Genomic DNA, 144,179 nt, shown 5'->3' on the forward strand with positions numbered 1-144,179 from the left:
TGTGTTGAGGTGACATACACAAATTGCACATCAGGTGGTGGTCAGGCCAGGGGTATTTTGCATTACAGCAGGGGGAGTGTTGAAACAGGGTCCATCACCAGCTGTGCCTTCTCGAAGGAGGGGGTGTTGTGTCAGGCTTTGGCCCTCGAGGCCCCTAACTGGGCCCACGAGCCAGTGATGGAGTCTGTTGATCCTCTTTGTCTTGGAGGTCTCTGTAGCGAGTCAGCAGTAGTAGCATTAGCAGCTGCTACCGGACCAGACTGGTGGGGTGGAGGAAGCGACAAAAAAAAGAAGAAAACAAAATTGCTTGTAACGGCTAGCCGCTGCCTCCCCTCTGCCATCTTCCTTCTTCCTGCAGTCCCAGCTGGCAGCACCCTGGCTCCCAAGTTCTCCTGAGCCAATCACAACATTGCAATGTAGAGCTGAGATTGGTCTGAGGGTTGTGTTTTGGCACTCAATGGGATGCTTTGCATGCTTCTCACCAGGCTGTGTAATGCAGCCTGATGGGGAAGATGCAACGTGCGCAGGACTGTTTGGCCAGCCAAGCAGTCATGCGCATTTAGGGAGTGTAAATCACTCCTCCCCCTGCTCTGGTCAGCTCCGCCCCACCCTGACAGCCACTGACTGAAATAGGAAAATTAAAATGATAATAACAATAGTTATTAGCATTTTATTTTTCCTTATGTTCAGTGGGGTGACGCTCCTCCGCCTTAGCAGAGGAGCTGCTTCGTAGTAGTAGGTCGTTTTCTCAGTTCATGTTCTAAACCGATGGCAGGGAAAAAAATTGAGCTGCTACCCATTTGAAATACAGATATAAGAAAGTCACTTAAACCCCTTCGCTGCGGCGGCAATTCTGCCGCAGCGCTGGGGGGAGGGGGTGCCGAGCAGCGCTCTCATGCTGGTAACGGAACTGCTCCGTCACCAGCCTCGGTTGCGCTGTGCTTATGACGGAGTGGTTCCGTCATGGCCCCGCCCGTTCTGTATAACGCGCCGCGCAGGCGCGAAATCAGCGCCGCTCAAGAGCGTCGAGCGGGCCATGATGGAACCGCTCCGTCATCAGACAGCGCTACCGAGGCTGATGACGAAGGGGTTCCGTCATCAGCATTGAACCGGATATACAAGAGTATTCTTGAAAGAAAAACAAGTTGCAAACATCTGAGCCCAACACTAGATGGCAGGAGTATGCAGAGCATGAAGATCTACAGCATGATTTGCTACGAATATGATGTGCAATTCAATAATTTCATTGGTTTCTCCATGTGTCTGATGTGGGCTTGAACACTAGATCGCCCCAGGATGCTATCACTTGTGACCATTACTCCTTTCTGGAGTAAGGCAACAATCTCTTCCAGTAGCACTACTGGAACATGCTGATGGTTTGTCTTCTGATGCTTTGATGGATGTGGTCTGAAACTCTATGCAATATATTTAAGATGCTTGTGGAAAGGCTTGGCTCTGCCGATGTAAAACATGCGAAAGTGTTTAATATGCAGGACGTGGAGGGCTCCCTCTGCTACAAAGTCTGGTTGCTGAAAGAAGACTGGGAGTTCTATTGTTTGGTTATGGTGTAAAGAGGAAACCACCTGGGGAGGAGTTTAGGGTTCGTTCCGAGTACTAATCTGTTCTTACGAACCTGAATGAAAGGTTCCTGTAGTGTAAGGGCTTGCAACTCACTAATGCATCTAAAATAAGTTATTGCAACAAGGAAGACCATCTTCTAGGAAAGCCACTGGAGATGGCAAGAGGTGAAACGCAGGACCCAAAAGTCTGGTGAGGACAATGTTAAGTTTCAAAACTCAGGCAGGGAAAACCCTGTGAGGAAGGACCCCTATGAGACCTTCCATGAAGGCTTTAACTGCGGGGTTGCAAAAAAGGGAGGAATACTCCCTGTTTTACATGTAGGCTGCTATGACCACTAGGTGGAGCCATATCGAAGTGTTAGCTTGCTTAGCAGATGCATGCATCGCTTACAACCAGCACATAATATATACTGGTGTTAGAAAAGGAACGTTTTACTTACCATGTAAGCATGTGTTTATAGTGTGTAGTACTGTAGATTCACATGCTCTGCATACTACTACCTTCTAGTGTTGGGCTCAAACATTTTCAAGTTTCCACACTGGGCAGGGGAACCCTGGGAGGAATGACCCTTTTGAGACCTTTCATGAAGGTTTTAACTGAAGGTGTTCCCACTCGTGGACTTGTTGATGCATCGGCCTATCACCCAGTGCCAAAAGGTTTGTGCTAACAGGGAGAGCGTGTACCGTCCTGTTTTTGTAGGCAGTACATGGTGGTCATTTTGTCCATCCTGACTAGGACTACTTTGCCTTGACAAAGTGGAAGGAAGGTTTTGAGAGAGAGACGAATTGCTTAGAGTTTGAGGTAGTTGGTGTAGTAGCACTGCTGATGCCAGTTCAAGAGGTGTCTGTGGTCATGGTGACTTGTGGAATGGGGTCTAGTAATGTCCTGCTTTGCATCAAGTTGTTGCTGTTCAACCACCGCAGAGTGTGTTGTATGGGGACCTTTGTCAACACTAGATCGTCCAACTGACCCTCCGCCTGTGACCATTGTACCGCTAGGCATTGCTGCAACAGGTGAATGTGTAGCCAGATTTGAGAGGCAATGGTGATACACAAGTCCATCGTGCCCAAGAAGAGCATCACAGTTGGGACTACAAGGTGACCATGTGACTGAAAAAAAGGTATGAGCTGCTGAAATGCAGAGGCCCTTTGCAGGCTAGTGTAGGCTTTGCCTGTAACCAAAGTAAGTACTGACCCCAAGAAGGGTTGGAGTTGAAGGGGCTCTAGCTGGGATTTGGTGGCATTTATGGTGAACCTGAGGCTGTGAAGAAACGAGATGGGCGCCTGGGTATGCGCTAAGCATTACTGTCTGCTTACATTTTTGACCAACCAGTCATCTAGATAGAGGAAGATGTGAATGCCTAACCTCCTTAAGTTGGCAGTGACCACTGCCAGCTACTTGGTGAATACCCTTGAGACAATAGTAACGCTAAAGGGAAGTATTTTGAACCAGTGTGTATTCTCACTCATCATGAAGTGCAGGTATTGTTGGCTGGCTGGATGAATGGGTACTTGGAAACAGGAGTCTTCGTGTTTGAGGTGCCATGTAGGTGTCTTGTTGCAGAGAGATGACATCCTGCAGTTTCACCATATGGAAGTGTTCGGAGAGGCTTTATAGGTTGAGGGGCCAGAGGTCCAGGATGGGCCCGAGGGAGCTGTCTCTCTGGGGAATGAGGAAGTAGAGAGTACACCCACTTGCTCCAAAGGCGAGAGGCACTGGTTCTATGGCACCTTTACCCCTTCTTCAACAAGGCTGAAATGTTCGCTACTGAGAATGGGGTCCGAAGGATGCAATATGTAGGGAGAGAAATGGGGTTTGGGAAGTTGTAGGCAGTAGTAGTTGCTAATATGATTTCCTGGCGAGGGAGGAAATCTTGCAGTGTGCCCACCACAAGTGTTATGTGATCAGGAGGAAGGCAAAGGGATTCCCTATTGTGATGAGGAGGCCCCTTTCTAGAACCTCACTGACCCTGTTGTTGCATCTATCAGCACCCCTGGTGTACCCGCGTAGTGATCGGGTTGCTGCTGCCTCTGATAGGAGGGAGTAGGGTCTGGTTAGGTGGGCTAGGAGCTTGCTCTATGCTGGTGCCTCCAAAGGAGCCCCTATGTGTTGAGGTCTGAAAGGCACCCATGGCTTTGGGGGTGTTCAAGCCGTTCAAAAAAAAATCTTTTTCAGCATCTGGTCAACCTGCAGGCCGAAGAGGTGTTCACCACTGAAAAGAAGATTGAGCAGATCCTTTTGGACCTCAGGTCTAAAACCAGAGATGTGTGTAGGAGAGTAAGGTCTGCTTCCAATGTTTACTCCCACTTTTTGCTGTGCTTCACTGGTTTTTCGACGTTAGTATGTATATGGCCCTGCTAATCAGGCCCACAGGCTAGCTGCTCTCTCTCTACATTGATACCATGTACTTTAGGTACATACCAGATTGGTTACTGGGTCGCCCCTGTATTTGGTACCTTAGGTACCCAGGGCAAAGGTGCACCCTAGGCCTACCAGGGGCTGCAGCATGTATTAGGCCACCCCTGGTTAGCCTTCTAAACTGACACCACAGGTCTGCACTTGCAGCCTGGGTAAGGTGGTGTAATCACCCCTTACTTAGATATAGTATATATATATATATATATATATATATATATAGAGAGAGAGAGAGAGAGAGAGAGAGAGACACACATATTAACCTATAAGTCACTCCTATGGCAGACTGTGACAATCCTGGAGGCAGAGTGCTTGGTTTTGTGTGAGAGTGTGCCCTAGCATGAGCTGAGCCCCTTTGCAGCTTTCGGAACCATCTCCTCATAGCTGTTCTATGATATAGCCATACCATATACTCTTTAGTGCATTATAATCCTCGCGGTTAATGCTAACCTTAGTTTGGCTTTATCAAAACATGTCGTGTAAGGTGTCAAACACTTTGGAATACTACCCCCCACCTCCCCCCACGCCAGTTCTGGCGGCGGGGGTAGCATTCCACCCTTCTAGAAGGAGAAGACATGTAGTTACTGGTAAAGCCGGTTACAGTTAAACAGAGCCCCAGCATCACAAAATGGATGCTACTGCCACAGACACAAGTCTGCCCTCCTGCTTCTAGACGAAACTCCGGCAGGGGAGGCCTGGACAATACTTTTCCTGTCCAGGGAGGTGCTAGCACCTCCCCAAACAGGCTTTAGTGTATTGGGGCAGGGTGGGTTGCATTCAGTGAATGCTTTTCAGACACTGCCTGGGGCACACTAGGTGCTCCATGCATTTCCCAGTTCAAACCGGTTGCTGTGGCCCTTAGCCCCAGCTCTGGTGCGAAACTGGACAAAGGGGAAGGGGTGTAACCACCCCCTCTCCAGGTCCTCCCATAGGTGGGACTTTAGAGTTAGCCCAATCCCTAATCTTGCTATAAGAATAGGATTCCAGTCCCTAGGACTTTAGATTACCCTGGACGAAACTCTGCAACATATATCTTGGACCTTCGACATTCCATATCGACTGGAAGACTGAAGAAATCTCCCTTGTGGTCAAGGAGTGACCATCCTGTTCAAACAGGCACCAACTGCATCTTTGCCGGTCTGCATTTTCGAGGCTCCCACCGGATCCCGAAGAATCTGTGACACAGGACATGGACTTCCAGACATCTCGGACGCTGACCTGCTCTCCCAGCAAAGCGGAGACCTGTAGCAAATACTAGAGACGTGGGACCGGAACTCCTGGACATCCTGCACTTTTGCAACTGCACCTACTTACCGAGGTATCCTAAAGTTGTACATTGAGGTATTTAAAGCCCCTGCCCAGAGCACCTTTTGCACCGAAGCTCAGAGGCCGACACTCCCCGAGTGTCCCGTGGGCCCGCTTTGTGCATTTCAGCCCGATGCGCCTTTACTGTTCCTAGTCCGTTGGCTAGTGAGCCCACTCGAAGGCCAATCTTTGATTTACTTAGCTTTCCTGGTTGCTCCAACTCCCCTCCAAAGGAGGAGTTCCTCAGACCTTGCTGGTCTGCGCCGAAGCCAATCTCGACATCCTGCGTGGATTGCGTTTGCCAAGGCTTGTTGGGTCCAATCCGGATTCAGACACCGCAGTCAACTAGATCCTTCGTGGGACAGGTCGAATCCAGCTCCTGGTCATCGTCGACGCCTCCTGGACCAAGTGGCTGAAGAGACACGCTTCCCCTCTTTCACCTGAAATCACCCGACATTGGTTGGCATCTTCCCATCACCTTCCTGGTCACAGGCGAGTGACCCAGACTCTGTCCCTTCTGCTTTCAGGTTCTTCAGATCTTCGATCCACCCTTGGATACACCCAGACACTTTTCCTCTGGTCGCCTGCAGCACTTCTTCGCAGTTCTTCATTGGAATCGACGACGAAACCCGACACCAAAAGACACCTATGCACCTGGCTTCCCTTGGTCAGGTGACTCTCAAAGTGTTCTAATCTAAAAGGGTTCCATCGTAGTTAACCTAGAAGTGTCCTTAATCTTTAAAATTGTAACTTGTTCATTCTCCATAGAAAGTCCATGGTAACCCGCGCCTGTGTTTAGACACTGCACGCGTCGCCCATGGGCCTCCTCCATCCTAACCTTTGGTTGTTCTTGGTAGCCCCAGTTATTCCACAGGCCCTAGGCCTGCTTTCTAACCCACACGTGGTTCTTATACCAATATTTTAGTATATGGTTTGTGAAGCCCCTAGGGCATAACGTATACTGTGCAACTTATCGTATGCTAATTAAGTTCCTTGTATTGTACTTTTACCTCTGACCTCATAAAGAGACCAGAGGGGTTGTGTTAAGGATAAATACATATATATTTGATATATACCTTGGGTGGTGTGCTTTCATTTGATCATTCAAGAGATTATAATTGGTAAAACAACTTGCTTAACTCGCCTTTAAGTCTTAGTCTGAAGGCTGCTCTCCACAGCTACCACCAGGATAGCTTTCTATAAGGTTGGCTTTACAACCTACCATCAATAAGGGTCGTTTGGACTGGTGCAAGGTGCCCACTAGAATAGTGGACATCATATACCAGGCCAACTTCTCACAATGCGTAGCCATGTATACCATCTAATCAGGACACTAGTATTAATCCCTCTGAACGTGACGTCGCAAATAGGGCAGAGCAGATGGAAGCATTGGAGATGGTCTTTCTCCGTCACCAACTTCTCCCTCCTTTTCTTATTCTTTTCTGGGAGGTGCTGGACGAGCTCCTGCATTTCATCTCAATGTGCTCTCTTGTATCGGAAGACCAGGCTGAGAGAATTGGCGTTCCTATAATGTGTAGCCACCCCTACCTCCACCCTCTTCCCAGCAGGGTCTAGCTTCTTAACCTCCTTGCTGGGTAGACCTGCACTGTCTGTGAGCCGAGAATTGACACACTTGCACACAGTATGCTCCACAAGGGAATTAGGAGTGACCTGACCCCTGATGGAAGGTGGGTTACTGAGATAGGGTTTATAATTTTTCTCTACCCAGGGAGTTACCACCCTTGCCTTAACCGGTTCCTTCAAGGAGTCTGTGGAGGACTTCAGCATACCCTTCCATGGGGAAGAGTTAAATTGGACTTGAAAAATGTCTTCTTCAAGAAGTCACTTTCTTTGTGGACGACCTGCATGGTCCCCGTGTGGAATCTAGTTGCCTTCTGTATCACCCCATGATATGCTGTGGTATCATCTGGGGTGAAGGCCTAACCGGGTAAAGAGCGTAGTCAGGATCTCCCTGGGACAAGGAGGGGACTGACATTGTAGTAGTCTCATGAGTCTTCATTGGGCACTGTATCACACAGTGCGTCACATGGGTCAGTAGGCTAAAAGGGTTAATTTTCCCGTGAGGAGAATCCTCCGGAGTGTAAAGAGATGGTGATGTACGGTGCAGTGATGGAGGAGTGGGTGGATAATGTGGAAATGGATGTGCATATGGAAGCTGACTGGTGTTTTGGTTTTTGCGTCTATTTGGCTTAGGAGCAGGAGAAGGTTCCAAAGCGAGCTCTTCGTCAGAATTCAATTTTCTCTGGAGGCAAAGTCTCTGTGAGCCAAGGGGCCAGTTTTGCGGAAATATTCCTTGTTTAAGGATGTATAAACAGACGCTTTTGTCTTGCATCCAACTTCTCTGGGAAACGTTGGAGGATGGGCAGCTCCAAGCTCTCAGAGTACAGTGTGGAAAGAGTCTTTAGCACAAAAGAAGCCTTCAAACCATGTGGAACCAACAGTGTTTTTGGAGCCAACTTTAGCTTTCTGTCCATCAGTTGTTCTTTTTGCATTTGGCTTCAGGGCCAGGGCTGTTTTTGGAATCAAAGGGGCCTTCTGCTTCGAGAAGTCATAGTCTTTGGGAGACCTTATGAGTGTTTTGGTGCCAACCATATTCAGTCTTGTTTGAGGTCTTTGCCCGAGGGCCAGAATGTATGGAGGCGATAGTTCCTTTTCCTTGAGGTTGGAAGAGAACACTGCCTCAGGCCTGGGTGACAGCTGGTGGTGCAAAATGCCAGAGGGGCCAGCTTCTTCACTTTCCTGGATGTCAAGAGAGGGATTTCCCCCAAAGATATTGAGTGTGTCTTTGGCGACTTGCTTATGCATCCTCTGATGTGCCAACCATCTCTCCTGTTGGTGCTGAAGACTGTTCAAAAAGGAGGTATGGATGGCCTTCTATGCTGTGTTGTCGTGGTCAGGAGAAAAGTAGGTTACACACTCATATGTGGGTCGTTCCACTGGAATTTTCCATGACATCGAGGACAACACCGGAGGGCATCCTTTCCATCACCGTGCACACATTCTCCACAGAAAAGTTCTTAAGAACAGAGGCAAACAACCCCGAATAGGGTTTGAGGCCATGCCGGTTAGGCATTTATGATAGGTTGGTGTCCGAGAAGCCACATTCAGAAACAGGCAAGTAGAGTCTTTGTACGGACATCGAAGTCGAATCAACTGGTTAGGCCCAAACGGAAAGCAAGATAACTTGATTGGTACTCGTCCGAACCTGACGGCAGGGAAAAAAATTATCTAATACGCAGTAGGGGCCCATGTGCTTTGCCAACTAAGGGACGAGTCACGGTATACCTCATGACTCGAAAGAGGTCTTTGAATAAAAAAAACTTGTAAACATCCAACCCCAAAACTAGATGCTAGGAGTATGCAGAGCATGCTTATCCACAGAAACACATGCTATGATCATGCCTTTCCGTCCTATCTTCTGGCCCCATCTACAATGCTTCTGAAGGAGGTGCTGAAGAAATCCTTCTATTCTTACCACTGAACCCTATCAAATTTACTGAGCAGAGCTTGTAAACTGACAATGCATCAGGGTTGCTGCCCCCACTGGACACACTTGCATGCATCGATCAATTGGTTTCCTTGTTGAGGCAAGGCTCTCACTAGTACCCTGCATAAAATCTATTTCCAAGCTGTTAGTATGACCAGTCTCTATGGACGTCCTTAAATGAATATTGGGTCCAGTGGAGCAGGTTTAAAACGGTCTCTCGCCTCCATAAAGGCCCTCTCTTGTTTGAACTGTAGCTTTGAAGGTGTTAAGAGAACCCTTAGGGGTGGTCTTTAATATGGGCAACAACTGCCAGAGCGTCTTCACCTTCTTGCATTACAACCGTGTACTGGAAAGCTGCTCTTTTACTGACCACAGATAATAGGACATTGTATTCTACCGGATGCCCTAGTTATACCTACTTCCAGCGGCCCCCTTCCCCAATAAATACAGTCACATCATCTTCCTCTTCTGCCAAGTGTTCCTGGTAGGTGTTGCTTCATCTTGTCGCTGGGGTTCTAATGTGAGCTCCTAAGTGAAGACTGCGCTGTTGTCCTGTGTGATCAGTTGTAGTCTGCTATATTTAGAATTGGAAGGGTCCCAATTATGGAAGACAACCTCCTCAAATGTAAAACTCTTACTCTTAGATTGTAATGGTAATTTGACTATTATATGTCCTCTCTTAGGTCAAATCGAACCCTTCTTTGCCTGATGATTTTTTTCCAGCAACTAAAGTAGCAGTTTGAGCCTTGGCCCCTTTTGACACCAAAACTCTTCCACACTTGTGTTTATCTTATCACTGAGATTCCTTGGTGCCCTGTGTAAGTTTTTATTGCAGTCTTAAATGACATCACCTCTTTAAGCCAAACCACTTTTCAAGGACAGTCTCTTACAGGGATCTGATCTTCGCGAGACCATACCTGTTCCTGGAAAACGTTCCTTCGGGGTCACTCTATGGAAGTCATCCTCTGGTTTTGTTGCCTACGCTAGATTTTTGGTCTACAGGTTTTAGTATGGGTGTGTGGGGATTCTACAGTATATTCCTATCCTGAGTTGGAGTAACAAGGTCCATATAGGTATTGTTGAAAATAAATTCTGTAATTTAGCAGAATAACCATTAATCTGCTTTCATTTACAATTAATGTACAAAAAGGGGAATAGGACCCAACCAATTCATCTAGAGATACCTTATATTAGTCAGAGTTATTCGCTAAACAAAAACAATTAAAACAAATACAATAATAGCTCAGTGTGATAAGTGAACACATACTGCTTGAGAAAGTGTGAAGACGGCGCAAAGGTGATGGCAAAAAGAGCAAGAAACTATTTCTTATTTCAATACAGAGATGTGCTGCAGAGGATGTAGCCTTGTATTGCGACTTAGGGAGCCTAACGGTTAGGGCGGTGGACTTCAAATCTGGGGAACAGGGTTCGAGTCTCGGCAACGACGCTCAACATCCTGGGATTCTAGGCAAATCATTTAATCTCCCCATGCCTAACAAAAATGAATGTGTCCTCATCGAACACAACTGGTGCTCATAAAAAACACGCTGATGCCCAAGAAATGATCGTTTCCTTCCTGTATACAGTTTTGGTCAAATCTTCTGATAATAGTGAGTAAATTGAATGGTAACATATATGTATGTATTTAATAAGCATCTATGAAAAGGACATCATTCCTACAATTATCATGATTATTAACCTACTAAAGCCATCAGTACTATATTTGTTAGTATCAAACCTGAATATTTTGATGCTGTAGTCAATAATCCATACTGTGTTTTTTCATCACCCTTGATTCGATCTATGAATCTGTGTTGAAATGTGATTATCAACTCTGTTTTTCAACCATGAATTCATCTCCCCTCTCCTTAGTTTTGAGTACGGCACAATCTGCACTTTTATGATTCTATCAATTTTGTTGTGGCAACAAGATATTAGACTTAATAATTTGACAGTGAATACTTAGGTTTTTATTATTGTTTCCTTCTATACTTGTTTAGGAATACACGTTGTAATGCCTTTTTTATGAAGTGTATAAATAATGCAAAACGAAGCATAACAGATTGTCCTCCTCTTTTTATATGTGTATTTCAGATATCACTACCATTTTGTGGCTCGTGAAGAAGGCGTTTTTACGCCGAAACGCGCGTCGAGTTTCACTCGCCACAGCGTGATCTCTTATAAAAACTAGTGATATTAATTTATATAGGTGTACTTTGTATAATAATGTATGAAATATGTTTTTTAATTCTTATGTTTATATCGTACGGTGATGGTTATGCCATTTACATGTATGATTTTTATCTGTTTCTATTAAAATTATGATCAATTTTAATTTACTTCTTTATGTATGAAGTTTTTGCTGTCATTTCATATTACTTGTTTGCCATTTTGTTGACTGCCTAGGGTTTTTGTTCACACATTATTGTCCCTGCCCTAGGAGTTCACTAACATCAGTGTCCAGGGGGTCCTTGTTTTCCTCAATCCGACTTGGCCAGTGCACACACTTGCCAGTCTCTAACCTTCCCTTTTCTTACATGTCAGCCACCCCTAAGGTAGGCCAAAGGTACCCCTGTGGGCAGGGCGCAATGTATGTGAAAGGTAGGACATTCCTGGTGTGTGTGTGTGTGGCATGTCCTGATAGTGAATCACTGCCAATTTAGTTTTTCACTTTTGCTAGGCTACCTGTTCCCCATAGGACAGAATGGGGAGTTTGTTTTTAACATCTTATAAACATAACTGGCCCGGGGAATTAGGTAGGAAAACAACGTTTAGTATGCCTGAACTCAGAATCCAAAGCTGCATCTTTTAGTGAAGGTGATTTTTACATTCTGTGTTTGAAAATAAAACTTTTAGAAAGTATGTATTTTCTGGCTCAGTCATCCAGTGTGCCTCTGCTGGAATGTGGATTGCCTGTCTGGGTTTTGGATGACAGAAGGCTGGGGAGCAGGAGTGGCTCCAGATTGTCTAGGTTGGTCAGGAAAGGGCTGAATAGACCTGGGCTGCAATTGGGAAAGGGGGAGGAGATTTCCTTTGCACCTCAAAGGGCCTGGTTTGCCTATGACTATGCCATCTCCACCTCCTGCCAGGAAGTCACACCAGTGAAGGCAGAACTGGTTCTGGCTGGGCACAGACACTCTCTGCGTAAGAGAGCAAAGGATTTTGGGATACAAATACTGGGGCCCAGACCCCTGAAGTTCAGAACTCTTTTGGACCAAGAAGATTGCCAAGAAGAAGGACTGTGAGGAGGTACTACCACATTGCTGTGTGCTTTGGTGTGTTTGCCTGCAGTGGCTGCTTCAGTCTTGGGCAGGGACAGGACTGGATTGAACTTTCTGCAACCTACATTTATGAGTTTCTCCAAGGGCTTGAGGTAGAGCTCGCCCCCCTGTTCAAGACGTCTCAGGAAGAGCAAAGACTTCAAGCTCTTCTGCCCACAGCACTGGGGGACTGTGTGTTTTGTGCTGCAACAGAAGAAAAAGCAACCCAACGCCGTCTACAACGCTGCTGCCGATACCGTGTCCTGAAGGTACCGTAGAGGGCACCACCACAACGCTGCACCGTGACCCTGGTCTCGCATATGACGCCGCCACCGAGCCACTGCGTGCACCACAACCTGTGAGCCCCGCACCCGGCGCCGCCTCGCTTCACAACAACGCCGTGGTATCCCAGAGGACGCTGTTCCAAGCCAAAATAGACGCCGCTGCTTGCACCGTGGTTTGAGAGCACCGCTTGTAAAGTTACACAATGCAACGCTCTCATCCCACACCATAGCCTTGGCCTACCGACTCCAGTTCGTCAGCCGACTACAGTGCTTCAGCATTGACGATGCCCAGCTTGCACTGCAACGAGCACCACATTCACTTCGCACCGGGAAGGAGACTGCTGCATTCCGGTCCTGGTCTTGTTAGGACCGAGTGCGGGAGCACAGGAGTGGTTACCGGCAGCTGCAGCAGAGGTAAAGCCGCAGGGGGGCCAAGTACCGGTCTCCGAGAGCTGAGGATTGAACCGGGAAGCGGCAGAAAAGCCACAGAGATTGCAGGAAATCCCCGGCGATCCGCAAGCTGCTGTGCGGTGCGGGGGAGGGGGCCAGGGAACCGCTAGCAAGCATCAGGAGTGGCGGTGAGCTTGGTGTGAGCTCGGACGAGGCACTGGTCTGAGGCACAGGTCCTGCTCAGAGCAGATAGACCCGTCATTAATCCACCCAGCATCCTGCCTGCTGAACTCCCCTGGGGAAAACCAAAAATGTGCCTATGCCTCCAAAAAAATGCAATAATGCCAACACTGAATGATTAGAGATAAACCATAAATTTATTAGTTTATCTCGACAAAACTTTTGTCATTGAATCAATACGTAAGTTACAAAATTCACTTATTTTAGGAGCAGACAAAGAGAGAACCATCAACTTCCTTTCTAGCCGTGTGGAAATCAATCGAACAATGTGTATGTATTTACAGTGAACAATTATAAAGCAAAAACATTGCACTAAATCGTACATACATGGACATTAATGAATCAAAAAGAAACTTTTTAAGGAACAGGTGAACGATCACAGTTTGAAAAACATAAGTACAGCAACAAATGAGAGCAGGGGTGAATCTTTCAAATACAACAACCCCTGGCTCATGAAGTGAATTCGTTAGTGTAAATAATCACAGTAAGCCCATTTTAAGAAAATGTGACTATCAAAAGCCATTAGTGTGAAGACAAATGTATGAGTTCAAATGTCAAAAATGCCGACGCGTTTCCAATCCTGCCAATGGTTTACAGGATTTTCATCAGGGCGGGGAACGAGTCCATGGGAACTGTTTTCCAAAAAAGAAAAAAGTTTGTTTTAGTGAACTATAAACAAACGCCATTGTGTTCAAATGCTAAGTGAACCGCATTGTGGTGCGGCATACCTTGGAGGTAGTGGCCTATGTGGCTTCTATTTTGGAAATAGCGCTTTGGCTCTTTGAGTCAGGCGGGTCTGGGCTGTAACAAGAAAAAAGACTACTGTCACTGATCTGGACGTGACTCAATGCACGCTGAAGAAAATAACATTGAAGAAAAATGTTTACCTTGAGTCTTTACAACATTAAGTTAAGGAAACCGGTAGCAGGATTATTTTTCAATTATTTGCTGTGGGGACAGAAATGAAAAATGACGATATTTTAAAAAGCGGTGCCAAAGCGGTAAAAGAACAGGCACTTGAGCGTCACCGCTCCGATGGGAACACTTACTTTTGAAAGTTGAACACGGGCGGAGGGGTCGGACCGGTGTTACAATGGAACGCTGTCCGTTCTAAAAAATAAGCAGGAAAAGGAGGCTAGCAACTGGGCGCTCAGTCACGCAGTGAAAAGATAAAAGCTAGCATTCAATGGCAGGTGAAGAAGGGATCACTCGCTTACCAAACAACGCCACAAGGGGCTCTACTAGACTGCATCCTTGCTTCTACCGGCACCTACAGGCTTTAGTTGTCCAGGGCGCTGCCGGTACTGGGTGGTGATAAAAGCATGTGTATGCTGACAGCCAATGGGATGAGTTAAGGGTGCTACTGCATTGTGGGAAATGGAGTCCAAGTGAGGAGTCAAGCTCGATTAATTTCACTAAGCGTGTTTAAGCCCTTGTTCACACTATCGAATCGCAGTATGAGGTATGCCTCCTTACGCAAAAGCATAGTTTCTACATTGGGGTAGCGTTTAGAGTCCAGCCAGACAAGTGGTGTCCATTTGAAATCGTTTTCAGTGTGCTGGTTATTTACGAAGTGTTCCACCATGGGTGCGGTCATTACTCGTTTTTTTATCCGAGATCGGATAACAAGGGCTTAAACACGCTTAGTGAAATTAATCGAGCTTGACTCCTCACTTGGACTCCATTTCCCACAATGCAGTAGCACCCTTAACTCATCCCATTGGCTGTCAGCATACACATGCTTTTATCACCACCCAGTACCGGCAGCGCCCTGGACAACTAAAGCCTGTAGGTGCCGGTAGAAGCAAGGATGCAGTCTAGTAGAGCCCCTTGTGGCGTTGTTTGGTAAGCGAGTGATCCCTTCTTCACCTGCCATTGAATGCTAGCTTTTATCTTTTCACTGCGTGACTGAGCGCCCAGTTGCTAGCCTCCTTTTCCTGCTTATTTTTTAGAACGGACAGCGTTCCATTGTAACACCGGTCCGACCCCTCCGCCCGTGTTCAACTTTCAAAAGTAAGTGTTCCCATCGGAGCGGTGACGCTCAAGTGCCTGTTCTTTTACCGCTTTGGCACCGCTTTTTAAAATATCGTCATTTTTCATTTCTGTCCCCACAGCAAATAATTGAAAAATAATCCTGCTACCGGTTTCCTTAACTTAATGTTGTAAAGACTCAAGGTAAACATTTTTCTTCAATGTTATTTTCTTCAGCGTGCATTGAGTCACGTCCAGATCAGTGACAGTAGTCTTTTTTCTTGTTACAGCCCAGACCCGCCTGACTCAAAGAGCCAAAGCGCTATTTCCAAAATAGAAGCCACATAGGCCACTACCTCCAAGGTATGCCGCACCACAATGCGGTTCACTTAGCATTTGAACACAATGGCGTTTGTTTATAGTTCACTAAAACAAACTTTTTTCTTTTTTGGAAAACAGTTCCCATGGACTCGTTCCCCGCCCTGATGAAAATCCTGTAAACCATTGGCAGGATTGGAAACGCGTCGGCATTTTTGACATTTGAACTCATACATTTGTCTTCACACTAATGGCTTTTGATAGTCACATTTTCTTAAAATGGGCTTACTGTGATTATTTACACTAACGAATTCACTTCATGAGCCAGGGGTTGTTGTATTTGAAAGATTCACCCCTGCTCTCATTTGTTGCTGTACTTATGTTTTTCAAACTGTGATCGTTCACCTGTTCCTTAAAAAGTTTCTTTTTGATTCATTAATGTCCATGTATGTACGATTTAGTGCAATGTTTTTGCTTTATAATTGTTCACTGTAAATACATACACATTGTTCGATTGATTTCCACACGGCTAGAAAGGAAGTTGATGGTTCTCTCTTTGTCTGCTCCTAAAATAAGTGAATTTTGTAACTTACGTATTGATTCAATGACAAAAGTTTTGTCGAGATAAACTAATAAATTTATGGTTTATCTCTAATCATTCAGTGTTGGCATTATTGCATTTTTTTGGAGGCATAGGCACATTTTTGGTTTTCTCTAGTTCAGGCCCTGCCTACCCTCCCTCCCATTGGGCCAAGCCACCATTTTGGGTTAAAGAACTCCCCTGGGGAGCACCGTACCTTACGCAGAGTCCCAGCACCACTTGGGCTGCCATCAGTCACGCTGCACCGCACAAGGGGTGCCGCGGACCCAGAGGGAGGCTGTGTTGGGGTCTTCCTTTATCATCCGCATATTCAGAATGTATTCACTTTTCATGGGCCTCTTCTTGTTTCTTGCTTCTCCGCCTAGATACCTTCTGCACTATCATAAGTGGATTGTTTTGGGGTTATTCCGTGAATCAGAAATATGGCGTTGTGGGCACGCCGGACGCATTCCTTACGGGAGCCGAGCCGGTCTTAACCTACGAAATTCAATTAACAGAAAAACCTCTCTCACTAAACCCTTCTTGTACTATGTAGAAACTATTGGGGCTGTTCTTTCACCCGCAAGGCCTTTAACACATCCTGAACCAAACCCGGACCGAGTTATAATGCCTGTTCTATTTCCTCCTACCAGTACGACACAGCTCTGCGATAGAGTGACGCGGGCTAAAGCTGCGTTCGTGCCAACTCCCAGCTCTAGTGGACGCACTGGGCTTCCAGCTAAGAGAAGGGGGGCTGGATCCGCTAAGAACAACACGACTAGAGGAGTACGAGCCGGGAAACGCGCTAGGACAGACGAACTGGAAGTGGAAGTGGTCCATGTAGAACCAATGTCCTGTAAGGACTCAGAGACTGGTACTTCACCATCTTGCCTGGGTGATGAGATTTTTCTGAGAAGGGTAGAGACTATGTTTTCAGTTTTGCTTGACCCTGTCCTTTATAAACTATCCAGAATTGAGGAGAGGTTAACACTGCTAGAGGCTGGCTGCAAAGTACCTCATTCCTGTGCAAAAAAACTCAGCTGAGTGGTGTAGAGGGAGAGTCTCAGGTGACACCTGCGGGAATAGAGAGCGAAACAGCTAGACTTGACCCCCCGTCAAGTTCACAGGCTTGAGGTTTACCGGGGGGTAGCACTGCCCACGAACAACGGGGAGGGCAATGTAATGTATCAGCACCAGCATCAGCCCTTGGGTGGTCCCCATAAGAAACCTACCTTTAACACTGATAGCATTAATTTCCAGCATGCTGACTGTCAGGAAATTAGTAGGGCCCAACTTCCTTCTGGTTCTTCCACCTCTAATAATGTTCAAACAACTCAAGGGGGGCATGAAGGCAAGACGGTTATTCAAAGTCAATCTCAAAACAAAGTGCATTCCTCCCTTATCTTCCCCCGGCAGCAATACCGTTGGTACTGGTTTAACATTTTTTCCCATTTTAAGGGAAGGCCAATTGGAAACTACTGTCCAGCTGATGGATAAGGCACTTCATTGGCTGAATCGACATGTAATGGGCTCTGGTTGGGGTGGGCCACATTTAGCAAATCAAATAATTATGGCTAGAAGGGTAGGATGGGTGGGCGCGTCCTTGAAAGGGAGACTGTGTTGTGATCAATTTTAATAATTCATATGCTGCCAAAACCATTCTTGACTACCTGCATAGATTTCCCCCTGTAGGCACGCAGATCACAGCGCTATCCCTGAATTGTTTCCTTAGGCCTCTCCTACTACTGAGTTCAGAAAGGCCATCTTACCCAGGTAAAACCCTGGACAATCAGGCATCTAGCCTGGAAATCCCTTTGGTGAATCGGTTTGCACCTCTTTCGAGGTTAGAGACCTGTGATTGACTATACAGGAATGAGCAATTGGGAAGAATTGTAGCTGCCCCTTTTCCCCAAAGCTTGGCCAATATCCCAATAACCCCTCCTGAAGTGGATATCGCTGTTGCCTCTGGAATAAGCCCTAGGGTTGTACAGTGAACTACTAAAGCCAGTATTTGTTGCTTCTTGTTTTGGAATATTGCTGGCCTAAAGCCAAAGATTGGAAACCTCAGTGGGCGGTTTCATGTACCCGCAGTTGCATCATCGCACAGGAGAGCAAGGTTGGGGGGCGGGGGGGCAGTGCATCTCTATAGCACACTACTTAAACCTAGGGAATATTGTAACACTGACAGCTGATCATTGCTTTCAAATAATAGGGGCGGATTTAGACAGAACAATAGGTATAGTTGTAGTGAATTTTTATAATAATGCCCCACGTGAAGAGCAGGCAGGAGTGCTGGGGGCCATATCCCATCATATTACAAAGATTCAGGCGGCCTCCGCTAAAGATTTGTTAATATTTTGGGGCGGAGACTTTAACATCAGTTTATGCCACCATTGGGACACTGGTGTCTGTGGTCTGGGCTATTATAAAGAAACAAGCGGCCCTCACTTTAATCATTCTGGACCTGGAGATATTATAAATGATATTATGTTTACTGGAGATATGGGCTGTGCAAATAACTTATGCAGTACCCTGGGGCCCTTCAGCCCAACGTTTAATGGACAAGGGCTTTCTTCTACTATAGATTTTATCCTAATTTCGTCCAGACATGCCTCTAGAGTCAGGACATCTCCCTTAGCGATCATTTCCCATAGAGTATTGGAGTTAAGGTTGTTTGTAGACTAGTTAAAGGAAAGGTTTCGTCCACTCACCTTGCTAAAGATGTTACACTGGTTAAACAAAATGGCTATATTGGGAAAAAATGGATCCGGAGTCATTTATGAGAAAGGGGACCACTAACTGTAGTGAAGCCATTAAAAAATGTTTAGGAGATGACCATCCCGCTTCAGAAATAGTGGAGGTTTTTTTCTGAAATAGTAGACTTAATTGGCAAAACCCTTCACGTAAACTCAAAGAAGAAAACTCTTCAAAATAAAGGATGGTTTGATTCTAGTTGCTCGAAAGCCCACTCCAAACTCAAACTTGCACTGCATAGACAGGGTAAAAATTATGAAGAAATAAAAGAAGCCACAAGGCCAAAATAGATGTACCTTAAAAGCAAGGATTTTTTTTTTAAAGGAGGAGGCATGGAATGCCCGGAGAGCTGCGTCAGAATTGAAAGATTCTTCAGCGTTCTGGAAAGCAGTCAATGCTCCCTTTTTTAGCTGATCCAGGGAGGGCAACTATAGAGATAGAGGTTTCTAAGGGCAAATGGGTTGATCACTTTTCTAAATTATACTCTGCACCCGGTCCTGAACCCAATAGTAATGATTTAGCAGGGTTAGGGCGGAATCCCAGACTGTAAATTACCATTCACACCGTAAATTTGATCTTAATGAAATTGAGGAGGCAATCGCAATGAGCAAGAGTGGTAAAGCCCCAGACCTTGATGGCATCCCTGTGCACCTTTTCAAACATAATATTACTTTTTGGGGACCAATTCTAACAAAAGTTATTAATGCCTGTATCTCGACCAGCCTTATTCCCACCTGGAGTGAATCGATTCTGGTTCCGAGTCTTAAAAAGGGGGATAGGCAAAATCCAGTGTGCTATCGGCCTATCTCGCTTTTAGATTCCACGGTCAAAATAATTGGCAGAGTACTCCTTTTTAGATTGCAGGACTCTGCAGAGAATTATTCTATTGTTAGTAATATACAATATGAGTTCCGCAAGGGCTTGGGCACTTTAGATTAGTGCCTAAATTAAGAATGAACTATTGCAAAATATACTAAGGCGAAAAGGGGCCCTCTCTATCTGGCCTTTGTGGATTTGTCCGCGGCCTTCAACTGTGTCATCCATAAAAAACTATGGCCGATTTTGGAGAGGTTGGGCATGGAACCATCCCTGGTCTCATTAATGAGACAATTTAATGTTGGGGCTAGGGCCAGGGTGCGATTCGGGGCAGGGGGTGACTGCATAGATTCTTTTAGTGTCGGAAGAGGAGTAAGGCAGGGCTGTGACCTGGCACCCTTTCTATTAACCTTGTTAATTAATAACTTGGACCGGGTTCTCAGGGATGAGTGCCAGGACCTCCCGGCAGTAGGGAAGTGCACACTTCCTGTGCTCATGTATGCGGATGACGCTGTGCTTATGGCCAGCACCCCGAATAGCCTCCAGAAGGAATTATCTAGTTTTGTGAACTTTATGTTCAACTTGGGCCTTACAGTAAACACATCCAAAACATTCATTTTAAAATGGCATGTGGACACAGGCTGTTAATTTAAGAATTATCTAGTTTTGTGAACTTTATGTTCAACTTGGGCCTTACAGTAAACGCATCCAAAACATTCATTTTAAAATGGCATGTGGACACAGGCTGTTAATTTAAGGAGACTATTATTCCCTAAATCACTGGCAGCCATGGTTAATTTTAGTAAGAAATTGGGCAGCCGCCCTCCCTCAGAACTACTTCAAATTTACAAGGCTAAAAGTGTCGCAATAGCGACCTATGGAGAGGGTATTTGGGGACATGTAGATGTGACATCTCTTCAGAGGACCGAAAACAGATTTCTTGATACCTGCTTGCCATCCCGGTTAGTGTCTCAAGTTTCAATTGCCACTCGGAGTTAGGTATATCTTATATAGCGGATGTTATTGGCATCCAACCAATTCTCCTCTGGCATCATATCTGGACTTCAGAAAAGACCGTCTTAAATCGACAAATGATTATTGATTGCTGTGGGTTAGATGGGGTATTACATACAAGTTGGCTCGGTATGTCAAGGAATTCTTTTGCTGATTAGGACATCAAGAATATTTTGATAACCCTAATACCTTGACTAACATAAGTAGGAAAGTTCTCAAACTGGGATGTTTGCAGTATCTAGAAAACATTAGATTAAATAGAGAGATAATACAAATCTCTGTTCTAGCACACCAAAACATCCTGGCTACCTTTAAGATGCAGTCGTATTTAACTTTAGTATCCTCTGATTTTGAAAGATTTTTATTAACACGTTTCAGGATGGACATTGTCCACAGGTCGCTTAGTTTTCCAGATATTAACGATTGGTCTAGGTAGCTGTCTAGTTGCCCATGCGAGGATTTGTCAGGACAATTCACCATGCATGTTTTATTCTTCTGTAAATTTTATACAGTCCAGAGGAAAAGGTGAATTCTCCTGCTGCTTAGAACACTAGGCCTGCGACAATGCCGTCCTGCATGCATAGCCATGCCATCCCTTAGGGAAGAATTTGTAATTTTATCTGTTTCGTTGTTTTTAAAGCCTGTTTTTCAGTGCAGAAAATCTATTCTGGTGTAAGATTTTTTACTGTATAACTTATTCCATAATTTTTTTGTGGTTTCCTATCTTTCTGTAACAGGCGATTTTTTTGTTTTATAAATATGCTTTTATGATTATTTTATAATCGAATAAAGCTTAACTGACACTTCGCACTGCGATCTTGGTCTCACTGACGCCGCCACCGATCTGCTGCTCGCACTTCGACCTGAGGGCACCGCAGCACCCTACGCCTACCGACACCAGTGCCCCAGACTTCAACATACAGGAGTTTTTTGTGCAATGAGTGTGACTTCAAGGGCCCTGACGACTCCTGCACCGACCTCCGGAACAGACGCCTGTGGGACACCGTGCTTTCGGAAGCTCAACGAGAGGCCGCCGACGCCCTACATTTCTAAAAGGTATTGTTTGCAGGTCTTCCCAACACCGCAGCTGACCTGCAACGCCACGGTCAGCCAGAACTGGTCAGATTTGTTTGCTCACAACGCCATAATAGCCCCGGATGGAGCTATCGACATACTGCTTTTCAAGCATATTTTGATAACTGAAGATTGTTAAGTATTGTATTGTGGATTTTTATAGTTTTTGGTCTTGCCTTAAGTAGATAAAAATACTGGATATTTTTTTAAACTGGTGTGCTGTCCTTTTATAGTGCTTACACTGTATTACTGTTGGTTATGTGCAAATGCTTTACACTCTGCATCCAAGATAAGCCTGACTGCTCGTGCCAAGCTACCAAGGGGTTGAGCAGGGGTTATTTTAGGAGTAACTCCCATATCATGACTACAGTGGTGGGTACTGCCTGGCTTTGGCACATGCCCTAGCCTACCAAAAATCCCATTTCTAACACTGATGATAACCAGAGAAATCGAGAGTAGAAACACCATCAAGAACGTATTTTCAACAATGATACCTAAATGGACCTTGATACTCCAAAAAACATGCCATACCCCAGTCCATGTAGGTCTACAGTTTGCTCCTATTGTAAATATGTATCCTAAGCCAGAGACACCTTGTGAGTTTGGGGATTGGGTCTGTTCCCATCGATGCCAGGTTTGAGGCACTTCCTAGAGACGGGCCTTCTTACTGTGTACAAAATATTTGTGTTTTTCCACAAGGCCATAGCATGGCCACCTCTGTCCCTTGTATTGTGTATTGTGGTATACTTATATAGCGCAAACCTGTCACCACCAAGGGCATCCTGGCGCTTTGAACGATGATCCAGCAGATTCAGCAACTTAGCCTGTCCTAGGGAAAAGGTAGGTTTTTATCACCTTTCTGAAGGCTAAGAGATCCTCAAGACTCCTTAGGGATATTGGCAGGGAGTTCCAGAGTTTGGCCGCCGCTACTCTGAACGATCGGCCACCCATCCTCACTCTCTGGAAACGCGGCACTACAAGTAGCCTGGATGAAGAGGAGCGTAGAGCTCGGGATGGAAGGTCCCTTTGCAGCTGAAGAATGATTTTTGCAACAAAACACTTTATATGATGAGTGTTTAACTTAGATGTGATCTCTTGTTAAGCACAAGTTACAAGGGAACTCTTTGGCTTTCCGCAGGGCAGAATTTTAAGTGTCTTTTTTCCAAGACGATACACAAGCAAGTTATTCTCATACAAGCCGTCTCCTGGATCTTCAGTACAGTATTGCGGCCAACAGTCGTACTTCCACTGGGAATCGATTCGTGACCAGCTGTCTCTTTTATATGGAATGTGGCAACTTTCTTTTCTCTGATGCAGATTTTGATTCGTTGAGATCTACATCGCTGCACAGTACAATGAAAGCATGTCCAAATCCAGGAGTACATCCAAGGTGGAGTCTGTGCCCTTGTGCAAGGTACAATTCACAGGTGGTTTGTGGCAATACTCAAAACTGAAACCAATCTTCGAAGAATAACAACTCTTTCTTGCTGTTCCTGGGCACCAGTTAAGAGATTAAGGTAGAATCTTCCAGCATCTGAAATATCATTGGGGCTATTATGTAAAGAAGCTCTGTGGCAGGGATAGGGCCATATTTGCGAGTGGGAGGTACAATTGTATGCAGACGTCGCATGGCTTTCTAGCCAATTTACGTTAATGGGCTGTCCTCAAGAATGAAGGCACATAATTCCTTCTTCTGACAGACATGACAATCTTCTTCTACTGCCTCCCTTTGCAAACACTCAAGAAAGTGCCCAGACTGAAGGCCCACCCGCCTCTCCTGATGTACAATGTCAGGTCTACTGTGGTTAGCACAGGGAAGCCCCGCTCCTGGGGCAGCCAATGCGCTCTATAAGTCTTATTACCTTCACATAACTGAAGACAAGGTGACTAGAGGGAAAACTCATGAACAACAGAGCTGCCACCCACCTATAATGTTAGAAAATCAATTAGGTAACAGAACGGGCAGCTCCCTGCTGGTCATCAGAAGGGGTGGGAGGGGAGGAGGCAGATAGAAGAAGACAGCAGAACCAGAGAAAACAGATGGAGATTGTTAGAAAAAACAAACAGGATCATCCAATTAGCTTAACTGATGTTTGTTTTAAAAAACAGAAACACTTCTGCAGCAGAAAAATAGGACTTAACAACGCAGTGAATTGCATCAAAGTGCCAAACAGCTTAAGAATGTTAAAGCCAACATTAGCTATACTGGCTCGCAAAAGGACTACAGCAGAAATGTTACCCTCTCCCCAAGTGCCATCCTGTTTCCAGACTGCAGGACACTACTGCCCCATTCCCAGCCAGTGAAAACTTGCAATACATGTTTGTGAGGAGCAGAAGTGGTATCACAACCTCAACACATTTCAACTGGCCAGCAGAAAGGGACCTTACAGTGTTTCTTAGAGTGTGGTAGGCTACACTACTGTCTCCACACTAGTTCTGATAAGGGACAAAATACCCCTCCCCACATTTAAAGGTAACAGAGTAAAGCCGTAAACTCCATGCTGTGTACTTGAGCTGCAGGAAGTGACACACAATTGACTCAAAGGATGGTGGGGGTGACATTCACTGACATATTCCATGTGAGCAGCAGTAAGCTAGGACGTAGGCTCCACAAATTTCCAGTGAGCAGCAGGAAGTGAGCTTATACACAGGCCTGAGAAGCAGAGGCCATTAATACTACAGCCTGCAGACATTTAAAAAGGAAGTCTTACCTGCCACTACAGGAAGAGGCATCACAGCCTCAAAATATTCTTAGCAGCAGGGAAAAGACGTCACAGCCTGTACATGTTTCCAGTGAGCTTCAGGAAGTGACATCCCTGCCTTTAGACACTTCCCCATCAGTGTCAGAAGTGACATCACAGTTTCCCTAAAAGTTCTAAGCTCCAACCTCCTCCTCCATATTAGGAATACCCCCTCCTCCCTTCCTCAAACCCAAGAATAAAAACTGTACATTACAAAAAGCGTAACAAACTGTGTCAAAGAAAAAAGCCTCCCTCCAGTGGAAGGCAGCATCCAGTACAGGGGCTAGATGTGTAGAAGCTATATACAAAATTATTTTTATATTACAAATGTCGAGTAAGGCAAAACCAGTCAGTACAGAGCCTCCTCTCCAGCCAATGATCTCTGCCCACGCTTTGCGGGCAGTGGTAGTGTGACTTGGCGACAGAGGACTGTTCACTTCGGCTCCTTGGTGGGAGCGTAGTACAACTCCAAGGGCTTCGTCACCTTCCAGTACTTCTCGTTCACGAGCTCAAGCGTCAGCGAACCGTTCAGCGTCTGCACGTCACCCCAGGGCAGGAAGAAGAGAGGAAGACAAACAAGTCAACATTAGAGCACGATGTCAGAGTCCTACTTCTGATCATTCACCTGTGTGAACCATGAACCTCCATTGCCCATATACTAACTATTCTCTTGCTGAATATGCAGGCTCATCGCCTCTTCTTCCTAAGCTGTGCTGCCATGAGGATGAGGGCCCTCGACACTCTTCTCATTTGTGGAATGCTGGGACCCACACAGCCTCATTTGGGACGAATGGACAGGGCACACATGTGGCTCTCCCACACAACATTGGCCTGGATTGACCCTTCCTACAAAGGTCACCATCACGTGTAGAGACAGAGGGCAAGTAAAGTCACGCCAAAGACTTTCCTGATCGCTGCAGAGGTGTGCGATGGGCACTCACCCTCCTGCACCGCAGCCGGATGAGGGTATGGAATAACGTTCCCCCAGTTGTCACACATGTGTTAAGTTATGCATATTTGTAGAACGCACGATCACCTGGGAGGGTAACCTGGTGAGGAGCAGTTGAGAGTCTAGGCACACCTTGGACCTAATGGGACTACTCCAAAAGCCAGGTATTCCGCATGAGAAGTCAGCTCCTATGTGTAGTGGCGGATCGTTCCGTGCAGTAGGAGCGATGTAGGAGAAGGCTTGACCGCCAGTTCTGGTTTTCCGCATGTGTGGAATTTGTGCAAGTAGGAGTCCAGAAGAACAGAGTTGTGTGGAACGTTTGTGAAAGGAAAGAGATTGTTGAGGTATGCTCAGCCAGTGTTATGTAGTGTTGCCTAGAAAGTGTGGGTGAGGAGGTGGAATTGCGCATGTTTGTGAATGGGGAGCCAGTGGTGCTTCTTTAGGTGTGGTGTGGTGGGAGTGCGATGGGGGAGGCCAAGAGTGATTCTGGCCGTCGAGTTCCAAATGGTCTGCAGTCTTCTGGCGAGTGTTTTGCTGCTCCCAGCATAAAAGGCGTACCCAGTTATTCTCCCTACTCTCTCTGTTGCCTGAAGTGGTTACTGGGGTATGTGCCATCTGGCTGCTGCCTTCAGGCTTTGCAGTGTCCTTAATCTATGCCTCTTTGATGGTGTGCATTATGAAAGCAGCACACCCTGCAGAGATTTAAACATAATGTATATATTCCTTTTCCTCCTTCCTCAACAGGTACACAGACTCCTAACCGACCCCCCATAGCTGTGATTTAGAAGGGGATCCTGCCTCTTTCTTTCATGGCTTTCATGATGCGTACATACTCCAAACTGCCTCCTTCCCCTTTATGGTGATTTAAAGCTATATTCCACATAAGTCATGCACTGTGACCAACTGTAATGTTTTTGGGGAACATTCTGAACCATCCTTGGTGGTAGAAGTACCCTTAAGTGCCATTGCGGTGGTGATATGCGGTTCTGAGTGCTACATTCCATGAACTGTTCCCTATGACAGTGTTCTGAGCTTACAATATGTGTCCTTCCTGGTGGCAGAAGTTCCCTGAATTGCTCAATTGTGGTGGTGACAAGCAGCTCAGAGAGTACATACCGTGAATTGTCCCGCTGCTGTGGTGATGTAAATCGTGTACTGCTTCTCGCTGACATCCTCAAGGCTGATGCCGTCGCTATCGCCCCCTTTTTGCTGCTGCTCCTCTAAAGCAATGCGCAGTGCCAGGTACTTGGACAGGTGGTCCACCGTTGCATTTGCTGTGGTCTTCACATATCTACGGGTAAAGAGACAGTCGTCACCCAAGAGCAGGGAACAAGTGTGCACCCTTTCCATGCGCCTTTCCCCCAGAGAGTACACAAAGTTCAGTGTGGGGCGAAGCGTTCAACCTATGTTAAGGGTCACACACTAGGCAGAGAATGAGTTTTCCATGAAAACATTATTTTAAAAGTCCTGCACTCATACTAGTATGGGCACAGACTTTAAACACCAGCATGAACTAATCAACCCCCTGGTCTTCCTTGGCTCTCGGTCCACCAGACCCTGAAGGACCAGTTTAACCACTACTGTACTGGCGAACTATTCACAAGGACTCCCCTAGCTACCACAGTGATGGTGAAATGAGCCTATGACAACCTTAGCTGCTGCAGTACTGGTGAATTAGGAGGTCCCCATCCACCCTTTCCAGTCCCACCCCTGCCAAGTCTCAGGCACATTGGTGAATCAGAAGGACTCTCCCCGACCCCATCTGCAGGCCTTTGGACCCGCCTGGTCTCTGTAATATTGGCGGATCAGCCTGGCCGTCATCATCTCTGGAGTGTTGGTGAATCGGTCAACTACTCTGTCTTTGGAATGTTAGTAAATCAACATGTCTCTCTTGGTCTCCGATGGGTTGTTGAATTAGCCTGACCCCCAATGGTCTCTGTAGTGCAGGTGAAGTTGCCTGCAAGCCCATCCACCCCAAGGTCTCTCGAATGCTAGTGGACCAAACAGGCCCTCTTCCCAATACCAGTCTCCATCGTGTAATTGGATCAGCCTGGCCCCACCAAACAATGATCCCTTTTCACTCTGAAGTGACTGAATCGCTACCTGACTGCCAGACTAGCCAGCGGGATGCTTCAGTTACCTGGTCTGAGAGTATTCATCCTGTTCCACCAGCACAGGGTGGGGGCAAAAGACAAGCTCGATCTCGCTGTTGGATTCAGGGCTCAGCAGCTCAGGGCTGGCTTCCCCCTCGTGCGAGCGGTCTGGGTCGGGACAGGACTCGTCAGAGGCTTTGGAGCGCTTGCGGCTGGGGCCAGCTTCATGAGTACTGTGCACAGACGGGTTGCTGACGTGAGACCGGCTGTCGCAGTTGTCCTCTCCACCACTGAAGGTAGTGTTATCAGACTCATGCTGGGGCTTCCTGACCCGCTGTGCCCTGCAAAGGAACAGAAAAAGAGGAAGCTCTTTCAATTAAGTAACCATGGCAAATAGAAGGGTAGAGGTGTAGGGCAGTGGTTCTCTAACTTCAGATTTCTGGAATTATTACTGGAATTCGGGGACCCCCACAGAGTCATTACTTGAACCTGGGGACCCCCACTGAATTATTATTGGAACCCGGGGACTCCCACTAAATCGTTACTGGAAGCCGGGGACCCTGGCCAAAGTACTGCAGATGATTTGAACCGCACAATACACAAAGATGCATTCACAAGCAAATACACAAATGATAATCTGGAAACATATATAAATGATTTTTTTTAAATCTATTTTCATAGAAAGGTTGAAGCTTTTCTAAATTTAATTGAGGCCACTTGTCGTCCATACTGTATTCTGTTTGATGCCCCTGCACCGCACCCACAAATCAATCAGAGGATAATCATTTAATTTTTAGTCTCCAATTTCGAATGACTTCACATTTACAGTACATTTAAAACATTTCAATTGTACATTTTCCTTCTTCATTTATATACACTTTTTAAAATCTGCTACTATTATTTAGTTATCCAAGTAGTCGCGGACTCTCATGGGTCCCCGGACCGCAGTTCTGAAACCACTGGTGTAGGGCATTACAATTTTTATTTACTGGTCATTCTAGCAATGAAGACATACATTTAGGACGTCAACTAGAGGCATCAGTGCCCATAAACCAATATTCATGCACCAGGGATGAGGCTTGTACAAGTAGCTGGAGCCTCAGATGCTCACATTCCAGAGTGCAGGTGAGGTGTGCATTACAGCAAAGCTGCTATGTTTTTTTTTATAGCTGTACCGATATGAAATGAAATGAAATGAAATGAATGAGACTTATATAGCGCACGACTTACCCTGGGGCATCTCAGCGCTTGCTTAGGGAACCCGTCCTGGTATTCCCCTGTGAGATACCCTGGCAGGGTATCCACAAGGTGAAAGCCAGGCATCCCACCGCGAGGGGCCGTTGTGGAGATTAAGCAAGCTATTGCCCAGAGTCGCAGAGTGTGAACCCGTGAGTCGAGAAGGCACCGGAGCGAGAATTAACAAGTCCGTGGAATTTTTGAGCCCAAGACCCGCCGAGGCGGGGAATTGAACCCTGGTCCCGGGCCGAACTCAAGCTCCAGGTCTGCCGCCTCTAACCCCTGAGCCACACTTCTCCACCTGAAGGTGGTGTGAAAAGGAACACCAACAGATGCGTCAGAATTTCTGAAGCATCTGTCAATCCTTGTGCCATAGAGCGCTGTATTGTAAATACGGCACATCTATGGTGGTGCAAGGGTTTTTCACTCAGGTGCAGGGAAACTGACGCATCTATATAGATGCATCAGTTTCTTGTAAATCTGCCCCCCTATTTTCAATCCCTTTACATCAATATGTGCTATTCCCCTTTCTGTTTTTGATAAGACAATTTTCAAATAAAACACAGTTCGTGTCACTCTATTGCAGGCCGGATTTCACTTATTTTCTTTAAACAAGAAGCACATTTTAAAATCAAGAAATTAACAATTTATAGAAAAGAGACAAGACTCGTTTAGAAACATTTTTTATGGGGGAAAACAGATAGGAAAGAACGGCAGCGTAGCCAAAGGGGCTGCAGGCAAGAAAGGCTGGAAAACGACCACTGGTTATTTACAAAAAAGACCACCAGCAGTATCCCATCATGGTCCGCCACAGATACAGCAGCTCTTTTTTCAGCTTCTACCCACACTATTCTGGAGCACGGAGATCATTTTTTGGGCGTTTGTTTTGGTTCTATTTTTGCTTGTAAAACCCTTCATAATCTAAACAGGTTAACTTTTGTCTTTTAAGAATAAAAGACTTTTTTTTATATTTCCCAGACAGAAAAAGAGAATCCCTCTTCGTGGAGTGTTCTTCCGGGGCCAGGAAAAAGGTACAAACCGACCTTCACATCAGCTACAATTTTTAGCTGTTAAACACCCCTGAGCCCAAACTAGGTCCTTCAGTATTATATTAAAAAAATTACAAAACCACACCTTTAGCACGATTACAAAACAAAAAAATGTCCACAAGAAAATAAATAGTCCTCGACATCGGACTTGGGTAAGAAAAAACTACACACAAGTGTTCAAAAAGATGAATGTACTGGACTAGCACTCATGACGAGCAGACACAACAATGACACTAAAATGCTGTCTGGGGTGAAATGCGGTAAAAGTCCCTTTTCATTGTGACATGCAGTGCACCTTTCCTGTGGGCATCCTGCGTGGTTTCACATAAGGGCCCCAACCACTTTGCAGGAAGGGTGTCAACTCAATCAATAAATCAGGGAATTTGTAAAGCGTGCTACTCACCCGTTAGGGTCTCAAGGTGCTGGGGGTGGTTGCTACTGCTCGAACAGCCAGGTCTTGAGTTGCTTCCTGAAGGAGAGATGGTCCTGTGTTAGCCGGAGGTGGGTGGGGAGGGAGTTCCATGTCTTGGCTGCCAGGTAGGAGAAGGATCTTCCTCCGGCGGTGGCTTGGCGAATACGTGGGACGGTGGCATGGGCGAGGCTGCCGGAGCGGAGCTGGCAGGTTGGTGTGTAGAATACGAGGCGGTTGTTGAGGTACTTGGGGCCCGCGTTGTGGAGGGCCTTGTGTGCATGGGTGAAGAGTCGGAATGTGATCCTCTTGCTGACGGGGAGCCAGTGCAGATTCTTCAGATGGGCGGAGATGTGGCTGTGGCGGGGATGTCCATGATGAGTCGCGCAGAGGCGTTCTGTATGCGCTGAAGTCTTTTCTGGAGCTTGACTGTGGTTCCAGAGTAGAGGGTGTTCCCGTAGTCTAGGCGGCTGGTGACGAGGGCCTGGGTGACCGTCTTCCTGGCATACGCAGGGTGTTGAAACAGGATGATGAGACGGCGTTGACTTGCTTGGTCATCGTGAGAGAGGAGTCCAGGATGAAGCCCAGGTTGCGTGCGTGGTCAGTGTGTTTGGGGGCGGTGCCCAAGGCAGGTGGCCACCAGGAGTCGTTCCAGGCAGAGGGGGACGGACCCAGGATGAGGACTTCCGTCTTGTCTGAGTTCAGTTTCAGATGGCTGAGCTTCATCCATTCTGCGACGTCCTTCATTCCTTCCTGGAGGCTGGCTCTGGCGGTGTCCGGGTCGTTGGTGAGGGGGAGAATCAGCAGTGTGTTGTCACGTAGGAGATAATGTTGAGGTTGTGTTTGCATGCGATGGCCGCGAGGGGGGCTCATGTAGACGTTGAAGAATGTGAGGCTGAGCGACGATCCTTGTGGGACGCCGCAGAGGACTTCGGTAGCCGCGGACTGGAACGGGGGGAGGCGGACTCTCTGGGTTCTACCGGCGAGGAACGAGATGATCCATTCCACGGCTGCACCTTGGACTCCGGTGTCGCTGAGACGTTGTATTAGGGTGCGGTGGCATACCATGTCGAAGGCTGCTGAGAGATCCAGGAGTGCTGTGGTTTCCCCGTTGTCGAGCATGGACCTGATGTCGTCGGTGGATGCGATGAGGGCGGTCTCGGTGCTGTGGTTTGCCCGGAAACCGGACTGCGACGGGTCGAGGGATCCGTTTGTCTCGAGGAAGGCGGAGAGTTGTTTGTTGACAGTCTTCTCAATGACTTTGGCAGGAAACGGGAGGAGTGAGATGGGTCGAAAGTTCTTGAGGTCCGTGGGGTCCGCGGTGGATTTTTCAGGAGGGCGCTGAGTTCGGCATGCTTCCAGCTCTCCGGGAAGGTGGCCGATGTGAAGGAGCTGTTGATGACGTTGCGGAGTTGGGGTGCGATGATGGAGCCGGCTTGGTTAAAGACGTGGTGCGGGCATGGGTCGTTGGGGGAGCCGGAGTGGATGGTGCTCATCGTGCGGGCGGTGTCTTCGGTGTTGATCGGGTTCCAGGCGCAGAGGGTGGCGGTTGGGTGCGCTGGTTGGGTGCGTGGTCTGTGCGCCGAAGCCGTTGTGTATGTCGGTGATCTTGCGGTGAAAGAACGAGGCGAGTGCGTCGCAGAGGTCTTACAAGGGTGGGATGTCGTTGTTGCAGGCGTTGGGGTTGGAGAGCTCCTTAACGATGCTGAAGAGTTCCTTGCTGTTGTGGGTGTTGTTGTCCAGGCGCTGTTTGTAGGTGGTTCTCTTGGTGGTACGGATCAGTTGGTGGTGCTTGCGGGTGGCGTTCGAGGGCTGTCATGTTCTCTGTTGTCTGATCTTGCCCCAGGTTTTCTCCAGGGATCGCCAGGTTTTCTTGGGAGTTTATGAGGTAGTCGGTGAACCACGAGGCTTTCTTGCTCTGGGGTCTGCAGGGTGGTTTCTTCAGTGGTGCGAGTTCGTCGGCGCAGTCGGTGAGCCATTGTGCGAGGTTGCGGGCTGCTTCGTCGGGGTCTGTCGTGATGGTGGGCGGGTTCTGGCTGAGGGAGGTGGTGAGCTGGTCGGCGGTGATCTTGCTCCAGCTTCTGCGGCGGGGCTTGTTGCGGGTGGTGAGTCGTGGTTTTCTTGAAGGAGAAGTGGACGCAGCTGTGGTCTGTCCAGTGGAGTTCGGTTGAGTGGCTGAAGGAGATGTGCTTGCTGGAGGAGAAGATGGGGTCAAGCGTGCGGCCGGCATAGTGGGTGGGGGAGTTCATTAGTTGCTTAAGTCCGAGGCTGGCGAGGTTGTCAAGTAGGGCGGTGGTGTTGCTGTCATTGTTGTTCTCCAGGTGAAATTTGTGGTCTCCTAGGACGATGTAGTCTGAGGAGGCGAGGGTGTGCGGGCTTACGAAGTCTGCGATGGCTTCGCTGAATTGGGTGCGTGGTCCCGGGGGTCTGTAGGTAAGGGTGCTTCTGAGGGTGGTTCTGGGGTCAGTGTGTATCTGAAAGTGCAGGTGTTCAGCGGCTGTGAGGGTGTCTTCTGAGTTGGTCGTGATGCGGATGGTGTTTCTGTGGACGATGGCAATGCCTCGTCTGGTTGGCGCGATCCCTCCGGGTGATCTTGTAGCCGTCCGGGATGGCTATGGCGATGTCGGGGGCTGAGGAGGCGTTCATCCAGGTTTCTGTGAGGAACGCGACGTCTGGTGATGTTGTGTCGAGGAGGTTCCAGAGTTCGACTGCGTGCCTGTGGACGGAGCGGGTGTTGAGCAGGATGCTCTTAAGGTGATTCTTGTTGGTGGTAGGCTTGGCGTGTGCTGGCCCTGGTCGGATGCAAGTGAGTTTGCACTCTTGGCAGGTGAAGGGTCTGTGGGTGTGTCTCTGGGTGGCCAGGTAGCAGGTGGGGTTACGGGCGGTGTTGAGTGAGAGTAGGCTGGCGGCGTTGTATGTTCGTCGGGTCCGTTGACATCGGTGAGATCCATGGTACCTGGCGCTGGGTGCGGTCCAGGCGTGGACGGGCTTGCCTTTGGCGCGCCTTCGGCGTGCAATCAGCGCGCCCGCTGCGCGTATGTGCGGACTCTGCCATAAGTGGAGAGTGGGAGGGAGGGAGGAGCAGCTGGGAGGCGGGAGCGGGGTGGCGAAGGGGAGAGGTCCTAAGAGAGGGGGGGCGGGCCACAGGGGAGCAGCGGCAGGGAGCGGGGCGGAAAAGGCGGGAAAAACGGCAGAAAAACCAGACTCACTCAAACCGGGTCACCACACGGGGGGAGAACAGCATAACTGGCACAGAGAAACAAAAGAAAGGCACAGGGGTCACGACCTCAGGAGCGGCGGCGAGCGGTGGGAGCAGGGAGACTGGGTGAACTCGGCGGGTGGAGCGACCGTCTCTGACGAGGTCAGATCAGGTCACCTTAACTGCACATTATATGTCCATGTGCCATACTGATGCTGTGAAGTGTGTGCACAGTTCCAGATAGTAGGTCTGCAGGTGGTGGTGAGAGATTTTAGTCAGAAAGCATGAATATTTTACTGGGCATTAGTGAAGGGACCCCTGTTTGCACTCGGGTACAACAAGAACGTCGGTTAACTTAAAAGAATGACTACTTGGGAGCATATAGCCTTGAGGAAGTTGCGGGACAACACCCCAAAAGCGACAAAACACGTGTTGGCTATTCGGAGCAGATTCTGAAGCCTACATGAATAAATCTTGAAAAAGAGAACACAAGACATTTACATCTGTTTCACTGTGTGACACATTATTATTTTTTTGCTGTTGTGAACACTAGGAGACCATTTGTTGAATTTGGCGTGTGCTGGGGAGTTTATTACATTGTCAAAGAGAGCTGAGGCGTTGATCTGTGGAGGTTGGTGGTTCTCCATACCCCGCAGCACCGCCCGAAGTAATAGAGACATTTTGAACTCGCTGTGCGATTCTGCCTAGTGGCGCCGTATACCTATACCTAATACCACATATGAGAGCATTATACCAGCCTGTGGATATTTTGAAAGGCACCAAGAACAACATCTAAGATGGAGCACGTTCAATCACCCTTGTGACACAGTATGAAACCAATCAGAAGTTCAGAGCAAAAGGCCCTGGAGAGCGAGTCTCCACGAGGGTCTCAGATCAACCCGAGGATCGCCCGGGTGCAGGTGGAGGCGTCAACAAGGGATGAAAGGAAAATGGGATACACGATCGAAAACAATACCGGCAGTTAGAAGTTACCCATGGGATCTGAAAAGAGTACCGATGACTGTCTCGAGCCGGAGCACATGTCTCAACTAGACGTCAGAAAGAAAACAAACAATGGAGTTGTTGCACATGCGCATTACGAGCAAGAGGAGGAGTCACTGAACCGTGTGATTCAAAAGACTTCTTCAATGAAAAACAAATTGCACACATCCGGCTCAACACTAGATGGCCGGAGTATGCACAGCATGTGTACCTACAGCCACACATGCCTTGAACACAATTCTACAGAAGATGAAAAAATAAAAACAGATTGTTTGTGAGAACACTTTGCAGCTTCACACTCGTCAGCCATGGACACTATCACTGATACTGCCCACAGGGATGTGAAACTGCTGTCAACCAACACCTAGGACACTTAGTTTGTGGACTGGGACAACAACTTTTTATTTCAATGCTGTACACAAGGCAAGCAGACTCCTTTCCTCTATCTACAGTACCAATCTGCAGCACAAGACCATTGACTACCAGTTCACAGTGTCCAGTACTGATATATCAAGAATGAATCCTTTACTGATAAGGAAAGTCGCGTATGAGGCATACACACTTTTGAAAATCATATTTCTAATGAAATGATGCAAAGTATTCCCTGTTAGGATGGGTGCTGTAAGGAAATAGAGTGGGCTTCAAGCTCAACTTGCATCACTGACAGTCACCTGACCACGGTGGAAATGTCCATCTAACCCTGTGACAACTTTTATATTGCCACTGAAAACGTCCATTCCAACATGCCCAAGGATTAGTAAATAGTCAGAAATCCAGAGCCATTAGTGCTGTGCCAAGAATATGGGGTGCTCAGTCCCCCTCCTCACCTGTGCCGTGCCTGCATCTTCAATCCCTCCTCAATGCTGGTACTCAGGGCTTGCTGGTTGTGCAGCCGGCTCAGCTTAGCCAGCACCCGGTCCTGGTGGGCTTCGTACTCATCCCGGCTGGGGTAGATCTTTGAGATAAGTGCATCAAAGTTGGGGTCTGGCCGCAATGATCGTTTTGAAACAAGTTTCTTTCGGCAAGTAGGACACTCCTTGTTCCTGTGTGAGAGGCCCAAAGGTAGAAAGTTAATGAAGTCTTGGGGGAACAGTCGCAACCTGAACGATACACAACAGACAGTGTAAGGTACACAAAGTGGCTTCATTCCCAAAAAAGGATTTTATTTAGAAAAATGGGTATACAGTCTTTTCCATAAGAGAATTCAGCCATAGAAAGAAATAAAAGTCCAAGAAAGCCCAAAGGATAAACTATATCACAAGAGATTGCACACTGGGTAGCAACACATGGCCGCGTTTTTGTAGTGTCCCCCTCACCTTCACCTGTATTCCAACTGAAGTGTAGAGCAGGAATGATACAACTAAGGGAGCACTAGTGGTAGCCAGGTACCTTAAGCACCATCCTGGCTCACATCTTTGCGTTCACGAAATGCTCAGGGTAGTAATGACACGAGATGAGAAGCAGAAAGCAGCGCCTGGCAGCATCACTACCAGTGACAACCCCACCTTGCACCTAGAAGTGACTACGGGTGGGGAACTTTTAGTCTTGAGGACAAAACGCCAGGTTTAGGTCTTTGTGCCCGACCCAAACCCAACACAAGCCACACTGCTTACCCACCTCACATTTGTGGAATCCAAAGTGGGGCTCATTCCATGCAATTCTCCTCCCCTAGGTCAAACCAACTTCTTTGCAGGGAAGGAGTACAGACTTTTCTCTGCTGTTTCTTACCCGCTGCGCAGGGCGGTGACGATGCAGTCGGAGCAGAAGCGGTGCAGGCACTCTTTGGTGGTCATGGTGTTCTTCAGCATGTCCAAGCAGATAGGACACATGAGCTCACTGTGCAGACTCCGGGGAGACACTGCAATCTCGGTGCCGTCCATGATGGCCTCCTACAGACAAGAGACAATTATTTCAAGGCAAGACCATGCTCCCCCATGCACCATATCCCTCCCTCAGCCTGAGGACATGCGGCACAGTGACTGGCTCCCCTATTCACTGCACACTACCTGGGGTGTCCGGTGCAACTCATAGAGGCTCAGCTCCCAGGTCTTGCTAGCGCTCTGGGCAGTGGCGGGAGTGGCCATGATGGGGACGGCGGTTATTGAGACTGTGGAGGTAAAACACAAGTGAAGTGACTATGTGGCAATAATGAGGTTTATGCTGCACACTACAAAAAATCACCACGGTGACCCCAACCAACCTCAACTACAGGATCTCTTGCACTACTGACTCGAAGAAATAACATCACCTTCAGCACCTTGCATGCCACTTACAGAACCACAGCAATAACCTCAAATCCAGGACAAGGCACTCACTTCCACCAGGCCAGGTTTTTAACTCCCTTCCACCACTCGCATCTCAAGATCATTTTCAAGCCCCGAACTCACTTCTGTCTGCAGAATTCGCCAAAACCATAAATACCCAATTTTGTACTCCTACGTGTATTACATTAACACCCTATACTCAATACCCTGAAGCTTCCCCAACCTTGACCTTCAAACCTCCCTGCACCTCAGCATCTTACACCCCACAGCCTTTCAGGTCTCAGTTTCACTTCAAGGCCAATCTCCCACTGTTGAATCATACTGCCTTCAGAACCCAGACTGCTTCAAACCGCACTGATCTTGCTGATCTCACATCTCCTCTGTATCTTACACCTCACGGACCTCAGTATCCCTTCAGGCCTACCTTTACTGTTGATCACACTGCCCTCAAACCCCAGACCCCTTCAAACTGCACTAACATCTCAGACCTACAGTCCCTCCGTATCTTACACTTGATTGCTCTTCAGATCTCAGTAGCCCTTCTCGCCTATCTCAACTATTGAATCATACAGTCCCTCTGTATGTTACACCCCACTGCGCTTCAAATCTCAATATTCCTTCAGACCCATCTTCACTGTTTGATCATACCGCCCGCAAACGTCTTGAAACAGCGCTAACCTCTCAGACTTCACTGTCTATCTGTATCTTACACCCCATTGCCCTTCAGATCTCAGTAGCCCTTCAAACCTATTTCTGCTGTTGGATCATACCACCCTCAGACTCCTTCAAACTGCACTAATCTCTCAATCCTCCCTGTGCCTCTGTATCTTACACCCCACTGCCCTTCAGATCTCAATAGCCCTTCAGTCCTGTATCTGCTGTTGGATCATACTGCAGTCAGAACTAGATTCCTTTAAGTGGCATTAATCTTGCAGACCTCACCATCCCTCTGTACCTTAAACTCCACTGCCTTTCAGATCTCAGTACCCCTTCAGGCCTACCTTCCCTGTTGGATCATACTGCCCTCAGACCCCAGGCTCCTTCAAACCTTGCTAACCTACCAAAACTCACTGTCAATCTGTATTTTACAGTCCACACCCCCTGAGAACTGACTGCTCCACATCCGGTCAGATGCCACTACCTACTCCAGGTCCCACTGCCTGAGAATTCACAGTCCTTCAAACACCACTGCCTCCTCTGACCCAATTTTCCCTTCTGACCTCACTGGATCTCATACCGCTTCCCAATAACTCGGCAGATAGTACAGCCTTTCTGACTTCAGATCCCACTGCTCCTAAAGCTCCCCTTAGATTTCACTGCACTTTCAGATCTCCTTAACCCTCAAAGCCACACTCCGTCAGGCCACACTACCCTTCAGATCTTAGTGCCACCAGATCTCACTGCATCCGAAGATTCAATTGCCTCTCAGACAACAATCCTTCGGACCCCACAGCCCCTCAGATACTACTGCATGCCTCTAAAACCATTACAATATTACTAGACCAGTAGGTCTAGTGACTTAAATAATCTACTTGACCTATTTTGCAATGCTCTTGACCCATAAACTGGTTTCAAATGATGTGATCATGGGCAAATATTTTAATTCATTGAGTTGCCATTTTCTTCATTAGCACATATGAGAACACCTCCATATGTGCGAGTACAGCATGTTTGCTGTACAAAAAAACTCGAATAGACTAAACTTTATTTTCCATATATAATACAAATCTAGACACATATAGGATACACATGACCCCTGAATTGCCTCTTATATCATTAACAGCATTGTCTTCAGGGCAGGGAAGAAATGTTTCTCAAATCATGTTTAAAAAATATTACTTTTAATAAATACATAACTAAAGCATGAAGTGGAAGCACACTGTCATTATTATAAGCAGATTTTACATTGAAACGGCCACAAAAGTTTCCATTGCCATGCGGCTTTACTGATAAAACTACATAGCCTGCAAACAATAATACATGGAAATAGAGCTTCTGCAAATATGTGTAATTTGCACATTACCAAGTAAAGTTTTCTGGTTTGTTTTTCTCCTATTTAACTTTTTTTGCAGTACACTCCTTAATTCACAAAATATGCTTTTGTAATTGCTGATATATTTTGAAATATTTTTGTTTTGTTTTCAAAAACCTTTATTGAACAAATTTGCACAACAAGGTAATATGTTTAAATATGTGTAATATTAATTTACAGACTATTTATTTAAATGTTATGTTTGGGAAAAATAACTGACATCTTGAGACAGCTCACTTGACAAAAACCTCTAACTCTAGTAAGAGAGAGAAAAAGAAACCTCATTTTCTGAGCAGCAATTAGTTGAAAGACAAACTGACATTTGACATCTTTCCTTGAACAGACAGCAAATATGTCAAGACAAAAACAAGATTTAATGGCATCTTTATTGCTCATTTACTTTCTGAATGAACAGAACACCTGTTCCTTTCCAGCCAAATTTTACTCGCCTGGGGCTAGTAGGCACTAAAAATAGCTCAACATGATAACATTTTACTAGCAATTGCGAGTAGATTTTTCAAAGCCCCATCAGACCCCACTGCCCCTTCAGACCCCACTGCCTCTTCGGACCCCCACTGCCCCTTCAGTACCCTCAGACCCCACTGCCCCTCCAGACCCCCAATGCCCCTCCAGACCCCCACTGCCCCCTCAGACTCCACTGCCCCCTCAGACCCCACTGACCCTTCAGACCCCACTGACCCTTCAGACCCCACTGACCCTTCAGACCCCACTGACCCTCACTGCCCCTTCAGACCCCTCAGAACCCCACTGCCCCCTCAGACACCCACTGCCCCCTCAGACCCCTCAGAACCCCACTGCCCCCTCAGACACCCACTGCCCCCTCAGACACCCACTGCCCCCTCAGACACCACTGCCCCCTCAGACCCCCACTGCCCCTTCAGACCCCACTGCCTCTTCAGACCCCACTGCCTCTTCAGACCCCACTGACCCTTCAGACCCCACTGACCCTTCAGACCCCACTGCCCCTTCAGACCCCTCAGAACCCCACTGCCCCCTCAGACACCCACTGCCCCTTCAGACCCCACTGCCCCTTCAGACCCCACTGCCCCTCCAGACCCCCACTGCCCCCTCAGACCCCTCAGAACCCCACTGCCCCCTCAGACACCCACTGCCCCCTCAGACACCCACTGCCCCCTCAGACACCACTGCCCCCTCAGACACCCACTGCCCCCTCAGACACCACTGCCCCCTCAGACCCCACTGACCCTTCAGACCCCACTGACCCTTCAGACCACACTGACCCTTCAGACCCCCACTGCCCCTTCAGACCCCTCAGAACCCCACTGCCCCCTCAGACACCCACTGCCCCCTCAGACACCCACTGCCCCCTCAGACACCCACTGCCCCCTCAGACCCCACTGACCCTTCAGACCCCACTGACCCTTCAGACCACACTGACCCTTCAGACCACACTGACCCTTCAGACCCCCACTGCCCCTTCAGACCCCTCAGAACCCCACTGCCCCCTCAGACACCCACTGCCCCCTCAGACACCCACTGCCCCCTCAGACACCCACTGCCCCCTCAGACACCACTGCCCCCTCAGACCCCCACTGCCCCTTCAGACCCCACTGCCTCTTCAGACCCCACTGCCTCTTCAGACCCCACTGACCCTTCAGACCCCACTGACCCTTCAGACCCCACTGCCCCTTCAGACCCCTCAGAACCCCACTGCCCCCTCAGACACCCACTGCCCCTTCAGACCCCACTGCCCCTTCAGACCCCACTGCCCCTCCAGACCCCCACTGCCCCTCCAGACCCCCAAAGCCCCTCCAGACCCCCAAAGCCCCTCCAGACCCCCAATGCCCCTCCAGACCCTACAGCCCCTTCAGACCCCACTGCCCCTTCAGACCCCACTGCCCCTTCAGACCCCTCAGAACCCCACTGCCCCCTCAGACACCCACTGCCCCTTCAGACCCCACTGCCCCTTCAGACCCCTCAGAACCCCACTGCCCCCTCAGATCCCACTGCCCCCTCAGACCCCCACTGCCCCCTCAGACCCCACTGCCCCTTCAGACCCCTCAGAACCCCACTGCCCCCTCAGACACCCACTGCCCCTTCAGACCCCTCAGAACCCCACTGCCCCCTCAGATCCCACAGCCCCCCACTGCCCCCTCAGACCCCACTGCCCCCTCAGACACCCACTGCCCCTTCAAACCCTTCAGACCCCTTCAGACTCCACTGCCCCTCAGACTCCACTGCCCCTCAGACCCCACTGCCCCCTCAGACCCCCACTGCCCCCTCAGACCCCCACTGCCCCCTCAGACCCCCACTGCCCCCTCAGATCCCACTGCCCCTTCAGACCCCTCAGATCCCACTGCCCCTTCAGACCCCACTCCCCCTTCAGACCCCACTGCCCCTCCAGTACTCGCCGAAAAGTGCTTCGACGCCTGAAGGGAACAGGAAGCGCTAAATGAATACAACTCCACCACACTGCCGGACAGACCAGGATTCTCAGCTGGTCTCACCTCACACCTCAGGGGCCGCTGACCCTCCACCTAGCGCGTCCACCCGGCCAGAGCTCCCCCGTGCAGCCCGCGCCGAGGCCGGCCTCCGCGCCCCTCACTGCCCCGGGAACGGGGGCCGTGTTTTGAGTGATCAGGGCCAGAACTTGTGTACCTTGGGTCTCACAGCCAATCACGAACTAGGACACATATTCTAAGAGAGTTCGGAAATCTTATCGTTCTTTCATTGGTTGCTGCTGAACTTGTCACATGGTTGACTAAAGATATCCTCGCTGTTCATTGGCCGTTGGGTCTCAGAGACTGTATCAAAGCTTGTAATTGGCTAGGTGAACTGATTGAAGTCGTCCATTGGGTACGGTGCGCTGCTGATTGCACGTGTCGCAGCACAGAATTTACCGCTGGCGGGGCCAAACTTGGCTCGGGTCACTCACTTCCCGGAAGGGGCGGGGCTTGCTTGGACCTGCACCTGTCCAGGCACCCCACCTGTCTAAGTTCAATGGTGCGGCCCATTAGCTGTCCAGCAACCAGGAAAGTGGGAGATTTGGGAAAAATAATAGGGGAAATGTGTTTTCCCCATTGGCCTCTATTGACGCAGGGGCCAGTTTCAACGGGAAATGACAGGCGAAGATGTCTACAAGGGACTTTGTTTTTAGAAAAAGTTATATAGTTATTTATATTGGATCTACTCTGAGGGCTAGAGTCTAATCAGAGCAGACACCCAATTGTCATTTGACAAAGTCAATAGATGAATATATAAAGCAAAAGACACGGGAATAACTTTTTAAAATACAAAAATATTTATATATATGTAGATTAAGTTAAAAAGGAGTACACATAAAAAATGAATTCCGCAATTGTAATGTTTCTCCTTCTCCCCCACAGGACACTAGGACACTGGGTAAGTGTAGAACACTCGTTTATTATATGCAACAAGAAATATCCGAGCTAAAGGGCGCCGAGCGTCTAACTGTAACCGCTCCGGTCGCCAACTGCCGTTACTCGCGTTCGCGCCTTTCAATCTGCTCTCTCTGCGCATGCGCACCTATCCGCTCTAGCCTACGGCGTACCGCGTCATCGCGTATACGCCCGTAGACTAGAGCGCATACCACATATCTCTCCCCTTTAATGGAAACAAAGTTATAACATTTCCCCTCAACAGTAAAGTGTCCTCCAGCTGTGCACATTGTCAATGTGGGGCGCCAAGGGGGGCCGGCACCCAGCTAGTGTTCATCCATCACAAAGTCACTATAACGAGAGGGCACTACAACTGCCCTTCCGCTGCGGGTGTGTCTTACCGGCACGTTCTCTCTCGCCTCTGTCTGTTGTTGGGACACCCCAGCTTCTCTCACGTCTGTTCTCTGCTCTGCCTTCGCTTGTACTCCTCCTCCGTCGGTCGGCCTAGCTCCCAGGACCACCGCTTCACTGTCCTCGCCTGCACCTTCCCCTTGGTTGTCTATGCCGTGCTCGGGAAGGGGTCCTACCTCCGGGTGATCCATGTATCTGTCGACTTCCTCGGACTTGGGCCAGACTAATATTTTGTTGACTCTGGCCATGCGATCTTGTGACCAGACCTTGCCGTCACTGAGGAGGGCCGCCCTGCCACGCACCTCTTTGACTTGTAGTGGCTGGCTGAATTTGCTTTCGCCCTTCTTTTGTAGGGTGGGGAGTTTGATCCTGACCCACTCCCCTTCTTCCAACGCTGTTTCTTTCGTGCTGCGCCGCTTGTCATAGTGTGCCGCATATATCTTCTGGGCCTTCTCCAGATTTCGTTGCACCACCGCTGGGGACCACTTGCTGGTGATGGTCTTCTCCCTCCATGCTACGTTGTCCCTGGTGAAGGGATGCCGTCCTCTTAGCACTTGGAACGGACTATATCCCACTACAGAGGGCGTTATCCGGTAGGCCCATATCATGTTCATTACTTCCACCTCCCAGTCTTTTCCTTGCGATATGGCTGCTTGGATGGAGCCCATGAGCACCCTGTTGAACCTTTCGACCTGGCCGTTGCAAGCTGGATGGTACACGGCAGTGTGTCTCACCTCGATCCCGTTCCTCTTCATGTATCTCCCCCATTTGTCCGACACAAATTGCGGACCATTGTCGCTGAGGATAGTTCTGGGTATTCCCTCTCTGAGGAACACTTCGGTTAGGAACTTCAAGATCGTGTCCGTGTCCATCGACTCTTGTATGTCCACTTCTGGCCACTTAGAGTACTTATCTATCAACACACAGATGTACTTATTCACCCCTCTACTGTCTAGCACGGGCCCCAGAATGTCTATGGCCACATCCTCCCAGGGGCCATGCGGGGTGTCGAACTTTCCCAGTGCTGGTCGGAGTGGGCGGAGCACCTTGTCCGCTCCTTGGCACTGCCCGCACTCCCGCACTTGTCTCTCGATGTGGGCATCCATTCCTGGCCACCAATACATCTGTTTGACCAACGCCTTGGTTTTCACTATGCCCAGATGCCCCTCGTGGAGCACTTTCAGCAGTCGGGGTATTAGTGTCACTGGGGGCACCACTCTCTCTCCTCTGTACAAGAATATCCCCGAGTCACTCAGGGACAGTTCTTCTCTCATTTCGTAAAACCGTCGGACACCCTCCGTCAGCTTCTTCTTGTCCGGCCACCCCGACGTGAGATGTTTCTTTACTTCCATCTTCTCCTCATCGAGCTCGTAAGCCGCCTGCCATTCCTGTGCACTGATCGATGTCTCATGATCCTCCATGCTGGCGACCATTTCCTCCGTGTCCGGGGTCTCTCCCGGCGCCTCTTCCATGGCTGATGCCCTGCTGAGGTAATCAGCTACCTTGTTCTGCGTACCTGGGAGATATTCTACATCGTATGTATAATCCAACAACTTCAGGGTCATTTTCGCTATTCTCGGGGTGGCGGTGTCATGGCCCGATGACGTCAACACTTTGACAAGTGGCTTGTGATCCGCTTGGAGCCTGAATCTCGTGCCCCATATGAACTGACGAAACTTGTTCAACGCCCACGTGACCGCCAGCATCTCCTTTTCGATTACGCTGTACCTTTGTTCCGTCGGGGACAGCGCCCGGGATGCAAAACTGATTGTTTCTTTGGTGCCGTCTTCCCTTTCCTGCGCCAAGACAGCCCCCAAGCCCTTGTCGCTTGCGTCTGTTGTTACAATAGTCTTGCCCGTGGGGACATACCCCTGCCATGGGATGGCATGGCTGATACAGTCTTTGACGGACTCAAATTCGGACTGGGCTTCCCTGTCCCATTCGAATTTTGTGTTGTGCCTGATTAGCTGTCTCATCCTGTACGTTCTTGTGGCAAAATGTCTGACAAACTTGCTGTAATACTCGGCCATTCCAAGGAATGACCGTACTTCCTCTTTGGTCGTTGGGGCCTTTGCGTCCTTTATTGCCTTCACATTTAGTTCCTTCGGCGAGATGCCATGCGTTCCTATCTCGTGCCCTAGGTAGGTCACTGAGCGAGACCCAATTCTGCACTTGCTCCATTCCGCCGTCATTCCTTTGCTTTGCAGCACTCCCAACACTTGATGTAGTTTCTTGTCGTGCTCACCCTTGTCGGAGCCCATCACTAGGATGTCGTCTTGGAAATATTGCACTCCCGAGATGTCTTTAAACAGCCTGTGCATCAACTTCTGGAAAACGGCCGCAGCGGATGCCAGGCCGAAGGGCATTCTCCTGAATTGGTAGCATCCAAAGGGTGTTATGAAGGCTGTGTACTTCCTGCTCGACGGGTGCAGTTCTATCTGGTAATATGCGGACGTGAGGTCAATGGTGGAAAAGTGCGTGATGCCTTTTGTCCTTGCTAGCATCTCCTCTATTCTGGGGAGCGGGAACCTCTCCACTATGAGATTTTTGTTGAGCTCCCTCAGGTCCACACAGAGCCTGACCTTACCATTGGGCTCTTTAACTACTACCAGGGGCGATAGCCATTCCGCACTGTCCACTGGCTCGATGATTTCTAGCTCTTCCAACTTCCTTAGTTCCTGGCGCACCGCCTCACTCGTGGATATCGGTATGTTCCGGACCTTATGCACTACTGGTACTGCTCCCTCCTTAAGGACCATTTTATGCACAAATTTGTCCAGTTTGCCTACCGTGCCCTCGAAGACTTTGGGGTATGCTGCCTTCCAGTCCTCCTCCTTCGAGAGGGGCCATTCATCTGTTAGCAAGATCTGTTCTTTCCCTCCTGGATTGAGTATGATGCCGAGGTCGCCTGCGTCTCTCCATCCTAGTACCGATGGGCCCTTCTCCGCTACATACAGGGTGCACGTGGCTGACCGTCCTCTGAATTCGAACTCCAAGTCCCTGCATCCCACCAGTGGGATGGAATTTTCGGTATACGAGATGGGTCTGATGTCCGGCGGCCATAGGTCGGGCCCTATGACTGGCGCGAATTCCTCTTCCCATATCGACCTTTGCACGATGGTCCAGGGGGACCCCGAATCCACGGCCACATGTACCTTGACGCCCCCGATGAGCATGTCGGTGCGGGGCTTGTCCCTTCGCTTCCCTGATACGTCCAACACTTGATCCTCTATGCACAGCACCAGGTCATCCTCCTCCGGGTCGTCCTCCTCACTTACGTTGGCCGTGGCCGCGTCGATGCACTTGACCGTGGACTTCGTCCCTTTCTTTCGGCAGACTTTTTCGAAGTGACCGGTCAGTCCACAGAATGAGCACCTGGCGCGAAACGCGGGACATCGTCTGTCCTGTGCCGCGTGTGCTGCGCTGCCACATCTGTAGCACGCGAACTTCGTTCCCTGGCTGGGGCGAGACATCTGCTTCCCAGGCCCCCTCGTGTCCTTCCTAGGGTCTCCGTTAGTGCCTTTGGGCTTGCTGGATAGTGGTGCCTCGTCAATCTTGTTGATCATCTGCCTCGGCCCGCTTTCCCTTTTGGCCGCGTCTGCGCCTCTCTTCGACATTTCCGCCTTCTTGACCATCGCCACAACTTCTTTCAGGGTTGTCTCATTCATCGCCCACAACTTGTCTTGGACTGCTCTGCTGGTGGTGTGCATTACAATTTGGTCTTTGATGTATTCATCCTGCAGGTTCCCATACCTACACGTGATTGCTAGCCTGCGGAGAGCTGCTACATAGTCGTCGATGGATTCCCCCGCCTCTTGTTTTCTCTGTTGGAAGTTATAGCGGTCTATCGAGACGCAGACTGCTGGGCGATAATGGCTGTCCAGGTCGTCCAGTGCGTTCACAAAGACATCCGTCTCCGCCGCACCCCTCTCTTTGGGCACCAGGTTCTTAAATACCCTTACCCCCTCTGGGCCTAAGTTGTGGAGCAACAGTCTCTTTTTCCTTTCCGGCTTGTATTCGCCTTCACTTTCGTCTTCCAGGGCCTCTATGTAATTGAGGAAATATTCTTTCCAGTCTTCCCATTTTAGTTGGGGTTCTCCTGGTCTGGTTAGGAACGGGACGGGTGCCATAAGGGCTGACGCTTGGTTCGCCATTCTGGCTTCGCCTCTAGGTCCTCCTGCCTGGGCACTTAGGGTAGGCGCACCGGACGTTCCTGCGTTCTCTGCCGTGTCACCTTGGCCCCTTGGGCTACCTGGGGTATTGTCCCTCGTAGTGTGCGCTGTCTGTGCTACTTTCCCCCCTTCCTCTAGCTTGGGGGTGTCTCCTTTGGTTGCCAGGTTGCTGCCTGGGGGTTCCTGGAGTTCTGGGCCACACTAACCTGACTAGTGAGGCTTGTGATCTGTTCTTCGACGTGCTGCTGCGCTGCTGCCACGCCCTTGCTCTTCCTTGCAGGTCCTGTGCCTTGCTGGCTCGTGGGTGTGGGCTGTGGGGTGTTTTTTTTTTTCCTTTTTGCACCAGGTGGTGTCCGGATCTCAGCCTCGTCGCCACTGTAATGTTTCTCCTTCTCCCCCACAGGACACTAGGACACTGGGTAAGTGTAGAACACTCGTTTATTATATGCAACAAGAAATATCCGAGCTAAAGGGCGCCGAGCGTCTAACTGTAACCGCTCCGGTCGCCAACTGCCGTTACTCGCGTTCGCGCCTTTCAATCTGCTCTCTCTGCGCATGCGCGCCTATCCGCTCTAGCCTACGGCGTACCGCGTCATCGCGTATACGCCCGTAGACTAGAGCGCATACCACAGCAATAAATCATGAAAAGAGTGTCTGTTCTAATTAGACTCACCCTCAGAGTAGATCCAATATAAATAACTATATAACTTTTTCTAAAAACAAAGTCCCTTCTAGGCATCTTTACCTGTCATTATCAGTTTTGCCCAAACCTCCAAGGTTGTATTGGGTTTCCCCTGCGATTACACTAGTTTCAACGGGAGGCAGCTAAAATGAAGGCATTCTTGCTTCAATAATCGGGAATCTCCTGCCTGCATCGGGTTTGTTTTGATCTTGTGTGGGAGCTGTTTCAGTATTGCACATGGTGGCCCCCGAGGTGTGGTTATCGTGTTATGGCACACAGCGCTTAGTGGTGGTTAAAGGGCAGTGATATGGTTGTAGAGTTTATCGTTTGCTGTATGCTGACAGCTAGCTCTGCAGATTCTTTTTTCAGACCTGCTCATTTAAAAAGGTTGGGGTTGGGCAGGGTTTTGTTCTGGAAACCTGACAACTCACATGAAGTAAGAAGGTCCGGAGACAGTTGAGGTGAGTAAGCTGTTTCTTTATTTGATACTCAACAGCACCCACAACCAGACGCTCCCGCCACATACCAGGATCTCGGACAACAGATTAACGTTGTCAGAACCCTGGCATGCCGCGTTCAGCACTAGATTGTGGAACCATTTTTAAAACACTACAAAACTAGAGCGAGGCCTCCTCGAGCTCATATCCTGGCACGAGGATGCTTGCACTACAACATCTCCCTCTCCACAAAGAACAAAGTGGAAAGGAAAACAAACATAGCAAACAAGAAACTTAAGCAAGGATGATGCTATTGCAAACAGAACAAATAAAGCAAATAAACGTATGAAAAAAAATACAGAATCAAGACGAAATGTGATCATTCAATTTGGAGGGCAATCTTCTACAACGATCTCCCAACTCGGTGGTAAGGATTATGTGTCAACAGTGGTCACAACAGAACCAGGGGGAAAAGCACATTCTGGACTGGAATGTACAACGGGACACCGAGAGATGGAAGAATTTTCAACGACGGACGGTGGATCATGTAACCACCGAGTCCAATCAGAATCCTTCAATTCCTGTTTTGATAACTTGAGTAAAGAACAAGCCTGTGAGTCAGAAAGGTGTACCAGAGATCTCTTGTTCCACAAACCCTTAAAACCAAGTACAGCTGAGCCTCTGCTGACACCAGTGACTTGCACCGGAGGGGAACATTTTGATAAACCATTTGACACTTTTTGGGTATTTTTAATGAGGACCCAATCAGCCACTCAATTCTAGAGTATTCAAATTTTTTGCAGCGTCATGCGCTGACTTCATGCGACTTTGCTTTTGTACAACTCTCGAAGTCAAATCCTCATTGCAATGAATGCTCTTGCTGTGCTTATTGAGTAACCAATTGGGACACAAACGAGTGTGAGCAGTTCTACCCCTTAAGAGGTAAAATGGGGAAACACCTGTGATGCAATGAGGAGAAATATTATAAGACCACAACTTGGCTTCAATGAAATCCTGTACATCATGTTGGGAGGAAAGGGCTGTTTGAATGGCATCCTTAGCTAGTCTGTTTGCCCTTTCAACCAAACCGTTAGAGGTTGGTGAGTATTACGCAATCTTAAGATGTTTGACATCACACTTGGTTAAGAAGGAACTGACGTTTTGAGAGATAAAATGGGTGCCATTGTCTGTGACTATAACAGAGGGCGAGCCTTCCACAGAAAATATCTTCTTCAAAAACTTAATGGCATTGGTAGAATTGGGTGAGTCACAAAACATGTGATAAATCCATTTTGAGTGAAAGTCGATTAATAAAATAAGATATTTAAGGTCATGGGACAGGAGATCATAAGGTCCAGAAAAGTCGAAACTAACTTTGTCCCAAGGTTTAATGGGAACGGCCACAGGGTGTAAGGGTGTATTCATAACTTTCAATTTTTTGTCAGATCAGAGACATTCAGCACATGAATCAATGTAAAATTTGACCTGAGATTCTAGGGATGGCCACCAGTAGTACAGCTTAATGAGTTGTGAAGTCTTTGAAATCCCTAGATGACCTTGGTGCGCAAATTTGATGATGTCGTTCCTGAGACTGGACGGGGAAACACAAAAAACATGTCTCATGACCATTCCATTAACCAGGGATAATTCAGGTGCTGCCATGGCAAAAGCTTTCAACTCATTAGGAAGTTTCCTATTTTCTGGCCAACACTTCACAATATAACCAGAGACAAGTTTAAGATTTTCATCCTTGTTGTTTGCTTCCAACCAAGATTGTTCAGTAATACTGGGACATATCTTGACAGCATCAATAGCAGCAACCACACATTCTGTATCTTCTAAGTTCTCAACTTCTTAGGGATCATGAAAAGCCATCTGTGAAAGGCAATCAGCCCTGAAGTTTCTACCTCCAGAAATGTGTTTAAAAGAAAAATGGAATTCTTGTAATTTTGATAGGAGTCTAACCAACCTGGCTGATGCTTTACCAAGCCCATTACCATTAAGTAACTGCGTAAGAGACTTTTGGTCTATGAATTATTCAAATTCACGACCCCAAATGTAATTTTTGAACTTTTTAATTGCCCAAACACACGCAAGAGCCTCGCGTTCAATTGTGCTATAATGGGTCTCAGATGGTTTAAGCATCCTTGAAGAAAAAGCTATGATGTGCTCTAGAACCGCTCAAAATTAAGTGAAGACATCACGGACTTCATCACTCCACACGCGCTCCCCTCCAAAGATTACATCCTTCTGGGAGACCTCAACTTTCACCTTGAAAAGAACAACGACCGCAACACCACCACCCTCCTGGACAACCTCGCCAACCTCGGACTTAAACAACTGGTCACTTCCCCCACCCACATCGCAGGTCACACACTCGACCCCATCTTCACCTCCAGCAATCATGTCTCCTTCAGCCACACTACGGATCTCCTCTGGACTGACCACAGCTGCGTTCACTTCACCTACAACAAGCCGAAACCCACCAACCACCTCCAACCAACTCTGCAAAGAAACTGGAACAAAATCACCATCGACCAGATCTCCTCATCGCTCCTTATAAACACCCCAGCCCACTCTTCTAACCCAGACCAAGCCGCCGCCAACTTCACCCTATGGTTATCCAACACCGCCGACATCCTAGCACCACTGAAAAAACGTCAACGCAAACTTAGCAGCAAGAAGGCCTCATGGTTCAACGATGATCTTAAGAAGTCCAAGAAACTCTGCCGCTCCCTTGAAAAGGCCTGGAAAAAAGACCCATCCACTAGCACCAAGGACGCCTTCAAAAACGCCACCCGCACACACCACCAACTAATCCGAAAGGCCAAGAAAACTGCATTCAAGGATCGACTAGACAACAACGCCCACAACAGCAAGGAACTTTTCAACATCGTCAAGGAATTTACCGACCCCTCGGCCAACTCCAACGACATCACCCCTTCTCAAGCCCTCTGCGACTCTCTGGCTTTATTCTTCCACAACAAAATTGCAGACATCCACAACAGCTTCGACAACCTACCCGGAGACCAACCCACCCAACCATATGTTGAACATCCTCCCCCCTTGAACACTCTTAACGACTGGAACCCAATCTCCATTGAGGACACCATCCGCCTGATGAACTCTATCCACTCAGGATCCCCCACAGACCCATGTCCCCACCACATCTTCAACAAAGCAGACTCCGTCATAGCACCGCACCTCCGAGACGTCATCAACTGCTCCTTCAACTCCGCCACCTTCCCGGAAAGCTGGAAACACGCTGAACTCACCGCCCTTCTGAAAAAACCCACAGCGGACCCCACCGAACTCAAAAATTACCGCCCCATCTCGCTCCTTCCTTTCCCAGCCAAAGTCATCGAGAAAGCTGTCAACAACCAACTCTCCGCTTTCCTCGAAGCTAACAAATCCCTCGACTCCTCACAATCTGGCTTCCGAGCAAAACACAGCACTGAGACCGCCCTCATCGCAGCAACAGACGACATTCGAACTCTACTGGACAATGGAGACACAGTCGCCCTCATCCTCCTCGACCTCTCTGCAGCCTTCGGCACAGTCTGCCATAGCACCCTTTTACAACGCCTCAGAAACATCGGAGTACAAGGAAAAGCACTTGAATGGATCACCTCGTTCCTCACCGGAAGAACCCAGAGAGTCCGCCTTCCACCATTCAAGTCCGAGGCCACTGAAGTCATCTGTGGCGTACCACAAGGATCCTCACTCAGTCCCACCCTCTTCAACGTATACATGAGCCCCCTTGCGGCCATCGCTCGCCAACACAACCTCAACATCATCTCCTACGCGGATGACACTCAACTGATCCTTTCTCTCACCAATGACCCCAGCACCGCCAAAACCAACCTACACGAAGGAATGAAAGAAGTTGCCGAATGGATGAAACAAAGCCGTCTGAAACTGAACTCAGATAAAACAGAAGTCCTCATCTTAGGTACTTCCCCCTCTGCATGGGACGACTCTTGGTGGCCGGAAGCCCTTGGAAAAGCACCCATCCCGACAGACCACGCTCGGAACCTAGGCGTTATCCTGGATTCTTCACTCTCAATGAACAGACAAGTCAACGCCGTATCCTCATCCTGCTTCAACATTCTCCGCATGCTCAAAAAAACATTTAGCTGGATCCCCACCGAAACCAGAAAAACAGTCACCCATGCTCTGGTCACGAGCCGACTGGACTACGGAAACACCCTCTACGCAGGTACTACCGCTAAACTCCAGAAGAAACTCCAACGAATCCAAAACGCCTCAGCCAGGATCATATTAGACATCCCGCGTAACGAACACATCTCTGGCCACCTGAAAGACCTCCACTGGCTACCCGTCAATAAGAGGATCACTTTCCGACTGCTAACCCACGCACACAAATCACTCTACGACATCGGACCAGAATGCCTCAACTCACGACTGTCCTTCTACACCCCCTCCCGCCAACTACGTTCTTCCAGCCAAGCCCTCGCCACTGTACCCCGCATCAACAAAACCACCATGGGAGGCAGATCCTTCTCATACCTGGCGGCTAAAACATGGAACTCACTCCCCACCTACCTTCGCCTTACCCAGAACCACCTAGCATTTAGAAAGCAACTTAAAACGTGGATATTTGACAAGTAATCCTCCTCCCCTCCCTTAGCGCCTTGGGACCCTCTGGGTATGTAGTGCGCTATATAAATTCTCTGACTTGACTTGAGTAGAACCGCCCCCAACCAAGTGAGGCTGGCGTCAGCCATTAACAAACACTTCGAAGAGTCATGGAAAGGATGTAGGGCAGGTGCTTCTACAATGAGTTTTTTTAACTCGATCAAATGAAGAAGAAACTTCTTCAGACCAATCAAATTTAGAACCTTTCCGAAGGAGAGCACGCAATGGCTCAACAGTTTGTGTATATCCTTTGACAAAACGGGCATAATATTCTGCTAGGCCTAAGAATGATCGAAGTTAGTCTTTGTCTTTGGAAGAAGAAGCATGGCTGATAGCTTTGCTAAGCGACAACCTAGGCTTAATACCTTCTGGAGACACAGTATGGCCCAAATAATCCAAATGCTTTGTGGCAAATTTACATTTGTCAGCCCTGATTGTCACGCCTGACTCATTCAATTTGGGCAAAACGGAAAATAAATTGCTCAAGTGTGTTTCCCAGCCGTCAGCATAAACCAAAATATCGTCCTGGTAGGCCTGGACTCCTGGCATGTTTCGAAAAAGATTTCCATAATCTTCTGAAAAACACTGGCCGCAGAGGCCATGCCAAAAGGAAGTCTAAGGTACTTATATACTCCAAATGGTGTGACAAAAGTGGTGGACTTTGGGAATCGACTGTTAAAGGTAACTGGTGGTAAGCTGAATGCAGGTCAATGATAGAGAACAATTTTGCCCCACCCCCCCCAATTGGCTAGAAGTTCAGGGATTTTGGGAAGGGGGTGGCAGTCAATTAAGATGTTTTAATTCAAGGTGCACAAATCTGCACATAATCTGACCTCTCCAGATTTCTTCCGGACTATAACAAATTGAGAAACCAATTCTGAGCGGTTGCAAGGAGCAATGATGCCATCATCGCACAAAGACTTGAGAAATGACTTGAGTACATCCTTTGCACTGAGGGGCAATGGGCGTACCTTATGAACAAAAGGTTGAGCATTTGACTTAAGTCTAATCGGGTGTTGAAAACCCTTGGTAGTTCCTAATTTGTTAGAGAAAAGCCTGGGGAATGTATCTAAAACCTTTTTGAGATCAAGATCAAAAGTGTGGTCTGTGACAGATAGACAATCAGTTTTGGGATGTGAATCATTCCTAGAGCCAGCAGGACTGTAGCCCTGAGGAGGATCACCAAGGGTAATTGGGTTATCAGAGCCTGGAATAAGTTGTAGTCTCATTTTGGCAAGATCTTGCCAACCAATGATGTTGCGCCCCTACCAGCAACACATACCTTTGTAAAAATGGACCTCCCTAAACATCCTAATCTCAAATTGAAATCGCCCAACATGTCTATCTCAAACTCACCTAATGCTTTGGGATTGATGTCTGTTTGAAATAACGCAACATATCCTTGCCATTTCTCAAGAAACATGACATCTGTTAAAATGAGAGAGCCAGCATCTGCCATGATAGGACTCTCTATATTTCCAAATAATGCAGTTTCTATAGGACCTTTAACACAATGAGGAGTAAAAATAGAGTTACACTCAATTGAAACAATCATGTCTTGAAAATGGTCTGTACAATCATCAATGGTTTCAGAGTACTCAATGCTGTTAACTCTGGTAGGTCTTTTAGACAATCTACATGAACCTTGAAAATGACCTATTTTTTTGCATAGAACACACCTTTTACCAAGAGCACAACACATGGGGTAGTTACCCAGATGCGATTTGGATCCACATCTGTAACAAAATGTGTTCCCTTTTTTAACAAATTGTCTAACAGGTTTGTTTGTGGAGACAACGCTGATGGAATTAACAATGTCTTGCGCAGGAGTTTTGAAAGAGTTGAGAGATTGATCATGTTAAAGGACCTTGGAGGTGATGCTGGATGTATGACATTACAACGCATGCTTTTACAACGTAAGTATTACAACGCAAACCTTTACAACGAATAGTGCTTTGGGGTGCTGGATTGTAAATAGTTTAATTTACTATTCCAACTCCAGTCCCCGTGAACACTAGGGAAGGTGTTGGATAGTAAATTAAATCTATTCCCTATCCTAGAGCCCCCCCCAGCGCAACGCGTTGTAATGGTTTGCGTTGTAATAGTTGCGTCGTAAAGGCACTGCGTGGTAAAAGTTGCGTTGTAAAGGATGTTTCCCGGTGATGATATGTCTCTCAATGCTCTTAGCAATATCAATTGTTTCCTGGAGAGAGGGTTTCCTGCAACTGAGGAGGCATTCTTGAATCTTTCTTGAAAAACAAGAAAAGACAAATTGGTCTCAAATATAAATGTCAGGATCCGCCTCAAACTCACAAGTTGAAGCTAAAAGTCACAACTGCGCAATGTATTCTCTACAGATTCTTCTTCACATTGTTTTCTTCTAAAGAAATTGTGTCTTTCAAGCATAATGTTTGACTCTTGGTCATAATGTTTGGCTAGACAAGATAATTCTTCTTTGTAAGCATTCCAATGCTCAGCATCGCCAGCTTCTCCAGCAGGTGTGGGAAATTTAGGTAAGTTCTCAAAGACATGTTGTGCAGCAAGTCCTAAGCAACCATATAAAATTGCAACTTTACGTTCCGGAGAAAACTTGACAGCATCAATGGCAACAATGTGATTCTCAAAAGCTTTTACCCATTGACGCCATGGAATACAGGGTTTGCCAGGTTGTTGTAAGAAGGGAAGAGGTTGCGGAATTGCTGAGAAATAGCCATAATGTAGAATTGAATGGCCAATACAATGTGAAAAATGCAATACTGTAAATAAGATTATGTCTTAAACAACATATTCACTATAGTTGACAGCATGCGATATTAAGAATAAACTGTTAAAATTTAAATAAATATACATATATTTTTTTTTAAAAAGAGGTGAGCCTGTCACTGATGTTCACAGTTCCAGGCTAAATTTTAGTAAAAACTTGAAATATAATGGTAAGGTGAGCCTATCACCGAAATTGAAGGTTCAAACACTGAAATTGTAAATGTAAAAAAATGAAATTGAAAGGGTGTGCCTGTCACTGCGAGAGCGTGCAGGCTGGATCCTACCTGGGTACGAAGAGAGAGATCACCATGAAGTAGGAGAAACAGCTTAATGAAAAACACCGGCTGTATCTTCGAGTGGCGGGTTACCATAGTAACGATAATAAGCTAAGCAAAAGATGGCCGTCTGCTTGTAGACGCTTCCGTAAAGCGTGATGAAGTAATGGAGTCAGGAAGCGTCTTGCCTTGCTAGGCGATGCAGCGTTGAGGCAAAGCTGAGAAGAGTGACGTCATCAACTCGCATCTGCCAACCTGCCCAAAACTGCCGAAAGTGCGTTTTGTGCCAAAGGGAATGAAGGAGATGAAACAGGAACCGCGTAAGAGGTTCTCCGCTTTGTGCAGGTGCGTGGAGTATCGATGAGGAAGTTCAATGTCGAAATTTGGCTGGTGGGTGCTGGACGCGCAGCTTCGTCCGCTTGTCGCCAAATGAAGTAAGAAGGTCCGGAGACAGTTGAGGTGAGTAAGCTGTTTCTTTATTTGATACTCAACAGCACTCACAACCAGACGCTCCCGCTGCATACCAGGATCTCTGACTACTGATTAACGTTGTCAGAACCCTGGCATGCCGCGTTCAGCACTAGATTGTGGAACCATTTTTAAAACACTACAAAACAAGAGCACGGCATCCTCGAGCTCATATCCTGGTACGAGGATGCTTGCACTACATCACACAATGCCAGTGTGTCACACGATTTCGTCTCCCTTCACCCTTCAGGTTACCAGATGAGGACCTTAAAACACAAGGTGAGCTGGAAAGCACTGTGGATTCCTAACTCATCTTTTGTGGCTATAAGCAGCCAATGTCTATTAAGAGGTGTGAAAAACTTAACATTGACTCCATTATGGATGAACACCAAAACTTGAAATTCAAAGATGATGACATTTTAGACAAATTTCTCAGTTTTTATAAAAAATTGTACACCTCAGAAATTCCCCCCCACACCTCACCACATATCCCACTTTTTATCTAGTATCCATCGACCTTCCCACACCCAACCAGACCTCACTCTTCTAGAAAATGACATATCACAAAAGGAACTTCTAACCGCCCTACAGACCCTTAAAAAAGATAAGGCCACGGGACCAGACGGATTTACTGTTGAGTTTTTTGCACATTTTCATTGTTTACTACTTCCCAAATTACATGCTCTTCTGATTTCTTTTTTACAAACTGGTGAATCCTCAGGCTCTTTTTCAGATGCCCTAATCTGTCTCATTCCTAAGGAAGGGAAAGATTTACAATATTGTAAAAATTATCGACCTATTTCTTTGGTTATTGTCGATTATAAAATATTCTCAAAAACGTTGTCTCTGCGTTTGGATTCCCATTTGACTTATCTCTTGGGATTGGAACAATCTGGTTTTGTTCATAATAGTTTTATCACTGATAACACTCGTTTATTCTTCGACATCCTATCCAAATCCTCCCACGTCCCCCACTCCTTGTCAGCCATTGCGTTAGACGCGAAAAAGCCTTCGACCGAGTAGAGTGGCCGTACCGTTTCCAGACTCTCAAGTGGTTTGGATTTGGTCCCAAAGTCATCTCCTTAATCTCAATTTTATACTCAAATCCGAGAGCTGCAGTGCGTGCAAATGGCAAAACATACTCTTACTTTAATTTATTTACAACAAGGGGTGGTGAGGGACAGAGTCTCTGAATTAAACAGAAAACTCTCACCCAGTCAAGAGATCAGGGCTAGATCCAACACCGTTTTTCCTGTCCCAGTGCATGATGGGAACAGGGCAAACCAAACTACAAAAGCCAATTCTTACACTGGGAAGGAAACAAGCTCCCGGGGACCGGTTTCTGGCATTACAGCCGTCTTCGGCCCGGTTTGCTTGAATCCTGATGGTGCAATGAGCAAGGGACTCACATCTGAGCATACCCTTCCACGCTTAGGGTGGACAAAAATATTTACAACAAGGGGTGGTGAGGGACAGAGTCTCTGAATTAAACAGAAAACTCTCACCCAGTCAATTAACTTTAATTTAGGCAGAGGCAAGGCTGTCCTTTGTCCCCTTTTCTTTTTAACTTTGCTTTGGAGCCCTTCCTCTCCCCGATTCGTCAAAATGGTGATATACATGGATTTCAATTCCAAAACACTCATATTAAAGTAGCAGCACACGCTGATGATGTACTCTTATTTCTGTCCCAACCTCAGTCTTCTCTCCCCGCATTTCTCCACGAAGTAGCCTCTTTCGCTGCTGTTTCTGGATATAAACTCAACATAGATAAATGTGATATATTACCCCAAACAAAATACACTTTTAAAGAGGACTTCGCTATTTCTAACTTCACTTGGAGTTCCCAACATGTCAAATATCTAGGCCTTCATTTTACACCCTCTGTTTCAGGCACAGTTTCAAGATGTATGGAAAATTGCATAGAGAAAATCTCCTCCTTAACCACCAAATGGCATCCTTTGTACTTATCATGGTGGGGTCATCTTGACACCATAAAAATGATGCTTTCCCCTATAGCTTTATTCACTATCTCCAACATCCCTGTATCAATCCCCAAATTTTAAAAAAAGAAAATTAATTCTTTATTGTCTTCTTTTCTGTGGAGCAACAAGAAATCTCGTAAGTCTCTATCAAATCTAACACGCCCTAAATCAGAGGGTGGTGTTAATTTCCCTCACTTCCCTTCCTATCACAGATCCTTTTTGCTTCATCAAGTTGCAAAGTGGCTCTCTACACCTTCCAAGGTTTCTCCTCTTTGGGCCCAACTGGAACGTTCTTATCTTTCTCCTTTCTCATTTAAAGAATATCTTTCTTTCTCCTGTAAACCGCAATCCCTTTCCACTCCCATCATTAAACACACAACTACGCTTTGAAGTTCCCTTCACCAAACCTGCCTACGGACTGGACTTCTTTTTCTGACTCTACAATCTGGCACAACAATACAATTTTAACCACATCGATGCTGCACCTATTCCTCTGCTGTGCTGGACAGCAATAAAAACGGGTGTGGTCATGACGAGCTCAGCTCGTCATGAGCACAGGAGCACTGTGCTGCATGACGAGCTGAGCTCGTCATGAGCATCGAAGTGGTTAATACATGGCAAGCCCTTTTACTGGAAATCTTGGCGGCAGAGAGGTCTAATCCGGGTACATTAACTATACGCACAGGACGAGCTCATGTCATTTTCGCAAATTAGTGAACTTTTTTACCTTCCCCCAACATTTCATTCTAAATACTCCCTACTACAGGAAGCCATTCTAGCTGCTCGCACCCAATACCTACTTCCACGCCCTTTTAATGCCCACGCACCTCCCTTCGTTGACCATTTATACACCCTTTTACGTTCAAATCCCAAAGCCTCTACTCTTTATACCCATTTACAGGCCTCAAGCATTCCCAGAGAAAAAGCTAAGGTGGAACTTACCTGGGAAACTGACCTGGATGTTAACTGGTCTACACCTACATGGGCCAAGTTATGGACTAAAATGCGGAAATCTTCTAGATCAGCGAGTACTACGCAAACGTTATTTTTGTTTACCATCGATTGTTACTGACCCCAGTTACTTTACACACACACCATGCCAACCTTTCAGTTGTTTGCTGGTCAAGTTCGTCTCTGTATGTAGATTTTCAGCACTTAATCTTCACCTGCCCCCTCATTCACACATTTTGGGAAAGGATATGTTCCCAAATTAACTTAATTTTTGGTTCCAGTCATCCTGTTTCTATTTCTGATATATTTTTAGGCAGCCTGTCTCCCGTATGGACACATTGTACTTCTAACATAAAGATAATTGACTTACTGTTAGCAGTTGCAATTCAGCAAATTACCAAGAACTGGAAAGATTTTCGCAAATTATCTTATCAAGCTTGGTGGTATGCTGTGTGTTACAATCACAGATTAGACACACCTTTTGTGTATCCTGTCATTCTAACAGTGAAACGCTTGAACTTATGGTTACCTGTTACATTATTTCTCGATTCCAGTGCTCGACGCTCCCATGCTTTGCTCCCTGTGCAACAAGAAGTCTCCAAACCTCCTTGACATTCCTTTGTTGTTCTTATCAATACATGCTCATTTTGCATTTTGTTTCATGTTTTATTTTTATACATAATGTGCCACCTTTGGTTTTTTTTAAATCACAATATATTTGTATTTCCCTGCCCTTCTCCTCTTTTGTCTTGTTATATTGCTTTACACACACAATTCTTATGTTTCCTTTTTGGTTTCTCATTGATTCATGTGACTATTTCTTGTTATATTGTATTTTGTACTATGACTTATCTTTTCCTTAATAAACTCATTTTTGAACTGAAGAGGTGTGAAAAAACCCCAGGCAATTAGTGACAGCCTCGGCAGCCCTTTACTTTTTTTGTAGAGGTGGTGAAGTGAGGTGGGCTTGGTGGAGGGCAGATTGCCTCTTCAGTAGCTCTCTGCACGAGGCCCCACCCACTCCAAGGCTCTACCCCTCCTCAATCAATCAGGGGTTTATAAAGCGCGCTACTCGCCTACTTGGGGGCGGGGGTGGGTGCAGCTCCTGGTCAGTCAAAGAGCCAGGTTTTCCTGAATGTGTGCAAAGTAGGGGAGCGTCTGATGCTGACTGGGAGCTAGTTCCAGGTCCTTGCTGCGACGTAGGAGAAGGCTCTTCCGCCTGCTCTGGGTCTGTGGATGCGTGGGGTCATTGCCAGGGCAAGGTCGGCGGAGCGGAGGTTCCTTTTGGGTATGTGGAAAGAGACTCTTTCGTTGAGGTCCGATGCTGTAGCTTGAAGGTCACTCTCTTCTTGATGGGGAGCCAGTGGAGGTCTCATAGGTGCTGGGTCATGTGCTCGTGTTGTGGGATTCCGAGGATGAGTCTGACAGAGGCTGTTCTGGATGGTTTGAAGCTTTTGTAGCAGGGTTTTGTTAATTCCGGTGTAGAGAGCGTTTCCCTAGTCCAATCTGCTGGTTATGAGTGCATGGGTGATGGTCTTTCTGCAATCAGGGGAATCCAGTTGAAGGTCTTGCGGAGGGAGTTGAAGCCTGTGGCGGCAACGGCGTTGATCTGGCGGGTCAAGGTGAGGGAAGAGTCTAGAATGATGCAGAGGTTCCAGGCGTGGTCCATCGGGGCGTGTTTCCGAGGGCAAAGGGGCCACCAGGAGCTGTCCACGCAGAGGGGGAAAGTCCGAGGATGAGGACCTCTGTCTATACTGATACTATACTGAGCCCATGCTGTCTGATGATGGCAGCGAGGGGGGCCATGTAGATGTTGAAGAGCGTGGGGCTTAGCGAGGATTCTTGAGGTACTCCACAGTTGATCTCTGTAGGTTCGGAGAGTAAGGGAGGGAGTTTGATCCTTTGGGTTCAGCCGGAGAGAAAAAAGCGGAACCAGTCGAGGGGGGTCCCCTGTATACCGGTGTCGTGGAGTCTGGCTGCGAGAGTGCGGTGAGAGACGGTTTTGAAGGCTGTGGACAGGTCTAGTAGGACGAGGGCCGCAGTGTGGCCCTGGTCGAGTAGCACATGGATATCATCAGTGGCGGCGTGGAGGGCAGTTTCGGTGCTGTGGTTGCTGCGAAATCCGGACTGGAAAGAGTCGAGGATGGCGTTCTCTTCGATAAAGGTGGTCAGCTGAGCTTTGAAGAATCTCTCAGTGACTTTGGCTGTGAAGGGAAGGAGAGAGATGGGCCGGTAGTTTTTCATGTCCGTCGAGTCGGCCAAGGGTTTATTGAGGAGGGCTTGACCTCTGCCCCCTTCCAGTCATTGGGGAAGATGCCGTATTCGAGGGAGGTGTTGATGGTCCGGCCTAGTTCGGGAGCTATGGCAGCGGTGGCTTTGTGGTAGATGTGCGGTGGGTAGGGGTCTGTGGGGGCTCCTGAGTGGGCGGAAGAGGCACAAGGCCAGGGGGATCTGTAGATGAGTGTCCCGCGTAGCATGGTTCAGGGGCAGGTTTGGATCTGGAAGTGGAGGTCCTCTGTGTTGGAGAGGGGGTTTGTGCTAGAGGTGGAGATTCAGAGGGAGTTCTTATGTACAATGGCAAGTCTTCCATATAGGGTAAGAAAAAAAGCTATCCACAAGATTTATAATAGTTAATTAATACATAACATCAGACCTAAATCTATGCGAAACAATGCATATCGTATGAACATGTACATATGACTGGAAGTAATTCCTTTTAGTACAAAATTATATTCCTTTATTTTTATATATTAATATTTTTCAATTATATCTTTTTTCTTTTTCTTTTTTATGTTTTTATATTTTTGATAATTATTTTTACACACAGATAAATCAATGTTTATGTTTCATAAACACAAACACATATGTACAAAATACACAAAAGATATTTTTTACGGCTTTGGTGGTGCGGGTATCCGGTGTGGGTTCAGCGGTCTTGAGGGGGCTGTTGAAGGTGAAGGAAAGTAGGCAGTGTCGGCAAGGGAACTGGCTGTTGGTGGTGTTCAGCATCGATCTCTGGCAGTTGTTGTTTCTCCTGGGGTTTAGTGCGAGGAGGAAGGTGGCGGCGGTGTAGTGGTGGGGGTCGTAGATCCAGGGTCCCTGGCGCTGGCTGCGATTGGGTCACAGACGGGCTTGCCTTTGGTGTGCCAGCGGTGCGACTGTCCAGCTGACGCCATTAAGTAGGGGAGGGGACGGGACGAGAGGCTGGGAGGCGGGGGCTGTGCAGGGGGGAGGGGCCGCAGGGGCAGCAGTGGCGGGAAATCCGGCAGTGAATAGAATTAAATAGAATTAAAAAGCTAACGGAAGAGACACCTAGCGGGGCAGAGGAAATTACATTAAAATTAGGCAGAGGAAATTAAATTGTAATAAGGTCAGAGGAAATTATTAAAGGCAAAGGAAATTAAAATGAGCTAAGGGCGAAAAGGGGACACCAGGCAAGCGGAGACGGGAACAGCTCCGAGGCAGGATTTGGGCTGCAGGTGCAAACCCTCACCAGGAGGAGGGCTCAACACTGCAGTGTGGTGACGGTACTGCAGAGCTACCGGGGAGAGAGATGACCTTGACCGAGGGTGACATTTATTTACAGGTTGGCAGGTGCTCTCGTTACTTACCGGTAATCTTCGTTATCCGTAGTCCTCATCACAGTCAATTACTCCCACCTCACTGACAGGACCAAAACCAGGAAATAAGACTGGACTTGAATAGATCACAACATTATCTGGTGTTACAAGATCTGACCAGTCCTTTTCCTGATATACCAAGCCACCTGAGGTCACTAGCACCAGGGAGGGAGGGCTGTGATGAGTAGGATGAGGGCTATGGACTAAGGATAAAGCAGATTACGGGTAAGAAGCAGCCACACCTCTTGTTGATCACCCTTGAAGACCGGGAAGTGGGTACACTTTGGTTGACTCATATGCAACATAAATAGATTCCCAAATCCCTCTACTAATGATAATACTAGAAGCTGCGCTACCCGGGTTAGCCCCACCAAAGGTAACAAACAATCTATTCGAATTCCTGAAAGACATAGTACGCTCCAAGTAAATTAAAATGAGATTGGTCAAGGAGCCTACCGTGGTTTGCTTCTGACGCCGTGTCCCGCTGGGGCGTTTTGCTGACCTGTGTGGGGATTCATGCTGGGGGCTGGACGGAGGGAGAAGGAGAACGCCAGCCTGCTCCGCGCCCCCTTGCCAGTCGTGAGGGACTCTGTAAGAGGGCGGGTTTGATAAACAGGCGTGGAGACGGTAGTGGTGGTTTAAAGGAAGAAGGTTTATAGACAACAAGTGACGATGTGACGGGAGGTTGCAAAGAGTCTTCAAACTTTTCCTCTTCTTCTGATGTGTCCGGGAAGTGTCAGGCGATGAAAGGGCTCGTGTGGTTTTCGCCTTGTCTTCAGGATGTGGTGGTTCTCCCCGGTGGCTCATAAGAGAAGGGAGGAATAAAGGAAGGTACAGTGAGAACGACAAAAATATCCTAGAGAGAGGTTTTCCCTTCACCACACCTTTTAGTGTACAGGGCCAGTAGTAAGTAACGGAGTTGTAATGGGTTGAAGTTTTGATAGTACAGGATATTTGCAGAGGTTTATAGTGCCTAAGAAATAACTTTGGACGTGCTCACAGATACGAGTGCTCACAGTGTCTAGGGCAAATCGATAAGAGTGCTCACAGTGTCTAGGGCAAAATCGATAAGAGTGCTCACAGTGATTATAGTTTTCACGTTTATGAAAGAACCAAATACATTTCAACAACAGAACGCTGTGCGTTTAACCAGCCTATGTTGCAGGTCGTGGTCCGGTTATATTAACCAATGCACAATGCGCGCCAATACCCATTAACCAAAAAAAATCCCTCCCCGTGTCTTTTCCCACCTGCCACCTGTTACAGTCCCCTAGAGCCGATGTCACTCACCGACCCCGCCGTAACTCTTCCCAGAGTCATGGCCGCTCTCCAGCATCCACCGGACACCACCAGTCCTCACACCAGCTGTCTTCGTCGACGTCCTGTTCGGGGTTGGGCTGGGTCTCCTTGGGTCCTGCGTCTTCCTGAACCGGGTCCGCACCGTCGTCAAGGGCTCCTGTCCCTTCTACGGGTCCCGCGTCTTCTTTCTCCGTCTCCGTCTCTGCACTCCTTTCTCCGTCTTCGACGAGGACACCCGCTGTCTCCGCCCTCGTCTCTTTGTAGCGGTCTTTCATTCGTTCTGCCGTATTGTATCCGGGTTGGTTCTCCTCCTCTTCCGGGTTACTGCCTTCACCACTTCCGACCTCCTCAGGAGACACAGCAAAGGAGCGTGGGTGTTGCGGTTCGATTTTTGGATAGCGTAAGGTACGGTTCTCATCTAGTCCGGCCTCCTCCTCACATCCCCTTTCCCTTGCTGTCCTTCTTCTAGAGTCTGTACTTTGGGGATATCTGGACAAGTAGTCGGCGTTGCCTTGTTCCTTTCCTTTTCTATGTTTAGTGTGAAATCTATATGGTTGTAAAGACAGAAACCATCTAAGTACCCTTTCGTTATGTCCTTTATTTCTTGCTAGCCATTCTAGAGGGGCGTGGTCAGTAAAAAGAGTAAACTCCCTCCCTTCTAGATAGTACCTCAAGGAGTCAATGGCCCACTTGATGGCCAGGGCCTCTTTTTCAATAGTCGCATAGTTTTTCTCTCGTGGAAACAGTTTGCGACTAATATATAAGATCGGTTTCTCCCCTTGTAGTGTTTCCTGTGACAGAACTGCTCCCAGTCCTTGGTCAGAGGCATCTGTCTGCAAGATGAAGGGTCTGGTGTAATCAGGACTGATCAAAACAGTATCTGATGTTAGAGAATGTTTCAAAGTGTCGAATGCTCTTACTACCTCAGCAGGAGGGGATTTCAAGATTGTTTCAGTTTGACTATTTTTTTGTAGGAGGTCAGTTAGAGGAGCCGCCAACTGAGAAAAATTAGGGATGAATCTTCTATAGTACCCTAATAACCATAAAAAGGCTCTCAAATCTTTTTTGTTTCTAGGCAGTGGAATTTGTGAAATAGCTGTCGGTTTAGATGTCTGAGGTCTTATCACTCCCTCTCCTAACAGGTACCCTAGGTACTTCACTGTCTGTGCAGCCAAATGACTTTTGGTGGGGTTTATTCTTAATCCATATGACCCCAAAGTTTGTACGACTTGAGAAAGATGTGATAGATGCTGGTCCCAGCTATCACTATATATCACAATGTCATCAATATAAGCCCCAGCGTAATTGCTATGGAGTCTCAATACTATGTTCATGGCTCTCTGAAATGTGTCCGGTGCCCCATGTAAGCCGAATGGCATTACCTTGAATTGATATAATCCATCAGGGGTAGAAAAAGCAGTTTTTTCCCTGTCTTCCTTTTTGAGAGATATTTGCCAGTAGCCCTTACATAAATCTAAGGTACTAATGTACTTGGCTCTCCCTATCCTTTCTACCATTTTGTCCACCCGAGGGAGGGGGTAGGTATCAAAATCAGAAATCTTATTTACTTCGCGGAAGTCTATGCAAAATCTGACTGAACCATCCGGTTTGGGTACAAGCACAATGGGCGAATTCCATTCGCTCCTAGATGGTTCAATAATATCCATTTGTAACATGTTTTGTATTTCTTCTCGTATCACTTGTCGGCGTGCTTCTGGGATACGATATGGTCTTAACTTAACTCTTTTCCCCGGTGGAGTTTTAATGATATGTTCAATAAGAGTAACCCTCCCCGGTTGGGTAGAAAAGACATGGGACAATGATTGCAACTTCTGACTCAACTCTTCTTTCTGGGGGATTGGTAGTTCGGTATCAATACTCTGTTGGAACAAAGGGACTGAGGTCTCTACCACATTCACTGTTGCCGGTACTGGTCCCTCCCACTTTTTAAGCAAATTAATGTGGTAGATTTTGGTTACATGCTTGTTAGCATCAGTTTCAATGCGGTAGGTAACTGGAGTGACCTGTGCAATGACTTTATAAGGTCCTTGCCATTGTCCCAACAACTTTTGGTCTGAGGTAGCCATCATGAGTAAAACAAGGTCTCCTATCTGGAAGGATCTATTCTTAGTCCCTTTGTCATATTGCCCCTGTTGATTACTCTGGGCGTTTTCCAGGTTGGTTCGGACAATATCCCGAATTTGTCTCAAATGCGTTTTTAAGTTGGAGACATATTCCGGGAGAGGTTTCGTATTGTCAGGTTCATTTTCCCATTGTTCTTGAGCCATGTCAAGTAAAGTACGGGGTTTGTGTCCATACAACAACTCGAAAGGAGAGTATCCAGTACTTCTCTGTTCCTTACACCTAATGGCGAAGAGTGCTAAAGGGAGACTATCTTCCCACTTGCGTGCTTCTTACGCCAGTAGTTTTTTTAATGTGGTCTTAATGGTGGCATTGTATCTTTCCACTAAGCCATCTGTCTGGGGGTGATATGCTGCTGTTTTTATTTGTTTCACGCCCAACTGAGCACAAATGTCTCACATCATTTTGGAAACAAAAGGGGTCCCCTGATCCGTTAGGATCTCTTTGGGAAATCCTACCCTAGAAAAAATTCCAAACATAGCTTTTGATATGTTAGTAGTGTCTGGACGGCAAAGGGGTACTGCTTCTGGAAAACTCCGTAGCATAATCAACAAGCACCAAAACATAGCGACACCCACTGCGTGAGGGCAGCAAGGGTCCTATTATGTCCATGCCCACTCGACTAAATGGCTCATCAATAATAGGGAGGGGACGCATAGGTACTCTAGGGGGTTGATATCGGCTATGTTTCTGGCATATTGGGCACTCCCTACAATATTGTTTCACCTGCTGGTATATTCCTGGCCAATAAAACCGCTCTAGAATGGTTTTCTCCGTTTTATCTGCCCCAAAATGACCCCCTAATAGATGACTATGAGCTAGATATAACACTTTGTCTCGAAATTGCTTGGGGATTAGCAACTGGGCTTTCTGATTAGGACCTCCTTTTCTATATAATAAACCCCTTTTAACAAAGAAGTATGGACATACGTGTTGTGGTTCCTCATTTTCACGAGCTTTACTCCATGCTTCTTGGAGTATAGGGTCCTCTCTTTGGGCAGCATGAAAATTCCTGTCTGTCTCCCAGGGATTCTCTTTGGGAATAACAGGCATTACCACAGGAACTCTCCCTTTCTCCGCCCTTCTTTGCCTTCTACTTTTCATTGGTTTGGATGAAGGCCATTCCTTCCCAGTGTCAGTGGAGAAAGGTGCGGTAGATAGCCAGTTTTCTTCGGACACAGGAGCATTCTGTAATAGTTGGGTCAATTTGGGATAATCATTTCCTAGGATTACTTGTTCTGGTAAACGTGGTATAAGGCCTACAGTCATAGACGTACCATCATCCTGAGAGTGTTGGATCTGCACTTGAGCAGTGGGGTAGGGTTTCGTGTCTCCGTGAACACATTTAATGGCCACCATTCCATCTATAGGTCCTAGCTTTTTCCCCAGATCCTGAGGCCTGACTATGCTATGTAAACAAGCCGTGTCAGCCAAAGCAGTTAAAGGTTGTCCATTTACTGAAACCGTACATCTGTAAGGGGGTGGTTTCCTTTCTGTAGGGGATCAGTAGTAATTACGGGCCATCCCGATCTCCATGGGTTCTTCTTTCTGGGTACAGAATCTAGCTATATGTCCCATCCCTCCACACTGAAAACATTGTGGACCTGTAGAAGGTGGACGTGTAGGAAAAGGAGCACTAATAGACCGGGCGCTTGGTATGAAAGTCAGGGATTCAGGTTTCTTTATTAGAGGAGGTCAGGGATGTCTAGCTCCTGTATGGCCTCCTGTTTTCCCCGGGGATTCATCTTTTCCTTTTTGGAAGTCTAAAGCTCTATGATAGGCACTCGCTATTTCGACAGCGGTTTCCAGAGTAAGGTTTGCCTGCTGTCGCACCTATCTTTGAATTGGAGGGTGTAGAGATGGCAGATATTGTTCTAGATAGATCTTGGCCATGATTCTGTCCTTATCTGTAGTAGCAGGTTTAAGCCACCGATCCGTCATATCTTTTACTCTGAAGTATAAGGCACGTGGGGTTTCTTGAGGCCCTTCTTTCATTTGCCTTAACTTCACCCTATAAGTTTCCTCATCTATTCCTACTCTCTCCAGTATACACCTCTTAATGTCAGCATAGGGAACTGCTCCTTGTAGAGTCGCTGCTTGGTATGCGGCCTGTAAGTCGCCAGATAACAAAGGTCCCAAGTATTGGCCCCATTTCTCGGCCGGCCAGGATGCTGCAGTCGCCATTCTCTCAAAATTATTAAAGAAAAAATCAGGGTCTTCTCCTGCCACATATCTTTGTAGCACTACAGAAGGTAAAGTGGTAGGACCTCTTTGTTGTTCTAGTACTTCGGTAAGTTTGCACATAGCTGCTTCGTGTGTTTGACCTTGTCCAGAAATGACTTTTTGGATCTATCTATTCCCGGTCTTCTTCAACCACATTTAGAAACCGTTCCATAATTTTCCCCAGGTGTTCTTGATTTTGAGCCATCTTTGCCATGGCAGCCTCCATCTTGCCTTGTGATCTCACTTCTGACACCACTTGTAAGAAGGCGGGTTTGATAAACAGGCGTGGAGGCGGTAGTGGTGGTTTAAAGGAAGAAGGTTTATTGACAACAAGTGTCGATGTGAAGGGAGGTTGCAAAGAGTCTTCAAACTTTTCCTCTTCTTCTGATGTCTCCAGGGAAGTGTCAGGTGATGAAAGGGCTCGTGTGGTCTTCGCCTTGTCTTCAGGACGTGGTGGTTCTCCCCGGTGGCTCATAAGAGAAGGGAGGAATAAAGGAAGGTACCGTGAGAACGACAAAAATATCCTAGAGAAAAGTTTTCCCTTCACCACACCTTTTAGTGTACAGGGCCAGTAGTAAGTAACGGAGTTGTAATGGGTTGAAGTTTTGATAGTACAGGATATTTGCAGAGGTTTATAGTGCCTAAGAAAGAACTTTGGACGTGCTCACAGATGCGAGTGCTCACAGTGTCTAGGGCAAATCGATAAGAGTGCTCACAGTGTCTAGGGCAAAATCGATAAGAGTATAAGAGTGCTCACAGTGATTATAGTTTTCACGTTTATGAAAGAACCAAATACATTTCAACAACAGAACGCTGTGCGTTTAACCAGCCTATGTTGCAGGTCATGGTCCGGTTATATTACCCGATGCACAATGCGCACCAATACCCATTAACCAAAAGAAATCCCTCCCCGTGTCTTTTCCCACCCGCTACCCGTTACAGTCCCCTAGAGCCGATGTCACTCACCGACCCCGCCGTAACTCTTCCCAGAGTCAGGGCTGCTCTCCAGCATCCACCGGACACCACCAGTCCTCACACCAGCTGTCTTCATCCATGTCCTGTTCGGGGTTGGGCTGGGTCTCCTTGGGTCCTGCGTCTTCCTGAACCGGGTCCGCACCGTCGTCAAGGGCTCCTGCCCCTTCTACGGGTCCCGCGTCTTCTTTTTCCGTCTCCGTCTCTGCACTCCTTTCTCCGTCTTCGGCGAGGACGCCCGCTGTCTCCGCCCTCGTCTCTTTGTAGCGGTCTTTCATTCGTTCTGCCGTATTGTATCCGGGTTGTTCTCCTCCTCTTCCGGGTTACTGCCTTCACCACTTCCGACCTCCTGAGGAGACACAGCAAAGGAGCGTGGGTGTTGCGGTTCGATTTTAGGATAGCGTAAGGTACGGTTCTCATCTAGTCCGGCCTCCTCCTCACAGACTCCAAGACTACGAGTCCCAGCAATCCCATCGCTAGCCATAGTGCCGGCAACACCTGAGGACTGTTAGGCCCCTCCTCTTTCTGGAATAACATTGCCCTGCTTCCCCCGAAGCGCGGGACGCGCGCAGGCGGGCGCCAGGCGAAGCCCGGGCCAAGGGCGGGCTGTCTGAGCCCGTCCAAGTCTGTTGAGGCTGGGCTGGGCTGGGCCAGAGCTTTTGGTTTTTATTTTTTCCGCTTTCCTGTAGAGACATTGCCTACGTTGCAAAGAAAGATCATCAAAGACCACATTGTGGGTAAGGACTAATCAAACTCTTCGCTAAGGACTAGATTGACTTAGTGTTTTTGTGCAGCACCCTTTATTTTAACAATATTAGTTTTGTGTATGTGGATCATTTCATTGGCTTTTTTAGCAGATCTTGATTTTTATTTTTAAAATGTCATGACGAAATGGAAGTAAAACTCTTGTCGAGCATGCTAGTGCAACCCTTGATACCTATCTTGTGAGTGTAATTAATGACCAAATAGTTAGAGCGGAGCGGCAACGTTCGCTCTATTTAGGCAGCACTACAGCATCACCTCTAATAGCCCCACCAGTAGCCTTTGTAGACAGCAGGGAGATAAAAAGTCTAGATGCTACATCACATATTGGTCTAGCCCAATCCCCAAGAGAACTAGTTGTTACCCCTAATTTATCAATCCAAAGGTCGCCTGCCCCGAGAGCTAGAAGGGGATGTAGGAAAACCGAAACTAAGCGAGGTCCAACCAATACGGGTAAGGGCGCTAAAATGCTACCTGGAAATGTACCCAGTAAAGATGATCATTTGGGTAACATTAGCACTGTAGTTTTAAATGATGTTCAGGTTGAGCGACTAATAAATACTTTTGTTGCTAAAATTGAAGGGTTTTTTAAACCCCTATCCGATAGATTAGATAATTTGACTAGCGAGGTCAAAAGGATAGTTGGTGAGATATCTCTCCAAAACGAATTATTAAAAACCCAAATGAAAGCTATGGAAAATTGTAGGGCTAGTATGGTCACTGAGGAAACAACTAAACCGGAGGTGCAATGCAGTAGTGGGAGGGTTAAAGCGTCTACAGCGGAGCCGAAAAGACAAACCTCCAGTAGTAAAAAGAGAACTACAGCATCAGAACTTAAGGGGAAAAAGACAACTTATACTGCTAAGCGTAGTAATACCATAAATTTACCCCCTGGTTGTGCCCCGTACGTGGCCGTTCTAACGAATGTCCCACCCCTGAATGAAAATCTGACCCAAAATCAGTTGGAGACCCATGAATCCCTCAAAAACAAAACGGTATCTTGGCTTAATCGCCAATGTGGGTTCACGGTGGCCCAATCCAATCAGATCTTTACTGTGAGAAGGGTCAATTGGATTGGAAAGTCTATTAAAAGTATCAAGGGAGAATGTATTATAATACATTTTTAAAATCCACATTTTGCCACAACGTCCTTGATAAGAGCAACATCGCTACCATATATTGAACAAGGAATTATGCTACGCCCCCTTGGCTATTTTTATAGCCACTTAATGCATAAAATTAATGACGGAATTAACAGAGATTTTTTTACTCCCCTGAAGTAACCTGAATGTATGAGGTACCCGTATCCAACCGGTTCCAATCCCTAAGCACTCTAGATGTAAACGATTGACATAACCAGGTTCGCCCGGTATTGGAAATGGCGATTTCCCCCAGATGCGATTAAAAAGAGGGGGAAATTTTGGTGGATCTGGGGGTAATATATGTGGATAAATCTAGTAATGCTATACAACCAAGGGCTGGCAATATATTCGAGCAAAGGGTGGGGGATGACTGGCCTGGAGATCTTATTCAGGAACAGACCGTCATTTCTCATAATAAAGGGAAACATCTCTCCCATTGGTCCATTGTTAGTTGGAATATTGCTGGGCCGGCCTCAAAAGTGGATACATTGGGTTGGTTAGAGTTTATTAAATCGCATGACATTATTTGTTTTCAAGAAACTTGGTGTAAGGACATGGTTAGTTATGATGAATTTGTCTCTTATAACCTACCAGCGCAGGGTTCGATGTCGGGTAGAGCAAAAGGAGGCCTCTTGATATTGGTCTCCATTACCCTTTCCATCACTGTAAGAAGGTATTTGAATGTTGGGGTCCATTCACAGATTCTATAGTTGCACGAGAAGCAAGCTCATAATGTTCTTTTAATCAATTATTATAACAATGTATTTGACAACACGCGGCACCAAGTTGTGAAGGATTTAGAGGCCGCCGTAGGAAAATTGATTGCAGGGGAAAATGTCATTTTTGATTTTATTTGGGTGGGTGATTTTAACATTTCTATTTGTTCTGTTGCGTGTTTATCTAGGTTCCTGATCGATACTGTGACCTTATGCCCCTATTCGGCTATAAATCCATTTATTCCCTATATTGGCATAACCGTTCAAGTGCGATTTTCTGAAAAGTCATCTCTGGCCTCACACGAACAGAGCCACATTCCAGCATAGCTCTCTGCCACTTCCTTTGCGACCAATTAGTGCAATGACAGAGCAGAAGTCACTATCTGATATTCCTAGATTAACACTCCGAGTTCTTCAACAAGATAAAAACTCAGCAAACCTGGAAATCCCCACTTGCTGTGTTTTGATTAGTAATGGAACTCTAATGAGCAACTGATAACTATCACTTCCTAGTGACATCTTTAATTGACGTCTTATGTCCAACAAACTTGCGTCAAACCCGGCACCTGTCAGGTATAAATATTACCAACGTTGCCTTAAGCAATGCCTGTTGCCTGTTGTACGAGCTACTGTTGCTGATGCCAGCTGCCTGCAAGACCCCGTGTTGGTGAAGCTAGCACCCTGTCGCTGCAGACTGCTGTCCCCTTGGTGGTGAAGCTGCTGATACCATTATCGCTGCTAAAGCGCGAACTATGGTGAAGTACGCTTAGGAGCTGAACAGCCGTCCCTCTGCGAAGACATCCAGCAGATTCCAGCTGCCCGCGGACGCTGTCCCCCCTCCTTCCTCGACGCGCTGAAGAAAGCCGCTGCCTTTCTCGTGCAGAGAAATCCAGCTCTGGCGTTTCCGGTCTACCCTTGCGGGTGACTGGGATATCGAGAGTGACCCCTGAAGGAGATACCAATCCTCCATCATTCTATTCAGAGGTATGGCGTTGACTAAACCCTTAGATGAGAATTCTTGAAACAAACCTTGGCAAAACCAACTTAACTTAAAGCTACTTACTTACTCCCCTTCCACGTGTTAGGCTTAGGTCAGGCACACTGGGGTAGGCTTAGTTAGAAGCACCAGTTGAGTATGTTAGCCTAATGTATATATGACTGTATATATGTTTTATTACTTTTAAACCATTGTATGGCTAAGAAACCATATCAATGCTTTTACAGTTCTATTTCGCAATACTTATCTTACTGTACGTACTTTTTATAATAACAATTCTTGCAATTGTGGCAATACATTTCTCTTGTACGAGAAGAAAGACTGTTCAATAAATGTTAACCCTTAATTGACAAACGCCCGTCTCTCTATTCTCTACATCTCGTGAAAGTAAACTGCACTAGACTGACTGAGTGAAATACATGTCTATTGTTTCACACGACCCTAGAGATTGACTCTTGATCTGAGGAGCAAAGTTGTCATGTTGCACGGTTGTTGGAAAACTGAATCCCTTCTTGTCTGTGCCAGGGAAGCTGATCACTTCCTATACAGAGAAGAAAGTTTCCAGTGACCTCTGAGCTAGTTGGTAAGACAACCCAATTAAGTTTAGCATAGTCAGTGGAGGCCTGGAATATCTGCAGTTCCACGTCGATACTACTGTTTATGTTATTCCAATGCGCAGGGCCTAGTGGGAAACTAGGAACTACACTACATGGCGCCCAACGTTTGGTAAGGCGATAAACTAACGCAAGACGTTAGAGTAACTCAGTCGTGCATATTTCACACAGACCCCTTTCTCCCGTAAATACTCCAATAGACGTCTGGAGTGGGTGAAAGGTTAAAATCCGCCCGACCTTAGTAGGAAGAGATTCCTATGTAAAGCTCTGGTTTATTCAACGTTGAAGGATACAGTGTTCCAAAATATTGTGCACCTAATCTTTGTCTCCTTGGAGACCTACTCTGCAAAGCCTGCATTTATAAAAATGACAGACAGTGAAGAAGAAAGGGAAGCAGTTAGACTGGCATCCCTACTAATAGAGGAAGACACGAGTCTCCTAGAAACAGACCCGGATGCTATTATCATCCCGGTCCATTTAAGAAGATCTATAACTTTAAAACTTATAGAGAACGGACTGACACCTCAAGGTGGTACAGTAATTTTCGTGATAGAGGCTCACGAGTATCGGCAGACAGAGGTATTCTATTCATGGATAAACTTTCCAGCGGTAAACCCTATAACAAAAGAGTTTCACTATTACAAAATAGAGAAACCTCCGGAAGAGTACGCTCCTTTCGAGGAGATTGAAATTCCACTTAAATTTCAAGAGCACCTACTCTGGTTTAATGGCGCCCTAAAACACAATGATCACATAACTAGGCTCGGTCCACTAGGTAGACCAGGAGCAACGTGGCCGGTTCTAGCCAGCTACACACCACATCCGGATATTGTAAAAATGTCTAGAGAAGAGCTGTTAGTACAGCTAAACACATTAATAAAAATACATAGGCAATTAGTCCAATATGTAATGCGGACTGCAACAGTCCAACCAGCTGTTAATGTACCACAGCTGGCCCCTCATCAGGGGAACACTAATAAAATTACACCACAGAACATACAGTCATGTCTTGGTAAAACACCCGTAAAACTGGAACAAATTCCTTTCTGGTTAGCACAGAAAATCACTCAAATAGAGGCAGTATTTCCTGATACTACCCCTATTGAGAAACACAGAATCTTGATCATCTGCCTTCCTATGGGAATCGCACCACACGTGGAGGACTGCGACACTTGGGGTACAGTCTTTGCTTCCATTTACACAAAAACACACGGTGTTCCGTCTATGGCGGTAATACCAGAAGTGCTAAAGCAGATTCAAAATGAATACGGTCCAGAGCCCGCTTATAATCTAGGTATGAAATTACTGAAAGACTTCAAGCAGGTCTCGGCTATATTATTAGCCAACATTAAAGGAGAAGCAGCATCTGTGGCGATCCGCCTGAAGTTGAAGGAAACAGATATAAAAGATCCTGTTGAGCTTGCAAAAATCATAGAAAAATGCTATGAAGAATTAGGTAGAGACAGCTTGGGTGGGAAACCGGTAAAGCCCCAACTGCTCGAAAATCCTGAAAAATTATTTATCAAAAATAATTTAAACACTCCTAAAAAGAGCTGGGATGGAAATAAACAATCCACTCCCAAGGAAAAAGTTTTCCAGTCCAGAGGAAGGTCTCCTCGACGGAGGGAAAGAACTCCGACTCGAGAACGCCAGTCTCCCCAGAGGGAGCCCTCTGAGAAAAAATATAACCTTAGAAATAGGGATAATCTGAAAAAACCTGATAGATATCAAAGTATTGATACACGTCCCTCTCGATCTCTTCCACAGAATTCGGAAAGAAGAGGACGGTCAGATCCAGGAGAGCACACCAAGTCCAAAGACAAGGAACCTGCTCAAAATAAAAAATCTCAATTTCCTAAAAAGAAGGTAGCCAGTATTAGAGTAATCAACCATGCCGAGAATACTGAGGACACAGTTGAAAAACGGGGAGTGGGCATTGACAATGTTGGACAGTGCAGCAGAAATCAGTATAGCGCGCAGGATCTTGATGAGTCATCTGGAGACAGTGGACACGAATTAATTCATTCAGGTTGAAACTGCCGACACCAGACTTAGCGAGCCCCATAAAATATACCAAATAACATTGCGTATAGAGGGTGATAAGACTAGGAAAATTAAGAGTCTATTTTGGGATAAGCTCTCAAAAGGCTATGATATTCTGTTAGCTGAAAAAGATTGGCCCCCAGAGTTTGTCAGGGAGTGCCCTCGTGGCGAAGAAGTGATTATGCCTGCCTTCTTGAATCACATTCCGATTCACAAAAATATACATATGCAAGGAAATGGGCAGTAGCCCAGGCACCTGCATTATATAAAAATCATGTAGGATGGGATGAGGATTCACCTCCTCACAAAATCCAATTAAAAAGTGAACCAACTGCCCAACGGCAGTATCCCATAAAGCAAGAAGCTAAAAAGCGAGTCAGGGAGATCTTAGATCAACTTGAATACCAGGGGGTGATTGAAACATGCACCTCTCAAATGAACAATCCTTTGTTTCCTGTCTCCAAGCCAGACAATTCATATCGTCTAGTTTTGGACTACAGACACCTTAATACATGTTGCAAAACTTTTGCAGTACAAAACTCGCATAGTGCAGCCCTAATGAATAATATAGTTAGGAAAAAATATAAAACTACATTAGACATATCTAATGGCTTCTTTTGTCAGAACATTGCACCGGAAAGCAGATATTTGACCGCTTTCTCTGCATTTGGGTCGCAGAAAGAATTCTGTCGACTCCCACAGGGGTTCAAGAACAGCCCAGGACTATTCTCAGCTAGGGTAACAGAGTTACTACAAATATATGATGATGAGGCATTATCTTACGTAGATGATATCTATCTCACAGACGACGACTTGGATACTCACTTGAAAAGAGTGAACACCATTATACTTGGGTTCGCAGCAGAGGGTTACAAATTCAACTTTAAAAAGTCCCGAATTGCCCATCTGACAGTACTATTTTTAGGGTACGAGTTATCAAGTGAAGGGAAAAGCCTAGCGGACAACTTCTTAGAGAAGTGCGCTGTACTCCAAGCACCGAAAACGCTGAAGAATTTACAATCCATTCTAGGTTTTCTGAATTTCGGAAGAACTTACATTCTGAATTACGCAGAGAGGGTTAAACCTCTCTACGAACTAATTAAACCTGATTTTAAACAAATCAATTGGACTCAAAAACACACAGAAATTTTGAGATCACTGCAAACAGACATGTTAGCAAAAACAAAATTAGATACACGTGACAACACACGTGATCTTGTAATCCGAGTCATCCCAGGAAGATGCGGATTCACGTACCTAACCTCTAATGAGGGAGAAAAGGTATCTATTTCAATTAAATCTCACTTGTACACACAAGCAGAAAAAACATTCAGTCACACAGAAAGAACTGTGAAAGCAGTGCAAATCGCATTAGCAAATGAACGAGAACTAGCACACGGCAAACGGATTAATATCCTTACAGCGGAATCCGCCTTCGAAGCGCTATTCAGCCCAGTAAACCTGCCTACAGTGTCACTGGATCCGAAATGGATACAGTGCATAGATTCTCTAGGAGCGGAAGACGTGAAATACTATTTCGCCCTGCAATTTGAAGAACTGACTGATTTAGAATATGAAGAAGAATATCCTCTGCCAATCGAAATTCTACCTCTCCCACAGTACGCCTGTATAATCTATACAGACAGCTTTGTACAGCATTTCAACGTAGAGAGAAAATCCTACGATGCAGCATTTGCGATTATTAAATGTCGTTGGCTGTGCGGTAAAATTACACCGAAAGTAACAAAAACTGAATCTGTAAGAAACTGTTCGGTTCAGAGAACTGAAATCAATTCTTTAAAGATGGCGCTCGAAAATGCAGAACGTGAATTCCCGACACTTATAGTGTGCGATTCTCATTTTTGCGTCAACTCTTACAACAATAAACTGCAGAGTTGGATCGAAAACGACTACAAAGATGACACAGGTGCCACAATAAAGCATAAAATGCTCTGGAAACAGGTAGCTCTTTTACACAAAGAACTACAAAAGACTCACGTGATTCACGCACAGAGTCTTCGACGTGATGGCGTTCACGTTGCAGGGAATTCATTGGCTAATACAGCCACCGCGGAAGCAACTAAACCGGCTTCCGTAGCCACAAAAAAGCGTACAGATAAATACATAGACGGGGAAACCATGCTGGCAGTAAAAACGACCGTAAAAGGCGACTGTGCAGCACTACCCGTAAACTATCCACTCAATTATGCATACATAATCGATGCAAACTCCGTTCCTTTTGCTCGAATCCCTGGAGTGGGGGACAGAGTAATTCCAAACACGAACAGGAGAATATTTTTAATAGCAGACGCACATATGGGTTTGGGTCTTAGGCACAGAAAGATCAAGGAATCACTGACTGAATTGCAATCAGTATTCTGGTGGCCGGGAATGAGTGTAGAACACCAAATATATGCAAACAACTGTGAAAACTGCAATAGGGATCGCAGTAGCGAACCTTGCTACCGGCTACCAATCAGAAAGAGCGTAACGCTGCCTGCACCCCAACCTGCGTCCTATTAATCAGTTAAGGCTAAACACACTTAAAAGATGAGGCCTCCAGCGCTCGGCTGACGCTAGAACGGTTATAAAAGATTTGCGAGTCTTTATCGGCACATACGCAATTACCACGTTCCATTCTGACCAGGGTCCTGCTTTTAGCTCTCGAGCTTATAAGGAGGCCATGGCTAGAATTGGAATTGGGTTGCGGTATTCTTGTCCGTCGCACCCCGAAGGGAATAGTGAGGTAGAAAGAAAAAACCGTGACATAAAGCAATCTATAACAGCGAAGGTATTAGGTTCAGGCGCTGGGTGGGTCAAACATTTAATAAGTGTCCAGACTAGTCTTAACAACATGCCAAGAAATTCTCTAAAAGGTTTCAGCCCATACGAACTATTGTTCGGAATTAGAATGCGTATTCAGGACCTCGATAGTCAGATGTCAGTGGTACAAGAAGAAACAACGCACTTTGATGTAAAGGATCGTTTGGCTGTTTTACAGGAACTGAATGAAACAAGAAAATCCTTAAGCAACATAAAGTTAAAGCAACAGCCAAGTACCACTGACAAGGCACCACCAGCAACAGCCCGAGCAAGGCCTGTCTGGATTCCAAAGATTGGGGATCTAGTCAGAGAAAAGATCGCGGTGAAGAAGGAATTTGGGCCTTCTTACAGAAAAGCAGTACCTGTCTTAGCAGTCACCGGAACAAGATCAGTTGTGCTACCGTCCCTTGCTGGTAAAAAGGAGAACAGAGTCGTGTCCATCGATCTGGTAAAACCACAAGCATGTGGCCTATAATCAACAGTAGGCCCAGTGGACTCTCAAGAAACAACAGAATACCCAAACTTGCAACAATCCAAGAGGTTCAAACTGAAAGACTCATCACATTCGATCAGCCTACAGTGCACAATGAAGGACTATGCAATAATGCCATGGAACTCGTGCCTCTTGAAACACAGATTGAAACAGTTCGTCAAGAAACACCAGTCTACAATGATGTGGCATCAGAAAATGCTACCGAAAGACAGATTGAAAGAACAATCCCATCAATTGACAGAACTGCCTCTGGTTATTTCATCAACTTCGACAACTTCTCTGAAGATCAAAACGACCCCGAAGTGATGCCAGAAACAAAAAAGTATTTTTAAGAAAAAGCAACGGAACTCTTTCATCAATTAAAGGAAATCTACCTTATTTCACCTTGTTTAGAGTTCTGGTTCGGTCTAGGTGTATTTTTCCTCCTGCTTTGGCTCATCATGGTACTTTGCTTGGGAAAATTCATTGAAGGAAAATATATTACAATGGACACAGCAAGTCAGAACATCAACCTAGTCCTGAAACCACACAGATCATCCCATGTGAAGAAAAGAGAACTGTCAACAGTAAATGTCACAGCAATTCCAATACCTGGTGGGGTAGTATGGGAGAAAACTGACTATGAGATATATGGTCCGGTCGAAATCCTGAAGTATCCTCATCAACTAAAGGTTTCCTTAAGTGACTTTGTAACGCCTAGTACATTCTCTGATGATTGGGACTTTAACAGTATTAATGACATGATGTCTGATTTAGTAATGTCAGCTAGATTCACAGATCATGATTATTTACAAGGTTCATCTAGTTATGAGCAATTATTCTGCTACACACATTATGGTGATCATTACTTGCATAAATCTGCACAGCCTAGAAATGTTTTTATGTATAATCAATGGGAACATTGTGCTACACCACCTAAAAGCAGTTCTAAAGCATTTTTTGAGAAATTCAATTACTTCTCAGGGTTTAACACCAGTAATGCAGAAACGTTTTATTACAAACTGTTAGATAAAACAGGAATGAAAACAATGCTGACAAATTCTAAATTGATATATTCAGAAGCATTTTATGACAAAATGATGACATTTGGTTTTGATTATTGGAAAAATAATATTGAAACGAAAACAATTTGGGGTACAAAAGATTGGCAGGTACAAGGCATTGAAGCACTCTTTAGAACCTGCATGATACCAGAACAAATGTTATTTTTAAATGACACAATACACCAAACATCCTGTCTTGGCCTAGCTAAGATCAAAGACCTTAAAACACCGTCTATACCAAAGCCAATACCAGAAAATACAACTGCAGATATTGAGTTAGACGTGTCACAAATTTTACATTTCAACAGAACACATCCTGATTGGAAAAAGTGGTTAATCTGGCCTACTGACACAAACAGCTGTCAAGATAGATTCCTGAATAAAACACAGGGGTTAACAATGACCAGATTAGACTTGAGATATTCCCAGAGACAACATCCAGGGATAATAACAACATACAGTGTAGGGAAACTCTGCCTTGAATGGCTAACTTCGTCCACACTGGCTGAAATTAAGCAACACTTGTCTTTACTAAAAGATGGTGCTGATTTGCGCGATTTCATTCTTGGACCACGCAAACAGCGTCAAAAGCGTTTCATAGCGACCAGCATCTATGCTGCTTACAACGAGGCTTGGAAAGTCAAACAGATTGAAACTGCTGAAAAAATACGAGAAATTGATCGTATTAATTTGGAGAAATCACTTTCTGTAGTAGACAATGGGTTAATGACTCTGTCTTCCAGAATATATTCGTTGGACAATATTGTATCATCTGCCTTTGATGTGATAGACAGAGACTTGCTAATGTTACAACATGGCCAATCTCAATTACGTTCTATTATAGAATTAGGCTGGACGCTGCAAAATCTTCGTTCAGGCTATGTGCCTTGGCGTTTAATCAACACAACGTCATTATTTTCCATTTTTAACCTTACTGATAAACAGATCAGTTTGGCACAGAAAGGAGCAGACTATACAATCCTGAGCATCGAAAAACTTGAGAGATTACCATTGACAATGTCAGAAAGTCCTGTCATTGAATGGATAATACACGGAATTATCACAATTCCGATAACAACTTTCCGATTTAAAAAGTGCCTTGAGTACATACCTGCTGGCCAGTATGAACAATTGGGTAAAGGATATGTAAAATCTGAATGGAAATTACCATACACACATTCTTGCTATAGTGACAGCGACAAAAATGTATTTCTTAGTGGTGACAACTGTAAACATTCACTAAGCGGTATACTTTTGTGTCAGGGTATTAATTTACACGGAGCATGTGATGGAAATTCTAACAACCTTTCATGCCACCAGCTAGTCACACCTGCAACTCAGATAGAGCCCTTCTTTATGCAACTTTCAAACGGGAGTTACATTCTTAGAACGGATCACAGATGATGTGGCCTCGTGCCAGGGAAAAGTTATCTAGTGAAAGTAACATCCATGGTCAAATGCTGTATGCAAGCATTGTTCCCGAGTAGGCCTGCAGACACAGTGACTCCCATCTGGCCTCGTCTGAATCTCTATTCTATACGAATTGATACATTAAGCAAAATGAAATCTGTACTTTTACAGACAACAGTGCCTATAACGTCATCAAAAGAGACGTATGATCTTCTAGTTGCAAGGACAGCTACTGAAGTTCATGACCTTTTATCAACAAATTGCCCCGTGCATTTCGTAGAAATGTTGAGCCAACTCCTTAACATGTCTAGTGCCACAAGCATCCCAGGCATATTTAAGACAGTCTTTACGGGACTGCTAACACCCTTCCAGGCAATTTTGTGAATCGTTCCTAATTTTGTACACTCTGTTTTTGGCGGCATACCATTATTTTTGGGACTTGTAGCAGGGATTTTATTTTTGACCCTCCTACTTCGATATGGCAAGCCGAAACTCAGACATAGCTCCCATGGGAATGGAAGAGACAATCCTAGCAATGCGCTACCGGGACAGGATAACTAACGTCCTTGGATTGGCCAGGCTGAGAGATCTAAACATGACCTGGTTCCTTTCATTCAGACCTATATGGCAGAACTGTATCTTACCGGTACTAAGATGTATGCTTTGCGGAGATGAATGCGTGTTGGACATCTGTCTTTCACTTCCATCAGCAGTACCAATGGACGTCGATACTTTGCTCAGTCCAATAACGGCTCACGCATTGTGTTGTCCCCAGCGGCTACCAATCCTGATGACGGCATTTGTGGAGACTCCTGTACTACGACTAGGTGGTAACAGTGTAGCAAGCGACAAAAGCAGCATCACCCAGGTACGGCCATCTGTGAGCATTGCTGCTCCTGACTACGATGACAGCAATCATTCTCACACCTGCCAAGTTACAGCGCTATCTAATTTGGTTGAACTGTCACCTGATTTTGTAGACCAATTTTTTGAGAGCCTGTCTGATACGATGTTCTCACCCGTACAGAAACAATAACTTTGAGAAGCTTTCCGACACACAGCGTTCCCATGAACTCTGAATTCGGCCTTCAGTTTTGATCAACAAAAAACTGTTAGAAGCTTTGGAACTCTATTTCCCCGTTCAAGCAATAATTCTTTTGAATTGGACATTTTTAATATTCACCTTTTTTTTGGCACGAACAATTCTTTGCTTAACCGTAAAAACTATTCTTAGAGAACAGAAGCTTCACACTTCTATTTCTAATCACATCTAGAGACATAACAATATTACACCAGCCTCTAGCACATTATTGCAATGCATTTATATGTGATGATTTATCTCGCCCTTCTTCTGTCAGAGATACTTCATGTGTAATTCTTTTGCATAATCGTTCATTGATTTCATATGCAATAATTTTTTTGAATGATTTCTATGCTTTAAAAAACGTACAGTACCTAAATTTCGTGTATTACAAGTACGCCTATTTCGAATGCATTTATGTATTTTGGGGTGGGCAATGTTACACTTGCATCTAATTGCTTTAGTTTTAGTAATTTTGATGGACATGAACCCGTGGAGTGGGTGTTACGTGTTTATCTAGGTTCCTGATCGATACTGTGACCTTATGCCCCTATTCGGCTATGAATCCATTTATTCCCTATATTGGCATAACCGTTCAAGTGCGATTTTCTGAAAAGTCATCTCTGGCCTCACACGAACAGAGCCACATTCCAGCATAGCTCTCTGCCACTTCCTTTGCGACCAATTAGTGCAATGACAGAGCAGGAGTCACTATCTGATATTCCTAGATTAACACTCCGAGTTCTTCAACAAGATAAAAACTCAGCAAACCTGGAAATCCCCGCTTGCTGTGTTTTGATTAGTAATGGAACTCTAATGAGCAACTGATAACTATCACTTCCTAGTGACATCTTTAATTGACGTCTTATGTCCAACAAACTTGCGTCAAACCCGGCACCTGTCAGGTATAAATATTACCAACGTTGCCTTAAGCAATGCCTGTTGCCTGTTGTACGAGCTACTGTTGCTGATGCCAGCTGCCTGAAAGACCCCGTGTTGGTGAAGCTAGCACTCTGTCGCTGCAGCCTGCTGTCCCCTTGGTGGTGAAGCTGCTGATACCATTATCGCTGCTAAAGCGCGAACTATGGTGCAGTACGCTTAGGAGCTGAACAGCCGTCCCTCTGCGAAGACATCCAGCAGATTCCAGCTGCCCGCGGACGCTGTCCCCCCTCCTTCCTCGACGCGCTGAAGAAAGCCGCTGCCTTTCTCGTGCAGAGAAATCCAGCTCCGGCGTTTCCGGTCTACCCTTGCGGGTGACTGGGATATCGAGAGTGACCCCTGAAGGAGATACCAATCCTCCATCATTCTATTCAGAGGTATGGTGTTGACTAAACCCTTAGATGAGAATTCTTGAAACAAACCTTGGCAAAACCAACTTAACTTAAAGCTACTTACTTACTCCCCTTCCACGTGTTAGGCTTAGGTCAGGCACACTGGGGTAGGCTTAGTTAGAAGCACCAGTCGAGTATGTTAGCCTAATGTATATATGACTGTATATATGTTTTATTACTTTTAAACCATTGTATGGCTAAGAAACCATATCAATGCTTTTACAGTTCTATTTCGCAATACTTATCTTACTGTACGTACTTTTTATAATAACAATTCTTGCAATTGTGGCAATACATTTCTCTTGTACGAGAAGACTGTTCAATAAATGTTAACCCTTAATTGACAAACGCCCGTCTCTCTATTCTCTACATCTCGTGAAAGTAAACTGCACTAGACTGACTGAGTGAAATACATGTCTATTGTTTCACACGACCCTAGAGATTGACTCTTGATCTGAGGAGCAAAGTTGTCATGTTGCACGGTTGTTGGAAAACTGAATCCCTTCTTGTCTGTGCCAGGGAAGCTGATCACTTCTGTTGGACAGGCCACATGAAGGGCTTGCTCCCTCCCCGCACGACCGGGCCCGAGCCCGGCTCTTCAGGTGTGACACGCAACAACCACCCGTTTCCCGTCTCATATGGGACCCCTGCCCCTGGACATCTCCACATCATGGACCTGAATCACTACCGGCCCCCTCGCCCGGCTTGGGCGCCATCTTGGACACAGCACCACGAGGCCGCGTGGCCTCCGATCGACCCTAACCCTGGGCCTGGCCAGGCCCCGACATCCCGGCACCACCATCCACCCAGGAGGTGAGCGGACTACTTGGCAGGTCAATGGGAGAAAGAGGTGTCGATGGCTCTCCCCCGCCAGGTGCCGATCGCCCCCGGCTCCCCCGGGCACTGGCTCCACCCCCCTGCTGGGTGTCTGGACTCCCTCATCCCGGACCTCCCGACCTCCAAGTGCGAGGGTCCGGACATCAAAGGGGGCCAGACCTATAACTGGGGCAGCTCCAGAGCAGGAAGGCAGTTGTATCCTGGAGTCGAGAGACGCAGTGAAGAACTCATCCTTGACGGACTACTGGCGCTGCTGTAGTCCTACCTTGCGAACTATCGTCCTACCTGCTGGCGCTGCCGCAACCTTCTGAAACCTTCATCGTCGTCGGGACCTGCTGGCGTGGCCGCGGACCGTTTGTAACCACCACCTTCATCGGGACCTGCTGGCTCCGCCGCGGACCGTCGCTACCTTCAACCATCCCGGGACCTGCTGGCTCCGCCGCGGCCCGATCATCTAGAACGCCGAGCTCGAGGATTGTGAGCTATTTCATCTACCAGATTGGTAACAAGACTGTCTCGCTACCCTTTTACCAATCAAGAGACTAGAACCGAGGGGACCCCTGAGTCCAGACCTCCTTGTACCATTTCACCGTACTTAAAGAATTGCTTATAAAGAATGTTAAACCTTATCCTGGTGTGGTGTACATCTGTGGGGGGGGGAAGTTACTCGTCTGTACGATCGCTGGAGACGGCTCTCCCCGGAGACCCTTCCTCTTATTCTCGGCCGACCCTCCCGGTCCGTCTAACATTGGTGGCCAGCGGCGCGATCCGAATCAACGCGTAATCGTACAGAGAGTAGCTCACCCCACGACAAAACCACAATGACAACCAAAGAGAGCGGATCCACCGAGAAATTCCAGATGGAGAAATTGGAAGAGTACAGCCATCGTGAGTTGAAACAATTCTGCATTGAACTAGGTATCGCTACCACCGGTCTGAGTACTAAGGACGATTTCAAGCACGCCATTGAGTCATGGGCGGAAACCGGGGCCGTCAGACCCCCGGACCAAAATGTCGCAGCAGCAGAGAAAAACACCACGGCTCCCGAGGAGCGAAGAACGGGTCTTTCGCAAAACGAAATCCAAGAACGAGAGAGAAACAGACTACATGAACTAGAAATGGCCCGGCTCAAAATGGATGGCGAACTCAAATTAGCCGAACAAAAACTGAACCTAGAACATCTACGGCTCCGAGAAGAAAGGGAAGAAAAACAGAGACAAAGAGAGCTCGAAGAGAAGAGACTGGCGTATGAACACGAGCGCAAACTAGCAGAGATAGAATTACGTAAGCAGAACAAAGAATTAGGGGTGCCCGAGCAACCGCGCACCCCGGGAGCAACAGAAAAGAAAGTACACATCCCCAAGGATGTCGTTCGAGAATATTTCCGAGATGACGACATACAGCAGTGGTTCAAGGCCTACGAGATCGCTATGACCTCCCACCGGATCGATCGAAGCGACTGGGGAGCCGATCTATGGGGGAGGTTGGTCAATGAGGGCCGCGATGCCCTGTTACAGCTCCCAGACCATCTGATGACCTCCTATGACCACATGAAAGCTACCCTCCTCACCCGCTATGGGCTCACACCCGAAATGTACCGCCAGAGGTTCCGAGACTGCACCCGGATCCCGGGTACAACTTGGGTGGAGTACGTGAACTATTTCAGCCGAGCCTTCGAGGGTTGGATCAAGGGGAGCAATGTAACGACCTACGAGCAACTCTTCAATCTCATGGTATGGGAGCATCTATCTAACAACTGCTTCGTCGAGCTCAGGCAGCACCTCCTCGACAGTAAATTGACTGATCCACGACAGCTCGCCGCCGAGGCTGACCGGTGGAAAATCACCCGAGTGGGCCGAAATGGGTCACATGAACAGAACCGGAACCACCCAGGTCAGCACCGTCCCCGAGGAGGAGGAGGGGGCCAGGGACGAGGAAGAGACAACGCCCCGGCTGCTCCCGCTGCCAACACACCACCCCCGGCCAACCGGGGCAACACCCCGGCGTGCCCGGGGTACAGAGCCAATGTCACGTGTCACCGATGCCAGCGAGTCGGCCACTACGCAAATGACCCAAATTGTCCACAGAGCCAGACTCCGAGACCCCGCCAGATGGCTGCCGCCGCCCTGGGGGAAGAACAAATCTCCGAAGAACACGAGGAACGTGAGCAAGAACACCAAGAATGGGAACCAGCCGCCATGGTTCTAGCGTGTCTAGGGGGAAAATACATGGTCCCGCGGGCCCCCCTACCCGCCAACACCCGGAAGTACAGTCAGTGGGTGAACATTAATGGACGCAGGGCCGAAGCCCTACGTGACACCGGGGCCAGTGTGACAGCCGTCCGCTGTCACCTGGTGACCCCAGAACAGATCCTGCCGAACGTTCTCTGCCCTGTCCGTTCAGCCGACAATTCGGAGAGTCTATGTCGGATGGCCTGCGTCCCCTTCGAGTGGGGAGGAGTCTCCGGCATGTTGAAGGTGACGGTCCGAGATGATGCCCCCGTAGACTGTCTCCTGGGAAATGATCTGGAGAGTTCCCCGTGGGCCGCCGTAGAGAGAAGAGAGCACCTGGGGATGTTGGGCCTCCCGGACTGGGCGTGCGTAACCACCCGGTCCATGGCCGCCCGTGCCATCCCCCGACCCGAAGAACCTGAATGGCCGGCACCTCCTCCCCCGGTCGCTCCAGTAGAGGACACCGACCGTGCCGACCCTCCAGAGCAAACCCCCGAAGGGCTCGCCCAGCTCCAGGACCTTCCCGACCTGGCTCAGTGGCGTCAGGAAGGGGGGCCCACCCAAGAACAGTTTCGTCAAGAGCAGAAGACCTGTCCCTCCCTCGAGGGACTCCGCCAACAAGCCCTCGCCCAGAGCGCAGGGGATACCTCCGGAACCCATTGGGTCTATTGGGACAATGACCTGTTGTACAGCGAACAGAGAATCGCGGAGTTAGGGGCCAGTCGAGTGCTAGTGGTGCCCCTCCGCTTTAGAGACTTTTTGCTAAACCTGGCCCACGATGTCCCCCTGGCTGGTCACCTGGGTCAGGACAAAACCTACAGTCGCCTGGTGACCCACTTTTTCTGGCCCAAGATGAGGAACGACGTACTCCAGCACTGCCGGTCTTGACCCACGTGCCAGGCCAGCGGGAAGAGCGGCCGCAAGATTAAAGCACCTCTGCAACCTTTCCCAGTGGTCACCACCCCGTTCGAGAGGGTGGGAATAGACATTGTGGGGCCCCTGGACCCCCGTACAGCACAAGGACATCGGTTCATCCTGGTACTGGTGGACCACGCCACCCGCTACCCCGAGGCTGTTCCCCTGCGAACTGTGACAGCCCCGGTGGTTGGCCGGGCCTTGATGGGGATCTTCTCCCGGGTGGGCTTCCCCCGAGAAGTCGTCAGCGACAGAGGCACAAACTTTATTTCAAAATACATGAAATCCCTCTGGCAACAGTGTGGGGTCACCTACCGATTCACGACCCCCTATCACCCTCAAGGAAACGGACTAGTTGAGCGGTTCAACCGCACGCTCAAAGGGATGATTGGGGGGTTGGAAGAGCCCCTCCGTCACCAGTGGGATGTGCTACTGCCGTGCCTCCTCTTTGCCTATCGAGAAGTCCCCCAGAAGTCCCTCGGCTTCAGCCCGTTCTAACTCTTATATGGACACCCGGTGCGAGGGCCGCTCAGCCTAGTCAAAGAAGGTTGGGAAATGCCCCCTCTGTAGAACCCTCCAGATGTTTTCAAGTACCTCCTGACCCTACGCAACCAGACCAGACGGTTCAGAGAAATGGCTAAAGCAAACTTGGAGGCCAGTCAGGAAGACATGAAAAGGTGGTACGATCAAAATGCCTCTTCCATCGAATTTGAACCCGGCCAACAGGTATGGGTGATGTCTCCCACCGAACCATGCGCCCTGCAAGACAAATGGACAGGGCCCTTCAAAGTGGTTGAGCGCAAGAGCCCTGTCACCTATCTCATCGATATGGAATCTTCACGGAACCCCCTCCGGGTCCTCCACGCCAATAGACTAAAGCCCCACTTTGTGCGCTCGGAGCTCAGCCTCCTGATGGCAACAGACAGCGGAGCCGAAGAGGATTCCGAACCACTCCCTGATCTCCTACGGACTCGAGAGAAGGACGGCTCCGTGGACGGGGTCCGACTCTCGGAGGCCCTCACCCTGGAACAGCGTCAAGGCTGCCGAGACCTCCTACTGCAGTTCGCCGCTCTGTTCTCCCTCACCCCAGGGGTCACCCCCTGGTGCTCACACGATGTAGACACTGGAGACAGTCCCCCTATCCGACATCGGGCCTACCGCGTACCAGATCGGGTACGGGCCTGCATCCAAGAGGAGGTGTCCAAGATGCTCACGCTCGGGGTCATCGAGCCCTCAGACAGCCCCTGGGCCAGCCCAGTGGTACTGGTCCCCAAAGCGGCCGCCCCCGGCACCACTCCTGAGCTCCGGTTCTGCGTCGACTACCGGGGCCTGAATGCGGTCACCAGAACCGACGCACATCCCATTCCCCGAGCAGATGAACTAATCGACCGCATGGGAGCTGCCCGCTACCTCAGCATCTTCGACCTGACAGCGGGCTACTGGCAGATCGGTCTCACACCCCGGGCCCAAGAACGATCTGCCTTCTCCACCCCTGATGGCCACTACCACTTCAAGGTCATGCCATTCGGCATGAAGAATGCTCCAGCAACATTCCAGCGGCTAGTAAATCGGGTCCTGGCGGGACTCGAAGAATTCAGCGCCGCCTATCTGGACGATATCGCTGTGTACAGCCGCCACTGGTCCGACCACCTCAACCACCTCCGAGAGGTTCTGCAGGCCCTCCAACGAGCCGGCCTCACGATCAAGGCCAGCAAATGTCAAATTGGCCAGGGGTCCGTGACCTACCTCGGGCATCAGGTGGGAAGCGGTCTGGTGGCCCCGCTGCAACTCAAAATCGCTGCCATCCAGTCGTGGCAGCCCCCCATCACCCAGACCGAGGTCCGCGCCTTCTTGGGACTCACAGGCTACTACCGGCGGTTCGTGAGGGACTATGGCAGCATTGTGGGGCCCCTCACGGAACTCACATCCAAAAACCAACCAAAGAAGGTCAACTGGACCCCAGACTGTCAAGCGGCCTTCGAGAAGCTGAAGGCCGCCATGTGCTCCGCCCCTGTGCTCCAGGCCCCCGACTACAGTCGGGAATTTATCGTCCAAACGGACGCCTCCGACCATAGCATTGGGGCAGTCCTGTCCCAGCTGAACCCCGAAGGACTTGACCAACCAGTGGCCGTCATCAGCAGACGTCTCCTGGCCCGAGAGCAACGCTGGAGCACCATCGAGAGGGAGGCCTTCGCAGTGGTGTGGGTCCTCAAAAAGCTCCGGCCTTATCTCTTCGGTACCCACTTCCGGGTACAGACCGATCATCGGCCCCTGCAATGGCTAATGCAGATGCGGGGGGAAAACCCAAAACTATTGCGTTGGTCCATCTCCCTGCAGGGGATGGACTTCACCGTGGAACATCGGCCCGGACAGGATCACGCCAACGCAGATGTCCTGTCTCGCTTTTTCCGCCTCGACGAGGAGAGTCCCCAAGAGGATGGGTGACTCTCCCCGCCTTCAGCTGGGGGGGACGCATGTTGGACAGGCCACATGAAGGGCTTGCTCCCTCCCCGCACGACTGGGCCCGAGCCCGGCTCTTCAGGTGTGACACGCAACAACCACCCGTTTCCCATCTCATATGGGACCCCTGCCCCTGGACATCTCCACATCATGGACCCGAATCACTACCGGCCCCCTCGCCCGGCTTGGGCGCCATCTTGGACACAGCACCACGAGGCCGCGTGGCCTCCGATCGACCCTAACCCTGGGCCTGGCCAGGCCCCGACATCCCGGCACCACCATCCACCCAGGAGGTGAGCGGACTACTTGGCAGGTCAATGGGAGAAAGAGGTGTCGATGGCTCTCCCCCGCCAGGTGCCGATCGCCCCCGGCTCCCCCGGGCACTGGCTCCACCCCCCTGCTGGGTGTCTGGACTCCCTCATCCCGGACCTCCCGACCTCCAAGTGCGAGGGTCCGGACATCAAAGGGGGCCAGACCTATAACTGGGGCAGCTCCAGAGCAGGAAGGCAGTTGTATCCTGGAGTCGAGAGACGCAGTGAAGAACTCATCCTTGACGGACTACTGGCGCTGCCGTAGTCCTACCTTGCGAACTATCGTCCTACCTGCTGGCGCTGCCGCAACCTTCTGAAACCTTCATCGTCGTCGGGACCTGCTGGCGTGGCCGCGGACCGTTTGTAACCACCACCTTCATCGGGACCTGCTGGCTCCGCCGCGGACCGTCGCTACCTTCAACCATCCCGGATTCCTATACAGAGAAGAAAGTTTCCAGTGACCTCTGAGCTAGTTGGTAACACAACCCAATTAAGTTTAGCATAGTCAGTGGAGGCCTGGAATATCTGCAGTTCCACGTCGATACTACTGTTTATGTTATTCCAATGCGCAGGGCCTAGTGGGAAACTAGGAACTACACTACAGTTCTATGTCTACCCGAGGGGTAAGTGGGGTTAAAATTAATCTAGAAGAAGATGATCTGCATTTCCCACATAATTCTTATGGTGAGTCACTAAACAAAATAATGGCGGGTCATGACTTGGAAATTTTGGCTTATGTTAAGGAGGAACATGGGCATACTATCCCTACATATACGGGTAGAAATGCAAACTCTGTTATCGATCATGTAGTTGTATCATCTAATATTAGTTCACTTTGTATGGCCCCAAGGATTGAAGAAACCTCGCTGAGTGACCACAATTGTATTATTTTAGAAACTATTATTTGGGATGGCAGGTCTATACCCATTACGCGAATTGTGGAGAATACTGAACCCCACAGACCCAATGGGGTGAGATTAAGATGGAAGGGAGAGAAATCTGAGGCGGTATTAAAATCCATAGTTAAAGGGTGCATTGAGAAAATTAATGACATCCTGAATACTGATAATGACTCAGAATGTATTTTAAATAATTTTATATGCATTAATAATGCTATAGACACAATGTTTACCAAATTTGGCAATCACACCTGCACTGCATTGCTTAGCGAACTAAAGCAGGCCGAGGGACAAGAAAGCGGTAGCCCAATTGCGATCCGATTATACGATAGCTCTCAAAAATAGGAAGGTAGAGCTACAACAGGAGGCCTGGGGAAAGCTGACACAAGCAGCGGAAATGTCTAATTGTGCACTATTTTGGGCAACAGTTAATTCCCCTTTCCTAGAAGATGATACGACTCCAGATCTTACGTCCAATGTTACCAGTGAGGCCTGGGTAACCCATTTTTCTATTATATTTAAATCTGATAACCCCTGTGGTGCTAATCATAGATCTTGGCCTATAGTGCCTCAAGATTTTACAATAGCTGAAGTTGAACAAGGTATTAGTGCCAGCAAGGGGGGGAAGGCCCAGGGGCCGGACGGGGTTCCGATTGATGTCTATAAAGCTGCCCCGATGCTGTGGAGCCCCGTGTTAACTATTGTATTTAATGCAGCTGTGAGCAATGGTGTTCCATCGACCTGGGGGGAAACTATTATAATTCCAATCCATAAGAAGGGAGACAGGGCGGACGTTAAAAATTACCGCCCTATTTCCTTATTAGATTCCTCTGTCAAAATCATGAGCAGGGTATTACTGGTAAAGCTGGAAGAATGGGCAGTGGACAACGGGATCTTGGCCAGCACCAATATGGCTTCAGGAAAGGGCGTGGAACGCTAGATCAGTGTTTACTTAGATCTGCTTATCGGGAAATATACCCAGGCTAAAAAGGGCTCGCTCTACATCTGCTTCACAGATCTAAGTAGTGCCTTCGACCTGGTGGATCATTCCACCCTTTGGACGAAGCTGATAGAACTTGGGGCCCCGGAAGGTATCATTTTCTTTTTAGCACGGTTGCATTAAAACCTTCAAACCAGTGTTCATTATGGGGCAAAGGGGGAGTGTTCCCCTAAATTTAAGGTTAGGAGTGGTATAAGACAAGGCTGTTTCCTTGCTCCCCTGCTTTTTACCCTTTTTATAAATGAGGTAGATGCAGTTTTAAAAACAACAAGTGCTGATGCTCCCCAGGTAAATGGGCTTGACATGCCGGTATTGTTATATGCAGACGATGCCGTGTTACTGTCTAGGACCCCCATCGGCCTTCAGCGTTTAATAGATTGGTTCTCTACTTTTATTAAGGACAGGAAATTGCTTATCAATAAAACTAAAACCCACACTATGATCTGTGGGGTAGGCTGTAAGAGGTCCCACACCTTTTTTATTGATGGAGAGAGAGTGCTCCAAGTTGATAAATTTTGCTATTTAGGAATCCCCTTCATCAGAGATCGAACATGGGCGCACAAAATTACCAATGTGCGTGCAAAGATGGCCAAAAGTGCCCATGGGGTTTTCAGATTTGCGGCAAAGATAGGCGACAGGCGCATTATGGATATGATGCAGATTTATCAATCCAGATGTGTGTCTATCGCCTTATATGGGACCTGGGTGGGGGACACTGTTCTAATGGCTGTTTGCAAACTGAGGAAAATATTTTCCTCAAAAAACTATTGTGTTTACCAACCTCAGCCCCAATTGATTCAATCCACAGAGAACTAGGGATGAATTACTTGTCAGATTTTGATATCCCTAAGGCCGCTAATGATTTGGTGCTCTATCTGGCAAAAGGAGGTAGCAGCCCTTAATAGACTCGTAATTAATGATTGTCTCACTCTGGATAATCATCTTAGGATCCCTTGGCTAAGATATATAGTATACAGTTTTAAAGAAATCTGTGATATTAATATTGTGGCTGACCCGTATGCTGCTGTAGCAATTTCAAAACCCGAGATGAAGGTCATGTTTATGACCTACAGAGTTAAGAGGCGGGCGAGCATCAATGGTTTACTGTCTACCTGTATGTTTTATAATAAATTTGTAGAAAGAGAAGGGTTCCAATTATACTTAAGTGAGGTGACAAGACCTTCACGCAGATTTGTCCTTACTAGGCTGAGGCTCGGGCTTGTACATCACTTGGTAGCTTTTCCACTTCCTAAAAAGCACCCGGTTGGCCCTTGCCCGTGCCACGGTCAATCCAAACAAAGCACACTGCACTTTCTTCTGCTATGTAATCTTTTTAAGAATTTCCGTACTGTCTATTTAAAACCGATATTTATAAATATGGAGTCCGCTCTGTAAACGATGCAATGAAAATGATTTTTAATATACATAATTTGGATATCTGCTTTTTTACTGCTACCTTTTTATACAAATCAATCCATGCTAGAAAAAGTATGATGTTTTAATATATGAGTGTTTTACTGATTATCCCTGCATTGTTGTCTATATATGTATGTTATTTTGTGCTTTTATGGTCATTTTTGATATGTACCGAATAAAGCTTTATGAAAATGAAATGACTCATTTTTCATCCAGTAAGTGCAGCAACCTCTCATCTTCTAAAGAAGGATTAGGAAAACAAAGACGAAAGAAATCTCTATTTTTCTTAGTGTGCCAAGGAAAGAAGTTTAGGCACAAAAGATGGGGCAGTTCTTAAAATGAATCCATCTTCCTAAATTTGTAAACACGGAGAGATACACAACAAAGCTCCTTATTTCCCTGTTAGTTGAGCTGATAAGATAGTAACCAAAAATACAATCTATAAAATCTTCACAGTCAACCACTTTAAATCCACCAGGGAAAGAGGTGAAAGAAATCCCTGCAAAGAAGGGAGAATTAGTGGCATATTCCATCAAGGACAACAAAATGGAGTCCTAGGTCTGAAAAGAGCAAAATTCTTAAGGAGCCGTAACTCCAAAAGATCATTATCCAATAACTCCCCAAGTTGACAACGAAAAGCCCGAAGAGCAGCCCATTCTACTTTTAAGGTAGCCACTGAATGGCCTTTATGAAACCCATCAAGCAGGAGATGTAAAACCATTCCAATTTCACTAGCGGAGGAAAGGATTCATTTTTGAAAAATTTTCCAGTACCTCAAATAACATGATAGTGTGAATGGATGCCTAGACTGCTGAATAACCACTGCCAGGTGATCAGGAACCTCTTAGGATCTATGCTTAATGGAACACTGAGCGGGTTGCTAGGAGCTCAGAATGTTATGTTGTAAAGCGGAGCTCAGTAAGAAGAGGTTGGTGAAGGAGCTGGAGGTCTTCTCATGTATTCTTATTCAAGTAAAGTTTACTTCCTTCTACAAATTGCTTTGGACTCATCTTTACACTGGTGACGAGGGACTACTACTCTGGCAGGGGACAGATTGCCTTTGACCTCCACCCCTGGATGATACTACCTGGAGCTGGTAGTATATATTTACTCCTTCAATTATAACTCTACTGGATTTGGATGTTAGTTCCTTTATTTTTTTCCTACTTCCTTGAGGATTTAAAAGATTTAAAGCTACTTTTTTCTTATTAATCTTACAAGAACCTACAAGAAATTTTTTCCACGTACTTGATTGTGCCATTTCAAACTGTTTATCTATGTCTGCTTAACCGTCATTAGCAATTTTTACCCGTCATTGCCGATTGGAGTTGCAGACTATTTGTGGATTTAGTTGGAATTAGCAATTTCATCAAATTTTCATTCTTTTGCGATGTGCATCTTTTGAAGTGCTTGAAACTGCCTACATGTTGTCTCTAAACGCCGTCATCGGAAGCTCGCACTACTGTTGCCAAGCTCTGGCGTCAGAAGCTGCTCGCGTCACTGCTACTGCTCCGGCAGTCACCCGCGCGACCTGTGCCATCGTCATCACGCATCACACGTAGCGTCAAAAAACGTGGCGGCCATCTTGAATTGGTCTAATAAATTATTTCCTGGCATTTAACGGCGGAGAACAACGCAAATCGATAAAAAGATCATAACAAGAACCAACAACGAACCTGGAACAATAATGGTTTGTGAGCGATGCTGTAATCATTATATGAACCGTAAGAGTGGAAAAGTAGTGGGAACTCTTTTCTACATTGTTCATTTAGGAAAGGTTGTGGGGACATTGTTCTTGATGTATTTTGTCTTCAACCATTAGAGTAAGCATTGTGTGGAACGTATAACATTCCTTCTACAGTTATGGCTGACCAATCATTTGCTGCTCCTCCTTCCTTTCTGCCTACCCCTGGTGAGCCCACTGTGCCGTGGAAAGAATAGAAAAAGCTGTTTTGACATACATTCTTGCCACTGGTGCAGACAAATTTGGACCAATTCGCAGACAGGCAATTTTACTCCATAATTTAGGAGTAGAAGGCAGGAGACTTTACGAAGATTTACCAGAGATATCCTTGGGTATAGGTAATGGTCAACCCACTAATGTCTACGAAATGAGCATGCAGGTGTTGGAGAAAATGTTTATAGCTAAAATCCACACTGTTTTAGAAAGACACAAATTCTTTTGTCGTGCACAAAGGAGCGATGAAGACATTTCTAGTTATGTTGCAGCTTTGAGGGGACTATCTTTAAATTGTCAATTTAAAGATTTAAGTGATTCTCTAATTAGGGACCAGATCGTTAGATGCACCAATAACAAGAAAGTAAGAGAAAAATTACTCATAAAAGACTGTACTTTGGAAGAAGCAATACAAATTGCTAAGGGGCTTGAAAATACTGACTTATGGATTAAAGAAATGGACATGTGTACCAATTTGATAGCATCTAAAGATGCTGTAAAGGTGACTGAACATAGTGAAAAAGCTTCTAACGTTTTGGCTAATTTTGATGTGACTAAAATAGTTAAGCCTGCTGCAAAAATTGATTTTAAATCTACTAGTAAATTTCCTACGTATCGTCCAAGTAATGTTGGACAACAAGGAAACTTTCGTCAAATTAAGTGTTACAGGTGTGGAGCTCCTGGGCATATTGCATCAAGTACGCGATGTATGGCCAGAAATGCTATTTGTAGAACGTGTGGCCGAAGGGGCCACTTAGCAAAAGTTTGTAATGCTAAAACACAAAATGTCAATGATGTTGATGATTGTTGCGAAAATGTTCAAGAATTAATGTTGTGTGTTGAAGGGTTACCTAACAATGAGAGTATCCAAGAACATGTCTCTCTTGTTGATATACCTTCCGAGAGTACAGATAAATTAGAAAAGCCACACTGTTTAATTCATTTTGATAGCAGGGATGAGAAGCATCCTCAGACCAGAGATGTTAAAATGTTAATTGATTCTGGAAGCCTTTATACATTATTATCTAAAGATATGTACATTGAAGTTTGGGGGGATAATAGTGATGTTGCTTCTTGGGGGGTGCCAGATATTAAAGCAGTAGGTTATAGTGGCAAGATTATAGATATCCTTGGACTCAAATGGATGGTAATAAGTTTCTCAAATAGGAAAGTATTTGGACGAGTCTACCTGACAAAGCAAGGCTCCAACTTGCTTGGTTGGCGCCACCAGAAGGATTTGGGTATTTTGTTGAATCCTAATGCTGCTGTCCCAGTTTCTTCACTTTCTGTCCTAAATGTTGATAGTTTTGAGATTGACATTATGAGAAGATTTCCCAATGTTTTCTCTAACAATTTGGGGAAATTAAAGGGGTTTTCGCACAAAATCATTCTCAAGAAGAATGCGCCAGCGGTCCCAGTGGTTCATAAAGTTAGAAATGTGCCGCATTTAATGAGGGCCCCTCTCAAAGATGAATTAGATAAGCTGTTAGATTTGAGAATAATTGAACCCATTGAAGCCTCTGAATGGCTCGTCCCCATTGTCGTGGCACCTAAGGATGGGGGAGCTAAGATTCGGCTCTGTGTGGACCTCCGAGACTTAAATAAAAACATTTGGATGGATAGGCAACCATTACCAAACATTTCTGAGATGTTAAGTGCTATGGGTGGTGGCGTGATTTTTAGCGTGATTGACATGTCTGCAGCTTACCACCAGATAGACTTGGATGAACAATCTCGACATCTCACTTCTTTTGTGACTCCGCTGGGTGCATTTAGGTATTGTAGGATGCCCTTTGGATTGGGGTCCACCTCGTGAAGGACTGGGTTTTTGCTAAGACCCAGCGGTGCCAGGGATAACACCTAAAACCTTCGTGGGTAACCTGTTCCGGCGTACAAATGACAGAGACACGGGACACTTCCTTCGGCGTCAAAGATTCGAGGTTTATTACTGCAGGGAACACAGAAGTCACAAGAAGTACAACATGTGTAGGTTCGAGGAGACTGCTTCAAATTGTATCTGGGATCGCTCCTCTTATACAGTTCTCGAGCATAGGATAACATGGTGCACAAAGGTTTACAACTTGGTTCCCATCGTAAAAGACATAATGGGGTCGCTTTCATGTATTCAGGGCCCGGAACATAACTACAGTAGCATTTGGTGGTTCCCAACTGTAAAAGTACATCTTCCCACCATTAGTACATTCCAATCAGCAGTAAACGAATCAAGGAAGAGACAGAAACAGGTGCAGAGGAAGACGGAAACAGCAAACAGATCGAAAAGGGTGTAAAAGGGGTGGCGTCAAGAAACACGAGTTGCAGGCATCAAAGGGGACGTGCTTAATGAATGCATAACTGAGACAATAGAGCGGCACGGCAAGATGAGCCTCGAGCGGGGCCATCTGCCTTACAGTGTCATCCCCCTCATCATAAAGACACCTTCAAAGGAGACGTGTCTTCCGCAAGAGTTTGGGAATCCCAGGGTCGCGAAGCGGACAGCGTCCGTTCGCTGGCTACTTGAGGGCAAGAAACAAAATGGATGCCGTATCTAAGATGGAACCCGTGGGCTCAGATGAAGAAACCCACGAAACAAACGAACGGTTCAGGTTAGCACAGCGTAAACGCGTACACCCACTAAACTCGTCATTTGCGGTTCATAGATACCAGACTCGACCATATTCGTGCGAGTCGAAAACACCACTTACAATTGTCACGGAACCTCACTCGGCGGTGTTTCAGAGAGTGATGCAACAAGTTTTGGTTGGAATACAGAATGTTTTAGGCTTTCAAGATGACGTGTTGATTGTTGGGAAGAGTTGTGAACATCATGATAAAGTTTTGACGGAAGTGTTGGAACGTATGGAAGATAATGGCATGACCATAAAGAAGGAAAAGTGTCAATTAAAACGAGATAGCGTGACTTATCTGGGCCATGAGATATCTGGTCTTGGCATTAGGCCTAAGAAGAGTATAATTTCTGCAATTAACAATGCTCCTATACCGTCCAACAAAGATCAGCTTAGATCCTTTTTGGGTCTACCTGAATATTGTTCAAAGTTTATAAAGGGATTTTCCGATGTTGTAGAACCTTTGAGGGTGTTGATGAAGAATGGTGTTACATTTAAATGGAATGAGGTTTGTGATGAAGCATTCAAGTGTGTTAAAAAAGGAATTTTGCATGCACCGACTCTTGGTCATTTTGATGTGAAAGCTAGGACTTTAGTTACCACAGATGCTAGTGCTGTAGGGATTGGTGCAGTTCTGTCCCAGATTTCAGATGGTGTGGAGAAGATCATAGGATTTGCATCAAGGAGACTTCAGGGAGCTGAAGTTTCTTATTCCGTTATTGAGAGGGAAGCTCTCGCTTGCACCTGGGGAATCAAGCATTTCAGATATTTCCTTTGGGGTTTGCCTTTCAGGGTGAGAACGTATCATAAACACCTTGTACATTTGTTTAAGGGGGGGAGAGGTTTGGAAGGAAATGTAACTCCCAGAACACCACTTACAATTGTCACAGAACCTCAGACGCTCCTTTTGCCCTCATGTAGGCAAGCACTAGTCGGAATCATAATCGATCTCGATATTCATCAGACCATCTAGATGCTGCTGCAACATAATTCTATCCATCAGAGTTCCTTTGGTAACAGGCGGCTGCCTTATACACGTCGCAGCACAGAGGCCACATAAAGCAGGACCACACTGCACACAAAGGCAACACGTGAACAGGAATGCTACGACAACCCCGATGATCATCAGAATCATCCAACCCCAAGTCGACATCAGGCCCCAAAACCACCCGAGTAGCGTCCAATCCCCTACGTCCACGTGTATGGACTCAGAGATCTTATGCAACTTCGAGATGGCTTGATAGACAGTCGGAGCGTTGTCTGGAATGAATACACAACAACTCGAATGGATCACTCTACATACTCCACCTCGATCTGCTAAGACAACGTCTAAAACCATACGATTTTGCAACGTCATCAACCTATCCCCCTGAAGCTCTGCTGTGATATTACCAAGGGCACTGGCAGTGATGTTAGCTGTCGATTCCACCTCTCGAGTCAACTGTCTCAGGTTCCTACTATTGATCATAGGCCCCCAAAACGGCAAGAAACCCTTGAAAAAGTCTTCTGCCTCTTGACCGGCAGTGTCCTCTTTGCTAATCACGCCCCTCACAACTCTAGTCTTGTGGTAATCGGAGGCGACTGTAAAAGTCGGTGGCAACAAATTCGCAATATAACAGGTGCCCGCAAAGTCAAGGGGCAACCATGTATATGCACGGTCGTAACAGACAAAGTACGTACCCTTGGCAGTCAGGAGAACAGGGGAAGAGAGCATTGGTAAGACATACGTCTCAGAGCAAGCACTCTCTCCAAGGTGAGCCCTCTGATTTCGACCACGGCCTTTCAGACAGAAATTACCAAGGTGGGGTACGACCCATATTGGAGACGAGCTCCTAAGCTGTCTTTCGCCCACGAGCGCACTATACTCAACCTCACTGAGATCCCTATAGGCTCGCACCTCTTCCTCTGGGATGAGCGACGGCTCATAGATATCCCTATCTAAATCTGCAATCGCTATTGCCAAAGGCTTATGGTACGGACCAGGACCAAAGTGTGGAGAACGTGGCTCTCGAGTGGGGTAAGAATCTAGTGCACTTCGAAACATTGTTTGCAATGCTCGCGCTGAACCCTGGGAACTATAAGGAAGGACCAAGTACGGAATTCCCTTATCGGTGGTATGTGGCATTAACCCACACACCCAACAATTGGTAGTATTCATCACCAACTGATGCTGATGAAGGAGTTGGATGAAGGAATTATTCATGAATTCCGCACGTCTAGCCTGCTCGTGTTGGGGTAAGATGTGGAAGGAATGAGGAGAAACAGTGGTAGTAAGTTTAGGTTCAGGAGAAGGGGTAGGTGAGGCAGAAGGCAACAATGACTATCATGTAATACACCCCACCCACCAATAACGAAGAAACAGTTAAAAATAGAAGGAACACCTGAAACATGAAGCAAAGTGTGTGCAATTCTGCGCAACTCGAGTCTTCTAGCCTGAGCCTTTTCCATGTCCGACAGCTTCGAGAAAGCCATCCTCTAAAACCGTCCGCTATGTTCTTGACGCACTTCGTTCTGTGTAGCAATAGTCAATCCCCAGGAGTTCCTAGGAATCGACGGTCTCTGACCTAGTGTCAAGACCTACTAACCAGAAGGAAGTACCCGCGCGGCCCTACGGTCCACCCGGATGTAAGGTATTTTAATCAACAATATATACAAAAATCTGCTAGCTGTGGAAGCAAAAACACATATGTGGAAAAGACTCAAAATTTTCAAAATTTACAATTTGGCAAGTGTATTCAAAACTAGACAGTGGCAATGGGGCAACGTGAATGTCAGGGGAGAAAGCAAATATTCTTATTTTATTAGTCTCTAGTACTGGATCGAAGAAAATATCGGCTTTTCCCAGGACGTGTCTGCTCGTCAAACAATTGGTCCGATGATGAGACAGAGTTCTGTTGACCAGTCAATTGTTCAGATCTTGAGTTTTGTGATAACAAATGTTCAAAAATATCGTTCTGCTGCACTGAGGTATCTCCGACAGGCTGAGCATCGCTAAAAGGGACAAAGTTCGGAGCAGCTTCAGTTTCAGACGATGCAATGCCTTTCTTCACCCACGAGTCTGCTGGCAAAGGTATAGGTACCTTTTTAGTATGGGTGGCATGCACCCAATTCTTGCGCCCTTCCAAACGAACAGCAGTCCTCGTGGCAAGGAGAACTTGGTAGGGTCCAGTAAAACGAGGCTCAAGGCTGTGCTTCCGGCTGAAATTCCTCGTCACAACCCAGTCTCCAGGCTGGAGCTGGTGGCCTGGACCCTCCGTCTGCGTCGGCAGTGCTTCAAAGACCTGTTGGTGAATTAACCTCAGTTTAGCAGTCAGATCATGAAGATAATCGATCAACATTGGGTACTCAAGATCAGAGAACACACTGGGTCTAGGGACCCCCCAAACATTTGCAGGGCGGCCGAACACAATCTCATAGGGACTGAGCCCTACTCGGGAGTGTACAGTCGCCCTGGTTGACAGAAGAGCTAAGGGCAAAGCGTCAGGCCACGAGAGACCAGTCGTAGCCTGGATCTTCGCTAATTTCAGTTTAAGGGTGCCATTATACCCTTCAACCAAACCTGCTGACTGGGGATGATTGGCGCTGTGGAATTTTTGTGTAATTCCAAGGCCCTTACACACACTCTTCATCACACTCCCTACAAACTCACTTCCGTTATCAGACCATACAATTCGTGGCATTCCATACCGAGGAAAGTATTCCTTCAGTAGGATTTTTGCAGTGGACAGAGCAGTGTTGTCTTTGAGAGGGTAGGCTTCGATCCATCGGGAGAATGCGCAAACCACCACTAAAACGTAGTTCAGGTTATTGCATCGCTCCATATGGATGAAGTCTAACTGAATCACCTCAAAGGGACATGAAGGGGGAGCAAAATGGCCAGGGGGTGTAGGAGTTCCCTTACCAGGATTGTACAGCACACATATCATACAATTCTTAACCAATCTCTCAGCACACTTAGTAATACCATCATTCTTCCACACAGGGGACAACAACTTGCAGATACCTTTCGCACTAATATGTGCCAAGCCGTGTGCCATCGTCACAACAGCCAGCACATACGCATCCGGCAACATCCACCTCTTATGTTCCGACAAATCAATCCAGCAACCATTCGCATCCAACTTTCCCGTACTCTCTTTCCACTTCGTCTTTTCAGTCTCGGTGGCCTCGTTCTGAATCGCTTTCACACTCTCAATAGTGTCCTCACACATACCAGTTTCTGCAGGCCACCTTACTGAACTCGTCACATACATTCTAGTGCTAAGGTTCCGGGCAGTCTCCTTAGCAATCTCATCCGCAAACGCATTGCCACGACCAACGTCATCCGTCACCTTACGGTGTGCACTACATTTAATAATCGCCACCTGCTTGGGCAATGTAAGTGCATCCAAAAGATCATTCACGAGCTGTCCGTGCTGAATCTTTGTACCATGCGATGTCATGAAACCTCTCTCTCTCCACAAACGTCCAAAACTATGCGCAACACCAAACGCGTATTGACTATCAGTAAACACATTCACTCGTTTCCCTTTCGACAACACGCACGCTCTAGTCAAGGCAATCAACTCTGCCGCCTGTGCAGAATTCTGATTCAATCTCGCAGTCTCCACAACCGTACTCAATGTCACCACAGCATACGCAGTCGTCACATCACCATTCGGCAACTTAAAACACGACCCATCCACATACAGGGTCCCATCGGGATCTTCCAATGGAGTATTTTTCAAATCAACACGACCTTTTGTTTCCTCCTCAGTTCGTAAGTAGCAGTCGTGAGGCGCTACTTCGTCTGACTCCATACTAATCGGCAACAACGTCGCCGGATTCAGGACATTACAGCGCTTTATCTGAATGTGACTTGCCAAAAGCGTCAACTCGTAACCAGACAACCTTGCACTCGTGAGATGTTGAGTTTTTGTACGATTTAAGAGAGTGTCAACTGCATGCGGAACCATCACCGTAAGCATATTATCCATGACCAATCCTGCAGATTGTCGAATGGACACCGCAGCTGCCGCCGTTGCTCTCAAACAACTCGGCAATGCTCTAGCTACTGGGTCCAAGGTCGAGGAAAAATATGCACATGGACGCTGCTTACCATCAAATTGTTGCGTTAAAACACTCAGCGCACAACCTTCCCTCTCGTGAACGTATAGTGTAAACGGCTTACTGTAGTCAGGGGTACCTAACACAGGGGCCGAACACAACGCGTCACGCAATTCAGAAAAACTTTTCTGGCATTCTTCCGTCCATGGTAAAGGAGTTGGGACATCCTTGCACGTAAGAGCTACCAATGGTTTTGCTAGCAATGAAAAATTTGGAATCCATTGCCTGCAGTATGACGTGATACCTAAAAAGGCACGCACATCTCTCTGAGTTGTTGGCACAGTCATACGAGCAATCGCTGCAATTCTCTCTGGGGTCAACCTTCTTCCCTCCTTTGACAATAAGTGACCTAGATAGGTTACTTCTTGACAACAATATTGCAGTTTAGAAGGTGACACCTTGTGATGTAAGTAACAGAGATGCTGCAACAATGACACCGTAGCAATTCTGCAAATGTCCTGAGTATCTGCAGCCACCAATAAGTCATCGACGTATTGGATCAAGGCCGCACCAGCCGGCAACATAAACGCATCAAGTTGGCTCTTCAAGGCTTGGCTGTATATCGATGGACTCTCACAGTAGCCCTGAGGAGCGCATTTAAACCTAAAGCTGCGGCCACCAAGAGAGAAACCGAAAAGGTCCCTACTCTCTTCAGCAATCGGAATGCTGAAGAAAGCATTCTTCAGATCAATCACTGAGAACCAAGATGCAGAGGCTGGAATCAGAGTCAGTAGAGCCGTAATGTCAGGCACCACAGGGAACTGAGGAATCACAATTTTATTCACCTCCCGTAAATCAATGACAAAACGATAAACAGGGGGTTTCGATGGGTCAGTGCGTTTCAGAATGGGCAGCACAGGGCTATTGCACACGTTTCCCCGAGTCTCTTTGATAACATCTTTCTCAATCAAATCGTAGATGATGGCTAACAGCGCTCGCTCACCATCAAGAGAGATACGATACTGGGGAATACGTGGCAAACGCACATTAGATTTCAGATGAACAACATAAGGGGAGATATCAAGCAGGCCCACGTCATTGGGACCTGTTGCCCACAAAGATGCAGGAAGAGAACTCAATTCCGGTGGGAGCTTGACGATGAACAAATACATAGGAGAGATAACTTTCTCACCCAAAGTAAGCTTCACTCCCGCAGGAGAACAATACAAAGTCGCATATAGTCGTTTCAGCAAATCCAGGCCCAAAAGATTCTCACCACAACCAGTAGTCAAAATCAAAGGAGCTTTCAGCTCACGCGGCCCAATTGCAAGGGGCAAAGGGCACGAAACCGGATTGCTAACAGGGGCGCCAGAGAATCCAACGGAAACATTTGTTAAGCCAGACAAGGGTGCGCCAGGGAGTTTCGAATGCATGATAGAACTTTTCGCTGCACCAGTGTCCAACAGAAAAGGCTCAACGACGCCCGAGGTGGCAACTGCGACGTAAGGCCCTCTCTGATCAACCGGAACTGATACTACTCCCTCTCCTTGTCTATGGCTGTCCTAGTAATTACCGTTGTCAGTGTTCTGCTCGACGAAATAATCGTCTACATTGTACTGAGCAGATCTGCTTTGCGATGATCCACGCTGATCGAAACAATTATTAGAATCGGAAGAATTATTGGAATGATCATTTTGAGCACCGCGACCTCTACCACGTGATGCTTGTTGGGGACCACTACGACCTCCTCTAGATGAATTACCACTATTACGCTCACTCAAAACTGGACAATCGAATTTCAAATGACCCTCGTTCCTACAATAGGCGCACTGATTGTACCCCAACGTAGATCTCTGCGAAGAGGAGTCATTTCATGTTTGCGACCTATTCGGCTGAGACTGCGATCGATTCCGCTGTTGCGAATCATTCTGATTCGAACGTGGAGGATACGCTTGTTGCAACAACACCTTCGTTTTGAGCTCTTTCGTCTTTTTATCGGCACGATCATTCTCCTCTTTCTCTCTATTCTCATAATATTGGGCCGTAGCCAATATCTGAGCAGAAGTGGAAACAGCCCACGCACTTTCTGAATTTCTTAATTTGCTGCTTAAGTCCAGCAACAAATTCGACACAAATTTGTCCACAAACAATCTCTGACCTCCCTCAGTGCCCATATCCTGACCACTATGATCAATGAATGCCTCCTCAAATCTCGTAAAGAAATCAGAGACACTCTCGTCCTTCTTCTGTTTGCAAGCGGACAACTTGTCCCAATTCACCTTCATAGCTGGCATAAGCGTTTTCATAAGAGTGATTATTCTCTGAGGGAGATTAGCAATCAACTGTTCGGGTTTGGCCCCACCAACTTGCAAAGCATCTGCAGCAAGAAGTGCAGCCCAGTCACCGCCTAATTCTGCTGCATGGTCTTGCTGACGAATCTTTGCCCATACCGGTTGCGGTACGACATTGCCAAACAACATATCAATGTCGGCAAGATTCATCACCGTCGCATCCACTAGCTGAGACAACTCTTTATAGTACCCAGCAGGATTTTTGTGAGGGTCAGGCAAAGATTGCTTCACCTGCAAAACTTCTGATCGTTTCCATGGGAGGTGTATCCACACTCTCTGGAAATGTGGCAAGATCGGTGGAACTTGAGCAGCATCACCCGGCATCCACACTGGTGGAACTTCGCGCATGGGATACTGACCAGGCGCTGCTGGCGATCCCTCAATATCTTCTACAAACAATGCTCGAGGCATTATACAAGGACGAAAAGATAGCAACTGCTCGACAGCACGTCGAACATTGCTACCCACTATCATTACGCTTGCAAACTGAAGCTGAAGATTAGTTAGAGCAGTCAATGTATCATCAGACGCATCAACCGATATTTGATCACGCAAAAGCTTGCACATCTCCTCAAAGACAAACCTCTGTGTCGGTACGTTGAACTGAGAGAACGTATCAAGTACCACACGTGGAGGATTTCTAAGGGGATATTTCATCCAAGCCATCGCCATATCATATAGACAGTCACGTTCCCTACTACCGGGAAGCTGACTTCGTCTTTGGGGACCATCAGAACCAGCGGACTCAAGAATCGGTCCAAGAGAATTGAAAAAGTTAGCAGCAACAGAAGGAACACGACGTCCAGTAGATGGGGTATTAGGGTAACACAACGGGGTAACAAGAGAAGTATCAGAAACAGAAGGAACAGCAGGAGTAACCAGAACAGTAGGAGTAGCGGGAACAGGAGTATGAGGGAGTACAAGTGGAGGAGCAGTAGGGACAGAAGTAGGCAGAGGAGCAGGGACAGTTGGAGGTACAGGAACAGGAGCAGGTTGGGGAACAGGTACAGGAACAGGAACAGGGGGAACCACAGGAACTGCGGTACCCTGCGCATACGGAGGTGGCGATTTCAAGAGATAGGACAACAAGGGGTCCTCTGCTACTTCCTCCTTCTTATCCGTACCCGTCGGTAAAGCGGGGTAACACTTATCTATAGTCATGCGCTGCATTCTATCGAAAACTTCCTTTTCCTTATCGTCCTTATCTCGCTGGAACTGCTCTGCGTTTCTTACCATAGTAACAATACCTTCTCTCTTATTACGTTTAATCTGTTTGATTTCTTTCTGCTTGGCTTCTTTACGCCACAACCGAAAGGAATCAAACATGGCCGGCCTTGCTTTTCTTTGGAACAATTTAGCTTCAAGATTATCTAAAATCGGAGTCTCAAAACTACCATGAGGTGGCCAACTAAGGACACCGTCTTTCTTAGTGTATCGAACCCAACACTCATTGAACGTAATTGGACCTAAACCGTGTCGGCTGTACAACTCATAAGTTGGAGTTCCAATCGGAGGTATCGGACACGAGTCCTCCAATCGGGAATCCGTACCACAACTTTTAAAGCAACTGAACAAAGTACTACGGCCAGGCATCGTGCACACTAACCGAGTTTCACAAACGACTAGGGTTATAGGATTACAATATCCCTACAAAGAGCAAAAACCCTCGGTTTTTGGCGACTGCAGACGTCAAATATCACAACAAAGAACAAAGTACCAAGAACCACAAATGCAATGGAACCATGCAACAACTAAGCACCCACAACAAAGGACTCTGGGAGCGACCCACAAATACTTAACTCAAAGATCAATGGCGTCACCAGGAAGGCCCGTCAATCGTCTCGCTGTACCAAGGTCTACGCCAGGCGCCAAAACAGGTCTACAGTCAGGGCAGCAGTCCGTCGCAGCCGTCAGGAGGCGGGGATCTTCGCGGGAAAAGTCGTCGGGCCACTTGTTTCGACAACAGGATCGATGAAGCGGGGTGCACCTTCCCTCGGAGATTTCACACGAAGTTCCTCACGATCGTCGGGCTTGGACCGGTACCACTGATGCAGCCCCACGTGGGCGCCAACTGAAGGACTGGGTTTTTGGTAAGACCCAGCGGTGCCAGGGATAACACCTAAAACCTTCGTGGGTAACCTGTTCCGGCGTACAAATGACAGAGACACGGGACACTTCCTTCGGCGTCAAAGATTCGAGGTTTATTACTGCAGGGAACACAGAAGTCACAAGAAGTACAACATGTGTAGGTTCGAGGAGACTGCTTCAAATTGTATCTGTGGATCGCTCCTCTTATACAGTTCTCGAGCATAGGATAACATGGTGCACAAAGGTTTACAACTTGGTTCCCATCGTAAAAGACATAAGGGGTCGCTTTCATGTATTCAGGGCCCGGAACATAACTACAGTAGCATTTGGCGGTTCCCAACTGTAAAAGTACATCTTCCCACCATTAGTACATTCCAATCAGCAGTAAATGAATCAAGGAAGAGACAGAAACAGGTGCAGAGGAAGACGGAAACAGCAAACAGATCGAAAAGGGTGTAAAAGGGGTGGCGCCAAGAAACACGAGTTGCAGGCATCAAAGGGGACGTGCTTAATGAATGAATAGAGCGGCACGGCAAGATGAGCCTCGAGCGGGGCCATCTGCCTTACAGTGTCATCCCCCTCATCATAAAGACACCTTCAAAGGAGACGTGTCTTCCGCAAGAGTTTGGGAATCCCAGGGTCGCGAAGCGGACAGCGTCCGTTCGCTGGCTACTTGAGGGCAAGAAACAAAATGGATGCCGTATCTAGGATGGAACCCGTGGGCTCAGATGAAGAAACCCACGAAACAAACGAACGGTTTAGGTTAGCACAGCGTAAACGCGTACACCCACTAAACTCGTCATTTGCGGTTCATAGATACCAGACTCGACCATATTCGTGCGAGTCGAAAACACCACTTACAATTGTCACGGAACCTCACTCGGCGGTGTTTCAGAGAGTGATGCAACAAGTTTTGGTTGGAATACAGAATGTTTTATGCTTTCAAGATGACGTGTTGATTGTTGGGAAGAGTTGTGAACATCATGATAAAGTTTTGACGGAAGTGTTTGTTGTATTCTCCTCTTACTATATATCTCATGTTATTCTTCTCCCTAGCTGCTCAGCCTGTGTGTGTGTTCTAAATGGAACGTTGAGTGTGTGAGCTATGTGTGGAAGGTTTGAGTGTCTGAGAGAGAGTGACAGTTGGATGAATGGGGCTGAGCAGCCAGCAGGCTACTCCCGGTAGGACTGTGATAGGACTTAACTAAGACCTTGATGGACTATTTACCTGCACTATCTTTACCACAATAAACCTACGTTGACTACATCATACTGGTGTCATCTCGGATTACTACATATTATTTTTGGCGACGACTAGGAGACGTATCTACGCTTAAATCAAGGTACAAGTGGCCTAAGAAACCTGACCATGATCACTACAATGCGCTGGAGTAAAGATACTGCGAGTAACGGATGTCTAAACAGACCAAAAGGAACAAGATGCGACAGAAAAGACATTCACAAGGCCTCACAGGTACCTTTCTTTAAATACATCAAGCTACAAATGAAACATAAGAAACAAGCACAAAGACAGCGCGCTGTGCAGTCCTACCGGTGTCCATCACATCGGACAGCCCCCAGACAAGCGTGCTGTTCACCGTCTAAACAAGTTACTATTACAAGTCACAGAATGGATGCTGTGCAAAGTGATTTTCAAAGTACAGTAAGACTTTCTTTTATTTCATTAATTTTGCGCAGATTGTGTACATGAATATTCCAGCGTGGGGACATCAGACAAAATCTATATCAAAAGTTACATGGCCACAAGGCATATTCATAGTCTCTCAACACTCAATTGGTGTCAGTTATGGTCAGCCTGAACGTTCATATTTAAAAAAGCCTACTGCATTTTGAGACTGTTTGACCTGAGAGCATATTCAACGAGGGAGACTTTCGCATTTAGAGTGACATGTAGACAGAAGAATTCAGAAGAAATCCATGTCACTAAGTAAGCTGCTGCCATGTCCGAGTGAAACTCTATGAAACCTTTACTGTAAATTGAAGGAGCACTGCTGACAGAGACAAGTAACTCACCGCACTTTTCCCAGCTTCTGTCATTCAGTGGTTATTTCCATGTTTGAAGACAATCGCATGACATCTCCTTCGTTAACTGTAAGTTAGCTGCAGCTGCGCTTGTACTTGTGTGCACGTGCTCTCACCGTTTGTCAGAAGAGAGATCCTTCTGTGGCGCAGTTATTTTCACACTGATGACGTCGTGGAATCCCCATGTGTATTAGCGGAGATCCAGAGCGTCATCAGCATCCGGTGTCTTTCCATGAGCCTGCTTTCAACCTCTGACCCGAGGCGTCTCTACGCAATGGCACGCAACGTAGAGCGGACATTTTGTTACTCGGTTACTATGGTTACGAATGGCAACCGCAAATTTCTGTCAACCACGTTTGCTTCCGATCAAGATGGATAATTTAAGGAAGTTTATGGTGATTTTGCAGCATGTTTCTGTTAACGGTGGTATTTCCTGGTAAGAGAAGACATTTTTGGGAACGCTCGACTGAGTCTGGAAGCACAATTGAATTAGGACGCTCTGCAGTTAAAAAAAGAGTTGGCAAGTTCACCGGAGTACTTCTCTTCTCGAGTGCAATCCAGGATCGTTAAATTGAAATCTAGTTTTAATGCATTTCTTCTGCATTCACAGTACCGTGTCATGCTGCCATCTAGTGGCTATTCTTCACATTTTCTTAATATTTCACTTTGCAGTATGTATGTAGCATTATTTAATGTATTATTTCAAGTACAGTGTTACTATAATACAGTTTCTTCTTTAAGTACAGTTTTACAGTATTACAATTTTACAGTTTTGTTTTACTTTACATGGCCTCTACACAGGGGTGAACCCTTTCATGGGGTTGTTGTTCCCTTACATGAAGGTTGGCCCTACGCAGGGTTAATGTTATTTCTATTTTACGCTTACGTCAGAGTATATTTTAAGAATTGTTATGTTAAATTTTACGCTGAACTACACTTGTACCCTTACGTGAGGGTGGGTGTTAGACTGGTTGCAGGGGTAGCTCCCTGCGTGCTTAAGACGCCTTGCGCCGCATGATTTGAAAGCTTTTCACATAGTTTGTTCCCATATAATTGGAGTGATTTCACTGGTTGTTCCTGGTGGGGCAAGACATAAGGTGTAAGTCCTTATGTTCTCATTACGTTTTATTTTAGGTTGTCCCCTTTTGGTTGACGGGGGCAGGACATTTGGTACTAGTCCTTCTGTCCACATTTACGCTACATATGTCTCTACATGGAGACCACATTCAGTTGTCCCTGTTAAGGGTGGGGGGCAGGACACTGGGTAACAGTCCCTTTTGTCCACACTTTTACGCACATGTTGGTTGTTCCCTGTTTAGGCTGGGGGCAGGAATTTGGGTTGATTGTCCCTCTTTCCACATATTTACAAGGAGTTTCCCTACATGGGATTATTTACACTTTCTCTTCAATTTTGTTTGCTAATATTAAAGAAGGGAGATGGGTATTCTGTATTTCATATATTTTTACCTTTTTCCCTTCTCTTTTTATTGTGTAGTTTCTATCCCTCTAGTGGTGTTATTATATATATCATCCCTGGGTTATTGACTATGTTGCCTATCTTTTGACGAAACAACATCCTTTGCTGAGCTGTTTACAACTCTAGGATGTTTGGTACATACTCATCAACTTTTCTTATACTGGTATGTTTTCAGTTTTGAGATGTTAAATGTATCTTTTTAGCTTGTACGCTTATGCTTGTAGTTTTAGACATTTTTACTATTACCTTATCTTATTATCCTCAAGCATATAGTTTCATGATGTTTAGCACTGTCTTTCTTTTATAAGGAAAGAGGTATGTTGTATTCTCCTCTTACTATATATCTCATGTTATTCTTCTCCCTAGCTGCTCAGCCTGTGTGTGTGTTCTAAATGGAACGTTGAGTGTGTGAGCTATGTGTGGAAGGTTTGAGTGTCTGAGAGAGAGTGACAGTTGGATGAATGGGGCTGAGCAGCCAGCAGGCTACTCCCGGTAGGACTGTGATAGGACTTATCTAAGACCTTGATGGACTATTTACCTGCATTATCTTTACTACAATAAACCTACATTGACTACATCATACTGGTGTCATCTCGGATTACTACAGTGTTGGAACGTATGGAAGATAATGGCATGACCATAAAGAAGGAAAAGTGTCAATTAAAACGAGATAGCGTGACTTATCTGGGCCATGAGATATCTGGTCTTGGCATTAGGCCTAAGAAGAGTATAATTTCTGCAATTAACAATGCTCCTATACCGTCCAACAAAGATCAGCTTAGATCCTTTTTGGGTCTACCTGAATATTGTTCAAAGTTTCTAAAGAGATTTTCCGATGTTGTAGAACCTTTGAGGGTGTTGATGAAGAATGGTGTTACATTTAAATGGAATGAGGTTTGTGATGAAGCATTCAAGTGTGTTAAAAAAGGAATTTTGCATGCACCGACTCTTGGTCATTTTGATGTGAAAGCTAGGACTTTAGTTACCACAGATGCTAGTGCTGTAGGGATTGGTGCAGTTCTGTCCCAGATTTCAGATGGTGTGGAGAAGATCATAGGATTTGCATCAAGGAGACTTCAGGGAGCTGAAGTTTCTTATTCCGTTATTGAGAGGGAAGCTCTCGCTTGCACCTGGGGAATCAAGCATTTCAGATATTTCCTTTGGGGTTTGCCTTTCAGGGTGAGAACGGATCATAAACCCCTTGTACATTTGTTTAAGGGGGGAAGAGGTTTGGAAGGAAATGTAACTCCCAGAATATATAAGTGGATTCTGTCTGTGCTTGAGTACAATTTTGAGATGGAATATGTCCGAGGTGAGAAAAATGTAGTTGCAGACTATTTGTCAAGAATGCCGGTAGAGTCATAGGTGAGGATTTGGAAAATTATGACTTTGAAGCTAGTTGTAATGAAATCTTGACGTTTGATAAAGCAGAATGGGAATCTGCCATGTCTGAAGATCAGGTGATATCATTAGTCATAAGAAATGTTTCTGAGGGATGGTCTAGGGAGTCTTGTGCTGACATTCGTTTAAAGGGTTTTCATCATGTAGAGGGTGAATTGAGTGTTTCAGAAGGTAAGTTGTGGAGAAGAAACAGGTTGGTGCCACCATGCAATCTTAGGTCTAAGATTATGACTTTGGCACACGAAGGTCATTTAGGAAGAAACATGACAAAGAGGAGGATTCGTGAGTCGTACTGGTGGCCAGGCATGGATGGAGAAATAGATGATTTGGTTAAAAATTGCTATGCATGTGCTGGTAGCGATAAAACTAAAGTCGTTAGGTAGCCTCCCCTTTCGTGTGTTGATTTTCCGGCACGTCCCTGGGAAAAATTGGCTATTGATTTTCTAGGTCCAATTTCCAAATTGGGTGCTCGTAATAAGTTTTTGATGGTTCTGGTGGATTATCACTCGAAGTGGTTTGTGGTGGAGTCTACTGAGAATATTGATACCAGGAGAGTGATTCCTTTTATGGAAAGAGTGTTTCTGAATGAAGGGATTCCGAAAACTCTAGTATCAGACAACGGGGTGCAGTTAGTTTCTAGAGAAATGAAAGAATTTTTGGATGGTATGGGAATCTGTAATGAGAGAGTTGCGTTATTCAGGCCACAGGCTAATGGTCTTGTGGAAAGGATTAACAGATTGTTAATGGAAAATATTCAATTATCTCTTGCTAACGGTCTAGTATGGTCTGATGAACTCAAGAAAATGGTGTGGTCCTATAGAGTCACGCCACATTCAGTTACTGGTGTCTCGCCTTTTGTTTCCCTTAAAGGGCGGGAACCTGGTACAAAGGAGGTTCCGGGTTGGCTGAGGAACAAAGAATGTGTTTGGGTTGATTGTATGGGTGTGAAATGTAGTGTTGATAAACGGCAAAGTGATTCTGCTCAGTCATATAATTTGAGAATGAGGTTGCGTGAGAATGACATTAAAGTAGGTGATTGGGTTGTAACTAGGAAGGGTGGTATAGTGATTAAAGGGGAGAGTAAATTTTCACAACCTAAACAAGTGAAGTGTGTCAAAAGGAACATTCTTATCTTGGGTGATGGTTCTGCTTGGAGTAGTGGTAATGTTGCAAAATGTCCTACTCCCTAATTTTTATTCTTTCACGAAATGTAATCTGCATTGCACATGTTATATCATATTGCATATGTTACGTTGTATTTGTAATGGGGGAGATGTGTTAGGATCTATGCTTAATGGAACACTGAGCGGGTTGCTAGGAGCTCAGAATGTTATGTTGTGAAGTGGAGCTCAGTAAGAAGAGGTTGGAGAAGGAGCTGGAGGTCTTCTCAAGTATGCTTATTCAAGTAAAGTTTACTTCCTTCTACAAATTGCTTTGGACTCATCTTTACAGCACCCTCTTCATCCACTACCCTTCCCTTTCCATTTCCAGGCCGAAAGAGACAGATGAGTCAAGGGGAGGGACCCCAAAGACTTTAAGGCAGGACAAAAGATGGGAAATCTCCAGTGAGGCAGAAGAGACATTGAAAGAAGTAGAGGTAACCAAGACTTCATAGGCCAGACGGGTACCACTACTATTCTTTTTTTAATTAAATCTTTTTATTGAACTCATGGTATGACATTCCAGAAAGCATTGTACACACACATTGGCAACAAGGATGCGGAGAAGGAGCATTGAATAACAAGTTAATGGCAACACATTAGAACAATATACATAACTGAGTGCGTTGAGGGCTCGTGTGACGGTTTCTTCCCTCGTTTTAGGTGGCTCATGGATTCCCCCCTATATGTGTTCCACTTGTCCCATATTTGGGTCCACTTGGCGGGGCATTCCCTAGCTACATAGATGGGTTTTGCTGTGACCATGCACCAGTCCAGGCCGTTGCTCCAATCCCTTATGGCCGGCGGGATCTGAGCCTTCCACAGTCTTACAATGTTATACTTGTAACAGATAACCGATCCCCCTTGCTGCTGGAGCAAAATCACCGAAGACCAACTACACTCAAACCTCGCTCTCAGCCCACCCACCGAACCCTCCAACACCGACAATGCTGCCCACAGCCTCAGACGCTGGACCGAGGACTGCGCCAACACCCTCGCCCCGCTGAGGAAACCCCTCCACAGAGACACCAGCAAGAGGGCCAGCTGGTTCACTGCAGAACTCCAAGCCTCCAAGCAAGCCTGCCCGAAACTAGAGAAGAAATGGCACAGTGAACAAACTCCAGACAGCCACGCAGCACACAAGGATGCCATCTGCAACCACCACCACCTCATCAGGGCGGCCAAGAGGACCTCTTTCAAAGAACGCCTCAACAACAATGCACACAATAGCAAGGAGCTCTTCAACATCGTGAAGGAACTCTCCAACCCCAGCCAACACCAATGACATCCCGCCGTCCCAAGCCCTGTGCGACTTCCTCGCTACCTTCTTCCACCGCAAGATAGCAGACATCCACGACAGCTTCAATACCCAGACAGCCCCAGCAACAACCCTCCGTACACCATCAACCACGACCCCCTGCTAGCCTGGGCCACCGTGAGCATCGATGACACCATCAAGACCATGCGCACAATCCACTCCGGCTCTCCGTCAGACCCATTCCCGCACCACATCTTCAACAGAGAAAGCAGCTCCATCGCACCCCACCTGCGCAACCTCATCAATCTCTCCCTCGAGACCGCGACCTTCCCAGAGATCTGGAACACGCCGAGATCAACACCCTACTCAAAAAAACCTAAGGCAGACCCAAGAGACCTCAAGAACTTCCGGCCCATCTCTCTGCTCCCCTTCCCGGCCAAGGTCATCGAGAAAACCGTCAACAGACAGCTAACCTGATACCTCTAAGAAAACAGAATCCTGGACCCTTCCCAGTCAGGGTTCCGCAGCAACCACAGCACCGAGACTGCCCTCATTGCCGCCACCGATGACATCAGGACCCTGCTGGACAACAGCAAAACCGCAGCACTCATCCTCCTAGACCTCTCTGCCGCCTTCGACACCGTCTGCCACTGCACACTGCACACTACAAGCACTCCTCCACGCCGCAGGGATCCGAGACAAGGCTCTGGATTGGACCACCGCCTTCCTCTCCGGCAGAACCCAGAGCGTCCGCCTCCCCCCATTCCGTTCCAAAGCCTCCGAGATCATCTGCGGCATACCCCAGGGATCCTCCCTCTGCCCGACGCTGTTCAACATTTACGTAGCCCGACAGCACGACCTCAACATAATCTCCTACGCCGACAACACTCAGCTGATCCTCTCCCTCACCAAGGACCCCCATCACCACCAAAGTCAACCTCCACAAAGGAATGAAGGCCATCGCTGACTGGATGAAGACCAGCCGTCTGAAGCTGAACCCGGACAAGACGAAGGTCCTCATCCTCGGCTGCAACCCTTCAGCCTGGGACGACTCCTGGTGGCCGATGGCACTGGGGGAAGTCCCGACACCCACCGACCATGAACGCAACCTGGGAATCATCCTCGACTCAACACTCTCAATGACCAAGCAAGTCAGCGCCGTCCCCTCCTCCTGCTTCAACACCCTCCGCATGCTCCGCAAGATCTACAGATAGATCCCGGCAGATACAAGAAAGACTCGACTACGGAAACGCCCTCTAAGCAGTAGCCCCAGCCAAGCTCATCAAATGACTACACGCATCCAAAATGCCTCAGCACGACTGATCCTCGACATACCACGCCATGGCCACATCACCCCCACCTGAGAAACCTGCACTGGCTCCCCGTCAACAAGAGGATATCCTTCAAGCTCCTCACCCACGCACACAAGGCACTTCACAAGACCGGCTCAGCCTATCTCAGACGTCTCTCCTTCTACATCCCCAACTGCCAGCTCCGCTCCGCTGACCTCTCACTCGCCACCGTCCCGCGCATCCGAAGAACAACCACCGGTGGGAGATTGTTGGACAGGCCTTGTGGCATGCCCGTCCCCGCCCCGCATGGCGGGCCTCGGACTACTGTTACCCCTGTTCCCCGGACAAGACCCACACCTGCAGCCCTCCGGGTCAACCCCCATCTCTTCCCCGACGGAACCCAGACCCGTAACTGCAACATTCTCGGCTGGCCCGGGGCCTTTCCCGAACCACCGTTTCCGGCCCAGCTGCCATCTTGGACCCTCCACGACCAGGCCCCGTGGCCACGTGTCGACCTCAGCCTCCGGCCCAGCCAAGCCCCGACATCGAGGCACCACCATCCACCCAGGGGTAAAGAGACCACTTGGCGAGTCAATGGGAGAAGGAGTGTCGATGGCTCCCCTCCACCTGGTGTCGATCGCCCCCAGCCTCCCTGGGCGCTGGCTCCACCCCCCTGCTGGGTGTCTGGACTCCCTCATCCCGGACCCCCGACCTCCAAGTGCGAGGGTCCGAACATCAAAGGGCACCAGACTTATAATGGGGGCAGCTCCAGAGCAGGAAGTGAGTTGTATCCTGGAGTCGAGAGACACCGAGACAAACTCATCCTTGGAGGCCTGCTGGCGCTGCCGCGGCTCCTCTTCATGAACCATCTTTGAAGGCCTGCTGGCGCTGCCGCGGCTCATCCTCGTGAACCATCTTTGAAGGTCTGCTGGTGCTGCCGCGGCTCATCCTTGTGAACCATCTTTGAAGGCCTGCTGGCGCTGCCACGGCTCATCCTCGTGAACCATCTTTGAAGGCCTGCTGGTGCTGCCGCGGCCCCCACTTGCAAACCCTCCAGCTCGAGGATTGAGAGCTATACCCCCGCTACCCCTGTACCGGACCGGTACTGAGACTGTCCCACTACCCCCTTCTCCCCCAGAGACTAGAAGTGAAGGGATCATCGCATCCTGGTCCTGCTGTATCGTCAAGTGCACCTGCCTAAGAATACCTATAAAAGTGTACAGAACCTATCTTTGTGTGGCGTCCATCTGTGGGGGGGTAGTTGCTCGTCCGTACGATCCAAGGAGAGGGCCCTCGCCAGGAGGCCTCTCCCCCTTGCTCGGCCGACCCTCCGGGTCCCCGTCTAACAGAGATCCTTCTCCCCCCTCGCCGCCAAGACCTGGAACACCCTCCCACTGAGCCTACGACAGACCCAAGACCTGCTGACCTTCAGGAGGATACTCAGACCTGGTTCTTCGATCAGTAGCGCCCCCCCCCCCCCAGCACCTTGGGACCCTCGTGGGTATGTAGTGCGCTTTACAAATGATTGATTGATTGATTTGCCACCATCAAGCCCAAGGTCACCCAAATATGCTCTTTGGAATTTAGGTGAGTGGGGCCCCAAACATTTAGGATAGCGAGTTTTATATTACAGTCAATATTTTTCCCAATACTCTTACCATAAGTCTCACCACCGCCGCCCAATACCTTTGAATGGTTGTACATTCCCAGAGTGTGTGAATGAAGGCGCCCTCCTGCCTGCAATGTCTGAAGCAACCACCGTTGGAACTGTATGGAACCACCACTATTACTTCTACTCCCTCCGCCTTCATAATAGATGATTGACACTTTTACACCTGGCTTTTGAATGAACCATATTTTGCCATCAGGACCTATTTGTGAATGATTACAATACTCTACTCCATACCAAGAAGAATCTTGTGTGTCCTGCGGGTTCAGATCTCTTGCCCGTTTGTAAGGTAAAACGCGTTGGCTTCGCCCCTTTGATAATACATAATAAAGCAACAAGAATCAAATCTACAATGAAGACCAACGAGTATCTGTTCAGTGTCAACTGTCTCTTGTTGAATATATTCTCTGACAAGTACCTGCGTTGCCTCTCTACACTTTTTGTAACAAAATCTGGGATCTTCCAAGGAACTTCTGTCTCGTACTCCATGGCTGCAGGATTCCAAATCCAGAGGAGATGAGAGAACAGTGGTCTCATATGCAACCTCGCCCAAGGCACCAGTTAAACGCAGGTTGCCATGGGCCTTTGGACATTAAGCCATAACTTCACTGAGGCTTTTGTCACTTGATAACAGTCATGTTAAAACATGTCTAAACCTCACAGCTATGTCTTGAGGGAGATAGACCATTCCCTCGTGAGTTCTGAATTGGGATCCAATAAAGATCCTTTCTTGGGATGGAATCAACTGACATTTAGAATTTTTGAGAAGGAAAACCAAGAGTATGCAGACATTTCTCCGTCCGTTCCAATCCCTCCACCGCTTCCTGCTTTGTGTTGGTCCCCATGAGCCAGTCATCTGGATATGAAAGACTCTCAGACTTTGCAAGTGGAGCCTAGCTGCCAGAGGAGCAATTATGAGTATGAAGACCCTTGGGGCAGATTTGATGCCAAAGGGCTGTACCTAGAACTGATAATGCCACCAAAAACAGAGTCTCAGAAACCGCTGATGTTCTAGATCCATAGGGAGGTGGGCATTCACATCCATCAGGTCTATGATAGAAAAGTTTATAGGATAAATCACAGGAATAATTATCTGTAATGTGTCCATTTCGAAACATGGTTTTAATCATTTTCTCACATCATTGAGTACTATGACCTGATGAAACGCTCTCCTTACTTTTGGAACCAGGAAGCTTCCAAGTAAGTCCCTTTGCCTCCTTGATCCTGCAGGTTTTGAGTGACAGCCTCCTTCTGAAGAAGCCTTTGGATGGATCATCTCAGAGCCTCCGATTTCTCTTTGCATCAAGGTTCTCAAGTGAGACTGGTCCCTGTATTTGGAGTAGTGGAGATAAATTCTATTCTAAAGCCCATCTACACTATCTGTAGGGCCCAAGCCTCGGAAGTAGACTATTTCCAACCGTCCCAAAAATGTGAAATCCGTCCTCCGACTGGCCACTTTTCCAGCATGGTCACTACCTTTGCTTGGAGCTTAATTAAAAAAAAAAATCTTTTTATTATTTTCAAACACAACCAGCACCCCAAGAATGACTGAACATGTACACAATCAGCAATTCCCGGATAGATATCAGGATAACCAAGACAGTAATTCCTACGGCACAACAGCTCAATGGAGGTACCATCTCAAAATTCCAGAAGATATCCCCTCAAGACAGAACCTCTACAAATATAGGATTTCAACAGGAAACAATGCAATTATATAACAATGCCCATGTCCCAGTCACATTCTTAAGTCGGCTCCCAATCCCTTGCCCAGTTCCCACCCACCCTCCCACCGGCGCGGCAACCTCAAAATTGCGTTTAGTAGAGTGTTAAGTTCATTCAGCTATGTGGAACATCCTGGCTTCCCAATGTACTGCTGGAATAGATGTAACAACCAATGTGGGGGTGCAGGGACTCTTCGCTGCGCTTCCCATCCCGAGGGTAGGTATGCACCCCCTAGTGCTCTTCCTCAGTCAAGGCCCCTCTCTCTGACTCAGACCCCGCCTCCGGCTCCTTCAGGTCAGCAACAAGGGCCTCCCACGCTCGCGCCCCCTCCAGTGCTTTGTCATTGTGGGACCTATGTGCCTACTGCAAGCGAATTGTGCTCTTGCTGCTTGCCCATAGAAGCAATGTAGCCCTCCACCTAGAGAAGCTGGGCCCCGCCGCCGCTTTCCAATGGGACGTAATATCTCTCTTGGCAAGCAACAATCCCAAATCTAAAAATTTATTCGTCAGTTTCGGTTTACTGGTATGTGGGAACCAATGTAACAAGCAAGCCCCCTTATCTACAGCAATCTGTCGTCCAGTCACCCTGCAAAGCAGCTCCACCACCTCCTCCCAGTACGTGCCCAATTGCGGACAATCCCAAATCATGTGCATCAGGTCCGCGACCTACAGCGAGCATCTGGGGCACCTTGCTGTGTCCACCTGAAAATACTGATTGATTTTCGCCGGTGTAAGGAACGCACTATGCAAAATGAAAAAATGGACCAATTGGAACCTGGCATTCCTAGTGCCCTTCCACTCCGAAGGATGTGCGACCAGTCAGTATCAGTTATCGCCTTGTCTACATCCGCCACCCACTTCTCTCATAGCCTCTGTAAGGTAGCTAGCCCCTCTCCAACCATACGTCTATACAGACAGGTAATCGCCTTATAAGTGCCCGCTGCCATATCCACATATTGACATGCTTCACTAACTGGTGGTTCCGAAAGGCCCATGCCCCAGTACTTTTGAATGGCTGCCACTAGGGCCGCATGTAGTAAAAAATGGCCCAGTGGAAGCCCAAAGCTCTCTTGTATCGCACTTTAAGGCAATAATACTCCATCCCCAAACAGATCCCCCACCACCTGCAGCCCTAAGCTCTCCCACTCCGCCAGCACAGACCAGTCCCCCCCATGTGGCAGGGCCGTACACATCCCCAGTGGTATCTCCGAGGCCTAGGGGCAGTGCACCCCAATCCTTTTGTGATATCGCTTCCAACAGTATCTCAATGTGCTTTCCTCAATCATAAGCTCAGCCACCCGTAGCCACTGCTGCAATATCACATACGATAATATATGTCTCGGCACATCTGTCTCGGCATCCCGCTCCGGTCCACGGAATTCCTGTGCCACCGCTTGAGTGAGGCCCTTAAACTGCGCGGCTAAATAGTACAGCTCAAAGTCAGGAGCTGCTAGGCCCCCCTCAGCCCTTGGTCACATCAATGTGTCCAGAGCTACTCTACGCCGTCCTGTTCCTTAGATAAAGCCTCCTACCGCAGAGCGGAGTTGTCGAAAGAGTGCCACTGGTATTCGTATAGGCAAAGTGTGGAAAAAATAGAGCATTCGGTGAAGTGCCACCATTTTCAGCAATGCTACTTGACCCGCCACTGACAGTGGCAAGGTGCCCCAGAACTGCACACTACTTGCAAGACTTCTCACTGCTCTGCCTATATTACTCTCCAGTAGATCCTCCTGAGTATGGTATATCCGTGTCCCCAAGAAGGGGAGGCACAGGGGCTCCCATGTTACATCCAACAAGTGCACGGGTGGGGTACTCGCCCTGACCACCGGGAATAAGCAAGTCTTTGCCCAGTTTACTCGCAATCCTGAAATTTCCCCAAATCGGTGAAGCAAGTCACGAGCCCCTTCGAGCTCCTTTCCCGAGTTCTTCAAAAAGAGCAATAGGTCGTCCGCATACAGAGAAATGTAGTGGAGACGTCCATCACTCTTCAGACCCCGGAACTCCCTCCCTCTTCTTGCACACGCCGATAAAGGCTCAATGGCAAGGGCAAACAGCAACGGGGAGAGTGGGCAACCCTGTCTGGTGCCGTGCCCGACCGGATACGAGGAGGAGACCACCCCACCCACTCGCACCCTAGCACTTGCAGAGGTATACAAAATTTCAGTCCACCGGATATAGACCTCTCCAAGCCCGAAGGCTCTCATGCCTGCAAATAGATAAGGCCATTCCAAGCTGTCAAACGCCTTAGCAATGTCCACCGACAGGATTACCGCCGTGTCCTCCGCGTCATACCCCCGCTCAATATGCGTATCAACCTACGTATACTTCCAGCGGTGTTCCGTGTAGGAATAAAACCGGATTGATCCGGGTGTATCAATCGTGTCATAAGGGGAAGGAGTCTAGTAGCCAGCACCCGACTGAAAATCTTATAGTCAGTGGTAAGCATTGACAGCGGCCGATACGCTGCCGGGTCCGTGGCGTCCTTCCCCGGCTTAAGGAGTGGAATAATAATGGCCTCCCTAGCCGAAAGCGGCAACGTTCCCAATCGCTGCGCCTCCCTATACATGGACAGCAGTCTAGGGGCCAACACGTCCACATAAGCCGAGTAAAACTCAATAGGCAGCCCATCACTCCCCGGGGTTTTATTACGGCCATCTGTTTAATGGCGCAACGAATTTCGGGAATCGAGATATCCTGTCCTAGGGAATCCGCTTGCTCCTTCTCCACCACAGGTAGCTCTAAGTCCGCCAAGAACGCCTGTACTTCTCCCTCCCCTGTCCTCAAGTGACTCGTATAGAGGGCGGCATAAAAGGACCGAAACCGATCGTTTATTTGGTATTGCGTATATACCATCACCCCGGATTCAGAGGTCAGAGCCAAACTAGGGACACACCTGGGGAGGGGATTGGCCAGCCTCGCTAGCAAGGTGCCCACCTTATCACACTCAGCATGCGCACGGGCCAAATAAGCTCTTTAATCAAAGCACCGCAGGCGCTCCGCTACCACCGCTACAGCCTCCTTCAGGGTCTAGACCGCGTCCTATCCAACAGAGCCAGCAGAATGGTCTCGCTCAGCCGCCATAAGGGACGTCTCAGCCTCCTCTATTTCACGTAATAGTAGTCTCCGCATCCCCACTTGCTTGGTGATACAAAACCCCCGGGTCACTACCTTAAAAGTGTTCCACTCTAGGGCCCTTGTCGTGGCCGTGCCGTCGTTCTCCGAAAAATACCTCTCAATCCCCTCGCTCAAATCGGCTCGGAAGATCGGGTCCTCCAGTAACTCTGGGCGCAAGCGCCACGTTGGGATAGCAGAACGTTCCATGGCCCAACAGAAGCTCACCAACAGTGGGTTATGGTCCGAGACAGTGCGCAATAAATATTCGCTATTGGCTACAATAGCAGCCAATCCCGGACTGCATAGTACCACATCAAGCCGCACGTGCAGGTCATGCAAAGAGGAGTGAAAAGAATAATCCCGTTCAGCCGGGTGTTGAGCCCGCCAAACATCTATAATCCCCAAATGTTCCTGCCATTGGGCCCTGATCATCGCTAACTTATGGATCGGGGCGCCAGCTAACGGGGGTGGGATCTGTCTAACATCACATCCACCACAGAGTTGAAAACTCCCCCCAGCATCACTGGGTTCGTGAAATAGGACGCCAGGGTCTCAGATAAGCGCTCAAGAAAGGACGCCTGCTCCACATTAGGGGCGTAAACACTACAAAGAGTAAACTCTCGTCCATGCAGTAACCCTTTCACTGCCACAAACCGGCCCTCTGAGTCTGTCAACTGTTCAGTCATCTGAAAAGGAACCCCGGCTCTCACCCAAATCAATACTCCCCTCGCAAATGCTGAATAAGTGGTGTAATAAAGCTGACCCCGCCACCTATGCTGCAGCGCCAACTCTTCCGCTTTAGTTAGATGTGTTTCCTGTAACAACGCTATCTGCACACCCCTACGGACAAAATAAGAATGGACTTTATATCGACGCTGCATAGAGTGCAGTCCCTGCACATTCCAGGTCACACATTTCCCATCAGGTAACGGTCCCATACTGCAAATACCAATGAATATACCAGCACTCCTCACTACTCCTTAGACGCGCCGGCCAGCACCCCCCCCAAACACCCCCCTTTCCAACCCCCAACAATCCCTCCCCACCCTCAATACCATCCATCCCCCCAAGAACAGGCACTAACACCACGACTCTTCAGACCCCGGAACTCCCTACCTCTTCTTGCACGCGCCAATAAAGGCTCAATGGCAAGGGCAAACAGCAACGGGGAGAGTGGTCAACCCTGTCTGGTGCCGCGCCCACCGGATACGAGGAGGAGACCACCCCACCCACTCGCACCCTAGCACTTGCAGAGGTATACAAAATTTCAGTCCACCGGATATAGCCCTCTCCAAGCCCGAAGGCTCTCATGCCTGCAAATAGATAAGGCCATTCCAAGCTGTCAAACGCCTTAGCAATGTCCACCGACAGGACTACTGCCGTGTCCTCCGCGTCATAACCCCCGCTCAATATGCGTATCAACCTACGTATACTTCCAGCGGTGTTCCGTGTAGGAATAAAACCGGATTGATCCGGGTGTATCAATTGCGTCATAAGGGGAAGGAGTCTAGTAGCCATCACCCGACTCAAAATCTTATAGTCAGTTGTAAGCATTGACAGAGGCCGATATGCCGCTGGGTCCGTGGGGTCCTTCCCCGGCTTAAGGAGTGGAATAATAATGGCCTCCCTAGCCGAAAGCGGCAACGTTCCCAATTGCTGCGCCTCCCTATACATTGACAGGAGTCTAGGGGCCAACACGTCCACATAAGCCGAGTAAAACTCAATAGGCAGCCCATCACTCCCCGGAGTTTTATTACGCGCCATCTGTTTAATGGCACAACGAATTTCGGGAATCGAGATATCATGTCCTAGGGAATCCGCTTGCTCCTTCTCCACCACAGGTAGCGCTAAGTCCGCCAAGAGCGCCTGCACGTCTCCCTCCCCTATCCTCAAGTGACTCGTATAGAGGGCGGCATAAAAGGACCGAAACCGATCCTTTATTTGGTGTTGCGTATAAACCATCACCCCGGATTCAGAGGTCAGAGCCAAAATAGGGACACACCTGGGGAGGGGATTGGCCAGCCTCGCTAGCAAGGTGCCCACCTTATCACGCTCAGCATGCGCACGGGCCAAATAAGCTCTCTAATCAAAGCACCGCAGGCGCTCCGCTACCACCGCTACAGCCTCCTTCAGGGTCTAGACCGCGTCCTGTCCCACCGAGCCAGCAGAATGGTCTCGCACAGCCGCCCTAAGGGACGTCTCAGCCTTCTCTATTTCACGTAACAGTAGTCTCCGCACCCCCACTTGCTTAGTGATACAAAACCCCCGGGTCACTACCTTAAAAGCGTCCCACTCTAGGGCCCTTGTCGTGGCCGCGCCGTCGTTCTCAGAAAAATACCTCTCAATCCCCTCGCTCAAATCGGCTCGGAAGATCTTGTCCTTCAGTAACTCTGGGCGCAAGCGCCACGTCGGGATAGCAGAATGTTCCATGGCCCAACAGAAGCTCACAAACAGTGGGTTGTGGTCCGAGACAGTGCGCGATAAATATTCGCTATTGGCTACAATAGCAGCCAATCCCGGACTGCATAGTACCACATCAAGCCGCACGTGCAGGTCATGCAAATAGGAGTAAAAAGAATAATCCCGTTCAGCCGGGTGTTGAGCCAGCCAAACATCTATAATCCCCCAATGTTCCTGCCATTGGGCCCTGATCTTCGCTAACTTATGGATCGGGGCGCCAGCTAACGGGGGGTGGGATCTGTCTAACATCACATCCACCACAGAGTTGAAAACTCCCCCCAGCATCACTGGGTTCGTGAAATAGGACGCTGGGGTCTCAGATAAGTGCTCAAGAAAGGACGCCTGCTCCACATTAGGGGCGTAAACACTACAAAGAGTCACCTCTCGTCCATGCAGTCGCCCTTTCACTGCCACAAACCGGCCCTCTGAGTCTGTCAACTGTTCAGTCATCTGAAAAGGAACACCGGCTCTCACCCAAATCAATACTCCCCTCGCAAATGCTGAATAAGTGGTGTAATAAAGCTGACCCCGCCACCTATGCTGCAGCGCCAACCCTTCCACTTTAGTTAGATGTGTTTCCTGTAACAACGCTATCTGCACACCCCCACGGACCAAATAAGAATTAACTTTATATTGACGCTGCATAGAGTGCAGTCCCCGCACATTCCAGGTCACACATTTCACATCAGGTAACGGTCCCATACTGCAAACACCAATGAATATACCAGCACTCCTCACTACTCCTTAGCCGCGCCGGTCAGCACCACCCCAACACCCCCCTTCCCAACCCCCAACAATCCCTCCCCCACCCACAATACCATCCATCCCCCCCAAGAACAGGGACTAACATTTGCTTGGAGCTTAATGAGGGAAACCTGCTTTTCCCATCGTTCTTGTAGGGTTTATCCTTTTGACCTTGTTGACCTTGACTTTATTGGTGCCTAGATAGTTGGCAAAAAGACTTGAAAGATTTAGAATGAAATAAAGATGATGATGACTGAGATTGTCGAAAAGAAGAGTGTTTTTTCTCCGTACACATTCTGTGCAACTTCTCATCCAACACAGGTTCAAAGAGCCAAACAACTTCAAAAGACATACAAAGTGCTTCATTCTTCTGAGCATAATCAGTACGCCAGTCGCTGGGTAAACCATTCCTCATTGCAGCTATCGTACCACGCTCCAACAAAGATGCTACCCGCACCACATCAAAAGATATGTCTGACACAACTTCAGTTTGTTTGTCTAAGTTTCCAATCACAGCTGAACATTCCTCTCCCTTCTAGAGAGCTTTAGAAAGTTCCTTAAACCAGCCAACCTAGATTAAGCAAAATATTCCCGTCTGCACAAATTGCAAAGTTGGATCCTAAATAAAAAATTTTAGGGCTCAATTTTTTTATCAACCTGATCTTTAATTATATATTCCTCAGCCATCAAAGTATGACCCAGTAGGCTGGCAACCAAAGAAGCCACTGAACCGTTCCCAGGATTTATTTTTATCAATACCGTTTACAGGGTAGAGTTTTGATATAATCTGAGGCGCATTCGAAAAAAGGGCAACCCAATGAACTCTTGTGAGCACGGGTATAGACTATTTTGGAGAGTGTCAAACTAGCAAGGGATTCAATTCTGATATTATAATATTCTGTAGGACATACTCATCAATGATTTGTCCCAACAGCTCACAGTGAAGAATCAAACATGAATTAATGAAATTCCTCAAAATAAACAACAACTAAAGACAAAAAAACAAGCGCATACCACAAAAGAGTTTAGAAAAATGTATTATTGTATGCAATGCATGAAGATTTCAAGGGTACACATCTCTAAATTTCATGTCAGCATTAGTCTAGGAAAACCCACAGTGAGCGATGATTCATATCAAAGATTAATGTCTACAAAGTCCACTTGAATTGTTATCAGTCCCTCATACATGATCAATTAATGTGATAATATGGATCCAGAAGTTGTCATTGGATAGAGTGGGACTGGACGTCAACGTTTCGGTCTCAATGTACAAAATCCACAAGACCATTCTCAGGACCATCAAATTAAAGGAATGTGTAACGAGGATCCATTAAGTATTTTTAAAGACAGTATTTAAGGTCAGCCGATATAAGGAATTTGAACAAATTTACACTTTGTGGGTAGTTTGCAAGAAAACGTAATCAGCGTCTAAATCAATGCACAGTAGAGTGAATCAAGAAACAAAATCCCGCGCACATAGATAAGGTACACGCAAGTGGAGTGCTACTTAATATGATTCACAGTAACAAAAGTCCAACGTAGGTTGATTGATGGATATCTCCTTTATTTGATCGTCACACCAGTGGAAATTCACAGCCAGCCGACATGTGTTTCGTTATAGGTCTATACACGAAACACGTGGATATTGTGCTGATGGCCAGCATAGATTCTCTGTCCGTGGGTGTGTAAGGGCAAAGTGTGGCCTGACCTGCCGTTGGTGTGTGTATGCTGGTGGTGGTCTGCTGCCCGTGGGTATTTGCTTGGGAAAGTGAAAGGGCACCATGCGCATGCTGCGCTAAAACGCTGTGATGAAACACTTTAAAAACAAAAAGATCTTCACTACAACTGCACCCCTGATTAAACAAACTAATACATTTTCTTATTTTATCACAGAATACAGAGAATCAAAAATGCTACAGTATACAGATACCTGCTTTCAGTGAACATATTCATTCTTGGCTGAAAAACAAAACATTTTTCAAGCCTTTCTAAACTAAGTCATGGGATAAAAATGCAACACGTATCTATTGTTCACCAGTGCCATCTTGGAGTACTTGTGACATTTACAAAGCAGATGTTATTTGGCCTCCTACTTTTAACCACTGGTGTTTCAAATATTTAGAAAACTTGGTAATGCATAAAATCACCAAATTTAGTAAAACTTACACAATTTCATTGTTTGTTACTTTAGACTTCGACAGAAACCAACAAAGCACCAAAAAGATAAAAAGTCACACTAGTGGGACATTACAATCAATATAAATTAGAAATCATAAAAAACTTTCTAGCGATCTATCTGTCTGTGTCGTGTTTTCCCTACTCACGCCATGATATAGAGATTAAGCTGCGTGGACAGAGTTCGCCAAACTGAATGTCATTTTTGGTGTACAAATTCTTTGATTTTCTTACTGATTTTGGGCCAGATGCAGGTAATCTCGATTTACCTACTCTTAAATAACGAATCATACCGATTCGGTATTTAAGAGTAGGTAAATGGGATGTAGGTAATTTCTCTTTTGAAATTACCGAATCGGTGAGAATCGGTAATTACCGAATCGGTATTTACCAATTCGGTAATTGCCATTCATCCCTATGGGCCTGGAGGCCCATAGGAATAAATGCCAATTAACGATTCGGTAAATACCGATTCGGTAATTGGGGGAAACATTGAAGGGTGGCAGGGTGTCAGTTTGACACCCTGTTGCACCCCTCAATTGTGTATGGGTGCATATGTTGCAGACATGCATGCCCTAAGGGCATGTATGTCTGCAACATGGCAGCGTTTGAAAAGCAAAAAAAATGCTTTTTCAAGGCTTTTCATTATTTACCACCAACTTCTAGTTGGTGGTAAATAACGAATTCTGAAAGCCCTGTAGCACTGATTACAGTGCTACCTACATCGCAAAATACAGATTCGGTAATTTTACAGATTCAATAATTTTACAGAATCAGTAAAATTACCGATTCGGTAAAATGACAGAATCTGTATTTTAGGTGGCCCTACATCTCAGTGTCTAAATACCGGTCGGTAACAGCCAAAAATCGATATTTTCGGCCGTTACTGACCGGTATTTGGATACCTACAAGTCTTTTAAAACACAGCTGTTTGCGCACTTTCTTATTTACATCTGCATATACATTTAACAACATTAGGTATAATCAAAAATGAACCTTCTGTATATGTAGTTGAGTGTAATTTCTCCAGACAAATTTGCGTTGTTGAGCGAAGCAGGCTTTGGAATCCGCAGATCTCCTTCCTACTCTGGAAAGACGGATCTGAAAATGCAGGCGTCAGAAAGTATATATGACGAGAGTCCTATTCACAACAGCCGCCTGGAAGGCAGTGCCCTCTATCTCAAGTGGGGGTGCATTATAGTTTTATGCAGGAGATAAAATCACCCTACCAGATAAACAACTATACAATTCATTGTAAATGTAATTGCCAGGATGAAATGTTACCATGTGGTTGGTTGTGTGTTATTCGTTACGATATACTCGTTCTGAGTGTATCTTTGAGGTGAGCACTGATTGTCTGCACCCTGTGTATGTTGTGGTGAGAACAAGTTTTTAGCCCTGGTTGTGTGATTTACTGGCGGGGCACAGGTCATCTTGCCCGGGTGTGTGTTGGTCGGAAGTTTAGACATGATTCCTGTAGGTATTGAAGCAATGAACACAATATACTATCCCGTTGCTCTCTGTTGGTGGTCAGCAGTGGACCTTTGCCTGTGTTTCTGTGCTGATGATGAACACAGTTATGTTTTCCCGTGGATGGGTGGCGGTAGGTATTGGCTAATCTGCTGGCTATTGTTGTGCGTTTCAGGGAAGCACATGTCTCCTGCGCGTGGGCATACACTGGTGAACACGTGTGTTATACCCTGGATGGGTGGCGGTGGATTGTTGTGCATTTCAGGTGAGCACATGTCTCCTGCCTGTGGGCATACGCTGGTGGTAGACACATGTATGTTGCCCCGTGGATGTGGGACGGCAGTGAATATTGACTGATTTGCTGCCCGTTGGTGTGTGTTTGTGGTGAGCACTGTGTCCTGTCTGTGGATATTGTGCTGATGGCCAGCATAGATTCTCTGTCCGTGGGTGTGTAAGGGCAAAGTATGGCCTGATCTGCCGTTGGTGTGTGTATGCTGGTGGTGGTCTGCTGCCCGTGGGTATTTGCTTGGGAAAGTGAAAGGGCACCATGCGCATGCTGCGCTAAAACGCTGTGATGAAAGCAGACAAAGTGGAAGCGTGTGAAAGTGACAGTGCGCAATGCACGTGCTGAAAGGCCGTGATGAAAACAGACAAAGTGGAAGCACATGAAAGTGAAAGCGTGCCATGCGTGCGCTAGGCTGAAATGCCGTGATGAAAACGGACGCCCCCGGGACTGGGGAGAATACAATGCAAAAGAAACTGGAGGCGTGCCATGTGCGCACACTGTACGTGTGCACATCTCCTGTCCGGGCAGGCACGACGAGCAGGAGACAGGGAGGGAACAAAAAATGCCTCCCTTCCAAAGAAAAGCATGCATTTTGGAGCCGCGCCAATAAGAAGCATAGGTGGAGCTTCCACCCCGCTTCCGAAGCAAAATCGACGTCAACAGATCTCGCAAGCGAGCAACGCATGCGCTGCTCCCGCTAGACTAGACCTAAAAAGGGCTCCCAGATATTTTTGGGGCGAGAGCGTAATGACATTAGTTTCCAGTAGTTTGTTAATTGCTCCTGACAATATTTAACAGTCTGCAGTTATGTCTTGTATGTAGGACCATGGGCCCGATTCACAGAACTAACTTAAGACAAAATCCTAAACGTACTACTTTTGGTATTCACAGAAGTTAGGATTTTGTCTTAAGTTTGTTTTAAGACAAACTTAAGACAGACTTAAGACAGACCTAAGACAAACTTAAGACAGACTTAGGACAAATTTAAGACAGACTTAAGTTAGGATTTTGTCTTAAGTCTGTCTTAAGTCTGTTTTAAGTCTGTCTTAACTTTGTCTTAAGTCTGTCTTAAGTCTGTCTTAAGTCTGTCTTAAGTTTGTCTTAAGACACACTTAAGACAAAATTCTAACTTCTGTGAATACCAAAAGTAGTAAGTTTAGGATTTTGTCTTAAGTTAGTTCTGTGAATCGGCCCCCATGTTTTCGCCCCCAATGTACAGCAGTCTGCGCTTGGGTAATAAGAGCAATGTGGTACTGAGGCGACAAAAGGAGTCAGGTGCATCCGATACATAACCCAGGAGCCCGACTAAAGGGGAACAAGGGAGTTGATGGTCCATAGTAGTGTTTATAGCCTTATAGACCTTCCCCCAAAAGGTTGCCACCCTTGGGCACAACTATGCCAGACAGATATAATCAGCCTGAGGGAATCCGCGATGCAGTGATCGTGTATCGGGCGTTAGTCCAATTTGAAGTAACCTAAGTGATGTGCGATATACTCGATGTAGAGCTTTGAAATGTATAAGTCTAAGATTGTGATTAGGAGAGAGATGCTGCAGTTGCCCACAGCTGTATCCCCATTGTTTATCTGTCGGGGGGGGGGGGGGGGGGTCAATATCCGCATCTCAAACCGCAGGCGCTGTTGGAGTGGTGATCGATGAAGTGTTTTGCATACTGTTGTATGAGCGCGTGATAAGCTTGCACAGGGAGGGAAAAGTGTACAGTAACTCCAATGCTGGGAAGGTGGGTGTGTGAGCAGGAAAAGTGGCATGGATAGCGCACAGGTAATCTTGAGTTGTTAATATAGAAGAAAATCTAGAGGGACAGGGTCAGTGTCACGGATCACTGACATAACATAGAAGACAAAATTTCGACCTACCAAAATATCGAGGTAATAATGTAGAATGCCAGAATATCGACTGCCTATCTACAAAAAGGTAAGTACAAAAATATCGACTCCAAAATATCAATTGTAAAAAATATAGACTGTCAAAATATCGAATTTTTTAAATGTCTTAAAATTAAATTAAAAGTAATATAATAATAAATATAATTAATTTAAACATACTTAAAAAAATTAAATAAATGTAAAATTATTAAATAATTAATGTACATTTAAAATACAAAAAAAATGTAATACATATATGTATATATATACATATTATTAACAAAACATATACAATATTTTTACCGTAGGATAGCGAGAGGGTTACATGTAATATAACCACACCAGTGAGTGCAACAGTAGGGAAAACATTGGATAGCGTAGAGGTAAAAATTACTATTCAAACTCCAAAGAGCGCAACAGTAGGGAAAACGTTGGATAGCGTAAGGGTAAAAATTACTATTCCCACTCCAAAGAGTGCAACAGTAGGGAAAGCATTGGATAGCGTAGGGGTAAAAATTACTATTACCACTCCAGTGAGTGCAACAGTAGGGAAAGCGTTAGATACCGTAGGCGTAAAAATTACTATTCCCACTCCAGTAAGTGCAACAGTAGGGAAAGCGTTGGATAGCGTAGGTGTAAAAATTACTATTCCAACTCCAGAGAGTGCAACAGTAGGGAAAGTGTTGGATAGTGGTAGGGTAAAAATTACTATTCCGACTCCCGAGAGCGCAACAGTAGGGAAAGCGTTGGATAGCGTAGGGGTAAAAATTACTATTCCCACTCCAGTGAGTACAACAGTAGGGAAAGTGTTGGATAGCGTAGGGGTAAAAATTATTATTCCAACTCCAGTGAGTGCAACAGTAGGGAAAGCATTGGATAGTGGGAAGGTAAAAATTACTATTCCCACTCCAGAGAGCGCAACAGTAGGGAAAGCGTTGGATAGTGTAGGGGTAAAAATTACTATTCCCACTCCAGAGAGTGCAACAGGAGGGAAAGCGTTGGTTAGTTGGAGGTTAAAAATGACTATTCCCACTCCAGAGAGTGCAACAGTAGGGAAAGCGTTGGATAGCGTAGGGGTAAAAATTAATATTCCCACTCCAGAGAATGCAACAGTAGGGAAAACATTGGATAGCGTAGGGGTAAAAATTACTATTCCCACTCCAGGGAGTACAACAGTAGGGAAAGTGTTGGATAGTGTAGGGTTAAAATTACTATTCCAACTCCAGAGAGTGCAACAGTAAGGAAAGCGTTGGATAGTGGGAGGGTAAAAATTACTATTCTCACTCCAGAGAGCGCAACATTAGGGAAAGCGTTGGATAGCGTAGGGGTAAAAATTACTGTTCCCACTCCAGAGAGTGCAACAGTAGGGAAAGCATTGGATAGCGAAGGGGTAAAACTTACTATTTCCACTCCAGAGAGTGCAACAGTAGGGAAAGCGTTGGATAGTGGGAGGGTAAAAAGTACTATTCCCACTCCAGAGAGTGCAACAGTAAGAAAACGTTGGATAGTGTTGGGGTAAAAATTTCTATTCCCACTCCAGTGAGTACAACAGTAGGGAAAGTGTTGGATAGCGTAGGGGAAAAAAATACTATTCCAACTCCGGAGAGTGCAACAGTAGGGAAAGTGTTGGATAGTTAAAAATTACTGTTCCCACTCCAGAGACCGCAACAGTAGGGAAAGCGCTGGATAGCGTAGGGGTAAAAATTACTATTCTCACTCCAGAGAGTGCAACAGTAGGGAAACCGTTGGATAGCGTAGGGGTAAAAATTACTATTCCCACTCCAGTGAGTGCAACAGTAGGGAGAGGGTTGGATAGCGTAGGGGTATAAATTACTATTCCCACTCCATTGTGTGCAACAGTAGGGAAAGAGTTGGATAGCGTAGGGGTAAAAATTACTATTCCCACTCCAGTGAGGGCAAACGGTAGGAAAAGCATTGGATAGCGTAGGGGTAAAAATTACTATTCCCACTCCAGTGAGTGCAACAGTAGGGAAAACGTTGGATAGCGTAGGGGTAAAAATTACTATTCCCACTCCAGAGAGTGCAACAGTAGGGAAAACGTTGGATAGCGTACGGGTAGAAATTACTATTCCAACTCCAGAGAGTGCAACAGTAGGGAAAGCGTTGGATAGTGGGAGGGTACAAATTACTATTCACACTCCAGAGAGTGCAACAGTAGGGAAAGCGTTGAATAGTGGGAGGGTAAAAATGACTATTCCTACTCCAGTGAGTGCAACAGTAGGGAAAATAAATACTTCTTATATATTTGAAAATAATTTAAATATTAATACCAATTACAAATTAATTACAATTAATTCCCAATTTAAGATATTATAATAATTATTCAATTTAAAATAATAAAATTAATTTAATTATTAAAAAATAATTACCTATTAATACAAAATATTCACAAATAAAAATTAATTATTAAAACATTTAAAAATAATTAACAATTAATTCAAAACAAATACCAATTTATATATTAATACATTTAATTAATTACAATTAAATGACTTCCCACCCAATTCCCCTATAAACCCACAACCCACTCCAAAGATTATACACATAAAATTAACATAATTATCAATTAATCAATTAATAAAAATTAATTACCAATTAAAATTAAATAATTAGCAATTACAAATCAAATTACAATTACATCTAAATAAATAAGTATACAAAAAATTATTAAATTATTTATAATTAAATTACTTCCCACCCTATTCCCCAATAAACCCACAACCCACTCCAGAAAATAAATGAATAACATTAACATAATTATCAATTAATAAAAATGAATTACCAATTATTATTTAATTAATTGCCAATTAAAAAATAATAAACAATTAATTGTAAATAAATACAAATAAATGTATATATTTATTTAATTATAATTACATTTCTTCCCATCCTATTCCCCTATAAACCCACAACCCGCTCCAGAAAATAAATAAATAAAAATCACATAATTATCAATTACTCAATTAATAAAAATTAATTACCAATTATATTTTAATTAATTGCCAATTAATAATTAATTAAACATTAATTGTACATAAATACCAATAAATTAAAATATTTATATAAATATAATTAAATTACTTCCCACCCTATTCCCCTATAAACCCACAACCCGCTGCAGAATTATATTGCACAAAAATTAAATACCATAAATTGCCTTAGTTACTTACCTAAAATTCGTTTTTTTCGTTGTCTATATTCTGTCCATCTATATTTTTGTTGTCTATATTCTGTCCCTCGATGTTTTTGTTGTCTATATTCTGTCCCGCGATATTTCTGTTGTCTACATTCTGTCCATTCGATATTCTGTCCATTCTATATTTTTGATTCGATATTATTGTCCTCCTATTCGATATTTTTGTAGTCTATATTCTGTCTTATCGATATTCTGTCTACTCGATATTTCACTACCTCGATATTTTTGTTGTCGATATTATGTCTGTACACCCAGTGTCACCCTCAAATGGGGTAATAAAGTGATCTCCAGGGTACGAATCAGAGAAAGTCCGGACTCTGACGCCTGCATACCTGTAACAAAGCACCCTTGTCCTGCAGCGGTGTAATCAGAGGATTGTGGGCGATGGAGGCAGATGGGGCGTGCAGGCACTCCAGCCCCACCTTTCTACGCGATCCCCCTAAGCCCAGCGAACGCACTCCACTCTGTCTATTTCGGCTCTTGGTGCTTTATAGAGTGCATACACTGCCATTGTCAATGGCCATGGAGAGGCATGATCCAGTTCAATGGCCATGTGAGGTTGAAATGGTGTCGGGCGAAGCCAGTAAACTCAATCCCGCGCCTGGGCACACAGAGCATACAGCTTCATGTCAGGTGCCCCAGACCCCTCTTCGCAAGCAGCAGATTGAGGAGGTCCCAAGAGACGTGGGACTGTCTATGCGCCCACATGAGTGTGATCAGATTTGATGTGATATGTTACAAAAAGTGTGCAGTGAGCAGTAGTGGAATATTAAGGAATAAATATAAAAATGTAGGAAGAACTATCATCTTCGCTATAACAAAACGACCTGTTAGAGACAACAGTAGTTTGGACCAGGTAGGGACCCTGTTCTCCAGCCAGTCGATCACTGTACCATAGTTAGCTCGCCATAATTCGTCAGGGTTGTGGCGCAACCATATGCCGAGGTATCCAATCGGCTCAGAGGCCCACATATGGTGGTATTCCATAGGAAAGGGCAGTGTCACCTCTGTGAGGGGGGATAAAAAAAGACGTAGCCAAATTAACTTGTTTACCTGAGTAGCCACCAAATCGTACTACCTCATGTGTGAGGGAGGTCAGGTTAAGCATGGGCGGAAAATCCGTTTCGCTCGCGGATTTTGCGGATTTTCGGTAAATTCGCAATCCGCGAGATTTGCGAATCTCCCGCAAAATCCGCAAATCCGCGAGCAGCGGATTTTGCTCGCACTGTTCGCACTGTTCGCGTGAGTTCGCGCCCCGCGAATAAGTGCAAAATTGCAGAAATACGATCTTAGCAAAACTGAAACTACCTACCAGGTTCAAAAGTTCAGGCTCATCATTAGTAGCCATTTCCTGTAGTGCTTCCTGAGAGGCCCCTCCAGTGTTCAGTTGCCAGTTGAAACTATTATGTGACCCTGCTCTGAACCTCAGAATAGTTACACATATGCCACAAAGGTCCTGAATTACAGCTAAGGGAGACAAGCAGGAGCCAGGCTGGAAGTTCAAATCCATTAATCAGCCCCTAATTCATTATTGTCAGTTGGGGCAGGGCAGGTGTTGTAACTAATTTTGCAACAATGAAAGCACTTAGCAAGTGCAAAAGATCACTAATCAGGAAGCACTAAGGAAGCAGGTGCCAGCTAAAAAAATATTCTGTGACACATTAATCAGCCCCAAATTAATTCAGGTCACTTGAGGCAGGGAAGGTGTGCTTGCGTTGCCACAATAATGTACACTGACTGGACAACCAGAGGGTGCTGTGATGAAACAGAGGGTGGCATGGGTGGGCCAGAGGGTGGCATGAGTAGTCAGAGAGTGGCAGTGGTGACAGAGAGTGGCAGTGATGAAGAAGAGTGTCCCAAACAGGCTGGACACGTAGAAACAACAAGTTCGCGAAACTTGCGACCCGACAGGTAAGTTCGCAATTTGCGACATTGTACAAAACCCTCGCGAACTGGCAGAAACCCGCGCAAACACAAAAAAAAAAAATCCGCAAATTCGCGAGAATTCGCGGATTTTGCGGATTGCGAGTTCGCAAATCCGCAAAATTCGCGAACGCGAGATTCGCAAAATTCGCCCATGCTTAGGTTAGGTTCTCTTGTGGTTAATGCACATACAGTGTGACATCATCAGCATACAGAGAGACGACCAGTCCCCTGGTCGTAAAGCTGATACCTCTTTTTGCGTGGTATTGTCTGAGTTACGGCGCTAATGGCTCATTGCTACCACAAAAGGAGCGGCGATAGTGGGCAGCCTTGCCTCATGCCTTGGGCAATATTGAATGGTTTTGAGAGGAGGCCATTCAGCCTGACCCTATCGATTGATAGAGTATAAAGTAACTGAATCTGCCTAATGAACTGTGGACAGAGGCCAAGATGTGCCAGCAAGGCAAACAGGTGCCCCCATTCTAAGGAATCAAATGCGTTGGTGACATCCAAATGGTCAGAGTTGGAGAGACCTGGGGGGCCGGATGGTGCATCAGTGTGAAGATAGGGCGCAAATTATGCGTTGTGGATAAAACAGGAATGAATCCTGATGGATCAGGCCAAACTATTACGCGCAAGAGTGGCTGCAAGCAATTAGCCAGTATCTTATTGTAGATTTTATTATAAACATTGATTAAATATAGGGGTCTGTAGGAGTCGCATAAATTAGCCTGTTTATAAGGTTTTAGAAGCATGAATACTACTGCTTCCCTCAGCGATGGAAGCAGATGCCCAACCTATAGGGAGTCCTGGAACATAGTCTGCAGACCAGGAGCCAACAGGGATGCAAATTCCTTGTAAAAGGCCGCGGTCAAACTGTCCAAGCCAGGCACTTTGTCCCTAGTAGGGAACCAATAATCTGTATTACTTCTTCAGTGGTGATGGGTTAATCTAAGTATTCTTCATGAGCAAGGCCTAGCCAAAGTAACTGTATAGAGTTAAAATAGGCAGTGAGCTCATTTGGTCCAAGTATCGGTGTGTCCTCATACAAGCGGGAATAAAAATAAGTAATTGTTTGGAGTAGATATGATGGGGCAGAAATGGGTTTCGACTCCTCGTCCAGCAATTCTGATACATATGTGGAGGTGCGCGTTCTGCTGGGCATGTTCGCAAGAGTCTTACCCGGGCGTTCGCCCTTCCAGTACCATCGAGTCTGTGCACCCCAATGTAAATTGCTGTTAGAAAGGCAATCCTAGGGGGGGAGGCAGAGGTTGTCTGGCCGACCACCCCGAAACCCACCTCTCCTTCTGGAGCTGGCCGAGCGCCATCGAGAGGCCTCCTGGCGAGATTCCTCTCCTAGGATCGTACAGGCGAGCAATCACACCACTACAGATGGACACCACACAAGGATAGATTCTTAACGTCTTTATCAGCAATCAAGGCAGGTTATCTCAGCAATATATGTACAAATGGATCGAGGGATCCTTAAGGTTTTAGTAACTGTGGGAAGGGGGTAGCGGGACAGTCTCGGTACCAGCCTGGTACAGGGATACCCTACGCTCAGCTCTCAATCCTCGAGCTGGGGGGTTCCTCGGGGTCGGACCGTGGCAGCGCCAGCAGGGCTCCGAAGATGGTTCAGCGAGGTCAGGCTGCGGCAGTGCCAGCAGGGCTCCGAAGATGGTTCAGCGAGGTCGGGCCGCGGCAGCGCCAGCAGGGCTCCCCAGATGGTTTCAGCGAGGTCGGGCCGCTCATTAGGGCTGTGCGCCCTCTCCAACACGAAGAACTTGGACAGTCCCTTAGGGCATAGATGTTTTAGAATTAGGTCCTCAACAAAAAGATCCGGTGACTGCCCCTCCGCTTTCTCCGGCACTCCAATGATGCGGATGTTGTTGCACCTGGAACGCCCTTCATAGTCGTCCAGCTTGTCCTCTGCGTATTTCCGGAAAGACTGCAGGTGTTGGAGTTCCGTATGGATCTGCGAGACGTCCTCGACCAGGCTGGATGTGGTGACTTGGAGCTGCTGGGCCCTCTCCCTCATCTTTGCGAAGTCAGCCCTGATGAGGGTCATCTCCAGTGTAATTGTGTCAGTTTGTTGTTCCATTGAAGTGCGGACCCTTGCTATCGCCTCCATCACGTCCTTTAAGGACAGGTTAGAGTGCATTGGTTTTGAGTACAGTGGTGTAGAGTGAATAGGCCTAGAGTGCAGTGATGAAGAGTAGAGTGGAGTGGCGCAGAGTAGAGTGGAGTGGCATAGAGTGGTTTGGCATGGCATTGAATAGAGTAGCATAAAGTCGATTGTTTCAGTGTAGAGTTGAGAGGGGCTCAGTAGAGTACAGTGGCTTAGAGTAAAGTGGTGCAGAGTACAGAGTAGATTAGAGTGGCGTAGAGTGGACTAGAGTGGCGTAGAGTGGATTGGCAGAGAGTGCACTGGTGTACAGTGGAGTGGTAGAGAGTAAAGGTGGATTAGTGCAGTGACATGGAGTGCAGTGTTGCAGAGTAGAGTTGCATAGAGTGAAGTGGAGCAGAGTTAAGAGGTGTACAATGCAGTGGCAAAGAGTACAGTGGTGGATAGATGAGTAGTGTGGGGTACAATGCATTGGCATAGAGTAGAGTGGTGTAGAGTAGAGAGGTGCAGCGTGAAGTGGCATAGAGTGGAGTGATGCAGAGTAGAGTGCAGTGATCTAATGTGGAGTGGTGTGATGTGGAGAGAAGTGGCGTGTGGAGCAGTGTCGAGTAAAGAGGAGAGGCGTAGAGTGGACTATACATGTTGTGGTAGCCATTACAGACAACACATCTTCAATTGAAATGACCATTTCATTTGCACAGACAAACAGTTTTACTGATATAGTATACAGCACACAAACCATATTGTGTGGAAATGTCATTACCTAGTATATTGATTAATTTTGATCGTATTAAAGTATTTGTTTCCACCACACCTCAGAATTACCATTTGTGCTAATTCTGATATATTCTGAAATATCTGCACAGTTCATTTACAGGCATTAAAATTTGCTGTATGCTAGAAAAAAAATAACATGATGCAGCCTTCCTCGGGCACTTCCCCTGCCCCTTAGCCAGCATGATTGGCCCATAAATCCTCTCACTTTGAAGTCAGACGGAAAGGACATACTCAAACTGGACAGCCTAATACAAATAGAGCCAGCAAATAGAAAGAAAGCACATTCGAGTTATAAACCACAAAGCTAATTGTAAGCAATGGGTGGAATTCATTACCACAGAAGATTTCCAAATTTCACCAACATGTCATTAGCTGCGCTGCCCGGTAGGCTTCCACCTAAGAATGTAAATGTAAATGTGTTTGTATTTATATAGCGCCTTCTACCCAGAGGTCTTGTAGCGCTGTATTCATACCGCTATGGAACCCTTCCTGGCTTTCCTGTGAGATGTCCACTCCTGGGCACCCCCAAGGTGAAACCAGGCATCCCAGCGCTGTTGGGGCCGGAGTGGAGACCTCTGCATCAGGGTCTGCCGATCTAACCATTGAGCCACGCTTCTCCACAAGAGGAGTCTGCTTTTGTGTGGAAAAGTGTGACCTGTCCATGTTGTGTTTCGGAGCCTTTCCTGTCATGGGTGCTGGGCCCACCCACGGAAGTGCGATATCATTTTTATTGACCAAGTGTAGGAACCCTGGGTCGTTGTAAATGTGAAGATCCCCATAGATTCCAGAACGTTCTCTCACAGAAATGAAAGGCGAAAGCATGCTTTTTTCTAACATTTGAGGTTTGCAAAGCATTATGAGTTAGAAATGACATGGCAGCCACACTAGTGACAGCACCTTGGAGTTTCATAGTTGTCTCGTTTTCAGAAGTGTCTGGGTTTGGTAGGTTTCCCTGGGTGGCTGCAAGCCAGGTCATTTTTCTCTCCGATTTCTTTATGTCTCCATGTTGTGTTTTTGGGTGTTTTGTGTTGTAGGTGATAGACCCAGCCGCACAAGTGGGGTACTGTTTTTATCAGAAGAAGTGTGGGAATGCAGGGTGGGAGTAAATTTGTGGATTTTTGCAGCTTCTGGCACTTTTTCAGAAATATGAGGAAAATAAGTGTTTATTGTTAAACCACAAGGCCTTATCGCTAAGAAAACACCCTGGGATCCATACGAATCACTCCACCCTGAACTCTCCTGGCTGTCTAGTTTTCAGAAAGGTCTGGGTTTAGTAGTTTGCTCTGGTGGCAGCTGAGTTAGGGCCCAAATTCCGCAGTACCCACATGGTAAAAAAAAAAAGCGTTACTTTTGCTGAGTTAGACTTCAGGTATAAAGTTGGACTTCAGGTGTAAAGTTAGATTTTAGGTGTAAAGTTAGACTTCAGGTGTAAAGTTAGACTTCAGGTGTAAAGTTAGATTTTAGGTGTAAAGTTAGACTTCAGGTGTAAAGTTAGACTTCAGGTGTAAAGTTAGACTTCAGGTGTAAAGTTAGATTTTAGGTGTAAAGTTAGACTTCAGGTGTAAAGTTAGACTTCAGGTGTAAAGTTAGACTTCAGGTGTAAAGTTAGACTTCCGGTTTAAAGTTAGACTTCTGGACTAAGTTTACCTTTGTGAATCGGGCCCAGAGTGAGGGAGATCGATGTGGCTCAGGTCTTGGCTGACCCAGTAACAGGGGAACACCGGCTTCAGCTCAGACCCACTAACTGAACACCCCCAGGCCCTGCGTAGCGCCTGCAGCTCCTGCGGGCAGGGGACCTCACCCTTCCAGGCCCCCATTCACTGTAAAGCCTGTGGATATGAGGGAGATGTGAAAGTTCGGGCCCCTCATTGCCTTCTGTAGGGGGGCCTTCATTTTGTGTTCTGCCACTGGGTGCCCCGTGCGGCTTCATAGGCCACAATTATACAGACCCGCTGAGCACACAAGGCCTGGTAAGCAAGCGTGTGCAGGCAAAACCTAAAAATGATGAAATAATGAAGTAATATTATTGCAAAATGTGCCCATTCTGATGCATAATTTGCCTCTCCTTGATGCATAATTTACTCAACCCTGCCACATATTCGGCCCTCTCCTGCCGCATAATTCCAGTGGCCCTCCCAAGATGTATAATCTATTAAGGATTCTAGGCCCTCTGCAATATATCTATGTGCAAACATTACGGGAAGAGCAGTGCTTCAAATGTTGATTGGATATACAATATTGCCGCTTCTTGTGGTACACACTGAGCGACGCCCCATTAGGCGCGTGCCTCTCGATAGTGCAGCGGGTGCAGCCGCACCAGGACCCAGCAGTGTTAATGGTCCACTGAACCCTTGCGTGGCTGTATTTTACTACCCAGCCAGCGGACAGGTGAGGGGCATTTCTCCTCCTTGCACCAGGACCCATGGCTTCCTTGTTACCTCCAGTGCGGGCTGAAATGCCCCCCTCAATGATTAATAATAGCCGTGAAGATCCCGGAGGGGCCCGCCAGGGGGCGAGGCGACCCCAGCAAAGGGCCAGAAAGGGCCCCGAGGGTGCAGGTAAGAGCATGGGGAGACAGCAGAGGTCAGCCGGCCCTTCTAAGAACAGTCATTTTACAACTTCCGCCATTAATATGTGGATCTTCTGTATGAGCGGCCGACCCTTTTATTAATTGGTTGGTTCGGTTGCGCCAGACAGTGGGACGTTTCATTTTCTCTCTGCTTCTCCTTGTCTCATCGTCTGGCCCTGGGCTCATGGTTCCAGTGGTGGTAGCTCCAGTTCATCCCCCTCTTTTACTTTGCTCGTTCTTGTATATTTGTGCGCAGCGCCTTGCGGTGGCGCTACAAAGATTCTAGGCACGGAGATAAAAGCATAACATGCTGCATCCGCATTGCCGGTGGTGGCCAGCGGAGGGCGCTCTGTGCGCGTGGTTCATTCATCAGTCCCATAGGTCAGCCCCTGCGCTGCCGTCAAATAAGGGAATTGGAGGCTGCGCTATATATTGTAACATTTATAAAGCGCTTCATGCTCGTGTGCGGGTCCCTGAAGCGCTTGCTCGCACAGGTTCCATACTACACCGTTTAGGGTGTTGGAAGTGTGTCATTCGTGTTTTAAGCCTATGTTCGAAGTGTTCCATTGTGTTTTCGTTTGTGATCCTTTGTGGTCTGTGCTGCTCCGTGGTAGTGTGAGGAGGATGTGATACTGCTGTGTAGAGCTTTGCGTAACTTTGTGGCACGGCGTGTGCTGTGAGTTAAGAGCTCCGTACTCGGCTTTTGACCGCCGGAAAGTACCATGGGCCTAATTTATGAAAAGTGACGCATCGCTGCGTTTTCACTGCGCCCTCCTTGTGACACCAATGATGCGGCATATTTACAGTGTGACGCATCATGGCGCAAGGAGTTCCAGATACGTCAGTATTTCTGATGTATCTGTATGGCGCAAAAGTGACGCATTGCTGGAGTTACAGATACGTCAGTATTTCTGATGTATCTGTATGGCGCAAAAGTGACGCATTGCTGGAGTTGCTGTTCCCTGGCACGCCCCTCCTCCCCGCTACCGCCTCCCAGCTGCTGACCCTCCCACGCTCCGCCCCCTCCACTGTCCATTAATGTCAGATGTCCCAACGCGCAGCGTCCACGCGCTACGGCCACGCCGAAGGTGCGCCAAAGGTAAGCCCGTCTACGCCCGTCCGCGCCTGGACCGCGCCCAGCGCCAGACCCCCTGCCCCTCGCGCTGCCCAGCCCCCCCGCATTACCTACGATGCCGCCACCCTCCTAGCCCTTAACCCCGGTCGCGCCCCCAACTGCGTCCAAGCCGCTCCTGGACGCACCCATGGACCGTTCTCCTGCCTCTCCTGCAAATTTAGCAGCACCGACAACATCTCCGCTGCGACCACAACACAGATTCCCGACCCCAACCACCTAGAATGCATCCTTCTCAACACCCGCTCGGTCCACAGGCACGCCATTGACCTTTGGAACCTACTAGACACCATCTCTCCTGACGTCGCCTTCCTAACGGAAACATGGATGAACGCTTCCTCCGCCCCTGACATCGCCATCGCTATCCCTGATGACTATAAGATCACACGCAAGGACCGCACCGACCATACAGGAGGAGGAATCGCTATCGTCCATAAGAAATCAATCCGCATCTCAACCAGCTCTGACGCCAACCTCGCTAACTCCGAACACCTTCACTTCCAGATCCACATCGACCCCAAAACCACACTCAGAGGCACCCTCCTCTACAGACCACCAGGACCCCGCGCAAAATTCAGCGAAGACATCACGGACTTCATCACCCCACACGCGCTCCCCTCCAAAGACTACATCCTTCTGGGAGACCTCAACTTCCACCTTGAAAAGATCAACGACCGCAACACCGCCACCCTCTTGGACAACCTCGCCAACCTCGGACTTAAACAACTGGTCACTTCCCCCACCCACATCGCAGGTCACACACTCGAC

At 47.0% G+C, this 144,179-nt stretch overlaps 1 protein-coding gene across 8 annotated transcripts; it reads right to left on the reverse strand.

The window, feature by feature from the left end:
• Window positions 1-23,587: 23,587 nt before the first annotated feature.
• RING1 (ring finger protein 1) lies at window positions 23,588-109,806 on the reverse strand. 8 transcript variants are annotated; one of them, XM_086920637.1, is made up of 7 exons: window positions 109,545-109,806; window positions 36,192-36,295; window positions 35,917-36,077; window positions 35,016-35,231; window positions 27,341-27,634; window positions 26,317-26,491; window positions 23,588-24,786 (listed from the first exon to the last, which is right to left on the reverse strand). In XM_086920637.1, the coding sequence occupies exons 2-7, from the start codon at window positions 36,270-36,272 to the stop codon at window positions 24,685-24,687; spliced, it is 1,029 nt and encodes a 342-aa protein (XP_086776763.1). In that variant the 5' UTR covers window positions 36,273-36,295; window positions 109,545-109,806; the 3' UTR covers window positions 23,588-24,684. The 8 variants fall into 8 exon arrangements, with proteins under 8 accessions (XP_086776763.1, XP_086776768.1, XP_086776769.1 ...); XM_086920642.1 differs by having other exon boundaries at window positions 36,195-36,295; window positions 109,545-109,669; XM_086920643.1 differs by lacking the exon at window positions 109,545-109,806 and adding an exon at window positions 84,498-84,515 and having other exon boundaries at window positions 36,195-36,295.
• Window positions 109,807-144,179: the final 34,373 nt, after the last annotated feature.

Source organism: Lissotriton vulgaris, chromosome 5, assembly GCF_964263255.1.
Source record: "Lissotriton vulgaris chromosome 5, aLisVul1.2, whole genome shotgun sequence".
NCBI lineage: Eukaryota > Metazoa > Chordata > Amphibia > Caudata > Salamandridae > Lissotriton > Lissotriton vulgaris.

Bases quoted from the DNA above. Each gene is read 5' to 3' on its own strand.
- RING1 (XM_086920637.1), bottom strand. From the start codon at position 36,272: ATGGCCACTCCCGCCACTGCCCAGAGCGCTAGCAAGACCTGGGAGCTG. The intron at 36,078-36,191 runs GTGTGCAGTGAA...TCTTGTCTGTAG, and splicing joins TGCACCGGACACCCCAGGTA to GAGGCCATCATGGACGGCAC. The intron at 24,787-26,316 runs GTATGTACTCTC...GGTGACGTGCAG, and splicing joins CAGCAGCGGGACAATTCACG to ACGCTGAACGGTTCGCTGAC.